At 33.1% G+C, this 108,299-nt stretch overlaps 10 protein-coding genes, 1 long non-coding RNA gene, 1 other non-coding gene and 4 pseudogenes across 15 annotated transcripts; 10 read left to right on the top strand and 6 right to left on the bottom strand.

Moving 5' to 3' along the window:
* Positions 1-5,023: 5,023 nt before the first annotated feature.
* On the bottom strand, positions 5,024-5,132 carry LOC117129049 (annotated as a pseudogene).
* Positions 5,133-5,626: 494 nt separating this feature from the next.
* LOC103833785 (ethylene-responsive transcription factor 1B) lies at positions 5,627-6,518 on the top strand. Its single transcript, XM_009109848.2, has one exon. The coding sequence runs from the start codon at positions 5,693-5,695 to the stop codon at positions 6,323-6,325; it is 633 nt and encodes a 210-aa protein (XP_009108096.1). The 5' UTR covers positions 5,627-5,692; the 3' UTR covers positions 6,326-6,518.
* A 4,126-nt stretch (positions 6,519-10,644) lies between these two features.
* Positions 10,645-18,042, top strand: LOC103836070. Of its 2 annotated transcripts, XM_033279251.1 has the most exons (6): positions 10,645-14,196; positions 14,266-14,699; positions 14,772-14,883; positions 14,959-15,116; positions 15,184-15,304; positions 15,398-18,042. In XM_033279251.1, exons 2-6 carry the CDS (start codon positions 14,638-14,640, stop codon positions 15,731-15,733), a joined length of 789 nt encoding a protein of 262 aa, XP_033135142.1. In that variant the 5' UTR covers positions 10,645-14,196; positions 14,266-14,637; the 3' UTR covers positions 15,734-18,042. The 2 variants fall into 2 exon arrangements, with proteins under 2 accessions (XP_033135142.1, XP_033135137.1); XM_033279246.1 differs by having other exon boundaries at positions 10,645-14,699.
* Positions 18,043-23,233: 5,191 nt separating this feature from the next.
* Positions 23,234-39,077, top strand: LOC103833774 (transcription factor MYB15). Its single transcript, XM_009109840.3, has 3 exons — positions 23,234-32,079; positions 32,263-32,392; positions 32,582-39,077. The coding sequence occupies exons 1-3, from the start codon at positions 31,947-31,949 to the stop codon at positions 33,162-33,164; spliced, it is 846 nt and encodes a 281-aa protein (XP_009108088.1). The 5' UTR covers positions 23,234-31,946; the 3' UTR covers positions 33,165-39,077.
* A 445-nt stretch (positions 39,078-39,522) lies between these two features.
* LOC103833762 (pre-mRNA-splicing factor SLU7) lies at positions 39,523-42,808 on the top strand. Its single transcript, XM_009109834.3, has 10 exons — positions 39,523-39,758; positions 39,994-40,157; positions 40,253-40,365; positions 40,441-40,857; positions 40,933-41,068; positions 41,412-41,717; positions 41,814-42,033; positions 42,121-42,224; positions 42,304-42,372; positions 42,481-42,808. Exons 1-10 carry the CDS (start codon positions 39,743-39,745, stop codon positions 42,562-42,564), a joined length of 1,629 nt encoding a protein of 542 aa, XP_009108082.1. The 5' UTR covers positions 39,523-39,742; the 3' UTR covers positions 42,565-42,808.
* Positions 42,809-46,614: 3,806 nt separating this feature from the next.
* Positions 46,615-58,467, top strand: LOC103836061 (PH, RCC1 and FYVE domains-containing protein 1). Its single transcript, XM_033292106.1, has 12 exons — positions 46,615-47,590; positions 47,808-47,894; positions 47,972-48,061; positions 48,128-48,214; positions 48,302-48,400; positions 48,580-50,604; positions 50,674-50,820; positions 50,895-51,307; positions 51,379-55,468; positions 55,525-57,780; positions 57,958-58,093; positions 58,186-58,467. The coding sequence occupies exons 1-9, from the start codon at positions 47,543-47,545 to the stop codon at positions 51,620-51,622; spliced, it is 3,240 nt and encodes a 1,079-aa protein (XP_033147997.1). The 5' UTR covers positions 46,615-47,542; the 3' UTR covers positions 51,623-55,468; positions 55,525-57,780; positions 57,958-58,093; positions 58,186-58,467.
* On the bottom strand, positions 53,868-54,811 carry LOC103836042. Its single transcript, XM_009112260.1, has 3 exons — positions 54,463-54,811; positions 53,954-54,152; positions 53,868-53,880 (listed from the first exon to the last, which is right to left on the bottom strand). The coding sequence occupies exons 1-3, from the start codon at positions 54,809-54,811 to the stop codon at positions 53,868-53,870; spliced, it is 561 nt and encodes a 186-aa protein (XP_009110508.1).
* Positions 58,468-58,784: 317 nt separating the features above from the next.
* On the top strand, positions 58,785-61,493 carry LOC103833752 (annotated as a pseudogene).
* A 1,936-nt stretch (positions 61,494-63,429) lies between these two features.
* LOC117129190 lies at positions 63,430-63,548 on the bottom strand. Its single transcript, XR_004452815.1, has one exon. It is a non-coding gene; the product is annotated as a 5S ribosomal RNA (ribosomal RNA).
* Positions 63,549-65,509: 1,961 nt separating this feature from the next.
* LOC103836034 lies at positions 65,510-68,371 on the top strand. The gene is made up of 8 exons (XM_009112247.1): positions 65,510-65,820; positions 65,926-66,011; positions 66,093-66,334; positions 66,382-66,837; positions 66,903-66,976; positions 67,545-67,680; positions 67,795-67,884; positions 67,982-68,371. The coding sequence occupies exons 1-8, from the start codon at positions 65,510-65,512 to the stop codon at positions 68,369-68,371; spliced, it is 1,785 nt and encodes a 594-aa protein (XP_009110495.1).
* Positions 68,372-74,729: 6,358 nt separating this feature from the next.
* Positions 74,730-75,776, bottom strand: LOC117134184. Its single transcript, XR_004458363.1, has 2 exons — positions 75,641-75,776; positions 74,730-75,007 (listed from the first exon to the last, which is right to left on the bottom strand). It is a non-coding gene; the product is annotated as an uncharacterized LOC117134184 (long non-coding RNA).
* Positions 75,777-79,482: 3,706 nt separating this feature from the next.
* Positions 79,483-81,149, bottom strand: LOC103836024 (annotated as a pseudogene).
* On the top strand, positions 80,322-83,822 carry LOC108871343 (annotated as a pseudogene).
* Positions 83,823-83,847: 25 nt separating this feature from the next.
* LOC103833728 (F-box/kelch-repeat protein At5g51250) lies at positions 83,848-85,139 on the bottom strand. The gene has a single exon (XM_009109797.3). The coding sequence runs from the start codon at positions 85,083-85,085 to the stop codon at positions 83,931-83,933; it is 1,155 nt and encodes a 384-aa protein (XP_009108045.2). The 5' UTR covers positions 85,086-85,139; the 3' UTR covers positions 83,848-83,930.
* Positions 85,140-85,844: 705 nt separating this feature from the next.
* On the top strand, positions 85,845-90,680 carry LOC103833721. Of its 2 annotated transcripts, XR_004448863.1 has the most exons (3): positions 85,845-86,071; positions 86,161-89,323; positions 89,488-90,680. XR_004448863.1 is itself a non-coding variant. In XM_009109790.3 (2 exons), exons 1-2 carry the CDS (start codon positions 85,926-85,928, stop codon positions 86,408-86,410), a joined length of 396 nt encoding a protein of 131 aa, XP_009108038.1. In that variant the 5' UTR covers positions 85,845-85,925; the 3' UTR covers positions 86,411-90,680. The 2 variants fall into 2 exon arrangements, 1 of the variants encoding a protein (XP_009108038.1); XM_009109790.3 differs by having other exon boundaries at positions 86,161-90,680.
* A 13,204-nt stretch (positions 90,681-103,884) lies between these two features.
* LOC103833714 (casein kinase 1-like protein 10) lies at positions 103,885-107,386 on the top strand. 2 transcript variants are annotated; one of them, XR_004449124.1, is made up of 15 exons: positions 103,885-104,157; positions 104,254-104,294; positions 104,790-104,859; positions 104,935-105,083; positions 105,160-105,255; positions 105,335-105,405; positions 105,479-105,540; positions 105,615-105,678; positions 105,770-105,854; positions 105,933-106,059; positions 106,133-106,206; positions 106,292-106,355; positions 106,460-106,554; positions 106,674-107,066; positions 107,329-107,386. XR_004449124.1 is itself a non-coding variant. In XM_009109786.3 (14 exons), exons 1-14 carry the CDS (start codon positions 104,082-104,084, stop codon positions 106,899-106,901), a joined length of 1,302 nt encoding a protein of 433 aa, XP_009108034.1. In that variant the 5' UTR covers positions 103,885-104,081; the 3' UTR covers positions 106,902-107,100. The 2 variants fall into 2 exon arrangements, 1 of the variants encoding a protein (XP_009108034.1); XM_009109786.3 differs by lacking the exon at positions 107,329-107,386 and having other exon boundaries at positions 106,674-107,100.
* Positions 107,387-108,299: the final 913 nt, after the last annotated feature.

Below are 108,299 nucleotides of genomic sequence, written 5' to 3'. Positions count from 1 at the left end.
ATTTGGTCATTTGGCTAATTCACCCTTTTTTTTAACCTCTAAACTGTAAATTATAAAGACAATATATGTAATAATATCAGAAGGTTTTGTATCCCGGTGGTCCTCCTTCTCATAGACGACACAAAGGTCGCATGTCTGATTCTCTACCAGTGTGGTTGATATTATGACTTTCAAAAAATAAAATTAAGAGGTTTTCTTCGATTTAGAGTATTTTTGCGATGTGATCTACTTACTATAAAAAGTTTACCCAAAACTGTTTATAGTACCAAAAAAAATATGTACTGCACACAAACAAAATATTTTCATGTTCCAAATGTTCTCACTTCCATGCATGTGTTCTTCTTCTCCATCATTATTATGTTTATATAAATTACTCAGAAAAAAAATCAAAATAAAATTCTAAAACAAAGAAAATATTTATTGAGGGATTACAAACTTGATCATTTTTCAAATTCATCTTTATATGGTACCCATTTTTATAAATATTTTAAGCTATTGGTGAAAGAAATTAGATTAACCTTCATAAATTATTAATAAATATTTATAATTATTTATAGAATTTTATATATCAAATTTCACTTCCTAAATACTAAACTTAAACAATAATTACTAAATTCTAAACTCAGATGTTAGGGTATTTTTAATTCGATGTATTTTTTTTAAAATAGTATCTATTTTATTTTATTTTAAGTAATTTCTTATTTTTATCAAAAAGATAATCTGAAAATACGTGATATGACTTAAAATATATAAAATACGGCTATATAAGATATACATAATATGACCACGTACCATGAACGTGTAGCTATCGCCTTACGCCTAACACCTTAGTCAAAATGAATGTTTACTGGACTCCGTTTTCTTTCGTTTTTGATTTGACTAATAGACTTTTTTATATTTGCCTATTTCTCAGCTTTATAAGGTTACATAATCCCTTTTGCCTTTCGCTAAGACGTTCTTAATTACTTTAATTTAAGAAGACTGGAAATTTATATTCTAAATAGTCTAATACATAAGAACATATTTAGTGGTGAGTTATCGGGGGAAAATGGTCTATTCCCCTATGGACTAATTGTTTCCGGTTTTTTCACACACGGACTTTGAAGATATGCCAAAAACCACATGAACAACGCGAAAATAGCTTATTCCCCTATGAACTAGTTTTTTCTGACTTTTACATATATGAACTTTTACATCATGCCAAAAAGCACATGAACAACTCTATTTTTAGAATTACATACACAAACTATCTATTTTAAACTAATTTCCCTAAAACCATAAACGGTGTTATTTAAACGTTAACTTGGTTTATGACATGTAGAGAGCCGGTTTAATTTAGGTTGATAAAAAATACTATGTCGTTTTGTTCTTCTTTCCTTTTTTGTCAATTGCTCTTTTTCTTCAAAGATTGTTTTACTCTTCTTCATGTTGGGGATACTGCATGATTTTATAGTTTCTTGTGGCAATACATGGAGATTGGTAAGTTAGTAATTGTTGCTTTTCTTTCTTTATGCATCATGTAAAATGTTTTATCCTTCTGCAGGATAATAAATTTTATCCATGGATTTCTCGACGTCTAGAGAACGCTCGACCGAAGTTGTTGCTTTTCTTTCTTTATGCATCATGTAAAACGTTTTATCCTTCTGCAGGATAATAAATTTTATCCTTCTGCAGGATAATAAATTTTATCCATGACGTCCGGAGAATGCTCGACCGAAGAAATGAGTAACTAACAAGTAAGATTTTGTTCCTCAACTTGCTTTATTAACGGGCATTTTCAGAGAATATAAAGTATTTCGAAAAAGAATAGCAGTTGACAAAAAAAAAAGAAAAAGAATAAAATGACGTAGTATTTTTTTATCAATCCAAATTAAACCGGTTCTCCACCTATCATAAACCTAGTTAACATTTAAATAACATTGTTTATGGTTTTAGAGGAATTAGTTTAAAATTCATATTTTGTGCATGTAATTAAAAAAATAGAGTTATTTGTGTGTTTTTTGACATGGTTTAAAAATTTGTGTGCGAAAAAACCAAGAAAAACTAATGTATAGAGAAATAAACCACTTTCTCTTTGTTCATGTGGTTTTTGACATAGCTTAAAAGTTCGTGTGTGAAAAAGCCGGGAACGATTAGTCGATAGGGGAATAGGCCATTTTCCCGAGTTATCGGCACTCCAACCACTTCCAATTAGATTTATGACTATATATACTAATAATTATACATATGTACATAAAAGTGTTTCAATCATTATGAATGTGTCAGTTACACAAAAAACCATAATGAATTGTAAAATTTAGAGCTTCCAATGTAAACAAAATGTAAAAAGTTGAGCGAAAACAACTTTTTGGCAAGTTTCCTTTGAAGTAATGAAATTCTGATATAATCACATACATGGTTTCCTCTGACAAGTTTCCTCTGATAGGTTTATTATTGATATCTAAGTGATAATTGGATTGGTCTTAACCTTCTGTATATTGTTTAAGTTCTTTGAATTCCCGTGGTATGTTTTATCTCTAATAAAGTGTTTAGCAGAGGATATGAATCATAAATAATTTTTGGTATCGTTTTCCGTAGGTCAGTATCAAAAAGTTGTTTTCAACGTTTATGTGCATATACGAAGTATGCAAAAAAAAGAAAAGAAGTAAGTATATTTACGAAGTCTAATGATAAAGCCAAAAGAGTCACATTTGAACACGTGCGGGTTATCAAATAAATCAGTTCGTGGCTTGCTTTTTTCCTTCAAAGGTTCAAATTAAAATGCATAAAAGTTATACAAAGATCTTTCTTAAGGTCATATTGTAACGTCACGACCGCTCTTCTAGTGGACTTTTACGTAGGCTCCGAATGGTAACAGGATTTAGCGGTGCGGGACAAGCGGTTTGACTGCAGTGCAGTTCTGACAGTTATAAAAATGTATAGATATATAGTATATGCAAAAAATTTTGTTACTGTTAACTGTAGTGCAGTGCGGGACGGATATTACCATTCGGAGTCGTATTCTCAATCGGCACATGGATCTCACGATTTGACTGATTATCGGCCAGTTATTTTTTTCAAGTTAGAAAGATTTGTAACTTTTTTTGCAAACGATTTTAAGTTAAAGATTTGTTAATATGCTATCACTATATGATTTTTCTCATGCTTTATTTTCACTCTTGTAGTAGCACGAATCACTTTTTGATTGAACATTTATTACTTCACTACTCTAGTTCAAATACACTTAGTTCTGAATTTCTTTTTGGATACATGGTCAAAAAATAAGTTATTTTATTGATATAAATAACCAAATAAATTATATAAACCATTCAAAATATGCTATTATATATCATAACTGAGATGTTACAATATTTATGTTGCGCACGAAGATTGTCAACCATGTTAGTATGAGTAAACACATGACTCCGTATTCGTGTGGATTCGGTTCTAGTACCACTTGTAATACCTCGGCCATCTCTACTAATAGGCTTCAACATCCATTTACTCGGTTTATGGATTTCATTATCTTTTTAGGTTCGAAAAACTTATTTACTGACCTAACAATCACTACATGATTTTTCTATGTTTTATCTTCACTCATCCGGTATCTTGAATCACTTCCGATAAATGACATAAGTCAAACATCTTTCTACTATTTCAGTTTAAATACGGCTAACTCAAATTTCTTTTGGATGTATGATTTAAAAATAAATGTATTTTAATAATATAAATAGTAAAATAAATTCTTCAACTCTTTTAATATACAGTAACATATACTGCAAATTAGTAATTCAGTATTGATTTCCACTAATAATTAATAATGATTAGACACAAAAACTAGGAAAAATGAAAAAAAAAATAAGATGATACATGCAAGTATCTTTTTTACGTCTGAGAAAGACGTTGAATGCAAAAAAAGCCAAATAATCTTTTAAACATGAGATGGCTCGAAGTTATTGTTGTTTGGGGTTCTAGGGGGCATGTATCTTGACTCCTTCCAAGCAACCATTTTCTTTTCTTTTACCTTGCTTTTGGCCATAAGTGCGAAAGCGAAAAGAATGAATAAAATATAGCCTCTTAAGATTAATGGATAATGATTTGATTTCTGTAATCATAATTGCAACGCCAACCCAATAAAATTGTTTAGTTGAGTATTGATCCAGCAGTTTTCTTGGATTTTGGCTTAACCATTTTCACATCGATCTTGTTATTTTATATGAGGGGATGTGAAATTCCACGTTAGTAATTTAGATAAGATATGTGGACTCTACTTCATCGTGTTACTCATTACGTTTGCTAAATATGGATGCAAAAGTGCAAAAAAAATCCATGAATCATGTGATGATGTATTTGACGAAATGATACACCTATCCTAAAATGCTCATTCATTTACATATACCAAAGACTTTTGCCTAAAATGAATAGTATATCTATATATACATATAAGTTATATTAAACAATCTAATATACATAAAAATCTTATATAACTAAGACAACAAGAACCAAATATATCAAGCAATCATGTAGCTCAGCCGCATAGGGCACAGCTCAACCCAAGTTCGAACATTGATTTTAGTTTTAGGGAGGGACACTTAAATGAAGAATGGTAGTTTATCCGTTTTATTTATGGTCTACGATTTTTAGATAGTCTAAAATGAAAAGGAGAAACCGCATATATATTAGCTTTAAGAATATAATTTTTTTTTTGAACTTAGCTTTAAGAATATAATTCCATTCATCAAAACTGATCTTTAGCATGGTTTGGCGAATATTTGCTTATCACACACAATTTTCTGTAGTTAACCTGTATAAAAGTTTTAACCCTCAAATTTAGGGTTGGTCATGGTTAAAACTAGTGCTTCATGCATCAAAATTATATAAAAATATATAAAGCATGAAAAACTTGTAGTATAATGGGTTAAAGAGGAAACACTATTTTACATATTTTACTCGTTTAATTATAAAGGACTGGGCGAAACTAAAATTAATTAAAAAATTTGTATAAATTATTTAGTCTTTAATCCACATTTATTTCAGATCTGGTAAATATTTTATATAGCTAATTCTTTATTTGTATGTTGCATCATTGCGCAAAGGTCATAATAATCTTCTCAGTTTCGTCTTAATTTTACCAAATTTCTTTGAAATAAGACGCATTAACTTACCAAGGAGAAGATACGTGCAAAATGTCTTTGTTCGAACCTTCGACGAAGCAACATAGTTTTTCATCTGAATGTAATCAAAATACTCTTTACCCTTTATTACATGACATCACACTTTACTAAGAGCACCCCCATTAGTGAACTTATGGGGGGTTCACACACATTCCCAAAAAAAAAAAATTAAAATAAGGAATAGTGATGAACCTGTCTCTCTCCACCCTTTCCCAGTGAACCTGGTTCATCACTGTAGTGCGGGCCCCACGGCACGTGGCGGCCCGCGACTGGTCCGAAAAAATATTTTTTTTTTTTTTTTTTTAAAAACAAAAATCAATTAAAAAATGTTTTGTGAACCCCTTTCATGGGGTTCACTAATGGGGATGCTCTAAGACAGTAATAAATCATGTCTCTTTTGGACATTTAATACGCTTGCAAACTTTTCTCTCCCTATATATAGACATCGTCAAGCCACTAACGATCCTAACTGAAAACAGAGTAGTGTGGAAAGAAAGAAAACAGAGTATCCCCTTGAATATCCCACTCTCGTTTTCTATATGGATCCATATTTTGTTCAGTCACCGTTCTCCGCCTTCTCGCCGGAATATTCTCCCGAATCTTTCTCCTCCTCATCGTCCAACAACTACTCTCTCCCGTTCAACGAGAACGACTCGGAAGAAATGCTTCTCTACGGACTAATCGAGCAGTCCACACAGCAAAACGTTCCGGTCAAAACAGAGGAAGAGACCGGAACATCAAGAAAGCCAGAGAAGTCGTACAGAGGCGTAAGACGACGGCCATGGGGGAAGTTCGCGGCGGAGATAAGAGACTCAACCCGAAACGGTATTAGGGTTTGGCTCGGAACGTTTGAAAGCGCCGAAGAAGCGGCTCTTGCTTATGACCAAGCGGCTTTTTCCATGAGAGGCTCGTCGGCGATATTAAATTTTCCGGCGGAGAGAGTTAAAGAGTCGCTTTCGGAGATTATGTACAGCTACGAGGATGGGTGTTCACCGGTGGTGGCGTTGAAGAGGAAACACTCGATGAGAAGGAGAATGACCAATAGGAAGACGAAAGACACTGACTTTGATCACAGCTCCGTGAAGTTAGATAATGTAGTTGTGTTTGAGGATTTGGGAGAACAGTATCTTGAGGAGCTTTTGGGTTCTTCTGAAAACAGTGGGGCCTGGTGAAGATTTTTTTTCTGTATAATTTGTGTTTATAGGGTCCTTAAGCTTTTCGATGTTTCTAAATTTAGCCCCCAATATTTGTTTTTCATTTTTATTGTTTTTTTTTTGGCAATCCGCCAATATTTTTATTTGTGACAGTCTAATATTTGATATATTGAGAAAACATCGAAACCAACTCGTACTTATTTTTGTGATACTTGACCTCTCTAAATTTTCTCGTTACTGCAAAGTATTTATCCTCAAGTAGTGAGTCAAACTCTTAACTTGTAGTATTGTTTATAATGAATACTAATACACATTAGTTATTTAGAATATATACATAAATTTTGATTTTAGATTTGGAGAAGTTATACGAATTACGAGCCTATTAGACTATTGTTATGAGCATTTAGGAGCGAACTACATGCATGTATAATAAAGTACTATGTTTTGTAACCATGAGAGACCTAAATCTACTAATAAATGATATTTTAAAGTATTTGATTTAAATAGACACCAACTGAAAAAGATGGTCAGGTGTTCTAATGAAAATCGTGACTTTACTTTCTCTGCGATTGGCTGGCAACTTCTAGAAACTTGTGGTATCGTTGCGATTATTTAATTTCTGATTGGAGGAAGTTAAGGACTATTTTATTTAATTTATTTATGGATTCTAGGTATTATCTGTGGCTAAAATTATGGAAATATTTAAATTAAATAATTTTGTTCTTTTAGTGAAAAAATCGCATGCTTCTTTGAATTAAAATATATTTTCTTATTTCGTTCTAATATAATTTAATAGTCTACGTAGAGTTTGAGAATAATATTTTGCAATGGTTTTAGAAAATAAGTAAGCCACACAATTGTTTTGGTAGCTGGGGCCACCAGAACGGTCTGTCATAACTTTTGGGTTTGCTTGCATATGGGCATTGACTGGGTAACGGAGGCGGCGGTGATATTTTCTTTCTAAAAGTATTTAATAATCGGACTATTTATTTATTTATAATATTTTATTTCACTAGGTAAAATCTTAATGCAAACCTTGGACCAACTAATTTTTTTACTATTTTTAATCACTAAATTAAAATCTTAATGCACAACTCTAAACGAGCATAAGTTAATTTTGATTACTAATGTTTATTTATTTATAATATTTTATTTCACTAGGTAAAATCTTAATGCAAACCTTGGACCAACTAATTTTTTTACTATTTTTAATCACTAAATTAAAATCTTAATGCACAACTCTAAACGAGCATAAGTTAAATTTGATTACTAATGTTAAAATAAAAAATGTTACTAAAATTTACAGGAGAAGATAAATAAATTATCATTTTCTCAAAAGCAATTAACATCATATAAGCATTATAAAGCGAATGCAAAATCTATTTCCGCACGTGTTTTTGACCGTCGGCGAACGCAGAACAAAACTGAAGACGATTATTTGTTTTAAAGATGGTTGGCCAAACGGTCAATACAGATTGTTGGACGAAATAACAAAAGCATATATTAAAAATAAATTAATGACAAATAAAATAAGCGAAAAAGCATAGCAACATGTAAATACTCTGAACTATTACTGTACATCGACTAAAATGTTGACGTGGTTTCATAGCTTATCCATTATCCACACAATGGTTAACTGAATTTGGTCTAAAAGAAACCAGCAATAACAATAGATCATACTATGCTTAAGTACTCTACAGAACACGAACTTGGTCCGATCCTTTCTATTTTACAATTAACAGTGACAACTTTATTGTATGATTTCTTACATTATTTTATACTAAAGTTCGCTTGAATTTCTAGATCGACAAATCATTACATAGGTCCTACAATAATTAAATATGTTATCCAGTATTCTTGGCTTTGACCAACTTTCAGACGTTCAATAACTTGTCATGCATTATCACATTTGACAGCACAAACTTGAGATTATTGTATCCAAGTCGAAAGAGAAGCTTTTTTTGGTAAACTGAGACTTTGAGAGACTATTTTTTATTTGAGACTTTGGGAGATTCGTTAGCATATTTATAAGGAAGTTTGTGAACATAATCAACTGTGTACATATATATATATATATTCCAATGAATGAGAATACATAAATTTGAAAACATCTGAGTGCCAAAACAAGAGCTTACAAAAACTGAGACTACAAAATTTGTTAGAAAGTCTAGAGTATGGATTTTTCTAAGGGAAACTAATAATTAAATACTAGGTTTTAACATTATTTTTTTATATAAATTATAAAATTATCATTAATATGCGCCTGACGTATATTAATAGGTTTTAACATTAATTTATTACGATAAGATATTATATGTATTTTTCAATTCTAAAAAAATAATGTATAATATTGTATTATATTATTTAAAAAATATAAAATAATACTACATAACATAAACATATTTTTTTAATTTTCTTTGTGGAAATCATTATGTTGTTTGATTGTTGTATTTGATTCACATATTTGCATAGTTATTTGTGATAGATGAATAACTATATTTTTATTATCAGTAAATAATATATATTTATTATATAATATAAGAAAAATAAAATTATTTACTTTTAAAATAAAATTATCTCATATTGGGGACTCGGTTATAGACATATCATATTCGAATGAGACATTTTTTCAGTTATCAATCTTCTTAACAGTCAAGAAATAAATCTGAATATCAAAACAATATCTCATACGATCTCTTTGTGGAATAACTGCTCTGAAGAAATTGAATTTAGGCATCAAAAAGGACTGGAAATGGATGAGCAGATGTGTTATCTAAGTCAGATTTACAAAATATTATTCATAGTTCATATATCATTTATGTCCATCCTATTTTTTTGTTCATCCTTGATTAAACATCTTGAAATAACTGATGCTAATTAATAATAAACTTTTGGCTGAAAAAAAAAATCAAATTTGTCTAATTATCGCTTAATTTGTCTAGCTGATATATATGTATTTCTCAATTCTAGAAAATAATGTATAATATTGTATTACATTATTTAAAAAATGTAAAATAAGACTACCTAACATAAATATATTTTTTAAATTATCTTTGTGGAAATCACTATGTTGTTTGATTGTTGTACTTGATTCACATATTTGCATAGATATTTGTGATAGATGAATAAATATATTTTTATTACCAGTAAATAATATATATTTATTATATAATATAAGAAAAATGAAATTATTTACTTTTTAAACAAAGTTGTCTCATGTTGGGGATTCGGTTATAGACATATTATATTCGGAAGAGACATTTTTACAGCTATCAATCTTCTTAACAGTCAAGAAACAAATCTGAATATCAAAACAATATCTCATACGATCTCTTTGTGGAATAACTGCTCTGAATAAATTGAATTTAGGCATAAAAAATGACTGGAAATGATGTGCAGATGTGTTATCTAAGTCAGCTTTACAAAGTACTACTATTTCATAGTTCATATATCATTTAAGTCCATCTTTTTTAAACATCTTGAAATAATTGATGCTAATTAATAATAAACTTTTGGCTGGCAAAAAAAAATCAAATTTGTCTAATTATCGCTTAAATATTTTATTAATATTGTCTAAGAAGCTTTCAATTGATATCATAGTTTAATTTTTATTATTTTTTTTTGTTAATTTTAGAGTTTTTTGTATTTAAGATTTTTTTTTTCATATTAAGCTTATATTTCGTTCACATAATATATATATGTCATAAAAATTACCATCAAATCGGTTTTACTTATTTATTATTTTGTTTCTTATGAAAATACACTTTTTAAATAATTTAAAATAAAATTATATATTAATTTGTTGTATTCTAACAATTTGATTTATTTAATTAATTTGCTTTGGTGGATAACTTAAAAAGTTTTCATATGAATCGGGGAAAGCAAGCTTATGTTGTTATATTATATTTATTTGTGTATATGGAATCCATATATAATGCTAGTGTAATAAAGAAAGAACATTATTTTTTTGTAACTTCAAAAAGATACATTATTACAATTTGAAATTAATCAAAATTGTATAAAATGGTAACTAAATAAATCTAATTGCTTTTTATCTTGTTTAGTTGGATTCTCATGAAAAGAAATCGATAGGTTAAAAAAATGTTTCAAAATTTGTTGTGTTATTGTTTTGTCTATAAATTACAAAATGTATTGAATTGATATATTTAATTATTGCACCCTTCAAAAATATTTTATTAAGACATTAGAGAACTATGTTTTGAGTTATTTTGTCAAAATTGTACAAAAATCTATGCTTTTTCATATTTGTCACGAAAATTTATATATTAAACTTACTTTTACAAAATTCTTAACTTTGTCACGAAAACAAAAATCTCTGTGTTTTCATATTTCTCAATGTTCTCACACTTTCAAAGAATATATTAGCTTAGTCACTTACTTATTTTTTTTTACAAAACAAAGTATCGGAGTCTTGAAAGTTGAATCCATATTATTGTAAATTTACATAAGAGTTTGTGATTACATATTTAGTGATTCTTGTATATGTGTCCAAGAAGGTTTCAATGGCTTAGTGGTATATGCTTTATATTTATGTCGTACTAACCCGGGTTCGATCCTTTCCTTTGCATTGTTTTTTCATTTTTTACGAAAAAATAAATGAGATGACGTGGCAAATTCGGACTCTCTGATTGGACAATTTTTTTATGCTTACGTGGACACCCTAAGAGGAGCTTATATCCCCTTTTTAGTATAGTATAGATGAGAATTTATGGTTAGATACCACTAGACGATCTTTTGAATGGTTTTAGCTACACCAATTGAATCTTTCATATAAACTTATTTTTATTAATCTATGTAAATAATAATTAATTGTATTTTCTTAAGACAAATAGAACCCTAAACTTCAAAGTTTGAGATATTAACAATATTTCATTAACCACTTGAAGAAATAAAATTCCACCTAAGCTTATTAGTGATAAGTCTAACTCACACCCAAAAGCTAACTAAAAAGTGAAGAATTTCTCATGCATATATATATTACCCAAAGATCACATATGTGTCCGATGTGTTGGGACATATTAATATCCCTTTTCGAGATGTGGGTAGAAAACGGTCCAACGGAAACAACTCAAGCTCATAAGCTCTGATATCATATTGATGACGAGCCTAACTCACACACATATATATTGCCCAAAGATCACATATGTGTCCGATGCGGGACATATAAATAAAGCTAATAGTTTAGCTATGGAAATATGTAAGGATCAGCGTTGCAATTTTGTAGCTAATTTTCTACTTTGGAGTTTGACATTTTAATAATCTTCGAATACATTTAACGCTTTCATAAATTTAACAACGTTATCGCTTTCTTATCAGCCCATAATTTGTCAAAAATCTAAGTCCAGTTATTACTGATAGGCCCACCCGATTTGTAATTTAAATTTAAATGGCTTGGTTTTCTTTAAGTTTGGTTATGCGTTTACATATTCATATGAAATTTTTTTCGTCCAAATGAAATCAAAGTATTAACATTTAATAATTTAAGCAACTTTTTGTAAAGTCTAAACAAAAACGGAACGTTACTCGCACCCTAAAACTGTGTACACCTGCTTTCCTTGCTCAAGTACCTCGTTGCCACACTAGAAAGAGCCGGCTTCAACAAGAAAAACCAATCGGGGCTCGATCTTAAAACTAGATCTGCCGCCATCCTAAGGTTTTAACATATCGGAGATGAGAAAAACAAATACGAGTAGCAAAAGGGAAACCAAGATAAGGAAAGAAGAAACACCGGCAGTAGTGCTGTGAACAATTAACCGATTGTCGGAGGAGAGTGGAACGCACAAAACAGAGTGTAAGGAGGAAAAAAGGTTTAGAGAGAGAGCCACTTAATCACACAAGTAATAAAATGGGCATATACTGATCAGAGAGCATGTCCACGTAGGACATTAAAATCGTCCAATAAGAAGTTGTTTATTTGACACGTCAGCTGGGCTTCCCTTTTAAAAAAAAAAAACGATCGTGAAATGATGTTGGGCCACAAAACCCATCATAATTGAGAGACGGATACACGAGATTAATCCGACTCGAGCTCACCTTCTTCAGATCTTCAAACCCTGATTCTCTGATCGATACGGAACCTTTGCTCTTCCTCTTCTTTGTTCCGTTTGATGATTTCATCCTCGAACATTACTACCTCCTCCACTTCGTCTCTCTTTAATCTCATTAATGGATTCACTTTCTTTTTCTCCTTCAGATTTTGTTTATAAAACTCTCGATCTGAGTTTTATTCTGATCAGATTTTGTTCTACAGTTTCATTACTACATCGCAATTGCAATGAGTTCCAACGGAGAAACCCGTTCGGAGAAACCAAAAGGCGTTGATCCTGACTCCTTTCCCGGACCGATTAAGCCCACCGGTACAACCTATGTCTCCTCCAGCCTCTCTAACGGCGATCCCCACTCGAAGAAAGCCAAAAGCGAAGCGTCTGTCTCATCCGGTCTGACCAAACCCAGCGGAAAGGCCGGTGTTTCTTCCGGGCTCTCGATCGGCGTGTCTAATTCGAAGAACCCCGAATGTAAGAACCTGATCTTTTGGTTATCAAAATTATATACTCGGTCTGATTACCGAAAAATATAGAGTATGAAGCTTTGTGATCTAAAACAATGAGATGAACAAACTATATATTTTTTATTGTTGTTCGTTTTGTTATCAAATCATAGAATCCGTTTGATCACCAGAACAGTTATTGAGTCTAAAGCTTCGTGATTTAAGACACTGATATGAACAATTTTTTTTTATTATATTGATAGTTTAGTCTACAGAAAAATAAACGCATTGATGAATTCAACGCTCATATTCCTCTGCAGGTACGAAGACCAGTGTCTCTTTGGGCGTTAGAGGCAAAGCCGCTGTCTCCTCTGGCGCCAAGGGAAAAGCCATTGTCTCCGCCAAAGCTGTGGAAGTGATGTCTTTCAAGGATGTGAAATTCGGACCTCATGGATGCGAGTTGAGATTTCGGTTGATCCATTTTTGGGAAGCTCGAAATGTTGTGACGAAGATGCTTATTGGTCTCGAGATGCTTCTCATCGACCAAGAGATATAAACCGAATTCTCTTTTGCGGTTTAGTTTTAAAAAATTGTTTAGTCGAGATGCTATTAAATCGTTTTATATTTAAACTTAGTGTTCTATTCTTTGGTTCTTTTAATGAATTTGTACCAAGTTTTTGCTATTGGTAATAGAACCATAACTTTATTTCTGTTGTTGATGCATTGCGGTTTGAATATCTTTAATGTTTGTGTTTATTTTTCTAAGATTTTCTGTCTAGCTTCCTAATTTAATTTCTCTATTGTTGATAACAGGAAACTGTTATACAGGGCTTCATTCCAGCTGGGAGGATAGATACTTATCTGCCACACATGAAAGTTGGTGGAATTTACAAGCTTAACAGTTTTTACGGGTCTAATAACAAGACTTTGTATCGGGTGGCTGAACCAAGTGTCACCATCACCTTCTCATCGTCTTCTGTCCTCTCTGATCTAGAGGACAGTTCGGTTTGTTTCCCTGAGGACCGTTTCCGGTTCCATGGATATGAGGAGTTCGATGCTGCATGCGACTTGAGAGGGGATCTCTATGGTAAGCTCTCACTGTTGTATATTATAATGTTTAATCTAACTTTAGATGATGTGTTTAACTCAAACTAATATATTCAGCATTGTTTGGGTAGGATAATGTTCTGGTACATTCTTAGATATTAAGGTTTCATGGTGGGTTTATAAGATATAAAGCACTAAGTTTGATTGTTTATTTTGCAGATTATGTTGGTCACATCAAGCTCGTGAATGGGCAGGTTCTCAATGACAGTCTCGTGCTAGATGATGCCGATATAGCTTCATCCCGCCGAGTTTTGCTTCATGTTCAAACACACGAGTAAGCTAATCTGTATCTTTTTCATAATCATATATTGACACTCTTAACAAACATTTTTTGATGTTATAGTGGTCCAGTGATGAAGTTGTACCTCTGGGACAAGGTTGCCTCTGATTTTAATGGAAAATTTAAAGCATCTGGTGGAGCTGCAAGTGTTATTTTGGTCACCACCTTAAACCCGAAACGTTTTGGAGGTTCGTATCATCAGCTTTTTCCTATGTTTTAAGAAGTTACATATGATGGTCAATGGATCTTATCTGGTTAGTTAGCTTTGAGTAATAGAGCTGCATTTGAATGAATTTGGCTTATTAGCTATAAGACATTTGAAAACATTTGTGAGGAATTAAGAGATATACATAATTCTACATCTCATTTTACATTATAATTTAGCATTTGTATTATAAGATTGGATATGTTATAGGTGTCCTAACTCTCTCATCTATGACGTCATCACGGGTATTTCTGGATAGTGATGTTCAAGCAACCCGAGATTATCTCACTTGGTAAGCATTCGTGTGTTTAAATATTGTTCTTCGTTATCCCATCGTTGTCTGATGTTTGGACGTTGTCTTCAGGTTGAACTTAAACATAGCTGTTGCTAACAAAGTTGATGCGGAAGTTGTCACTAAGCATGAGACAGTGACCATAGGCAAGCTCTTCTCCTATATGAAGCAGGAAGCTGTCAAGGTAGTACATACCAATGAGTAACACACTCATTATGATATACTCAGATTCTAATATAATTATTAAAACGTTTTGCAGGTTGCTTGGTTTGAGTGCATAGCAACTGTTGGTGATGTTGTGCACGGATCAGGATGGTATTACATAGGTTGTGGTGGGGGTCACACTAAAGCAACCAAAGGACCTACCACCCTAATGTGTAAAGAATGTGGGAAGAGTGATATTGTTGGTGTTGCACAGTAAGTGGTTCAGATTTACTTATACTCATACTTCAGTGCATTAATTATAAAACTGCTCATGACACAGGTACCTAGCCAAGATATCTGTGTGTGACAATGATGATCAGGCGTGTTTTGTGCTCCTTGGTGATGCTGGTCAGGACTTGACTGGCAAGAGAGCTTCTGAGTTGGTTGATAGTTATTTCGAGGTAATTACAAACATGTATATCTTTGTTATCTGAAACTGTATTTTCTCAAAATAGTTTGATATAGATAGTGACAATCGTTTAAATATATGTTAGGCGAATGAAAATATGGGAGATGATCACTTGGTTCCGGTGCCTCAAGCTCTGATCAATACCATAGGCCAGACTCGCAAGTTCATTGTGAAGGTATCAACTCACAATTTGACTGGCAAGACCCAAAGTTTGACTGTGACAAAGGTGCTCATTCCAGAAGATCCAGAAATTGAAGGCAATGTAGAAAATGTGACTGTAACAGATGCCCAGAAAACTTTGCAGAATGAAGTTGCTGAGGATGGTCCTTCCACACGCTTTGAAGAATCTGGTGGTGAGAGGGTGAAAAGGGCTGCTGATAATGTTGAGGCAGAAGATTCAAAGCAAGCCAAATGTGGCTAGGATGTGTGTAAGTGATGGGTTTATGGTGACTAAGAGTTTATGCTTTGTTTCTTTCCAATTTAAGACTTTATCTTTGCAATATTGAACTATCTCTCTTATAAACTTTGTTGGTTAAACTTATGTTTAGTAATTTCTTTCTTATGTTTGATGATTTAGTTTGCTGGCTGTGATGCGTTTTGAATTTAATTGAAGCTTTTGGCTTTTTAGTGTGTTGTATATTGTATATAGGCTTTGCCGTATGTTATGAAATAAATCTGATTTTGTATCATTTTTAGCTATTTTACGTGTCTATGATATGGGCCGAGTATTGACTTAATGCAATGCATTGCGATCCACACATTACATTTGCTTTAAAATTATGATCTGGGCAAATGATAAGACTAATAATGGACACAACTAAATATCATTAGTTACACTTACAAGATTAATGATGTATTTTCCTTCTTATTTAAATTATAGTAGTTACTTCTTTTTAAAGGATGTAAGTTCATTTTTTTTGCAACTTAAAAGGAAAATATAGAGTGAACCTATAAACATCTATATGTGGTACATTAGTATTTCTCCACTTTGCAGAAAATTGGACTTAAAAATAGAAAGTCGGGTTTCTTGCAATCTAAGGGATTTATAGTGACAACTTGATTATTTTAACAAATAGGTTAAGACTGTTTGTTTAAAATGGACTATATACTCCGGCTGTTCCAAGACTCATTAACATCATTAACATGATAACCTTTTTCTATTCGAATTAATTAATTTTAATTTTTTGTTTTTAAAATTTATATTTAAAATTTAAAATCTTTAAATTTATAGGCAAATAAACCGCGTGTAGCGCGGTTAAACCCTAGTTTATTTTAATAGTGAACTAGGTTGGTTTAACATGTATTATCTACAAATTTGTACGGATTTATTCACTTTTTTTTGTCACGAATACACATTTATTCATTAAAAGCCAAAAATTTGTATAATTTTCTTCATACCTCTACTTTCTTACAACATGGGGCTACACAATATATGTAGGCACTAGGCAAAGGAATTAAAATTCATTTTTATCACAAATATTCGCATTCAATTCTGGTTTCAAATTGTAGAATATACTATACCATCTCTATAAGCCAATGACCCGAACGCCTAAGTAAATTGAAGTTTATTCAAAGTTAGGCAAACGTTATGTTTGTCAAATCGTAGACAACAATCACAATCACCCATCGATTTATTTGCCATCTAACGTAGAACAAAACCCCTATAATATACTATCCTTTAAGATGTGTTTTTACCACTTTATTGTAGATGATTTATATGATATATCTCATGTATATTAAAATAGAATGTTCACACACTAATTGACACGTGACAACATTATAGTCATTTAAAAATTAGAATGTTGACGTGACAGTTTCACAATCATTTAAAAATTAATGTCTTTCCACATAATTTTTCTAAACTCCAACACAGATAATATAATTTGTTCACAGACTATTTGTTTTAATAAGCTCATTTTTTAATTTCTGCATTTTTAATCTTTGTATTAATAAATTGAAGTTCTCTCTGTGCAACTAATGAATAATATCATTATTGAATTTTTTTTACAAAATCATTATAATTCACGTCAACTAAAATGCTAGAATGAAAATGCTTTTCGAAAATTGAAAGTTCCGTACCTTGCCAAACTTGACCATTGTTCAACCTTACGTACACGAATGCAACAAATAATGTTGATTGGTTATGAATTAAGGAAACTGAGGTAAAAAACACCACACACAAAATCAAAACTTTAGTTTAGCCAAATGTTACTTTTCTTTAAAAAATTTTCATATTAGACCAAGAATTAGAAATATAATCAAATTGTTAAAAAAATCAGAAATTAAGAAAGCTTTAAAAGAAAAAACAATTCGTGAAATCGATTGAAAAAAAAATTAAGGTGCCAAGTGAAGAGACCACATTATGTTCGACGCAATCCTAAACCTCTTTCACTCGATTGTATTATGTTTTTATTATATTTTCAAGAATTTTTTATAAGAAGGTACACTTTATTAGTTATAAAATACGTCAATTTTACAACATGCCCAACAATATTGACATGACGCTTAACCGTTTTTATTGGTATCCTTAAGGTATGGTCTAATGATAATGTATGTAAAATAAGCCCAAAATATTTGTTTTACATTTATTTTATTTTTCTTTATATTAATAGAAGAAAGTAAATCTAGGTAAAATATTTGGATCCAAAGAACCGAATTCTATTTGAAAGTAATACTAAACACAAACCAAAACTCATTAAATAATCAAATGAATCTAAAATTTTAATATATGGATAATAAGACCTAAATCCAATCCAAGCTGAAATATTTTGGATAGCAAAAATATCTAAATCGAATTTATATACTTAAATATATTAATTATTTTTTGGTTTATATCTATTAGATATTCAAAATACTAAAAAAATATCTATTTGTTCTCCATCAAAATAATTAAATTGAACTAATTTTTATGTAAACTTAAATATGTAGTCTTACATTATTCAAATTTTTATGTTTTGTATTTTTTTTTGGATGTTCAGGACTTAAATATATTTGGATTTTTGTTAAAATCCACTTTTATATGTTTGTTTTTTTATGAAATACCGGGTTTGCTACAATATGTAGAGCATCTTGATATGACAATATAAGGAAGTAGGTGACAGTTGTCGAATGACAGGACTTTTCATTAGCTCGGTGATCTACTTAAGTTCGCAAAGAGTCATAGCCACGGACCTATACTCAGCTTCGGCTGACAATCGTGACACAACCTGTTGCTTCTTGTCTTCCAAGAAAAAAGTGACCCTCGAGCATGATGACATAACGGGTTGAGTGATCTTCTGGTCAGTGGACAGGCGCCCCAATCTGAGTCACAATAGGCAGAGAGAGTGAGGTCGTTCTTCGCGCTTAAGAGGAAACCTTGACCTAGATCATTTTTGAGAAATCTCACTACTTTGAGAGCTGCTTCCCAATGTCTGAGGCGCAGTTTTTGAAGAAACTGAGCCAGTGTTTAAACGGCGTAGCTAAGGTCCAGTTTTGTTACCGTTAGGTAGACTAGGCATCCAATAAGTCGTCTGTACTTAGCAGGTTCAGAGTAAAACTCCTTTGTCATGAGCCAAGTTTTGATTTTGTTTCATCGGTGTATCTACCGGTTTGGACCCGAGAAGACCACATTCAGTGATGATATCGAGTGCATAATTTTTTTGTGAAAGATAAATACCATCGTTATTCCTTGAAACTTCAATGCCAAGAAAGAATTTTATGACTCCCAAATTCTTCATGTGAAACTTGCAACTGAGATACTCTTTGAAGTGAGTAATAAGAGAAGAGTCATTGTCACCGATAATGAGGTCATTAACGTAAACGAGGGCATAAATGATGGATGATCTTTTCTTGAGCGCGAACAAAGAATAGTCGGAGTAATTCTGTTAAAACTTGAAGTCTTTCAGTGCTGTAGACAACTTCGCGAACCAACATCATGGTGCCTGGCGTAGACCATTAAAAGATTTTCTTAGTTTGTAGATCTTGTTAGGAGATGATGGTGAAATCCAGGTGGGAGTTTCATATAAACTTCATCATCGAGCTCCGCGTGAAGGAACGTGTGTGATGCACGTCCATTTGAAATAGTTCCTACCCTTTAGATGGAGAGATCTCCAAAAGAATTCGAACTGAGTCATCTTGACTACATGTGCGAAGTTTCTTTGTAATCGACGACCTCCTGTTGTCGATTCCCCAATACAACAAGTCGAGCTTTGAAGCGCTCAACACTTCCATCGGCTTGATACTTGATTCGAAAGATCCATTTACATCCGATTGCTATTTTTTTCTGGAGGCAAGTCTATAACATCCCAGGTGTGGTTCTTGCCGAGTGCGTCAGCTTTAACAATACAACATTATTCCATCTAGGATCACGCATGGCTTCATTATAGCTGATTGTTTCATGTTCAACAGCTACTTTTCCGACACAAGCCTGATACACAGGAGACAAACTATGGAAAGAGACGTAGTTAGCTAAGGGATAAGGATTCTTACTTGAGGAGAATGATGCTGAGTCGGTGGGAAGAAGAATGTGATGGGAGTCTTGAACTTGGGCATCGTATGTAACATAAGGCTTGAGTAGTACATATGTCTATTTCTGTCGTCTTCCTCTACCGATTTCTGTTTTAGTGTTTGAAACGACAGATTATGAGGATGGTATAGCGTCTGTTGGAGGATCAGTCGGAGTAATAATTCCCCCTGAGGAAGATTCGAATTAAGTAGTTTGTGTTTGTTCTATTTCAGCATAAAAAATCACAGGATGAGGTAAGGTCAAAACAACTTGATCTTCCCGTTTAATGTCTGGAGAGGATTCAATGTTTGTGAACTTTTCTTCATGAAAAATTACGTTTCTTGATATGAACGTTTTTTCTGTCTGAAAATCAAACACAAGCCAGCCTTTCTTTTCAATAGGATAATCGAGGAAAATACATATGGTGCTGCGTTCATCAAATTCATCTCTGTTTCTTGTTATCTTTCAAGCAAAACAGAGAGTCCCGAAGGTCCTTACGTTTTCGTAGGAAGGAGCTTTATCATAGAACAGTTCGTAAGGAGTCTTGTAATCCAGAATTTTGTTGGGTGTTCTGTTTATTAGGTACGAAGATGCAAGAACGCTTCCGTAAAAACATATTGGAAGATTGGATTGAAACATCAAGGCACGAGCCATATTAAGGATGTGCAGGCGCTTGCGCTCTACTGGTCTGTTCTGCTGCAGTGTTTCGACACAGGATGACTGATGAATGACGTTTTGTTCAGCGAAGAATTGACGAAGATAAATGAACTCTGGTCCATTATCGCTTCTAACGATTTTGATCTTCTTGTTAAAATATGGCTGGACGGACGTAAGCAAAGAAAATTTTAACTGCCATTGGTACTTCCTTCTTTTCTAGTAAGATAATAGTACAAACCGCTCGAGAATACGATTGTCAAGAAGTAACGTGAGCTGTTTAGAGAAGGGGTTTTGTAAGGTCCCCATAGGTCGCAGTGGATGAGAGAAAAAAATTCATCAGCTTTATTATAACTTTGAGAAAAAACACCACGGGTTTGTAAAGCCCGAACACAAATGTCACAAGACTTTACGAAAGCTCTTACATTATGAGAAAATCCTCCAATATCTGATAAACTAGAAATCACAGCTGATGGATGTCCTAACGGGAATGCCATAATTCTCATGTTTGGAGCCGTCCAGCAAAACCCGCTATTATGCCAGTGTAGTGGTAGATCCCATCACGCTCTTCATCCGCACCAATTAAAGTCCCGAAGCTAGGTCCTGTATCACACAAAACGTTTTGATAAAGAACACAAAACAAGCTATGTCACGTAATAACTGAGCAACAGAGATGAAGTAATGGATAGGTGGGGGGGGGGGGGGGGGGCATAGAAAACGTTTGTGAGTGCAAGATGTTGTCCAAAGTATAAGTTGCCGTGTTTGGTTGCCCAAGTGATGATGTTGCCATTTGATAAAGATATCAGACAAGCTTGTATGGTTGAGATGTTGGTGAGAAAATTGATGTCTCCGATCATATGATGAGATGTACTAGAATCTATAATAATATCATATTTGTTATTTTTACCGTACAAGTATAACTTTTTTCTCTTACCCTGAAAGTTTTTCAATTGTGCTTTGTTTCTGGCTATTCAAGAAATTTGCCTGCGACATCCATTGATCTGCAGTGAAGTTGGGAATGCCTTGTGTTTGTGATTCAGATTCACGAGCTGTTGTTATTTGCTCGAAAACCTGAGCCACGACCACCACGTCCTCTTCCTTGTACAAGTCTATCCGATCCTCTGCCTCCATTAGATTTTCTCTTGTCAGTCCACCATTCAGAGAAATCAACGAGTTGAAAGCAAGTAGATGTGTTATGTCCTGTTCTGCCACAATGTGTACATGCCGTTGCAGGCCGTGTGAACTTTGTTGCTGATTCCTGCTCAGTAGGACGGGAGAGCGTTTGTTGTGAGTAAGTTGTTGTAGAAAGCCCAAGTGTTGGAGCTCGTTCCTCGTGTAATCGCATAGAATTCAAGTGTCGTTCCTCTTGGATTATTTGTGAATACATTATGTCTAGAGTCATGTCGGTTTTTATGCTGAGAAGATTTGATCAAGCTGTCCTTAATCGTGAGTTATCTAATCCCATAAGGAATTGATGAACTCTTACTTTCTCATGACGATTCTCATATTTTACCATTGAGTTGCATTCGGAGTTTCCACAGAAACAAGTAAAACTTTTTCTAAATTGGCTAGGTCATCCTACATGAATTTGAGTCGGCCGTAGAAAATTTAAACCGTGTCACCATCTTGTTTGCAGGCTGTTATGTCCGCAAGAAGTTGATGAATACGAGTATCGTCATTGACTGAGATGCGTCGTTGAAGACTCGCCCACATAGCTTTGGCGCTATCAACAAGAGAGATGGAAGGTTGTAGCTTTGGCTCCACACTACTGTATATCCATTCGATGATCATTGAGTTGACCATGTCCCAGTTTTCTGCATCTTGGGAATCGCTAGATGGTCATTTTAGAGTTCCATCAATGAACCCTAATTTTCATTTGGTACGAAGTGAGTTGGTCATTTACTTCGCCCATCTTTCATAGTTTGCACCATTGAGGAGGATCGGCGTCTACACCAATTTGTTTGTGGCTGCAACGATAGATTGTTCACCGCTCATGATTCCTTATCGAAATCAAGCAAAAATAGAGAAAAATTAAGTGAAAAAATGATTTCAAGAGTCAAGAATAGGTTCTGATACCATATCAAAAATTCCTAGCTATGAATTGGGTGGTAACAACTTGGGTTAAATTATAAAAACAACAACTTGGATTCATCGCATAGGAAAAAAAGACTCATGACAACTATTTACATTTTAATGCTTACTAGCTTTAAGATCCACGCAATTGCACGGGATGAATTATATATATATATATATATTATCTATTATTATTTACTTATATTTATTTACGTATTATGTATATAATTAAATCAGAGTAAGCACATAAATCAAAATAATAAATCTTATTTATTTACGATATTTTTTGGTAAATAAATCAAAAAATCATTTTATTAATTTTATATGATATATAACTAAATTTCAATGACATTGACATAAATATATAGTATATTTTAATATAAATATTTATTATTGAGAATTCATACTCATATGATAAACACAAAAATTTTAATGTGCAATTTTTGAATGCAAATTTCAAAATTAAAATATTAAGGTTTCAATACTTTTTCTGTATAAATTTAGAAATTATCATATTTAAATATGTTTCTATGTTATATAGTTTAATTTTAAACTATATTAATATATAATATGAATGTCTAGTAAATGAGACTACGATATATGATCATTTGTATCTTGTTATTACCAAATAAATTAAACCATTGATTACAAAATTTTATCGTGAGACATTTAACGTTTTTAATAATTTATAGTCGTTTTAAAAATTTAAAATATAACATATAAGAAAAAAATTATTTTTTTATTATATAGTTAATGTGGTTGTTTAATATCTTTTAATAGTATAAAATTAAACAAAAAAAGCTATGATACAAAAATTATTATAAAATATTTATTATTCATAAACATTAATTGTCATATATATGTTAATCATATTAGACAATTTTGTAGCTTTTATTTAAGGAAAGTGCAAGATTATTCTTTTGTACGCTATTTATCAATTTAGTAGTTAGTTTAATAAAAAGTATAATATAAATTAAGATAGACCAACCAATTTTTCTAAGAGTTTTGAATTTCATTCTCATGGTGACACGTGGTTACAAAACAATGTTTTAATGTTTCTCAATTAATATATAAGGGATAAATTAGACAATGATATTACACATTAAAATTTACTCTCTCTATTTTGTAAAGAGTGTCACTTAGATCTTTTTCAAATATTAAAAATGATTGAAATTTATTTTATGGTTTCATTATTTAATTCTATTTGATCAATAGTATATGAAATAAATAAATTTATTTATTAGATTAATGCATTTTACATTTAATATTTAGTTAAAAATAAGTATAATTGTATTGAAATTCTAAAACGGTACTCTTTGTGTGAGAAAAAAATAAAGTGACACTCTTTAAGAAATATATAAAATGATATTTATCATTAAGAGAGATTTAATGCTCCATCGTTCCGAAAATATCTATGTTCAAAAACGATGGTTTTAGAAAAATAAAATTTTAACATTTTCAACTTATTATTTCATGGTAAATTATAAATTTCAGAAAACATAATTGTATTTATTAAAAAATTCTACTGGTTAAAAGTTATGGAGAATAGTAAGATACATTATTATTGTAAAACATATATTTTCTTAACAGAGGAAGTACTAATGAATACATTTTTACTTAAATTATTGAACGATATTTAAAACAAACAAAAACTGCTTTGTTTTAAGAGAAGAAAATTGTAATTATTTTTATGTTAGTTTACGAGTAATCTGTCACTAGAGTTGGGTTAGCCGCCACCGTACATGTTAACCATTTAGATAACATAAATCACGATGAAATGCTTATTATATTAGAAGGCTGTTATTCAAAGCCTAGTGGAAAATTCGTACCGAACTCTGAGAATCATTAGCTGTTTCAGCAAAAGGATTGGTTTGAAAAGTAAACCTCTTTGGGGGATACTACTAACTCAATCATCATGTCTATATCAAATATATATTTTTAAATTGTAAATGATAATTTAGTGGACTAATATTGTAAAACGCTTATCTAACCATGAAGTAAGTGTTGTTACCTTATCAACGTTTTTCTCAGATAAAGGATTCTAAATTGAAAACTTGAATGAGCCAGCCAATATTATCAATATTCATGTATATAAAAAAATTAGGATCAGAAGTCTAACAGCGATGGTCGAAGCTGTTCAGCATGTCGTTACGATTATCGCTCCTAAGAGTAAATGTAACATGTGCTACCATCTGGCACTCGTTCTGAATCTTCTGATTCATTGTGGAAATATTGGTCGTGTTAAACGATAATGAGCTAAATCACATAAACAGCAAAATATGCACTATCTCTATATAGGCAAATTCTACGATCTTGTGTTGCAAAAGCGACTGATTATAAATTGGTATATAATTAAAATGAGATATTTTATATGTAACCGAAAATATTAATTAAGATGCAGAGTCATACACATAGACATTATCAATTTGACATGACGATATTCACTGATGGATCAGATCAAATTAAATAGTATACGATAAATTAGATTTTGTCTGGAGGTAGTTTAAATAATTCCAACAGTCAAATGTTATTGTCAATTTTTGTGAGGACATGCGAGACTGCTAGAAGAAGTGTGTGCATCAGTGCATGTAGGTAGTATCTGTCAGCAAGTTCTCCATCAAGCCACCTCTTTGCCTGGCCAAGGCCCAAGCTAAGCCTCTTTAAGACAATACGACAGACGCGAAAGAAAATGCTCAATCAATATAAAGAATAAACATATTGAACTTTCATGTTTTGCCCGAAATCTTATATACTTAACACAATCTGACCATGAAATTATATATACTTGGTTGTATTTACTTCTTTGTAGTCACTGCCATTAACGGTTGCTAAGAGTCACCATTTGTATCTGATCAGTGTTACCAAAACGTATTTTAATGTTTCTGCAGCTGTTTTAGATAGTGTAGAAATGATATGAAACATATATTGGATTAGTTGAGAGAAACGGTCATCGTCTCTTAATTCTTTATAGATTAGAGTTCAGACTAATCATATTTAAAATGCAACGGCATACTCATCGCGTGTTAGTTTTTTAATCTCTTGAGTGGTAAACGAAATGAACATGGTTTCCGTACAGAAAAATATTGAAAAAAGCATTGGATAGCTTAAAGGGTATACCCGTTTTTTCTTTCTTAATATTATTTCAGTGATAAAGATTAAATTCAATAAGACCAATATGGTTGTTGTCGACAAGTGGTAAAAGCTTAGTACTTATATGTGGAAATAAAAGTTTGGATATCGAAAGTGTCACTATTTTTGTGAAGTTGGTTTTCACTGGGTCCTTGCAAAAATAAACAGCAGGTAGAAACTCTAAGACGAGTAATAACAAATTAATACCGGTTTAAGTGTGCAGTTAGACGTGAATCGTCATAAAACATGTAAAATTATCGTCTGTAGAATCGTCTGTATTGTAATATCCAACGTTAAACAAAACAAATTAATACATATATATGTGATTATGGATACGATTGTTTAAAAGAAAAGTAACTATGGATACGGATGTGTGAATATCCGTCCGTATATGAGTTTGTAGACGACTATTTGTTTTCATGTTCGAATGACAAATCATGCATAAAATAAAATTTAATACTATCTATTTATATTTTATAAAAATCGTATCACGACCTCAAATTTTCTGCTTATATATCAGAAATTAAATATTGATATGTAAAAAAAATTTTGCACCCTATACAAATAATAATATCTAATTACGCTTGAATACGTATCAAAAATAACTCAATTTCCTGGATACCTAATATGTATCCATAATCCATCTATACTATGAATACAGTCAAATTGTCATAAAATTTCTCCGCAGTTAAAACCCTGGCGGTGCACGTTGAAACTAAATATGGTCAATTCAATACCAAGAGCCTTATGTATGTATTGCAATGATACATAACGTGTGTGAAGTCAAAGTATTGACAAAACTTATGGTAAACAATAACGTGAAAATTTTAAAATCATAATTCATTGTGATTACGATGAAAAGAATCTTGGACATTTTGTACACACACATACGTTCAACGAGATATAATTTTAGTCTTTGTCTAGTCTCCCATGGGCGAGGTATTAATTGTCTAATTTTGGTAATGCAACGTCTTCAAAAATAGGGTCACATAGTTTGGAGATAAATTCTGAGAGCATATTATAAGTTGATCAATCGTCTGCTGATTACCAAACATTGGACGTCGATAGTATAATATAAATAGCAATACCACTAAGATTCAAATTCGTATAATTAAAAACAAAATCATTTAACAACCAACAAAAGAAAAACTCATTATGAGACTAAAAAGAATATCTTATCCTATCGAGTGTGAACACAAATAGTTAGTGTATATGCTAAACTTATTAACAAGTTTCTATATTACGCACTAAATCTATGATTGACCCGTGAGATAAAGAAGACCCGTAATCAAATATATTATTGAAAGAATTAGTATAAAATGATGGAACTTGTGGAATAATGGTCCTGTTCTATATAATATCCGTGACTATTTCGTGACAGGACAATATCACCAAACCCAATCTTGTTCTACGAATCAATGATCTATCACTCCCTACGTACTATTGCGACTTTAGTGTTCGATACGGTTATGTTCTACAACGCGTTATCGAACCCAAAAACATATTTATGTTGACATTTCATATAATTATTTGATCAAACACAAAATTCATACTCTACGCTCATATTATATCATTCTACTTCTTAGAATTTAGCACCAGGCAATAATGTTTCTTTCTGAAAATCTATGAAGTAGACTTCTTATCATTTTTCAAAGTCAGCTCTTACTTTTATAAAACAAATTCTAGGATTATATACTACTTTTACGTAAAAAAGGATACGATCTATTTATAAGTACATTTAACTAATTATGTGCATGGTTGGCACATGGAAAATTAAGGACATAACTTATTAGGTTCATCTCCTAAGGTGAACCTTTAAATTCATCTCCTCATTTATGACCAATCAAATTTCCACATAGATTATTAATTAAAAAATATTAAATTAAATAAAAAATAGCTACAAAAAATAAAAACTCTAATTTTAACGACGCTAATGCTTCCACCTAAACCCTAAATCTTAAATTCTAAACCCTATACCTAAATTCTAAACCCAAATCCAAACCCCTAAACCCAAACCCTATACCCTAAACCCTAATCATAGACCCTAAACCCAAATTATATACCCTAAACCCAAAAACTAGACTATAAAGCTAAACTCTATACCCTAAACCCAAGTCCCAGACCCTAAACCCAAACCGTAAACCTTAAACTTAAATTAGATACCCTAAACCCAAAACTTTAACCATAAGTCCAAACGGTAAGTCCTAAACCCAAACCGTAAATCCTAAACCCAAAATCTATACCCTAAACCCAAATCCTAGACCTAAAACCCAAACGGTAAACCCTATACCCAAACCCCAAACTTAGATGCTATAGGGTTTGGGTTAAGGTTTACGGTTTAGGTTTAGAGTCTAAGATTTGGGTTTAGGGTATAAGGTTTAGGTTTATAGTCTATGTTTTGGGTTTAAGGTATATAATTTGGGTTTAGGGTATAGGATTAGGGTTTAGCGTATAGGTTTGGATTTAGAGTCTAGGATTAGGGTTTAGGGTATAGGGTTTGGGTTTATGGGTTTGGATTTGGGTTTAGAATTTATGGTATAGGGTTTAGAATTTATATTATAGGGTTTAGGGTTGCGCTGGAAGCATTAGCGTCGCTAAAATTAGTATTTTTATTTTTGTACCTATTTTTTATTTAATTTAATATTTTTAGTTAATAAACTATGTGAAAATTTGATTGGTCGTAAAAGGTGAGGTGAATTTAAAAGTTCACCCCCTAGGATGAACCTAAGTTATGTCCGAAAATTAGTGTGTACTATATATACTCTTTTCGTTTAAATTAAATGTTGTTTAAGAAACTGTTTATGCTTAGTGTTTTTTTTTTATGATAAAGGGCTTTTATTTATGCTTAGTGTTTCTTTATAAATTTATATTTTTATCTTTAAGTAAAAAGTAAATAACGAAATAATTGCAAGTTTATTTATATTTATAATTTGTGTGAACATAATAAATAATATATAAACTGAAAAAATGAAAAACACCAACTTAAACGTGGATAATTTTTTCCAATTTTAAAATGAAAAGATAATCAGTGTTTTTAAATCCAAATTAGTCCAGGGATCAAATTTGGTTAAACTGTTAACGTAACTCAATTGAATAAATACAAAACGAGAAATAGTTTAGCGGATAAATTCTTTATAGAAACAATGACAAAAATCTGGAAACCAATAAACCGAAAAAAACCAAGATTTATTTATAATACACTGTTTTAAATTAATTTTGTTATTTATTGCTTTTGTTTGAAACTAATATAGTAAAGAACGCTGCTACAAATAAAACCTTAACATTTTTATTATATATTATTATACAATATTTACAATTTATGCTTGTAGATCTTTAAAGTCAATATATGAGCACTTATATTTGCTTCCATTGATTTATATTTAAATTTTATTTCATTATTGTGCATATTAAATTATAATAATTAAATTCAAATATATTCGTAAAATTTGAAAAAGATAAATAAGAAAACATACATTAAGATTTTTATTATGTTATTAAATTCAACTGAAGTACCGAACAAGACTAATTTTGATCAATACATTTGGATCCATGACTCGAAAATGTTTCTGTTCGGTTTTATGTCCGGTTTTAAAAATATTAAAGAGAATCTGTTCAAATGTTTAAAAGTATAAATCTTCAAAACTGCATTCAATGATCTTTACTTATGTGATTCATTCTTTTCCAGATTAAACAGTCAAGGATGACATGCTTTCACATTATCACTATTCCTCTATTTTGCATTAGTTTATATATTACACTATTAATTTATTGATTAGGCGAGAGCTTGGCAACCATTTTCTCTCTTCATCTCTCTGCTTGCTTTTAAATTACATAAATTTATACATACATATATATATATATATCCTATATACATAGATATATAGTAGTATTCATCAGGGGTGTCCAACAGGTCACGTGCCCTGACTAAGTTTTTTTTTCCAAGTAATCATCTTAAAATTAGCTCAAAATTTATGTAAAGGTGCTCTCGACTAATTCAATTTTATGTTAATGCCTTCAGCTAAAAGCTCTCTTTTTTTTTTTTGGTCAAAAGCTAAAAGCGCTCTTAGATCCGCCCTTGATATTTATTCCCTGAAGTGGATTTTTTTTTAATAGCTCTTCATGTTTTCGAGGGTGAACTCATAGTGGAGAGATTGGTGAATCTCGAACCCAGGACTTCACCCTTTAACAACACTCCTCCAGGATGAGTTCTCTCTAACAACCTAATTATGGAATTAGAGAGAACTCATAATGGAGGGGTTGGGGTCGGTGCGCTGCAGCACTGTGAGCCGGATTCCGAGTGAGCGGGATGGGTTGTCACAAAAAAAGTCAACTTTTTTTTTTGTGACAACCCGCCCCATGGGAACTACCCGTCCCGTGGGCCCCAGGCTCACAGCGCTGCAGCGCACCGACCCCAACTTCTCTATTATGAGTTCTCTCTAACTCCATAATTAGGTTGTTGGTGAGTCTCGAACCCATGACCTCACCCTTTAACAACACTCCTCCAAGATGAGTTGTCACCAATTGACCTGCAGATCAATTGGTGACAATTCATCATGGAGGAGTGTTGTTAAATGGTGAGGTTCTGGGTTCAAAACTCACCAACAATCTAATTATGGAGTTAGAGAAAACTCATAATGGAGGGGTTGTGGTCGGTGCGCTGCAGCGCTGTGAACCTGGGATCCACAGGACGGGTAGTTCCTTGGGACGGGTTATCACAGATTAATCCATCATAATTTCTCTAAACCTTATTTTGTTTGGCAACAAAAGAGAGTTTAATTCCTTAGTGTCAATTAATAGATATGCTGGGACCTGTCGTAGGCCTATTTCGTTGACCCATATGCTTTGAACAAAAACTTTCATTCAACTTAAGTGTGTGTGAACGCGTTAGCCAACTTGCATTACATGACCTATTTGGCCCGGTCAGATGTTATTATTATTTTGGTAGTTTTACATTCAAGGAGTTATTAACTGGAGAAAAACAAAACTTGCGCTTTTACAAGATGACTGTTTTACAACGCCCATCAGATATTAGTAAATTAGAAACTAGATTTGAAAATAAAAATTGTGCTAAGTGAAATTTAGAATATATAATATCATTAGCAGATCAATATACTAAATTATTTTAAACGAAACATATCAATGGTTTATAAATCATTCTAATATGACATTTTATAGAAAGTTTCAGTACACATTTATAACCAAATTACGAAAAGAAGCAAACGCGTACGACAAATTACTTTCTATTTTCAAAATTTGGATGTTATATATTTTTGTCAACATTTGGATGTTATATATGTGTATACATAATTACATATACATATATATATATACACTAATTGGAAAATTTTAGGCTCTATTTATATATTTTATTAAAAATGAATAACTAAACAAAATTGAAACCTCAAATCTTAACTAATTAAAACCAGTTTTCTATAACTTACGTCCGATTAACACATTTAGGTAGATGATGTATCATGGTAAAATATTGAAAAACATGCCTAGATGTTTCAGTTAATTAAAAGAATCGAGGAAAAAGTAAATGAAAGCATAGCATTATAATAAGGACATGGCATCATCATAATGTAATTACAAGAAATGAACGTCTTTTAGCCCTAAACAAGATTACTACTCAGATTAAGAAAGTTTAAGTTTAGTATAAGAGAAAAAAAATTACCAAAGAAAAAATAAGAAATTACGAAAGACTTTTTACGAGCAAATATAAATAAAACAGTGTTTCTGGGTCAACATATATTCCACCCAACGTTAATTTTTGTTTTGTCGCATATAACTCGTAAACGTTGATTTTCTATAAAAAAATGTACGTGTGGGCTTCACCATATCGCCACTTGTGCGTCTACCCGACGACTTTTTTTACTCGGAACTAACACTTACACACTATCTCGCCATCACAATTCTACACACATTTTTTATAACATGCCCATACATTTTAAATTTATTTTTGTAGTCTTTACAAAAACATACCATTCGTTCCCACATGCAATATAATATATGCATGTACAACATACTTTTTGACTACGGTGCCAATAACCAAAACACATCTCTCCCTCTTTCTCGCTCTCTCTCTCATCTCCTTCCTGGAAGCTGACGAAATGCTTTTGAATTCTCCCACATGCCTTTCAACAAATTCAGTATAAATACTCAAAACCAGCCAGTTCTTCTCATGCTCATCAACAACATTTGATCATATAGCTCATAAGCATTTGATCAGCACAATCTATCTCGATCGTACCACAATACAAATTTTTCATCAGTAATCAAAACATATCACAGAAAGATGGGAAGAGCTCCATGCTGCGAGAAGATGGGATTGAACAGAGGCCCATGGACGCCTGAAGAAGATCAAATTTTGGTCTCTTTTATCCACCAACATGGCCATAGTAACTGGCGAGCCCTCCCTAAGCAAGCTGGTATGAACATATATAAATTTACATGATACTTAAATCTTTACCAGCTTGATTTTGTTGCCCTGGCAACAAACATATATATATATATATATATATATATATAATATAGTCCAGTTTCGTAAGCAAGCTTATATGAACAAATTATAATTAAATTTTCTTAACAGTGATGGTGACTATTAATTGCAGGTCTTTTGAGATGTGGAAAAAGCTGTAGACTTAGGTGGATGAACTATTTAAAACCTGATATTAAAAGAGGCAATTTCACCCAAGCAGAGGAGGATGCTATCATTAGTTTGCACCAAATCCTTGGTAATAGGTATTACTCTACACTTCTCGACTTTTACATATATAAATTAATACACTTATGTATGTATATACATCATACGTCCATACAATAATCATCACAAGAAACATGTCTTGGTCCAGTATAACATAAAAGTTAAATATACAGTGATCGAGTCTTTGAAAATTTTATATTAACGTTTTCTTTTGGTATCGTCTCTAGATGGTCAGCAATCGCAGCAAAATTGCCTGGAAGAACGGATAATGAGATCAAGAACGTATGGCACACTCACTTGAAGAAAAGACTGGAAGATTATCAACCCGCTAAACCTAAGACCAGCAACAAGAAAAAGAGTACTAAACCCAAATCTCAGTCTGTACCAGCAAAATCAAAGAGTACTAAAACCGAATCGGAGCTCGCAAGCTCATCGAACCCTTCTTTTGAAAGTTTGTTCTCAGCATCACCTTCGGCGAGTGATGAAGTTTCTTCAGAGACACTCACGAGCCACGAAGGTCATAGCAAAGAGGCTCAGATGGATAATAAATTGAGAGAAATGATCACTACTACAGATCAAGATTCTTTCTCTTTCATAAACTTCGGAGAAGACATCGACCAGAGCTTCTGGAACGAGACGCTTTATAGCCAAGATGAAGAAAACCACACGTCGAATCTTGATGAGATGAAGCAAGAGTTTCAGCACTTAGGCTCCGTCGGTAATGAGATGATTTTCGATAGTGAGATGGACTTTTGGTTCGATGTATTGCCCAGAAGTGGAGGGGAACAAGATATACTAGCTGGGCTCTAGTGGTGCAAATTTTGTCTAGTTAGTTTAATAATTAGCGGTTGCTTGTTTGAAAATATGTTATTCATTTGTTTCTCCAAGAACGAGTAGTTAGTTAGTTCAGTAATAAACTAATAATCTAAGACGAGTTATCAACAACAACGTATATTGTCATGTTAATGAAATAATTAACCGAAACACTGGATAACATGCCTCAGTCAAAAAAAAAAAAACATTGGATGACATGCCAACAACAACGATTAATGTGTATCATTAATATAGTAAAATAATACTCGGCTTTCTAATTTGGTTTTCAAGTTCAACTATGGCGGAAAAGGAAAAGTTGATAACTAGTAATTAAATTGCTAGAGAAAAGTAGCTTGATAAACGTTAGCATCAAACTCTAATAATTAAATTACTAGAGAAAAGTAACTTGATAAACGTTAGCATCAAACTCTAAGAGCATTTCCAACCCTACTCTATTTTTGACTCACAAACTCAATTTTAGAGTAAAATCTTCTCTAACTACATTCTATATTCAACTTCAAAATAGAGTAATGACTAGGTTTATCCATTTATGGAGTAATCTTACCCATTACTCCATTTTAGAATTGAACTCTATTTATGAAATTGTCTTTTTAATCATAAATGTTTTTATTTCATACTTAAAATAATATAATAACATGAAAAGATATAATACTCCGCAAAAGATTATTTAATAGTTTACATAAAATATTATAAACTCATAGAAGTCAAAACTAAGAATAAATAATATAGAATAAATATAATATAAATAAGCAATTTAATAATTTGGTAAATTGTTTTCGAAACTACCAAAATCAGTGAAGTATTATTCAAACAAAATAGATGAGTTTTTTAATCTTATGGGTCAAAATATTGATTTATAACATTTGTACTTGTTGAACTTGATATACGCACAAACAATGGAACCCAATACATAATTCAAATTACAAAATAAAACTTTGTCTTTTCTTTATGTTCTTTTAATGCATATAAATATTTATAAATTAGAAAAATTGCATATGATAAAAACTGCACGAATTGAAATTGGAAGATAATCTCTAGTTGTATTTTTGACGATAAATATTTAATTTATATAAAATATATTATTATGGAAATTTTGTAAATATAAAATAGTTGGGTTAATTGTTATATTTTTATAAGTTGAAAGTACTACTAACAATTATTAACTAAATAAAAAAGGAATATTATTTTTGAGTAAAACCCAATTCTATTTTGAAGTTACACCATTTTGGATTAAAATTTGGAGTAATACATTGGAGATGCTCTAATGAAAACATAAAGAACTGATGAATTACTTTTAGATACATTTATGTTTCTTAATACCAGTATATATATAGGATATATATAAAATTTAGAATTGTATAATTTAATAATATTTGTAGGTTTCAGATGGTTACTCTTTACATAACAGATAACACATATTAAAATGGTGGTACAATAAGACATTTTTTTATACATTCTGTCTAATACTCTCTCTGTTTCAATATAGATGATGTTTTAGAAAAATAATTTTGTTTCAATTTACATGAAATAAGGTTAATTTTAACTTTATTGAAATCTGTTCAACCAATTAGATTTTACTGTTTTTTTTATAATTGGTTAACTGATTTTAAAATTATATTTTTAAAATACCTTTTTAGAGAAATGTAATTTCTCAATTTTTATGCAATACTACAAAATATCTAGTATTATGAAACGGAGAGAGTATCTTTTTTGGTCTGCCCAACGGCATCTCCAACCCCATTTCATTTTTCAACTTAAAATAGAGTTTAGAGTAAAAATGTTCCAATGGTACTCTATTTTTTTTTTACTCTATAATAGAGTAAAAAATAGGTTTACTCCAAATATAATATAGAGTAACTTATTTTCCAAATATAGAGTAACTTATTTTTTTCTTTTGTTCATCACTCTATTTTCTACTCTGAAATAGAGTACCATTGGAGCAAATTCAAACTCTATTATAGAGTTACTGTATTTAGAGTAAAAAATAGAATAAACTATTGGAGATGATCTAATATTGTTAATATCCGGGTTACATTTGAAGTTTCTATAAAAGTTTTCTCTCCAGATTCGATTATGAAGAAGCAAGTATTTGGCTCTCCCTCAATGGAGTGGTGGTGACGCAACACCTGAGTATCCCAGACAGACCCCCAGGTCGGGAGGAATGGCGGAACCCTCCATCAAACTTCCTGAAGTGTAACATTGATACCTCTTGGATTAACGAAAGTCAAAACTCTGGTGTGTCTTGGATTCTACGTAATCGTCAAGGCCTCTGTCTGGCTTACAGCAGACGATCGTATTCGGCAGTATTTTCTTCACTGGAGAATGAATTATTGGGTCTCTGGTGGGCTATTGACTCGATTGTTCGTATGAAGTATGATGCTGTCATCTTTGAATCATCTTCGATGGAAGTAAGAGAAGCCTTTGTACATCCGGGGAGGTTTCCCGAGTTTCAATCGCTGGTGCAAACGATTTTGCAAAGACTAGCTTCCTTCAGTCTATGGAGTTTAGACTATACTTCCCCTGCACGTAACCTACCAGCTACTCATATTGCAAGAAGTGTTACGGAAGGTAACCGGTATCAGTCCTACACAGCCAGGAATGGGCCTCTTTGGCTTCAGCCGGTGCTTGATCATGATGCTGGATTACCCTAGCAATCTCTCCTGGTGCTTATCGGGTACGTCTTGAGTCCAGGTGCCTTCATATTGAAGGTTTCCTCGATGTTTGGTGACTGTGTTGCCTACTTTTTAATTTATGGTACCTACTGGTATCTTTGCTTTTATCTCTACTTTGTCCTTTTGTTGATGTATTGGGTTTTGCCTTCAACTGGTTTCTCTTTTGGAACTTATCAATGAAGTATTCAGTGTTTAAAAAAAAAGAAGATTCGATTATAGTTGATATTAAAAAGAAAAAGCAGAGGATACAGGGAACCAAGCTCATGTAACATTGTTAGAGTGATTTTTGAAAAGGCGAAAATAAATTTTTTTTTTTTGGTTTTGAAAAGAGCCTTCTAGCGAAAAAGGATTTCCTTCCCAAAATCTCTTCCACATCCATGTAGACAACAACCAAAAACATATTAAAAAATGTGATAGTTGATGTAAATCCTTGTCTAATGATAAACGTCTGAATCTATTATTCGAGTAGTGTTAGAATAGAAGAAAAAAACTTCTTTAGGACAAATGGGACTAGAGTTCTCTTCTTTTAAATTGGATCATAAATATTTTTAGTGAGATCCCTTATTTGGATTTTATTAGTTGGTTAGAAGAAGTATTTGTAGCATTCTATGTTAGAGTATACTAGGTTAAGATTTGTGCCTTGCACATAATGAATATTATGTATACAAATAATTTTTACTTATTATTATTTATTTTGTATTCATTTACGTATCATGTATATAATTAAATTAGAGTAATCACATTAATCAAAACAATACCTCTTGTTTATCTATAATAATTTCTATGGTAAATAAATCAAAACAATCATTTTATTTATTTTATATGGCATATAATTAGATTTTAATGATATTGACACATATATAGTATATTTTGATAAAAATATTTATTATTTAAACTTCGTACTCATATGATTTTATTAACATTTGTATATTTTCTCTAACAAAAAATTTAAACCATTAATCTTAAAATTTTCAATGTGAGATTTCTTCAATGAAAATTTAAAAATTCAAATATTAAAGTCTCAATACCTTTTCAATGAAAATTTCAAAATTAACATATTTATGTATTTTTATATGGTATATAGTTTAATTTAAGCGATATATATATATAATATATGAATATCTATTAAATCTGACTTCATATTCATATGATTTTATGATCATTTGTATCTTGTTATAACAAAATAAATAAATCATTGATCATGAAAATTTCAAAGTGGAACTTTTAACATTTTTAATAATCTAGTCATTTTCAAAAATTAAAATATAACATATAATAAAAATGTAAATTTTTATTATATGGTTAATGTGGTTATATAATTTCTTTTAACATTATAAAATTAAACAATAAAGAGAGATGATACAAAAATTGTTATCAAATATTTATTATTCATAATCAGTAATTGTCATATATATGTTAATTATATCAGGTAATTCTATATCTTTTATTTAAGAAAATAATGTTGAATATTCTTTTGTACACTCTTCTAAGGATCCTAAGAATCATTCTAGTATTGACACGTGGCTACCAAAAAATGTTGTAATGATTCTTAATTAATATATAAGAGATTGAAAGTTTAAAAAATTGAGTTAGTTAGTTGTGTCATTAGAGTGCATTTATCTCTTCTGTCTTCTGTCACACATCTAAAAAAATAAAGGTAATTGTGGTTGAACTAGAGTACTGGAAAGATAAATGACCAATCAAAAAGTAATTTACGATATTATGTAAATGAGTCCAAAACATAAAAAAAAATATGTAGTGATTACATGATCAATAAACAAGACTTTTGAACATCTGAAAAACTAATGCCCGCCTATTACACGGAATAGGCTCACGGACCGAATGAGATATCGCATATGAAGCCCATTATAACCATTGGGTTATTATTTAGTTCTACATACAAAATAGTTTTTGGAACCCAAAACTAAAAGTTTCTAAATTAACAGGATTAACTGGTTTAAATTGGGTTATAATTTAGTTCTTTAATTGTGTAAGGGATTTTACTTGAGAACTGAAAAAGTGTTATTCAAAAGGAAAAATAAAGAAGAGAAAAGATAAAACAGAAATAGGCCTGGCAAAAGAAAAACCGGAACTGAAGAACGAACCGGAACTGAAATACCCGAAACTGAAACCAGACCAAGACCTTCAAATATCCGAACGGTTCATATATTTCTATATCCGAAATAACCGAACCGAACCGAGAACCGAACTGGTATCCGAATATATAAGAATATTAATTATATATACATATAACATAGCTAGATATATATTTATAATTTAAAAATCTATTAATAGTACCAAAAATATTTTAAAATAACTAAATTATTATAAAGTATTCGAACTACCCAAAAATATCCAAAACTATCCGGATAGTATTATCAGAAATATACAAAGTAATCTGAAATATCCAAATTTTCTATCAAAATCATCCTAATTATTTTAATATTTTACTTTAAATAACCAATATTTTACCCGAACTATCCAAACTATCCGAACTACCCGAACCTGAACCAAATGATAACCGAATTTTTTCAGGTATTTTCTGGTTCCTAGTTTTACTATCCTAACCGAACCAAACACGAAACTATGTGAACCGAACCAAACCGAAAATATGTCAAGTAGTAAATGGATCATATAACCCCCTATCTGACCTATCCAATACGCGAAATACCCAAATCGAACTGAACCGAAATCCGAAATGCTTAGGCTTAAACAGAAGTAACATATTTTTATCGAAACTATCAAATCTTAAATTATAAGTTTAATCAAATTAGTGACTGTTGGAGTGGACTAGGCATGGGCGTTCGGAACGGGTATTTCGGATTTTTGGGTTTTCGGATAGAGAGGTACATAACCCGTTCGGGTTATTTTATACTTTGGATCGAGTTCGGATTTTTAAGGTTCGGGTTCGGATTCTTAAGGTTCGGGTTATTTCGGGTATAACCGAACTGTGTAACAAATAAACAAAAAAAAAAATCTATGTATCCTTGATTTGACCCCTGTGAGACCAGAAACAATATTGTTGAAGTTAAAAGATTGAACAACTTAATATAAGATTTATGATCTTTCTGATTTATTATTACGTTGAGGAACATGAGCATGTATTCTTTTCCTTCGTGTAATTTTTATTTGTATTATTTTGAATAGAAAATGGTAAAGAATCCATCTATTCATAAATCAAAATTAAAGAAACATCAAAATCAAACAGAAATCAAACCGGGATAATCATAAATGTTTGAGCTCATGCCTGTAAAAAGCAAAGAGAAAACAAATCGCAAATCCTACTTGTAATCAAACATAAATCAAGATCACAAGGTATAGTGATTCATACATGTAATCGGATACTTCGGGTAATTACCCTGAAAGAGAAGACAGAAAGATGAATGAAAATAAAAGATATATATTATTCGGATACTTTGAATAATTGATTTGGGTATCAGATATAACCAATCGGGTACGGATATCCGAACTGGTTGAATCTTAAACCCGTTCGAGTTCTTTTTAACGGTTAATATGCCCACACCTAGAGTGGAGTATCCAATTCAACGGGATGTTTGGTACGAATTAACGGAATTGTTAACGCCGTCTGTATTTCATTACATTCCACGCGTCTCCAGAATCGTCCATGCTGCTTTAAGCATTTAAGTAAACCGAACAAACGGAACTGTTAACGTGTCTGTATTCACCGTTACTTTTTTTCTCCTTTCCGAAACTACAAGAAGTATCTAGAAACATGTACTTCGCTGACAAATAAAAACCAAACAAAAACATTCCGCTTCATCATCATCCACCATTTCGAAGTTCGAGCAATTAAGCAGTCTCTTGATCAGTTTCGTGTGTTTTCTTGGGAACTAGTAAACTCATACTATTAGACACCTCAACATGGCTACTGCATCAGGTTAGTATCAACATGGATACTAACTTTCACTTTCGTAGTTTCGTGTTAAGGTTTCATAGCTTCCATCAGTTTCGGTTCTTGCCATGATGTGAATATGTGATGTCTCTTCTTGGTTTTGTTTCGAAGCATTTGAGACTGTCTTGTATATAGATTGAAATGCTTTTTGGTACATTTGTGAAGCAGTAGATATTTGAGTAAAAGAAATGGATGTTTGTTGGAATGTATGTGATTGCAGTTGGGTTTAAGTCTAGAGAAGAGCACCGTAAGCAGCAGGAATTGGAAGAAGCGCGTAAAGCAGGGCTAGCTCCAGCAGAGATGGATGAGGAAGGAAAAGAGATTAACCCTCACATTCCTCAATACATGTCTTCTGCTCCTTGGTACCTCAATGCAGACAAGCCTGTAAAGTCTTATGTTCCTAATAACTGTCTTCTTACACCATTTCTTGAATTGGCTGTTGGCTTGAATGCTAACATTACATTTTTTGGTTCCCTCAGAGCTTGAAACATCAAAGAAAATGGAAAGTTGATCCAAACTATACAAAGTCGTGGTACGATAGAGGAGCCAAAACATTCCAGGCAGATAAGTATAGGAAAGGAGCTTGTGAGAAGTAAGTAAGCCTTTAAGAAAACTCTTTCTTTTGCCTCAGGTTTTGAGTTCTGTCACTGATCGGTTTGTGTTACAGCTGTGGGGCTATGACGCATAAGACAAAGTTGTGCACAGAGAGGCCAAGAAAGATAGGAGCAAAGTGGACAAATAAGAACATAGCTCCTGATGAAAAGATTGAGACATTCGACCTTGATTACGACGGGAAAAGGGATAGATGGAACGGTTACGATACAGCTAAATATGCGGAGGTGATCAAGAGGTATGAGGCTAGAGACGAAGCAAGAAGAAACTTCTTAAAAGAGCAGCAGTTGAAGAAGCTGGAAAAGAAACGTAACAAGAAGATTGATGAAGAAGAGTCTAGTGACGCTGATGAAGAAGAAGAAGATGCTCTGAAACATGATGAAGCCAAAGCTGATGAGAGCAAGCAAATGGATTTTTCTAAGGTGGAGAAACGTGTTCGTACTACTGGTGGCGGCAGCACAGGAACCGTTAGGTTGGTTAATATGTTCAATGTATTGATTCTTGGTTGTGATCTTGGCAATGTTTGATTGATATGTTCTTTCCTCAGGAACTTGCGTATACGTGAAGACACTGCAAAATATCTTTTGAATCTTGATGTCAACTCTGCTTATTATGATCCCAAGACACGGTCTATGCGTGAAGATCCCCTTCCAAACGCTGATCCAAACGAGAAGTTCTATGCGGTAAGTACGTTTGTAGAGTACTCCCTCCCTCTGTTTCTTAAAGATCCATTTTTTAGAAGAAAAAAAATTGTTTCAAAAATATACATTTTTTACATTTTCAATACTTTAATTAATAAAATATTGTACTTTTCAAAAAATACAATTGTGCTTAATAAAATCTCATTGGTTAAAAGCTATTGAGAATAGTTAATTAGGAAAAACAATGTACTGAAAAATACAATTTTAAATGTTCTTTTAATAAGTGTGAAAAACCTATAACATGAATCTTTTAGAAACAGAGGGAGTATTAACTTTGAAGTTACTTACATTGATGATCCTTATTAATGGATCTTAAAATGTTCAGGGAGACAATCAATACAGAATGAGTGGAGAAGCTCTAGAATTCAAGAAGCTTAATATTCACGCGTTGCAATTATCTGAGAAAGGCCAGGAAGAGGTCATCATGCAAGCTGCTCCTTCTCAAGCCGAGCTGCTTTTCAAGAAATACAAAGAAGCGAAAGAGAAACTAAAGAAACAGATACAAGAAACAATCATGGAGAAGTATGGAAATGCTGCTGCATCTGTGGAAGAGATCCCTAAGGAGCTTTTATTTGGACAAAGCGAGAGAGAAGTTGAATATGACCGATGTGGAAGAGTTATTAAAGGAATGGTAATATTATGAACCAAGATTTTTGATCTTTACTTTTTGTTTATATATGTTTCTGTTTAATGCACCTTTTTTTGTTTTTGATTGTCTGTGTTACAGGAATTGTCGGTACCCAAGAGCAAATATGAAGAAGATGTTTACATAAACAACCACACAAGTGTGTGGGGGTCGTGGTGGAAGGATCAACAGTGGGGTTACAAATGTTGTCAGCAAACAATCAAAAACAGCTATTGCACTGGTGTTGCGGGGATAGAGGCGGCTGAGGAAGCTGCAGATCTAATTAGAACCAATGTCGAAAGACATGCTGCAGCTTCTAATGGTTTAGAACAGCATCTTCTATTATTACTTTCTAAAGTTTTTTTTTTCCTATGTATATATATATCTTATTTATGATTGCGACTTGCAGATAGGTCAGGTCCAGTAGAGGAGAAAAGATTTGTGACTTGGGGAAGTGATACACCAGAAGATCTTGTCCTTGACCGTGAAAAACTTGCGGAAGCTTTAAAGAAGGTATAAAAACTTGGTCCGTTCTAAGTCTAGCTAGGAATATTCTGTCATTCATGTTGCTAATGTCATTGGTTTTGCACAGGAGGATGAGAGGAAGAAAGAGGAGAAAGATGAAAGGAAACGTAAATACAATGTCCAATGGAACGATCAGGTACGCGCATATGTAGCAGTATAGATGATTATAGTTTATAGAGATAGACTATATATATCTTTTGATCGAGTTCTTTTGTTTAATGAAACGCGTGTTTATAAATTTCAGGTTACACCTGAGCAGATGGAAGCTTACCGAATGAAGAGAATACACGAGGATGATCCCATGAAGAATCTTCAGGCACTAGAGTAGTGGCTTTGTTAACAGAACTTTGTTTCATATTTGTGTTTGCAATATTAATTAGATACTGTTTCACATTGTGGGAGAAAATAAACACATACAACATGTTGTTCATCATGGTGCAGTTTCAACAACCGGATTTCACCCACTTCTTCTGAACTATTTTCCAAGTTTGGCTCAAATCCAACAATGAACTCTATTTTGGTTGTTCTTTTTATGAACTTTTGTATCAGATTTAAGATTTTCTATTTGTAAATCTTTCATTTTCAACTTTGGTCTCATGTATGGTATTTCCAAAGACCAAATTACAATGGTTATGAATTATTTTCACAAATATATTAAAATTCAATAGAACGTAATTGTTTTCGTACATACCACTTATTATTTAAAATCTTGATTATATTCTATAAGGGTCAATTGTTCATGTTGAAATAGGTTAATACTTTTAGCTATTTTTAGATAGCAATTATTAAAATATTTGACTGATGATTTAAGGGCAAATTCCGTAGATAGCACAAAAATATAATAACAAAATAATACACTAGTCCAAAACCTCGTGGTCGAATGGTAAGAGGACATGTATGGGACGTCAATATGTTTTAGGTTTGGTACATCTGATACGCGAAATTAGATCATACTACTTATGTGATTCTCTCATACTCATGTATGGATATAAATATTTATAATTAAAAATATCATAATAACTAATTAATAGTTTAATTTCAGTTTTAAATCCTTTTATGATTTATATGCATAATTTCTATTAATAATATTATGTTATTTTAATTAGATTGTAAGATGCATCATATAGTCAGTTTGGGTATCATTTTGGTATATTAGATTGTATTAATTTATCCAAATAAACTACAATATTTTTTTTCCTAAATAAATTAAAATTTTGATTAATCTTGTGATTTGCATTTAGATTGGTTGTTCTCTCAGATATGTAAATATATTTTTGTAATATAATGTACTAGGTGTAGGCTCGCACCTTGTGTGAGCTAATATATATATATATATATATATATATATACTTAATATTTTTTTCTAAAATTAATTTTACTATTTATGCTAATATATTTAATTAGATATAAATATCATTTTTTTGTACTTTCGGTCTTTTTACCAAATCTCAGTTATTTATTGTGTAGAAATCTTTTTCTTCTTGTTTAGACATGATTCTACTATCTAAAAATTGAATCCCAATTTTAGAGAATTTCTTTTTGATAGTAAAGATCTAATTTTAACATTTTTGTCTCGAGTGTAGCAGTTTTAGAGTTTTTTTGTTTATATAGTGTTTTGAATAAGAGGTAAATGCTAGATTTTTTTCAAAAAATCCAGGATTTATTTCCAGTGGTTCAAGTGCAAGCATACTCATCTCTCGATGTAAATAATAAGAAGGAAAAGTCTTTAATTTAGTGGTACATGTTATTGGCCACGTAGAAATATTAGAGAACTTTGATAAAATTCAAAAATACATATCACCAGTAGGACCAATTTAAATAAATCTGATACTTTCTTTGCATACACTGACCTAGTGTGCATGCTGAATGTATCATTAAACATTAAAAACAAATTAGCGTCATGTCAAAAAAATAAAATAATATTATGTTAAATAGACGTTGAATAAAATTTACATTGTGTCAAGAATAACTAATTCTAATTTAGTTGATAATCTTCCTTTTGCAATGATATTTTTTAAAGGTTCAACATTCACAATTTCACCAGAATATTTAAAGCACAAAACATTAGAATGAACTGGTGAATCAATAGATCATAAATATGACAAATCAATAAAAACACAAAATGATACAGAAAATTCACCCACTAAAACTCCCTTTTCATATTGACATCCCAATAATTCCATAAATTCCTTTAAATAATTATTTGTCAACTCTTTTTGAAAATCATAGATATGATTTTGGTTGTTCTATAGAAATTTATTTTAAAAGGCAGAGGATTCGTTCAATATTTTGTGGTATAATCACCGCAAGGTGAAATTACTCAGAATAAAAGAGCCCCCTTGAGATAACTTATATCGGGAATTATCAAAATAACATTTATCAACACAAGCATGAATCCTAGTTCCATGTAATTAAATTGCAAAATAAGTGAGTAACACCAAATCATATAATTAGCGTGAATCAATAATGAAAGAAACTGACTATGTTTACAACGCTATCAACCAACACTTATTCGATTGAAACAGTATTTGAATTTTTTTATGATTCTAAAGTTTCAACACCTTTACTTTAATTTTGTAGCAATCTTTAGCCGACTCAATATCTGTAATATGAACAAGTAAAGCGGGCTTCCTTTTCAAACAAACATTATTTGAACGTGTTTGTATTATTTAAAGATGAAGTTTTGTGTTTTTTGTCCATCAAACATATGATGATAATATATACGATCATAGTATAGAGGCGGAAAATTATTATAATACAATATTAAGATGGATAAATCAGAATTACAGTTCTATGCATTAGCATTTACATAGTATTATAATTATAATACGATATAGACTAAGATAAATATCACTTACACATTATCTATACTATTATTAAACTATAAACTATAAAAAGATAGGTTATGTTCCACATTTAGTAAAAAAAATATGATTTAATAATATCCAGTAAAAAATATGATTTTAAAAAATAATAATAAGAATTAGTCCTAACTCGTCAATGTTACAAAAAAAAATATGTATCTAATTAAAAAAGTTTGAATAGTTATATTATTTAAATTAATAAATTATTGACTCAGATAAAAACTAATAAACTAACTAAAATCATAGGTTACATGACAAATAAATAAATAAAAATAATTATATATCAAATTAAAAAGTTTGATATACTTATATTATTTAAATTAATAAATTAATGACTCTGTTAAAAACTAATAGTAAATTATTAACTCAACTAAAACCTAATAACCTAAAATTATGGAGAAGATGACAAATCAACAGAACCACTTCTTAAATAATAGTATAGATAACATTATATATATATATATATATATATATATTGTTTTTAAAATCAAATAGAAAAATTAAATTAAAGTTTGATCGATTTCAAAATTAAAAAAATTAATACGACGATAATATTTTTAAAATCTCATGCATATATATTTTTTATAAAATAAATTAAATGTAACAATTAATTAATATTTTTTTAGTTATTAATATATTTTAAAGTATCCTGTAATATATATGTATTAAAATAGTTATATTATTACTATAAAATAATATGTTTTATTTTAGTTAGACTTTTGATTTTAGGTATAAAACTCGATTAGTACATTTACATATTTTGTGGGTATATTGAATGACCTATTCTTTCAAATTGAAGTGTAGTTATTTTATTCTTTTTTTTATAACATCAGTTATTTTTATTTTTGTTAAGCCAAATTAGACTGGTTTTGTTTAAAGCATTAGTTCAGTTTTCATCTTAGACTAGGTTAAGACCCTCGCCTTGCACGGAATGAACATTATATATAAAAATTATTTTATGTATTATATTTTTTTACATATTTTGAAATAATAAATATATATTCAATAATTAAAAAGTCAGTAACATTACATATAAATAAATTGGTGCACACATATAAATAAATTTTATTACTCCAAAAAGTAATTTTTTCTCCTTGATAGGATATATAATTAAATTAAAATGATATTAACATATATAATTTTTAATATTAATGTCTATTAAATGATGTTTTTTATTCATATGTTTTTGATCCATTTTATCTTTTATATCAAAAAATTTAAATTACGGATTCATTATGGGATTAACAGTTTTATTAGTTTTATTCTTTACAAAATTAAGTTGTCAATGATTGTTCAAAGCTTTTATCAAAAAAGCTTATAACATATACATAAAAATATAATTTTGATTATATGATTAATGTTGTTTTTTAATTTATTTTAATAGATTAAAATTTAAAAAAAATATGATTGAAGATATACTAATTTTTTAACAAATCTTTATTATTCAAAATCATTAATTGTCATATATACTTTAACCACATTTGGAAATTCCGTAATTTTTATTTAAAGAAATAATAAAGTACAAGAATAATGAATTTATGGCTAGTTTAATAAAAAACTTATTATATATTTAGATTGAGTGACTTATTTCTCTAAAAATTCTAAAAATCATTTTAGTGATGACACGTGGCTACAAAAAATGTTGTAATGCTTTTCAATGAATGGATATTGATATTTACAATAATTAAAATATTTTGTAAACTCTAAGTAGTGCATCAATGGAATTTCTGATTATCATGTTGACTGATTTTAGGTTTACTTAGCAAGGATCAATTTACATCTGTCACTAGACAATCCAAATTATACTTACCGTTTTAAGTATATGATGCATCGACAAATTACAAACTACTACATTCTATGATGTTAATTCTTTTCGCTTGGAGCATAATTTTTTTTACTTAAATCAGATTGTGAGTATGATTTTCTATTTATATTTCAATATAACATACAATTTGCAATGTCATTATGTTTATTTGATATTGCAAAAGTACTTATTAATTGACTTGGTCTAATCTCTTACAGTTAAAAGAGAAAATTCTTTCTCACAACATCACGTAACATTAACAACCCTTGATTAAAATACCTATTTTAAGGCTGTTAAATCATTTAAATTTAAAAGAACAAAGAAACGTGGTAAGAGAGAAGGGAAGAGCGCCAAAGTCTGAGGCTAATTTTATGGTAGCTTCAAACATTCCTAAAATGGCGATAATGCCTCAAAATCCATATGACGTTTCTGATATCATTATTTGAGACTCAAATTGCTCAAAAATATTTTCATGCGTGGATACGTTTTAATAGGTCTAAAGAGAATTGGATGAGAGTTGAAACGGATCAAGCTGAGAAAGGAAGCAACGGCAGATGCATCTATGAAGACAGGTGAATTACACCACTTGATACTTCTTGAGTTTATCCGGCGTTCTTCTTTCGGGTTTCTCAGATGGAATGGCAGATCCTGCTAGTTATGTCTATCACGAACGTGACATTGACCAAGTTTGTTTCTCTTCTTTTTATTTTTTTTCTCTTATAATCCTCAGAAAGATACTGTTATATCGAAGACATTGTTGAATTATTAAAAAAAAAAAAAAAAAGACATTGTTGAATTATCTTTTGGAATCATGCAATTATCATTTTCTTGACTTTCTTGAATAAAATTTGGAATAACAAGATTGTGCGTAGACCTAACATGAAGTATGCAATATTTTTGTAGGCACTTATCATTTTGAAAAAGGGAACACAGTTAGTCAAGTACAGTCGAAAAGGGAAACCTAAGTTTCGTGCATTCAGGCTTTCTCCGGTACTCTACTTCAAATAAATAAAATACATGCAATGTTTTAAACAGGACTACGCTAACTATAACAATGTTGAGGATAGGATGAAAAAACGTTGATTTGGTTTTCGCATGGAGAAGAAAAAGGCTTAAAGTTATCAGAAGTTTCTCGAATCGTCCCAGGGCAAAGAACTGTGCGTTTAAACCTAATTATCGTATAAAGCAATGTCATGTGTGGATTAACAACTTCTTATGAACAGGCTGTTTTCAAGAGATTTTTACGTCCAGAGAAAGATCACTTATCATTTTCACTTCTATATAATAACAAAGAAAGGTCACTTGATTTGGTTAGTAAAAGATATCACTTTAGCTCTCTTCAACTTAGGTTATAACACTGAAACTCAAATAAGCAAAACCATTTTTATTTTGGGCAGATTTGTAAAGACAAAGCTGAGACAGAGGTTTGGTTTGCTGCCCTTAAGTATATAATTGAAAGAAGTCGTAATAGACGTGCAAGAAGTGAGATCCCTGAGGTATGCATGTTCTTTTAATTTTCTCCTTTTTTTATATATAGTCGTAGACTAACGTTTTCCCTCAAGTTCTGACCAAACCTATTTGAAGTCCTAAGCCATTACTTCCTTTGTCTATGTTCTGCACATGGTTTATACTTACAATTGAAGTTTAATATGAATTAATTCTTTTGTTTCTTCAGATACATGATAGTGACAACTTCTCCACTGGTCGTCAATCAATAGACATTGTCTCAAACAATATTCCACGAGGTAGAACATCAATCGATCTAGGATATGAACGTGGAAACATGTTAAGACCAAGTACTGATGGTTTTCGGATTAGTGTCTCAAGCACACCAAGTTGTTCAAGTGGAGGTTCTGGTCCGGATGATATAGAATCATTAGGTGACGTTTACGTTTGGGGTGAAGTTTGGAGCGAAGGGATACTACCAGATGGGACTGTTAGCAAAGAAACGGTGAAAACAGATGTGTTAACTCCAAGACCCTTGGAATCCAACGTTGTTCTTGATGTTCACCAGATTGTTTGCGGTGTAAGGCACGTTGCGCTTGTGACAAGACAAGGAGAAGTCTTTACTTGGGGAGAAGAAGCTGGAGGTAGGCTTGGACATGGTATTCAAGTCGACATTTGTCGTCCCAAACTCGTTGAGTTTCTTGCTTTAACCAACATAGACTTTGTTGCTTGTGGAGAGTATCACACTTGTGTTGTATCCACCTCTGGGGACTTGTTTTCGTGGGGAGATGGAATCCACAATGTGGGTCTTTTAGGGCATGGTAGTGATATTAGCCATTGGATACCAAAAAGAGTCTCTGGTCCATTAGAAGGTCTTCAGGTACTCTCTGTTGCTTGTGGCACATGGCATTCTGCTTTAGCAACTGCAAATGGGAAGCTATTCACTTTTGGTGATGGTGCGTTTGGTGTTTTGGGACATGGAGACAGAGAAAGCGTTTCCAACCCTAAGGAAGTACAATCGTTAAATGGTTTGAAAACTGTGAAAGTTGCTTGTAGCATTTGGCATACCGCGGCGATTGTTGAGGTTATGGGCCAGACCGGTACCAGTATGTCATCTAGGAAGTTATTTACTTGGGGTGATGGGGATAAAAACAGATTAGGGCATGGGAACAAAGAGACTTACTTGCTACCCACGTGTGTCTCTTCACTTATTGATTACAACTTTCATCAAATTGCTTGTGGGCATACATTTACCGTGGCACTCACAACCTCAGGACATGTTTTCACTATGGGCGGGAGTTCACATGGTCAACTCGGTAACTCAATATCTGATGGTAAAGTACCTTGTTTGGTGCAAGACCGATTAGTGGGAGAATTTGTGGAAGAAATCGCTTGTGGAGATCACCATGTTGCGGTTTTGACATCTAGAAGTGAAGTTTTTACATGGGGGAAAGGTGCTAATGGAAGATTAGGACACGGTGATACAGAAGATAGAAGAACACCAACATTAGTTGAAGCCTTGAAAGACCGGCATGTGAAGAGCTTATCTTGCGGCTCAAACTTCACATCTAGTATATGTATACATAAATGGGTCTCCGGAGCAGATCAGTCAATCTGCTCCGGATGTCGCCAAGCATTTGGATTCACACGTAAGAGACACAACTGCTACAACTGTGGCTTAGTCCATTGCCATGCTTGTAGTTCAAAGAAAGCTTTGAAAGCAGCATTGGCTCCAACTCCAGGGAAGCCACATCGAGTATGCGATGCTTGTTACAACAAACTTAAAGCAGCCGAGACTGGTTATATCACTAATGCAAACAGGAACAATGTTGCAACTCCTGGACGGTCGTCAATAGATGGTTCGGTAAGAATAGATAGAGAAACAACAAGGTCATCTAAAATTCTCTTGTCCGGAAATACAAAATCAGTCAAGACATCAAGGCCTGGATTTAGACCTAATTCTTCTAATGTCCGTGACTCGCAAGTTCCATCTCTCCAACAACTTAAAGACATTGCATTCCCAAGTCTACTAAAACCTATTGCTCCTGCTGCTGTTCCACAGCGTCTACTAGTGGGACCAATGTCATCGCCTCCACCTACAAGATCCTCATCGCCTTTACCTGGAAGATCTTCATCGCCATACGCAAGAAGATCTAGCCCTCCACGCACTTCTGGATTTTCGAGGAGCGTTATTGATAGTTTGAAGAAGACTAATGAAGTTATGAACCAAGAAATGACGAAGCTGCAGAGTCAGGTATCTTTATTCTTGTCAGTGACAAATAGTATAATAATGAATCTAACTCATCATTTCCTCAACTTTTAGGTTAAGAACTTGAAAGAGCAATGCAATAATCAAAGAACAGAGGTCCATAAATTTCAAGAAGCAGCTAAAGAAGCTTTCGAATTAGCTGCAAAGCAATCTTCTAAGCATAAAGCAGCTACAGAAGCCCTAAAGTCTATTGCAGAACAGGTTTGCTCCAATTTTTCAATGCAAAGATTTTTTTTTTTTTGGCAACATACCATATAATATTTTTCTATAATTAGTTAAAAGGATTGAAGGATAAACTACCACCTGAAGTATCAGAGAGTGAAGCTTTTGAGTCCATTAACTCTCAAGCTGAAGCTTATCTAAATAAAAACGAAGTGTCTGAAAAATCTATACTTACAACTTCGATACTTGATCAACAAGAAACATCTCCTTCCGGAAACACACAAGATCAAAAGGTTGATGAACAAGTATCATCGAACACACAAGATCAAAAGGTTGATGAACAAGTATCATCGAACTCAAGTATATCCGAAACGTCAAATTCATCAAAGCCAGTACCAACAGAATCTTCATCATCATCATCAAGAACAGGGGGAAAGGAAAGTAAAGAACAGTATGAACCTGGCGTTTATGTGACTTTTGTGGTAGACATGAATGGTAACAAGATTTTCCGACGAGTTAGATTCAGGTAACTTACATGAATACGATTGTATTATGTATGGAGTTATAAACCATGCTTGATAAGTATTTGTTTTGTAGTAAAAAGAGATTTGATGAGCATCAAGCAGAAGAGTGGTGGACTAAAAACAAAGATAGGTTGCTTAAGTGGTATAGTCCAAATTCATCATCATCATCACCAAAACCAACTGCCTCCGATTCACCTATTGCTCCTCCACCACCATCGGAATCACCGTTGGATCCGTCAGTCCCTGAAAAGAGCAATGACGAAGAACCAGAAGTCCCTGAGAAGAGCAATGAGGAAGAACCAGATTCTGAAATCTAGCCATGTATAAGTTATGATTGTTATTCTTAAGAATCTGACGTGTTTTCTTAAAAGGTCTGAACATTGTTGATACGTATTGTACTGCGTTATTCAAATATATGAATAGTTTTGGAATATATGATGTAATACTTAAGATTATGTAGTTTGTAAAACTTCCATATCTCTTTTGACATTAGTTTTTTGCTGTATTTTAAATGCCGCAAGGCGTTCTAAGGCGAGACGGTTCGAGCCATGCGCCATGGTGCACAAAGGTGCTCGCCTTGATGATCAAAGTGGGAAGCCGTTTATCCAACCTTGTTCCCTTCTCTTCTAACTGCTTCTCCTGTTTCAAATTCATTCAAACAACAGCAACAAAGCTTGCAGACCACTTGGAGAAGCTATTAGTTATGTCTTGTTATGTCTTGTATTTGAGAAGAAAACACTTTAGGTAAGGAATGATTGATTCACATACAAGACACAAATCTTAAATGCAAGCTTTATTATTTGAAGATAGTTAAAGTTGCAATAGAACTCAGAGGCGTGAATGAAAACTCAGAAACAAAATTATTCAAAACCAAAACCCAAAACAAAGTTTCAAATATAGAAAACCAAAATAAATAACTTCAAAACAATACCTAAAAATCATCTTTGTAAGCACTATAATTCTTACTTCATCATCAAAGTCAACATCCTCATACCCAAGGTCATCTTCATCTAAATCTTCTTCCAACTCATCCTACTCATCAACCAATGTCATAATGGTTTGAGATGGTCTGTAACGTTTTTTTCTGATTTGAGCTAGCAACACCTTTTCCTTTATCTTTTTTAGATGTACTTGTACCAGTTGCTCCTCTAGTAGAATAGTTGGGTTCTTCAGCACTCACAACATTCCATGGCAAATCATCATCTTCCCACACCAGATCATCATTATCAGATGAATCTCCATCCATTCTTCCAATCAACCACTCATTGCTTTCATCAATTTCATCCAAAAGAATAGGATCTGTGGTGACACTGTCACTTCTGGTGCTTCGGCGTTTTAGAGCTCAGTTGTATTTCACAAAAACCATGTTGTTCAGCCGATGTTGTGCTAGTCGATTTCTCAAGCTGTTACAAATCAAGTTCAAAACTTATAAGTAAAATGAAATCACCTAGAATTATATAAAATAAAAGTGATTAAAAAGACTTAAAAGTTGGAAAACACTCCAATTTATTTCACACCCAGTAGCACTACAAGTCAGACTAAGAATCTTAACAGCGAAGTTTCTGAGATTTGGAGCAGAAGATCCATAACAAGACCACCATTCAGCTATTAAATTAAAAATATTGTTAGTATTTATTTAAATGATCAATTATCTAAAAGTAATTCAAGTTTGTTTTACCTGGTGCTTTGACATCTCTTTGCCTACTGGTCATGGCATGGCCGAAGATACCAGTAGAGTTCTTGAATGCATCTAACTCTGCCATTATCTTGTCTTGAGTCTATGTATCTGGAACCAACCTATTAATGCAACACATACAAAATTATCGTCTGAAAATTGTGTACCAAACTATTAATGAAAAACAATAACACAATTTAAAAGACCGACCTAGTAATGCAATTGTACAAGCCCCCTTCCACTTCTTCGCAGCGTACATCATCGTGATATTTGTAATGAATTGAAGGGTTTAGGAAATACCCAGCAGCATGCAAAGGATGGTGAAGCTGACACTCCCACTTTTTGTCAATGATCTCAAAGGCTTTTTCGTATTTCTCTTTATTCCACTTGAAATCCTTTGCGATTGTCTCTTTTGCCATGTCTATGGCTGCATAAATGTATCCCATAGCTGATTTTTTCTCTCCATCAACCATCCTAAGTACTTTGACAAGAGGAGTCATGAGCTTTAGAGCATGTCGAATATTCCTCCAAAAGGTCACTTGCATACGATATTGTCTAACTTTTTTTGCTCCAGCTTCTTTGGGCCATTTAGACTCACTCCATTCAGCAGAATTGACCATATCCCTTAAAGGCTTCTGTTGTTTGAGAAACTGATTCATGGTTATGCAAGAAGTAGCAAACCTTGTTATAGCTGGTATGTGCAGATTCCTTTGCTTGGTAAATTTCCTCATCATGTTCACAAGAGGGACATGGCTGTAGATATATCTATTCATGAACATGAATTTTTCATGGTATTCTTCAATGCTGGGATTTTTTCAATGTCCTCCAACATTAGATAAATGCAATGTGCAGCATATGGAGTCCAGTAGAATTGAGGTCTTTTTGCTTCAAGCAATTTTCCTAAATTTTAAATGTAAAGTGTTAAAACAAAGAAATAAAAACGTTGAATATAAAATATTGGTTCAGATCATACATATCAGATTTTATGTAGCTCTTTGCATTGTCTGTGATAACTTGAACTACATAAGCTTCTCCAATCTCCTCAACCATCTCATATAGCATCTTAAACAACAATGTCGCATCTTTCACCACTTCTGAGACATCTTTCAACTTCATGAAAACAGAACCTTTAGGAGAATTAACTAAGAAGTTGACAATGTCTTTCTTAGCCACTGAATCATGCCAACCATCAGACATAAGTGAACAACATTTACTAGCCCACTTGTTCTTGTTCTCCTCAATTTGGACAAAGTGTTCTGCACTTCTTTAGTAAACAGTGGAACTCTTAATTCATACATGGTTGGTGGTTTTAATCATACTCCATATTCCCTAATTAACTTAATCATCTCGCCAAAAACTAGGACAGTTGACTGCATTGAACACAAGACCAGCATCCAAAACCCACATAGTGATACCTCCACATACTGTTTCCTTTAAATCTTTATCACAAGCTCCAAGAACACTCTTTCTATCTTTCCTTGCTTGCAAAAATATCAGGCGGAGGAGTAGTCACATACATGTCCAATGGACCTCTAACTCTCCTCTTCTTAGCATGGACAGACCATCGCGGCTGACTTTCCTTTTCGCCGTCTTCATCATACTCGTCAAGACCTTCTTCTTCTACTTGGAGAACCATGTTACGAGCCGCTATCTTGTCATCCTTCCTCTTCTTGTGTCTGTTTAACTCCTCTCTCACATGTGGTGGACATACTTTATAAACTTTGGCATTCCTATGGTCCCCTCTTAAGTGTTGCTTGAGACGTGAAATCCCACCATGAAAGTCCTTCATACAGAAGATACACTTCCAAGAGTTAGAATTGTTATTCAACATGGTTCCATATTTTCTTCCTGGATTACTTCCAGGACGTGTAGCCTAAGACATTGAAACTCTGATCAAAGGAAAAACATAACAAAGTAATTACTATTTGAGTATTGTTAATAGTATTGACCGTTGGTTATAAACTTATAATATAAACGTAAAGAGCATGAGACAAAAACTATAATATACACGTAAAGAGCATGAGACAAAAACAAGACTGATCATACACAAGTACACTCAATTCAAAAGCCCGTAAGTATATTAGTAAGACGTCAATTATTTAAAGCTCGACTGTGATCAAAGCAAAGACAGAATTAAGAGAAAAAAGAGAAAAAATGATATAAAAAGAAAGTACAGACAGTCATAGACTAACCACGTGTTGTTAACTCCGACCAAGCAACCACAGTGCGTTCTAATCTGTGACAAAGCAACACAAGAATTTATAATAAGAAGAAGCACATACATGATTAGAAAGAGTAGAGAGTACTCTAACCTTAAGCAAAAAACCTTGAGATTTATGTTTTTGTTAAGTTATGTAACTTGTCTTTTATAAAGAGGAAGGTAGGGTTTTCATAGGTATTTAGACGTTTAAGATTCCGAATCTCCTAAGTATTTTAGACGTCTAAGATTGGTTATTAATTAAGGTAGTAGGGTTTCATACCTGGTTTAGTCCATGGGGTGTGCCTTTGCATCGCCTTTGATACTTTCACCTTATGGCCAAAGAGCTCCATGGGGTGCGCCTTACGGACCACCATACCCTAGCCTAGGAGGTGCATGGCGGGGATAGGACTGTCGCCTTAGTGTGCCTTGCGCCTTGGCGCAAAAGGCGCCACGTAAAACACAGGTTTTTGGATTAATGAGTATGCAATATCACAATGGGACATGACATGAAGTGATTATAGTATCCTGTGTAATGCAAATCAATATTTAAAGAGAGACCGTTCAGTTTTATGATATTCTTTCATTCAACATCCTCAAACTCAAAGATAAAAGTAAAATATTTGGGAGAACTCTATAATAAGATTCAAAATCAACACAAAGAAAATAGATTTTGTGACACTAAACTCCATACAAAGACCTTAGTGAATAGATGATCCCGAGTTATATAGAGCCTTATGCTCACTATCAAGTTCTGTTGTCTTGGCCTAAGGTTTTCATTATCCATTGACTGTAACTTTGTAAACTCTGCTCATGCAAATCATAGAATCACTCTAGCAATAACACATACGCAAGGAAGATATATTGATCATATTTAAATAATTAAAACAAGAAAAGAGACCATTACAAATCACATGCTTTGCTCTTCCCTTTTGCGTCTCCCAAGAAGTGTACCTTTTCTTATTTGAGCCAAACTTGGAACATAATTCAGAAGATGTGGGTAAGAAGATGGTCTGATTGTAGAACTTAGATCAAGAGGATCCACTTGCATGTCTTTATTTCCTCCTACAACGTGTAATATTTTGTTGTGATACATTACAGCTTTGTTCTCCTCGTCAGCCAATAAACTAAACCTATTCTTATTTATCCTACTTTTGGCCTTCACTGTTAGGACCTTGCTCCATGACATGACCGATCGAGGACTAGTGTTTCACCCGTACATGTAAAGTATCTTCATTGTAAAAACTGCCTAACAGACAAAGCTGCTCATCTTTTTTTTTTTTTTTTTGAAACACTAAGCTGCTCATCTTTAAATACAGATAAAGCTGATATATTAAATGGAAAAGGCTGAGGCAGTGATAGATTATAAAATCTCTTGGCTGAAAAATCAAAACTGAGTAAGAAATTACTGTGTGGACTCTGTGCTTGAGTAGCAAACCAATAAGTATTTTCCCTTCACAGAGATGCCACGACTATATTGTGATAAAAACCAATCACTACACAAAGTACTCTCCAAGAATTAGTGGTTAAGTCATATAACCTCGTACTCATTTTTGATTGGTAATATCACTTGAAGATCCATTCTCAATATTTTGTACTGCTTGCGGGAGAACTTGTTATAGTAACCGAGAGCATAGTAGTCGTCCCACTTGTAGATGTCTCTAGGTCAAGCCCACTTGGTTTCCCCTGACCATGGATTCCAAACCACGAGTTTTGTTATCCTTTATGGTGCATAGCAATAAGCCTTCACAGTGAACAACGTTATATATAGCGACTGGTGAAGCATTAAGGTTGAAATGATATGCTACCTTAACAGATGGAGAAACATCGTTGTGCTGCAGTCCATGGAGATTGATCCTTACTAAGAATACCTTATAATCAATCAACATGATACTCAGAGGCTCCTCCTTTTGTGTACAAGCTGAGTGTTTCCTAGAAAATCTCCAAGATCTTAATAGAGCGTGTGATTGTTTTGAAGCTGATCAAAACCGTGACAGGGATTTAGCAGGAACCCTATAGAGAATCTCCTCTGTCAAATCCCCTGGAAAGTTTCCCCACTCCATAGAGGCTGTCATTAAATAAATTTAGCAAGCCAGGCCAAGCAACGTACGAGCTGAGAAAGACCCAACCCTAATTATATCCTCTCAGAGACCTAAGACCACCTCCATCGAGGAGGTTCTAAGGAGAATTTCAAGCAAAATAAAATAAAATTAAATGAAAAAGGCCAAAAAAAAAAGAAAGAACCGGGTCTTTAATTGGGGTTTATAGAACTGGTAAGGAACCCTTAGGTGTCAGTATCCTATTCGATCACCTCTTAACGTCTCTCGCTCCTTCGCCTCGTGAAATCAGTTTGGCTTCCTCCTCCATTGTTGAACGGAATCACCGAATATTGTAATGAGATCGATTGTCCCGGTCGTTATGGCTGGTGTGTTAGGTATCTACGGTCTCATCATCGCTGTCATCATCAGTACCAGAATCAACCCTAAGGCCAAGTCTTACTACCTCTTCGACGGATACACTCATCTCTCCTCTGGTCTCGCTTGTGGTCTCGCCGGTCTCTCCACCGATATGGCTATTGGCATCGTCAGCGACGCCGGTGTTAGGTAATTGCAAACAAAGATTGAGTTTTTTCGTGAAAAGATTGAGTCTTTCGTGTTAGATATGTTGGTTAGAGCTAAAAAGGTTGAATCTTTTTTTTTTAACTTTATGTGTTGGTGTTTGTGATCTGATGTCGTTTTGTTGTGTGTTGTGTGGCTTCTAATCTATTGTATGTTGACCAGCTTGTTAGAACTGGTTTCAGCTACACCACAGACAAAAGTGATATCCGTCATGATGAAATGGGTTTGATTACGCAAGCAGAGCATGATCGCTTAGAAAAGATTGTCCCACTGTACGAACTATCCATTAAGCTTTGTGGTACTTCCCTCCTTTCATTATCAAGTTTTTTTCTTAAAATTGCTCCATGTGTTTTGATGGATCATGAATCCTTGCTTTTTTGGGCATACAAGCGATCGTTCAAATGCTTGTATGATGAAGACAACAAAGAGTTGGGTTTGCAGCTCTGCACAAATCAGAAGCATACAAGCATTTGATGAATAATGAAGACAGAGAGAACATGAAGTGGCTGAAAGTGTTTAACAAGTATGATCTCTACGGCAAAAGCAAGGTTCGTATAAACGTGGAGGAAGTGAAGTCATACTATATCTCCCTTATCATCAAGGTTTGTATATTCTATATATACAAAATGTGAATTCAAGTTTCAAATTTACAATCATTCAATTAAAAAAAAACAATTAAGAACCTCAAAGAAGTTCTTCCATTGGACCATGAAAAGTTTAATTATACTAACAAGGGTTCTAAACTTTTCAAATCTCAAAATTAATTCTTAAAGTATTGATTAGAGCCTTTTATGGGTTCTTACCATTGGACTTTAATTCCTTTTGTTTCTTGAAACAAAAATACACACACATCAAAAAACAAATGGATTAATAAGTTCTCAAAAAATAATTAGTGGGTAAAATTTGAAATCATCTATAAGATAGGGACTATTTAACAAAATCTAGCAAACTATGTGGAAACGTTTACACAAAGTCTTAACTCTGAACTGACCTAACTTTCTCCCAACGGTCTCATTAAATATATTTCTTCTTCTCTTATTGTTTCCTGAGAAAATTTCAGGATCGATTCAACTACCAAAGACGATATTTTTTCTTCTGGACTCTGTATAATCAATTATTCCTCCTTTCTTTCAGCGAAGGAAAAATGGGGCAGCAGCAATCAAAAGGGGAATTGCTGTTTGAGCAAGTGAGCTACGGTAACTCTGAAGGGATTCAATCTCTTCATCGTGAAGGAGCAGACCTCGAGGTTCAATTCCATTGATTGATTGTTATTGAAATGCTCGTAATTTAGGGGTTTTACGTAATTTGTGTGATTTTGGGATTGTAGTGGATGGATAGAGAAGGGAAAACGCCTTTGATCATGGCTTGCATGAACTCTGAGCTTTATGATGTCGCCGAGACTTTGATCGAGTTAGGCGCTAATGTCAATGCTTATTGTCCAGGTACTTAAGAGCTGGTTAGGATCATAAAGAACGTTGAGTACTTATAGCTAATGTGGTTTCTCTCTCTCTCTCTCTCTCTCTCTCTCTCTCTCTTGTTGGTTATAAGCTCGCCATGCAGGGACTCCTCTGCACCATGCTGCTAAAAGAGGTTTTGAGAATATTGTTAAGTTACTTCTTTCCCATGGTGGTATGTGTTTATTATCTCTTACAGCTTATACTTTGAGTTTGATACACCCTCTTTTTAGAAAATATACAAATTAAATGTTATCTTAATATGTGTGCACAAAAATCTAAAACAATAATTGAACCAAAACGGAAGGAGTATCTAATATGGTATAATCCCGTCTTTGGTAGCAAATCCACTTGTTCTCAATGATGATTGCCAGACACCACTTGAGGTCGCTAGAGTCAAAGGGTTCAGCAATGTTGTACGTGCCATTGAGGTATGATCATTTGTTGTTGCTGACTTGTAAGTGATGGATATGGTTTTTTGTGGATTGTTAACTATTTTGGGTTTGTTTATTCTCTGTAGAGTCACATCTGCTTATTCTCTGGTTGGATGCGTGAGTTTTACGGCCCTGCCATTCTTGATTTATTTGATCCTCAGCTTCTTTCAAGAAAAGTGTGAGTATCCACTATACCTCACCCTTGTCTATCTTTTCTTTCTGTGTCATACTCTGCTTGTGTGCACAGAAAATGAATTCTGAGGAAAACGTTTTCCATTATGCACATGGCTACTTATGAATCATCTAAAGATTATGATTTCCAGATGGGTAGTCATTGTACCAACTGGTTCAAGAAATCCTTCAAAGCCTTTCAAGTTGGAGCTGGTTATATATGCTAGTTTGCAGGTACAATGATCATTACTGTTAACAATTAAGAGAACAAGTTCGGGACATTTTACTCTCTATGTGTTTGAGTGGTAATGATGTAATCTCAGGAAGCACAGCCACGCGCAGTGATGCCGTTGTGGAAAGCAAACTTGGAGGAACCAAAACCAAAGCAGTCTGATACTTCAGTGATTATTGTCGAGAACTCCACAAGTAAATTTCTTGCTATGCTTTTTATATGTTGTTGACATGCAACCTCTTGCTTTGTGGTGGATTATGATTGAACTGATTCTGGTGGATAGTTCCAAGACGCAGGAGGCAGAGAAGAAAACGTAGGCATCAAGTAGTTAGGCGTAAGTCTACACTGTTTAGTTGCTAGCAACCATCCTTAGTTCATATCAGAAACTTTTTACCTTCATGAACTAAATAGAACTCTGTTTTATCTGATCTTGCGTTAAAATATTTTGTAAGCTTTTCTTCTCTTTTATTACAGAAACACGTCTTAGACTCGCTCCATCCATTGAAGGTGACGAACAACAGCTTAAGTGGTTTTGTGATGCATGTAAAGGAATTCCTCAGGTGATTGTCAAAACAATACTACCAATTTAATGTTTCATTTCATCGTTCTTTGTATTATATAATGAAATATTAATGGAGTTAAATATACAGACAACACATCCTCCAAACTTTCTCCAGACAGTACCGTCTGCGCCGCCACTTCATCATGCTATGAGTGAGACACCAAATGCCAATCACCATTCCATTGATGAAGCAAGTTCCTCAACAACACCACCACCTCCACCTCCTTCCTCAGGGAAAGCAAGCACCTCGGGTCTCAATAGCCATGAAAGTGTTATTGTACATGAACCTTCACCATCAGCTCCTCCATTGACAGATGATGATGATGTACAAACCCCAGAGGAAGGTCCATTTCACTACCCAACAATCGATTCAACACCTGTTGATGTCCCATCTTCTTATCCTCTACCAGCTTCAGCAGAGGGTGAAAAGAAAGAAGACGGAGCTCTGGACAGTGTTCTATATGTCTCGACGCTCCATCTGACGCGGTTTGCATTCCGTGTGGACATGTCGCAGGATGCATGTCTTGCTTGACCGAGATCAAATCCAAGAACTATGGATGTCCGGTCTGTCGCGCCAAGATCAATCAGATCGTTAAACTGTACCATGTCTGAAATAGACAGGTACTACATGAACTCACATGGGATAGTCTCTCTCATTCATTGTGTTGTGAGATTAAAGCTTTCCAACCGTTGACACTCTCTTTCTCTATTACTCAACTATGATCAAGAACCATGTTTCTCTGTTGTTGTTAAACAATACCTATGTGTCGTATAAACGGTTTTGGATGAAAAAATGTAAAAGTATTCATGCCATATTCTATTTTAGTTTACAGTTGATTGTAATATTCTTAGAATAATTGGTAGATTTGCAAAAACCCCAAACTAAACTGACCAGAATCCAAATTGACCCAAACCAAACTACAGTATATGTCTAAACCATTTAGTTAAAAAAATTATTAATCCAAATGGTTTGGTTTTAAATCGAACCCCAGAAATCAAAATATTTCAATAATTAAATTAACTAAATATATTAATAGTATAAGTATTTAAAGTATTTAACCATTTAATCTAAACTAGTAAACATAATCTTATAAATTTTACTTATAAGTGGCAGAACAAAACACAAATAAAAATAGAACAAAAGAATATGAATCTCATATATTAACATCAAAACCAGAAAAAATTATTTATATTAGATTTAAAATAATAATATAAAATTATTGGATTACATCTTCTATATTTTTGTTATAATGTTTCGATTTACACTTAAATATAAAGAAAATAATGATTTAGTGTTAAATGAGATTTGCTTTATGCTTTTATAAAATTTTACCTAATTAAAACAAAACTAAGAAAATCAAACTTGAGAACTAAACAAACACAAACTAAACCAACTAAACCGAATCAAACATAAACCAAACTCAACTAAAACTGAATCAAACATAAACCAAACACAAGACAAATTAAATTAATTTCGGTTGACTCTGATTAAAATTTTCTTAGACCCAAATAAACTAAACCGAATCCGAATTTAAATCGAATTGCCCACCCTTAATTGGTAATGAATCGGGGATTGGTTCCAAAAAGTAAGAACAGGAAAAATTAATTATTGTACGGAAACATGATGGTCAGGGAAACTGTTTGTGTGCAGATAACGTTTCCGTTAATTACTCGCAATCTATGTGCCTTCTTGCTCCATCGCAAGTACGTACGTATATTTACTCAATAAAAATAGTTTTACTTACAAATCTACTGGAATATTTTTACTGTTTTTTGGTAGGGAGATTAGAATAAAAGTTGTAAGGCTATGAGATAATTATCCCCCCACCAAATGTAGCATAATGAGAAGCATCATGTCATTGCCATTTGCCAGTAATAGCTTCAACTACAAGGCTAATTACAAATACACTTCATTTTACAAGGTTGGTAAAAGTCAAACTAACAATAGTGAAATTGTTTGGTTGAATATTGGTGTAGCTGAGGCACAAAGGATATTAACATCTGCATTTAATACATTTTAGTTGCTCTAATTTTTGAGAAAAAAAATTAAAAATTATTCCTAGAAAAATCTACTAAAAGTCTAAAGCCGAATTGAAAAATTATTTGATGTGTTTGTCTGGTAAAAAACATTAACAAAAAAAGTGATCAACACTTCAACAGTCCCCAAAATATTTTAAAAGCAGTAAAATATGACAATACAAAAAAAATTGAGAACTCCATTTTCCGACTTCCAATATCATTTGAACATCTTTAGTTAGAAATATGGTTCCTCGAATTAAATCTTTCAAATATATATACACAAAATATTTATATTTTATTATAGATATCTCAAAATATTATTTTGTTAATATAGTATTATATTTTTGAGAAATTTTGTGAAAACCCATGTTCTTATTACTATATTTTGTTACTCATAACAGTCAAAATGATATACTTTTACCGCATTGTAATCATTCCAACATGATAGTTGGCCATTTTGATTTTAGTGATAGATGTTCATTATAATCATTGATTAACAATGACCAACTATGAGCGTACATAACTTTTACATATCTTGAAAAGGGATTTTGGTTTGAAATCTATCCGTTATTATAAACAAAAGATTATATAAATTAATTTGCACCACTAAAACCAATATACAGTATATATATAAATATATATATGGTTTATATATGCTATATATATTTATATATGGTTTATATATATTTCCCCAAAAAAATGGTTTATATGTAGGTAACCATCATTTTTTGTTGTTTTTTTTTTGAACACATAAAATAAAAAGGGGTGCAACACGAGGACTTCCCGGAATGTCACCCATCCTAGTACTACTCTCGCCCAAGCACGCTTAACTGCGGAGTTCTGATGGGATCCGGTGCATTAGTGCTGGTATAATCGCACCCCATCATTTTTTGTTGTTTATAACTTCTTATTTCACCTTTCTTTTCCACTGACAATAGCTTTGTTCATATAGGATTAAATTTTCAATAAGAGAGAAAAGAGCCAAAAATGAAAAACCAACTGAAAATTTTCACATGGTCCACTATGACATGAAATGAACAGTGAGATCGATTGATTGACTCTACCTTTATCCTTCTTTATTAAGTAACAATTCAAACACACTCCACTGCTCCTCTTTATGCCTCTCTGTCCCCATCCAGATTCGTACCTCTGCCACAAGTTACCCCTTGCTGCTTACTTCTTTAAGGGGTCATCTCGACTTTTCATTCCAGGTGTTGTCCACTCACGCCAAGAACCAAATATATTATCGTCACTATATTCTCTCTGCCTACCCTAGTCTCCTCTAAATCAATAATCTATAGTGTTGATCACTAGATCTGTAGATTTGATTCCATCTTCTCACTTTAACTGTAAACTACTGTATTTGTCTATAGTTGTAGTATTTAGCTACCAAAGATAAGAGCATAATATGCTTGTAAACTAACTAACGTGTCAAAAATGATCCTTAGAATGACTAAGAGAAGAGTGGGGCATGCCTCCTACGTTCCCGCTCATTTACGTAGTAACATAGGTCGGTTCTTTCTTATCCGGTCGAAAGTACAAGGAAGTGGCTTTGTATCATTCTTTGTAAACTCTTATTCGTTGGGTGATAAACGAAACAAATTATATATTCGCCAGTTGAAAAGAGAAAATCCATTTTAAAAGAAAAAAACTTGGAGAGCCAATGGCTCAATGCACACGTTTTTTTAAAACATAGCACAACACAAAAGTCTTGCATTTATCCCTATTTTCATATAATGTTCAGTTTAAAAATCATATAGTCTAAACCACATTCTGATTTAGGTTTTCAAAGCTACATTGATGATCAATTAATAACATCATGTCTAATATGCATTTAGATTTATGAATTAACTTGCATAATAATTTGGTAACTTTCTAGTACATTCAGCATACAACCACGAGAGTGATGGTCGCTAAATTTCCAATGAGTCAATGCTATAGTTGTGATGATTTCCATGTGAATTTAGGTCAATCTGAATCCAACTCAATATAGATCTCTATTACTCCCCTCTTGTTTTCTCGATGAAAGCATTTTAATCAGAAAGATCATATGGATTTTCTAGAGATTAGTGTGGTTGTGTGAAGTTTGATTCAAAATTTACATCAACTAGAATAAATAATTAATCGTTGAAGTTCGATTATTTATGTTTAACATTTGTGATTTGTGCATGTGTATATTTTATAATCTCAAACGATAAATGTTGTTTTAATTATTATAACAACTTACTAATAGTTTAATTGATAGTTTTTAAGTTTATCAGGTCGACAATCTATTTTTTCACAAAAACTATCATATTGCATCAGATATCTCTCGAAGAGTGATCTCATTCCATATGTCCTCGAAAATAAAATTTAAGATCTGTTTCCTCATGAATTAAAAGTTCAAGACTAAAATCCCCACAAAATTAAAATTAAAAATCTTAAAACCCAAAGATCATAATTATAGTTGGTTTACTGATTTTAAATTTAACCGTAAACCATATCAAATTGGAACAAACCGAACTAAGATCCAATTAAGATCCAAATTCATTTAATAAAACCATAAACCGCTGGATTAATATCCAGACCCGATTAATTTCCATTTTCATTTGTTAGGATAAGTATGTATTTAAGTTGAGATAAACATGTAATATATTAGAGATAAATATTCTAATTATAAGTCGGTAGATAGATGATTAAGTAAAGTTGTATATAAGTCAAGCTTGAGACTCACGATCAATACACATAAAATATTCAGTACTTGCAAACTTATCATGGTTTCAGAGCAATAGATCCAACCAAAAATGACTGTTGCTTGTTTTTCATTGATTATTTCGTTCTAATTCTTATACTTAGCAAAAACATGGAGGATGAGAAGGTTATTGTTACCTGCGTGTCCGGAGATAAGGGTGTGAGCTCACCTTATTCGATTTTTTCGTCGGATAATCATGGAGCTTTGATTACTTCGGTTCAGTTAAAAAGTGACAATTATAATGAGTGGGCAACGGAGATGATGAACGCTCTCCAAGCTAAGAGAAAAACCGGCTTCATTTATGGTACTTTTAAGAAGCCGCCGGAGGGACATGCTAATCTAGAGGCTTGGCTCAGTGTGAATTCCATGATTGTGGGATGGTTGCGAACATCTATCGAGCCACGAGTTAGATCAACTGTGACGTTCATAACGGATGCTCACAAGCTTTAGGAAAATCTCAAAGAGAGATTCTCGGTAGGTAATAAGGTGAGGGTGCAACAGCTGATGTCCAAACTTGCTTCATGCAGGCAAGATGGGCAAGCAGTGATTGACTATTACGGTCGCCTAGCAAATATGTGGAAAGAATTGCAAACATATAGGCCTCCATCGGCTTGTACGTGCGATGCAGCTGCCGTGTATGAGAAGGAAAGAGAAGATGAGAGTGTTCATAAATTTGTGATGGGGCTTGGATGAGTCCATGTTGGACATGTTGTCACGGCGATCATAGAAGCTGATGTCCTACCAGACATAGGAAAAGTCTACAACAAGAATGTGCATGAAGAATATCGTCTAAACTCTGCGAAAATTCGTGAACAACAGCAGGAGGCTGTAGGGTTTACAACTAGACGTGATAATGGTGACTTAAGTGTAGGACGTGGAGGTTCACATGATGACTTCACCTCACAAGTGTTCAGAACAAAGGACAATATCGAACTTGTTCGAATTGTGGTAGAACGAGTCATGAAAAGTCTGCATGCTGGCAGCTAATTGGGTACCCGAAGTGGTTTACCGAAAGAAGAGGAAGAGGAACTTGTGGTACATCAAGAGGAGGAGGTGGTCGAGGTAACAGTTCGTCTCTGGGAAGAGGACAATCTAATGCGGCCTTTGCGACCATATCAAATCCAGTAGGATCTACACCTCCCGAGCTAACTCCAGAACAGTGGAGAGCGATCACTCAAATCATCAACAACAAATCAAACTCTTCCGATAAGTTGTCCGGTAAGGATACGGGTGATGTGATTATTGATACATGCACATCACATCATATGATGGGGGATATCAACCTACTCATTGATCTCGAAGATATTTCTCCATGTAAAGTTGGGTTTGTTGATGGAAGCACCACGGTTTCAAACAAAGTGGGCGTGTTGCCTTTGTCTGATCGTATCTCATTATACGATGTGTTATATGTTCCATATTTGAATTGCTCTTTGATCTCAGTATCTAAGTTACTCAAGCATTCAAACTGTTTCGCATTTTCACCGACACTATATGTGTTTTGCAGGACCGGTGTTCGAGGATGCTGATTGGAGCAGGTGAAGAACGTGATGGGTGTACTATGTTACGGATGTCAGAGCTGTACGTGTTAACAAGACTGTGAAGGTTGAAGATTCAGTGTTGTGGCATCGTCGGTTGGGGCATCTAGGGTTTTCAGCTTTGTCATCGTTGCCTTTATTTTCTGGTATTAGTGTTTCTGAAAGTTTACATTCGCGTGAGGTCTATTTCCAGGCTAAGCAAACTTATCAGTTTTCTGAAAGTTCAAATAAAACTACCGATTGTTTTGAGTTGATTCACATTGATGTGTGGGGCCATATCGTGTGGTTAAGCTTCGTATGGAGCATCTTATTTTTTCACTGTCGTGGATAACTACTGACGAACTGTGTGGACGTTCTTGTTACTTGAGAAGTCACAAGTAAAGAAAGTAGTAGAGAATTTTTGTGCTTATGCTGATACCCAGTTTGGGAAGACAATAAAGAAAGTAAGCAGCGACAACAGCACCGAGTTCATGTGCTTGTCGTCGTTTTTCAAAAACAAAAGGGGTAGTTCATCAGATTTCATGTGTAGGAGCGCTGCAACAAAACGGTAGTGTGGAGAGAAAACACCGTCACTTGTTAAATGTTGTGCGATCGTTGCTCTTTCGGGCAAGTATGTTGATCAAGTTTTGGAGAGAAGATGATCTTGCAGCAGCACACGTTATAAATATCACTCCAACCAAAGTTCTTACCGGGAAGTACGCTCACAAGTTGTTGTTTGTACCAGTTCCCTCGTACTCTGATCTGCAAGTTTTTGGATCATTTTGTTTTCCTCATAAGCAGTTGCGAGACAAGAAGAAATTTGCATCTCGGAGTAGGAGATGTGTATTCGTGGGATACACCTTTGGAAAGAAGGGATGACAGTTATATGACTCAGAGAAGAACGAGTTTCTTGTGTCTCGTGACGTGATCTTCAAGGAAAATGAATTTTCGTTTTCAAACAGTTCATCTGAAGTATCTCCGACTCCCGTCATTACAAAAAACTTTGAGGATGTCTTCTTGACGAATGAAATAGTGGGTATTGGAAACAGGGGGAGTAATGATGATGTAGGAGGATAAACGCCACAAGTTCCAAGTGTTGAGCATGTCTCTCAAGACTGCAATAATTGAAATTGGACCAAAAGTAGGAGGAAAAAGGACTGCAGACACACCAGCGGTGGTTAACCCTGATAATGCAGCAGAAACAGAGGTAGCTTTGGGTTCACTCATTTGTTTCATCCCTACAAAAGACATGTTCACGTTCCTCCTCAACACCGGTTCTCTCGACGTAGTTTATGTTTTTGTTATTGCTACCACCATAGAGCATAGAAGCTACGACATTAAACCTTCAGTCATTGTTATAATTATTTCTCCACTGATCACATTAAACTTTGAGTCTCCTTCTCTCTCTCTTTGGATCTTCTCCAATTGCAGGGGAGTATCAAACACCATACGGCTCTGAGAAACTTTTATCTCTCAAAGAACAATCTCAACGGAAGTTGCCGGAAAGGATCAATGCTCTGTAACTTATCAAAATTGCAGATGCTTTCTGAAAATCAAAATTCTTAATAAATTTCGAACAACAATTTGAGGGCTCGTCCTCAATTTGATTTGGAAATTATAAGCAAATGCATAATTTGAATGATGGTTTTACGGGTCGGGTACTAAGTTTGGGCAAATACTTAGTTTGGAACTGTTTTTTTTTTTCTGGTTCAATTTTGGGTTTAGTGGTTTGCTCACAAGTTATATTAAACCAATATATATGGGGAAATAAATCTTAAACTTTGTTTTTGGAGATAAATAGAATGAGGTTACATACTTCGTGACATATATGATGCTATATGATAGTTCTCGTGTAAAAAAATCATTCCAAGTCTGACAATTTGATACTTTGTTGAATACATGAAACTTTAAAATGACTGAGTTATCTTTTTGACAACTAATATTATTAATTAATAGGAGAAAGCTGTAAGGATATATTTCTAAATTAATTAAATTCCTAAATAATAAAATACTACATCTGATTTTTTTTAAAGGAGTGAATAGATTTGTTTACTATTTAACATTTTAATAGCATTTCAATATGCATTAATTACACCATCCATACACTCCCTTTAAGCTTTAACCTTTCATCCACCAAAACTAAAAATACACGAACCTGACTTTATACCTGATCTAAAGTGTAAACGGATTCTATAGTCCTATACCAAATACATGACCCGAACCCGAACGGGTATCAGAACACCACCTCTACAGACAATAATAATTGATTACAGAGATGTATATGTAATATGGGTAGTAGTGGTAGTAGTAGTAGTGTTTAACTCAATCTATATAGTCAAAATACAAGCTTGCATTATTATGAATCCACTGTTATGGATCAAGCAGAACAATTAATGAGAAAATATTTAGAGCATGAATACATCCAACCCACTCTCTATAGTAATGACTACGATACCCTCTCTCCTTTCTTTTCTCCACCATCTTCCCTTATCAACTCAAGGCTCATAAAGCTATTCTCATCTTCATCATAACCTAAAACAAAAATCACAAAGTGTGAACCAAAGTAAAACAAAACCTTAGTGTATATCAGATCTCGATATTATGGATCCAATCCATGGCTTTATTGGCACAACAAACATCTCACACAACACAAACCTTATGATCGCCGCCGCAGCAGTCACTACCTCATCCTCCTCCTCCTCGTCTTCTTCAGGCGGATCGGCGACGACCCAGCTGAGTAGGTATGAGAATCAAAAGAGAAGAGATTGGAACACATTTGGACAGTATCTACGCAACCACCGTCCCCCACTTTCTCTCTCCCGTTGCGGTGGTGCTCATGTTCTTGAGTTTCTCAGGTACCTCGACCAATTTGGCAAGACCAAGGTATACATAGATAACATATTCATGTATGTATACGTATGTATCTCTCACATAAAAGTACTATTTGCGATTGTGTTCATCTACTGAAGACATAGATCCCAGTTATGAAACCCTATGTGTCTGAATTGGGTTTCTTTGACCTATAAAACATTTGTATTATTGTTCAATTGAATTCTTGTTGATATATGGAGATATTATTATCATCACCGACAATTATTTTTCAACAGGATTATTAATCTTATTTGTTTCAACGGTTATTGTTATAAACAAATAATTGCAATATATATATATGGTGTGTTCTAGGAATATTATTTTTCCTTTGATGGTTGTATGGAGAATGTTAATCATTATTATTCTATATATAATTCTTCTCTATGATGGTTGTATATATATTCAAAATGTAAACAAATTATATAATCTATGATGACTTTTCCTCTACCCGTTATGTATTGAAAATGCTGATACAAAACGCTAATTTGATCTTGTATAGGTTCACACACAACTGTGTCCGTTCTTTGGACACGCAAATCCACCAGCACCATGTGCCTGTCCACTACGGCAAGCATGGGGCAGCCTCGACGCACTCATTGGCAGGCTTCGAGCAGCTTTTGAAGAGAACGGTGGTTCACCTGAGACTAACCCTTTCGGTGCACGAGCCGTTCGTCTCTACCTAAGGGAAGTGCGTGACTCGCAGGCTAAAGCGCGTGGGATCAGCTATGAAAAGAAGAAGCGAAAGCGTCCTCCTCCGATGCCCCTACCACCGCCTCACTCGGTGATTTCCAGTAGCCCTAATTAGCAATAAGTCATATCAATAAGATGTTTCAGTCAACTACGTTTGTCAGTGACGAACATGTACATGCACGACTTATCTAAAAGTTGCATGCCAGTCTTCCTAATCCTTTTATTTGGAAACCTAAAGAATTTTATGTTGTACTGAATAAACTTGTATTTTTCTTTTTGAACTCCCATAAACATGTATTACTATATTTCCAATACATGCAACATTATTATATATAATTTTTTTCCAACCGTTTATATTTTTTTCAATGGTTTATATTTTATTTTCCACTAAATGAATTCTGATGAAGAATCCTATCATCTGAAAACTTTACCTCCATAAACTATATGAGTAATGCATACACATGTATTCAGTTATACAAAGTACTGAAGTTTTCTGTGACATTAAATTTTCTTTATTTCTCTCTAGAAACGGACCCAAAATCCCAAATGCATTAATAGTAATATATTGAGTACTATTAGTTTCATTTTTGTTTATCATCTTCTCCGGTGTATAATCGGCCCCTCTCTATTGGTCGAACCAGCTACTATTAAAAATTTGGGATGATATAAGTCGAATATTATTGTAGTTTGATAAGACGTGACAAAAGAAAATTTGCAGAATCAAATGGCAATTCGTGTCTTTTCACGCTCTGTGTATGCCTTCCTTCGTAACGTCCTAATTTGGTAGGGAATTGGCAAATCATTCAGTTTCTCTGTCCTTGTTACAATAGTCTTTTTTTTCTTTACTACTATTAATTTTTAAAACATTATTGTATGATTGTATCGGTAAATTCTTGATCTCATTTAGCATTTGATTGCGTTTAGCATTAGATGCCTTTTTAATATAAGAAACACGATACTTTTTGTTTTTAGAGACACTAGGAAAATGAGATTATAACTATATGGACACTTTAACAAAAGGCAAATGAACTAGACAACTAGTGTTTCGATAGAAAGTGTTGATAGTTTGTTCATCTTGTTCTATATGGAGTACATAGTTATTGAGATTTTGCTAGACTAATTTTTTCATTAAAAATGATTTTCGTTCACCTAAATTCATTAATACTAACGCCCATTACGGCAAAAGCTTTAGCTTGTCGAGAACCATTAGGGTAATATAGGACGCATCAACATTTGGAGGAGGGTTTGATGGGTTTCTTTGTTTTCTTTTTTTTTTTTGCTAAGTAGGGTTTCTTTGTTTTCTTCTCTCTGGCATGGACTTTGGCTTCTTCACGTATACGTTCCACATCAATCTTGGTCACACCACCCTTGAACATTTCATTCGAATACACAGGGTTTTGATATATCAAAGCTAATAGATTGTCAAATTTTTGATTTGCTAACTCACATCGGACCAAACCAGCGTGGACTCAACAATAGGTCGAGTAGGATCTAAGTTGATAACATTCTTTACATCACAACATGATGATAGAATAGCATTCACAGGGGCAGACCATTAGACAATTAGATTCCACATACCTTTACAAATGAGGTGAGTTATAATTAGTAAATAAATTTATCTATACACCTCTGCTTTTTTGCCTAAGTTTCTCGCATGCCCATCATTTGCCTAAATTTATCTATTCAGACGAAGTGCATGTCTCCTAAACCACTTCAATCAACCATGGGACAGCTTCAACTAGCACTGCGATTTTTGTCCGAACCGAACAGATTTTTGGTTCGGTTCAGTTACGGTTTTGAGTTCGGTTTAGTTCGGTAGGATATTAAAAATAATTTGGTTTTTGGTTCGGTTTGGTTTTCGATTTTCAAAGAAAACTAAAAAATTAAAAAACCGAAAATAACCAAAAACTGAACCGAATTTAACCGAAAAACAAAAAAAATAATCAAATTTAACCGAAAATATCCAATTTTTTAGAAAATTACACCAGAATTAACCGAAACCCAAAAAATCGGTTATTTTCAAAAATAAAATTAAAAACCAAAATTAACCGATAACCTAACCGAACCGAAACTTAATTCGGTTATGGAATTGGTTTTTCAAAATTTTGGTTAACCGAAAACCGAGGTTCGATTTGGTATTGTCTAGGAAAACTAAAATCGCATGCCTAGCTTCAACCATCACCAATTGGATGGTTAAGGCAAAACCCTTCACAATTATAGTGTTTTGTGATAATGTAATCTCGTCCCTCTCTTTAATAGTACTGATATGCATATCAAATCCTAACCTACCCCACAGAAAAGAGAAGAACTCGACAAAATCTTCTATAGCTTTGGTGTGTTCCTTTACTATCTTCATTTTCAGACGGGTGGCATGTAAATTTAATCGGGATGTCTACATCTTTAACCATCTTTTGCCGTAACATTTTTTACAGCCGGATAAACCTTGAGAAGTTCTACTTTTCCAAAGAGAGTACGCCAATAGGATTTCTTGGTGATGTTTTTTTTTTCATCTTCGACTTCGATTTAGTAGGAAAATTTCTGCATGGTAGACCAATCACAATTGCAAATTCTCGGAGTGAGAATCTAATAGGCTTACCAGCAAATCTAAACCAAGCTTCTTATTTTTTGTTGACTTTCAGGTGTCTTGAAATTAAGTACTTTGCGAATTTTCTGATAAAGGCGGTGTATCGGTTATTTCCAGAATCTTGCCAAATGAAGAGGCTTGTATAATATGAACGCTGCCATTGAGTGAGTTGAAGATAACATTGATTGTCCTAGAGAATTGGTATGACAGAAATCTGACTACGATGGGTTCTTCTCTAGGAGTAAACATCATGTCTTGTATTGGAGGGTGATTTTCCGGTTTTGCTTGCTCAGCAAGCCGGAAATACGAGTAGAAACCATCTTCAATGTGTTACGATTTTCTTAGACTCTTTCGTATAGCTAGAAAGTGGAAGGGTCGGATCTGAAAATAAAGAGGATCAATTTTTCAAAATAACCGAGTTCTTTCCAATAAAGATAGTTCTTGAGTTCATAGGTGACTATCTTGGCTTCATAATTGCATATCGCATACAAGATTTGTCGTGCTGCATATGTCAGACCTAAAGTTTGTCGTCAGTAAGGATAAGCTCGGGTTTAGTTTATTTGCAAGTAACTTCCAATGCGTTTTTCATATACCTTAATTTGAACGGAGATGCATGAGATATGCAGTCAACTAGCTATGCTGGTTGTTATCTATTTTTTCTCCATTCAGCTTATTAATTGCATAACAAAAATAAAAGATTAAAAAATAATAAAATAATATCTTAAACCACATTTAAGCTGTATGAAATATATATTATATAACCAAATAATATAATAAAAATAATATGAGTTAGATTTCAAAACTTTAATTAATGTATATACACTAAAATCAAATATGTTTTTATTTATCTTAGAAATATATTTAAAATAGAAAAATCTAAAAAGAAAACATTTATAAATTAATAAAACATTGTAGTTTTAATATTATTAATGTATAGAATTTTTATTGAATATGAGGTATACTAATGATTGAGATGTTGAATGTTTGTATGGAATCTAAAATAATTGTCGCAGGATATAAAAATCATTTTTTTTCAAATATCCATAGCCAACGAAATCATGTCGTAGAGAGAAAATTACATCAAGATAAAATGATTTGACGTCAAATATTATAATACTTGTATATGGATAAAAATTTCCAAAACGCTTTTCAACTCATTTTACTTAGTACGATCCTTAATGTTTTTATGAAATACCCTTGTTCGAAAATCAGCCGCATAGGCGCTGCTCGAAGATTGACCGCGGCGTATATGTCCAAAGAGGTGTATTCAAGCGTTGATTCGCGTTGACCCGTATAAGACCGTCTAATTTTCGCGTTGACCGCCTAAGTTTTTTTTTTCGTCTGTGTAAAGTTGAAACATAGTTGATTATTTTTACTCATTATTGACACTGGATTTTTTAAACTCGCTATGCGCGGATAAGATATTATATGTATTTCTCAATTAATAATGTATAATATTGTATTACATTATTTAAAAAATATAAAATAAGACTACGTAACATAAATATATTTTTAAATTTTCTTTGTAGAAATCATTATGTTATTTGATTGTTGTATTTGATTCACATATTTGCATAGATACTTGTGATAGATGAATAACTATATTTTTATTATCAGTAAATAATATATATTTATTATATAATATAAGAAAAATGAAATTATTTACTTTGTAAACAAACTTGTCTCATGTTGGAGACTCGGTTATAGATATATCATATTCGAAGGAGACATTTTTACAGTTATCAATCTTCTTAACAATCAAGAAACAAATCTGAATATTAAAACAATATCTCATACGATCTCTTTGTGGAATAACTGTTCTGAATAAATTGAATTAATGCATCAAAAAGGACCGGAAATAGATGTGCAGATGTGTTATCAAAGTCAACTTTACAATGTACTATTCATAGTTCATATATCATTTATGTCCATCCTATTTTTTTGTCCATCCTTTTTTAAACATCTTGAAATAACTGATCTAATTAATAATAAACTTTTGGCTGGAAAAAAAATCAAATTTGTCTAATTATCGCTTAATTTGTCTAACTGATATATGTATTTTTCAATTCTAAAAAAAAATGTATAATATTGTATTACATTATTTAAAGAATATAAAATAAGACTACATAACATAAATATTTTTTTTTAATTTTCTTTCTCGAAATCATTATGTTGTTTGATTGTTGTACTTGATTCACATATTTACATAGATATTTTTGATAGATAAATAACTATATTTTTATTATCAGTAAATAATAGATATTTATTATATAATATAAGAAAAATAAAATTATTTATTTTTTAAACAAACTTGACTCATGTTGGGAACTCGGTTATAGACATATCATATTCGAAGGAGACATTTTTACAGTTATCAATCTTCTTAACAGTCAAGAAACAAATTTGAATATCAAAACAATATCTCATACGATCTCTTTGTGGAATAACTGCTCTGAAGAAATTGAATTTAGACATCAAAAAGGACTGGAAACTGATGTGCGGATGTGTTATCTGAGTCAGCTTTACAAAGTACTATTCATAGTTCATATATCATTTATGTCCATCCTATTTTTTTGTCCATACTTTCTTAAACATCTTGAAATAACTGATGCTAATTAATAATAAACTTTTGGCTAGAAAAAAAATCAAATTTGTCTAACTATCGCTTAAATATTTTATTAATATTGTCTAAAAAGCTTTCAAGTGATATCATAGTTTAATTTTTATTAGTTTTTTTTTGTTTATTTTTAGAGTTTTTTGTATTTAAGATTTTTTTTACATTTTAAGCTTCTATTTCTTTCACAGAATTGATATATATATATATGTCATAAAAATTACCATCAAATCAGTTTTACTTATTTATTATTTTGTTTTTAATGAAAATACACTTTTTAAATAATTTAATTTAAAATAAAATTATATATTAATTTGATGTATTCTAACCATTTGATTGATTTAATTAATTTGCTTTGGTGGATAACTTAAAAAAAAATTCATATAAATCGGGGAAAGCAAGCTTATGTTGTTATATTATATTTATTTGTGTATATAGAATCTATATATAATGCTAGTATAATAAAGAAAGAATATTATTTTTTGTAACTTCAAAAAGATACATTATTACAATTTGAAATGAATCAAAATTGAAAAAATGGTAATTAAATATTTGTAAATCTAATTGTTTTTTATCTTGTTTAGTTGGATTCTCATAAAAAGAAATCGATAGGTTAAACAAATGTTTCAAAATTCGTTGTGTTATTGTTTTGTCTATAAATTACAAAATTTATTGAATTGATATATTTAATTATTGCACCCTTAAATAATATTTTATTAAGACATTAAAGAACTATGTTTTGAGTTGTTTTGTCAAAATTGTACATAAATCTATGTTTTTTCATATTTGTCACGAAAATTTATATGTTAAATTTACTTTTACAAAATTCTTAACTTTGCCACGAAAACAAAATTCTATCTTTTTTCATATTTGTCAATGTTCTCACACTATCAAAGAATATATTAGCTTAGTCACTTACTTATTTTTTTTACAAAACAAAGTATCGGAGTCTTAAAAGTTGAATTCATATTATTATAACTGTACATAAGAGTTTGTGATTACATACTTAGTGATTCTTGTATATGTGACCAAGAAAGTTTCAATGGCTTAATGGTAACTGCCTTATATTTATGTTATACTAACCCGGGTTCGATACTTTCCTTCACATTGTTTTTTCATTTTTACGAAAAAATAAATGAGATGACGTGGCAACTTCGGATTCTCTGGTTGGTTGATTTTCCTATCCTACGTGGACACTCTCTCCATGGCTCATATTTGTCTTTTAGTATTGTATATATTGATTTATTGAATTGATATATTTAATTATTTCATCCTTAAATAATATTTTATTAAGACATTAGAGAACTATGTTTTGAGTTATTTTGTCAAAATTGTACAAAAATCTATGCTTTTTCATATTTGTCACGAAAATTTATATGTTAAACTTATTTTTACAAATTCTTAACTTTGTCACGAAAATAAAAATCTATGTTTTTTTATATTTATCAATGTTCTCATGCTTTCAAAGAATATATTAGAATAGTCATTTACTTATTTTTTTTTACAAAACAAAGTATCGGAGTCTTAAAAGTTGAATTCATATTATTGTAACTGTACATAAGAGTTTGTGATTACATACTTAGTGATTCTTGTATATGTCACTAAAAAAGTTTCAATGGCTTAGTGGTAACTACCCTATATTTATGTCATACTAACCCGGGTTTGATCATTTTTTCGCATTGTTTTTTTCATTTTTTACGAAAAAATAAATGAGATGACGTGGAAACTTCGGGCTTTCTGATTGGTTGATTTTTCTATCCTATGTGGACACCCTCTCCATAGCTTATATTTATCTTTTAGTATTGTATTGATATTTTGTGCGATTATTCATTACTAAATAATTATAATTAGCCATCAAACCCAAAAAACACAAACATATTGCATTTATGGATTTTTTTCGTACCAAACACACCATTTACGAATCAAAAGAGAGTTTTTAAAATTATATATAAAAAGTTATATAATTATGTATAATAACTTGTGTCAGTTCGGGTGAAAAACCAACGTAATTATTGTAGATTTGTCGTGGACAATCTCTTTTATAAATATATATACTAGTGGTATTCCGGCGCTGGTTTGTATATTTTATTTCTTAATGAGTTTAAAATTGTTTCATTTGATATTGATTAATGAGAGTAATGTATTACTTTGTTTTGAAGCACCTTAGATCAAAGAGGAATAACATAAGTGGATTCACTGATCGGTTCAATAAAAATAGAATAAATAGATAATAGTTGCACCAAAGTAAATATATAGTTGAACTTAAAACATAAAATAAAGTTGATGTTCCAAAATGAAAACATGATGTGTTTGTTTTGTAATTATGTTGCGTAATTGTTTGATATTTGTATTTTTTTTTTGCTGATTTGTGTTTTTAAAATTTCATTTTTTTAATTTTGATGTGTTAAAATAATTTCTATATTAATTTGAAACTTTCTGCAACCATTTGTTCTCAAATTATCTCATTTTAACTAATGTAATTCATTAATATTGCATTTTTTGATTAATAGTAACACACTTTCTTGTTTTATTTGGTTGATCATTTACCCATATACAGAAGTTAAAATGATGTTTATGTATATTTTTAAGTATTGTCTATTTGTTATTGTTTCCTCATATTTTATTTTTCATATTATTTTATATTGTGTTTATTTTAAAAGTATTAGTAATATTTGATTGAATAAATAGTCTTAGATTTTCTGTTTCATTCTCCGTTTTACAATCTTTCTAAGGTTTTCCGCATTTTGAGTAAATTTATTATTTAATTTTTATTGTTTTTTTTTAATATTAAAAAAAACCCCGGAGTTTAATTATATTTATATATTGTTGTGGTTTTCCATATATTTTATTAATTTCTTATATAAATGAGTTTTGTGACAAAAATGAAAAAGAAAAAAATCCATGTGATATGCTTTTTTATTAAAAAAATTGTTTACCTTGCTTTAATGTAACATGAAAATAATATCTTAATTAAATTGATCGACAGACTTTTATGATTTAAATTTATACATTTAGCTTATGTTGTGGTATTGGCCTTTATTATGTATTTTATCTATTTTTTATATTTTTATATTTTTTATTTTGCTTTGTTTTTGCTAATTTGTAATAAGAATAGAGTAGGCGTGGAAATACTCTAAATCTTAAAAATTATTTATAGTTAATACCAACATTTTATTTAAAAAAAAAAAAATCTAAACTAAATTTGAAATTTATCTATTCTATTAAAATAGAATCATGAACTATTGATAAATTTTATGTCCAACTATTTATTCTCTTTATTTAAGGAGCCACTTATTATCCTCTTTATATAACTGTATCTAATTTTATTTAAACATTAACCACCGAATTATTATAAAAAATTTCGTAATGTTATGTTGACAGTAATACTAAACTTTGATTTTCTAGCTCTATAATGGTGGCGAGTTTTTTTTTTTTTTTTGTTTAGGAGTATTTTTTCATGCTTTTGGCATATTTTTTAAATGGTGTATTGTTCCTAGGATAGGTTCGACGGATTATATGTGAAATTTAGAAAGCCATTGTATTATTCGTGAAAACGGTGGTTTTGGTTTTTTAATTTAACGAAGCAAGCGGAGTCTTAAGAACAGCATTAGCTTTATGATTGGCTTAAATGATAATCCAAACAAAATGTCTAAGAAAACTCGTAAAATGGTAATCACATAGTGGTTTCAATGCTCAATTATTATAAGGACAAGTCATTTCTTTTAAGATAGGTTATCTTCCCTTCAAGCCTTATTATAATCAACGCATATATTATTGTAGTTAGTTGCAGAACACCAAAGATATTGACGTTTTAAAAGTACTTGGAAAGATATAATAATTGTTTGAAGTATTTCCACTCCAATATACAACGATTGTTTGGAACACAAGTAAACATTTGGGCTATTAAAAAGGAATCAACCATCATACACAGTCCCGATGAAGTTGTATTGTAATGAGAAACCTTCTATGAGATGATTAAGATGATGGCGAGAATGAGAGCTACGATCCCCGAACCAACGATCCTTTTGTCATTCTTCTTGACATAGTGGTCACTGGTCAACACTCTCTTCCTCTTGTCAATGGCATCATCCACACTCTGAAGCTGTTACACAAATCACAAAGAGTTAGTTTTTTTTCTCAATGATCTAATGATAGATACCAAAACCAAACCCGAGAACTTTCTGATTAATTGTAAGTTTTTTTCATACTATACCTTAGTATGAGCGTGAGGGTTTGTCTTTTGCTGACTCAGATTTTCAACAACTGAGATGCCAAACTCTTTTGTCTCCAGTATTAATCTTCTACTCTCCCATTCTGTCGCTTGATTGGTCAATCTTCTCCTTTGACATTACAAATCCCCCACTCTGATCAACTGATACCTGGAAGGACAACAATAATGTAACATCTCTGGCATCAAAGATTAAGTTTAGACAAAGATGAAGAGCAAGAACACTTAGACACAAAAGCCAAGATGGTGCGAGTTAACTCAAAACAACTAAATGTGATTGCTATATTTTCTTTAACCATTTACCGCATGTACATCCACCATTCCGGGTTCCATCAGTTCTTCACATGTAGATTGGTTAGCATCTAGCGAAGACACTTGTTTGGAATCCTTCTTCAATTGGTTCAGATCAGATTTATACTCTCTTAGTTTTAAAAGACACAGCTTTAGCACTCGGCTACAAACTTCTTACCTCAAGATTCATTTTCCGGATCTACAAGATAGAAAACAACAGAAGCTATGTATGTTTCTTTAAGAGAAAAGAACACTAAAAAGATGTACACATAAAGTAAAATAAATGGAAATACCAAGACATCAGCTTCGTCCAATCCAGACTTAATCTCAGCATGCTTCTCCTTCTTCTCTTCTACAAAAGTCACATAACAATTAATCAAACCTTTACTCTGGCATCAATCTTAAATGAACATGAACATGTCTATGCACAATAATTTCAACGAAGAACAAAATAATGCAGCTACACAATCATTCAGCTACTAAGGTTTTCATCTTCCATCTCTAACAAAGAAAACACTACGCATCAAGTCATTAAAATATCTCAACATTCACACATCCAACAGAGGTCGTCCAATGGTCAACATGTCTATGGACTATAAGTCGAGAAAGACAGTGTGATAGGGAAAGGAAGGAAGAGCTAGGCAAATTAATAAAGCAATGCAGCTATATAATCATCATTGAGCTAACTAAAGTTTACATCTTTAGTCTAAACGATTACTCAATCACTCGAAAAACACTATGAATCGAATCCAAGCAATGAGATTACATCACGTATAATATCTCAACATTCCCAGATGCTCGTCAGATCGTAAAGAAATCAAAACGTTTAGTAAACGTATAATCAGGGAACTCAAAGGTCTGATCAGGATCAGAATATGTTTTATACTTCTGTGGGAGAGAAGATGCGCAGAATAAGACTTTCTGGAGAGATTGATGGAGAGCTTGCAATACGGCGGTGTTCATAGTTGCAACCATGCCAATTTATAGGATACATTCGGCCGGTTACATACGAAGAGGCTGAGCTCGATTTAATGCTACATAGTGGGAGAGTGGGATGAAGAATGTTAGTGCTAGAATTAAGGGAGGAAATAAATGAAAACCCAAAGCCTTACAGTACATTCATCTGAGTGGTATTCATGGGGATGACAACGAGCTATTAACCTACATTGAGCTTCATCTTTCTGTAAAAACATACAGAATGTTGGGCCTAGAGATAAACAATATAGAAGCCCAAATAAAAGAACCTAAATAGAAGAACGGAAACACACAGAATATTGACTTCGTCGAAGGTTTGGTGAAGTGCCACGTGGCGTTAATTGCCCTGTGCAAAAGGACGACCTGGTTGCATAATGAGGGAGAAAAGTCTCCTTTATTATTATAGATAGATAGATAGATAGATATGATGAGTAATCATATAGAAAACGAGACATTTGATAATAAGTGCGATAACTTAATCTCTTCTTTGCGAGTCTAACCTGATCAATCAATCAACAAGCAACACAAGCAAAGATCGATCTACCTATTGAACACAAAAGAATTGTTAACCCGGTCGTTCACCACCAAACGCGTCTAGTTCACACGCTTTGCTCTTGAGGGTACATTGAGAGTATGTTTTCTTGTTTGCACATTCTGTGTTCACTCTTTCAAATGGCTTTACCTTCCACTGATATCATCTTAAAGAGTTTGTAATTCTCGAAACTTGGGTTTGATTTGAGAACATAGTATTAGGGTTGGCTAGTGAATGAGTAAAAAAGGTTCCAACTTTGTGCTCGTTTTAAGGTACTAACTTGGCTATTTACTAGGCATTATGCACTTGATTAATCAATTGAATGGATAGAATTGACTGAGTTTTGTCAGAGTTCAAGCTCCTACTTTTTGTGTTTAGCACATTTGGTCAAACACTGTACTGTTACCTCGTATATATATATTATCTTCTTGTAGGTGCAACCGTGCAAGTCGCTAGAGAAATCTGTCCTATTGTGTGACATACGAATATTGTTGTATATAGGTAAGAGTAGGAGCATATCACTAAGATAAAGTCTAAAGGGAAGGAGATAATCTTTAATCTCTTGACTTGATGCAGGTTAGGATATGTAGGGAGAAGGGACAGGGCATGTCTACGCAATGAAAAAGCTTAAGAAATCTGAGATGCTTCGTAGAGGCCAGGTGGAACATGTGAAAGCAGAGAGAAATTTACTCCCGGAGGTTGACAGCAACTGCATTGTGAAGCTGTATTGTTCTTTCCAAGACGAAGAGTATATGTATCTTATCATGGAGTATCTCCATGGTGGGGATATGATGACGTTGCTCATGAAGATGAGGCAAGGTTTTATGTTGGGGAGACTGTCTTAGCTGTCGAGTCCATTCATAAGCACAACTATATCGACAGGTCTAGTGAAACAACAACAAAACTTGTATGATCTCTTGTGCCCATGTTGTAAGTATCAATTCATTCATATTTGTGTACAGAGATATCAAGCCTGATAATCTGCTGCTTGATAGAAGTGGTCACATGAAACTGTCAGATTTTGGATTATGTAAGCCATTAGACTGTAGTATTCTCGAGGAAAAGGATTTCACATATGCGCAGAACGTTAGGGGAGCGTTACAGAGCGATAGTCGCCCTGTGGCATGGAGACGCACCCTCTTCCAAATGGAACAGCTGCAAAACTGGCAGAGAAATAGAAGGATGCTTGTGAGATCCAGTCTCTAGTCTGTTTATCTTATGGAGTTTCTCTCTCTGTTGATATAGAATTTTTTTAATGGTTGCAGGCTTATTCAACAGTTGGAACGCCTGTTTATATCAAATGAAGGCTGCTTTTATTCCACAAGTCAATGACGAGTTGGACACCCAAAACGTTGAAACTTTTTGATGAGGTAAACTATAAGTGAATGGTTTAAATATGTAACTAGATGCATGACCACCAGTGATGCGTATAAGAACTTATCATCTTTAATCACCCTTGTGTAGCAGACTGACAAGCAAGTTCAAAAGGTGACAAAATCAACAAAAATGATTTTGCTTTTTTGTTTTTGGTTATCTTCTCTACAGATGCTGTCATCTAAAGACATCAACTTTGTGGGTTATACTTACAAGAACGTTGAAACCGTAAATGAACATCAATTATCAGGGATAGGTAAATTCTCACTTACATAACGAACTCGGCTTGTAACTTTTGCGTGGTTTGCTCTCTGTTGTAACTTGTTGTGTTACTGTTGCAGCTGAGCTGAAGAAGAAGAGCACGAAGCCCAAGCGGCCATCAATTAAATCCCTTTTTGGTAAAAAGCATTTCCCATAAAAATTTCATTGTCTCGGAGTTGCTTTAGTGTTTTAGCTCTAACCTGATTGTTTAAAAAAGAAAACATTTGGCAGAGGATGAATCAGCGGGTGGCACCACAAGTTACCAAGGAAGCTTCTTGAAACACTTGCCACCGCAGATATAGAAGTTCCAGAGAAAGAGCGCAAATCGAGCTCATCATCCGGATGACACAGACTTCTAGATACACACACATAAGGATTGTTCAAACTGTTTCCACATAGGGTGATGTATCATTTGGTTGATTGATATCTTATTGTTCAAAAGGTTTAGTTGAAGCAACAAGCAAGTAAATATTATGTTTCTTCGTTTTTATCTTCCTGAGTATATTGGGAGAGTATACAAAAAGTGAACGAGTACATTTATACATAATACAAAGTCAGCAAATACCAAAATATCACACACATTGCAGATACACATTCATCAAACCATAGCAGAAAGAGCCTTGACGATATAATAACCTATAGGAACTGTAAGCACATGCTCAACCCACTCAACTCCTCCCCAAATTTCCCAAACTCCACGCCTTTCAAGCGCAATCTCAGCACACAAAATCTTCTTCTCGCCACTAGAGAGCATGTTCTTGTCCCACACGACAACCATGTTACCACCATAATCACACAATCTAACAGAAACACCAGGCAAGAACTTAGGCAGTCCGACCAAACCCTCCAAACTTCTCCACACGTTCACCTCACCGTCGTACCACCTCAACGTTCCATCGCAAACAGAGTACAAAACATTCTCAACCTCGCAGTAAGAATCCGAAAACCTAAAAGAACCCATCTTTGCTTCCCCCAGTTCCCACTTACCTACCTGGGAGTTATAACAAACCACACCATCGTCAGTCGCCACGTGCGGCTTCCCGTCGATACAAACGCTCCTCATGTTCAAAGCGCCGCGTCTCGTCAGGCTGCAAGGGATGGAGACCACGTGATCCCATGTTTGCGTTCTTGCGTCCAACACCTTGGACGCGTTCTTCAGCGACCCGCCGTGGATCCCCGCCACGTATATCTTTTCGTCAACGGCGCAAGCGGAGAGCGACATCAGCTCCACAGGCAAGCTCGGAGCTTTGCGCCACGTGTGAAACCGACAGTCGAGAACCGAGACGTTAGAGGAGGATCTGATGTTGTAGATGTCAGAACCGACGGAGACGAGACCGGAAAACACGGCGGGAGGAGAGTGGAGAGATGGGAGTTTACACAAAGCATAGCTAGTTGACTTGTTCTTGCTGACGTCATCATTGGTCTTCTTGTTCTTGCTGACGTCATATTTGTTTTTATCAGGTTTTCGGCAGAGGGTGAACCAGCGAGAGTCAGAGGATGACTCTAGGCAGAGATAGAGACAGCTCTCGGTGCGGAATGAGAGTGATCGGGCTTTGTATAGCTCCGGCGAGGCGAGAAGTGATCGGAAGCTCTTGGAGACGAGGGAGAGAGTCGGGTAGTATAATCTTGAGAGGCGTGCGATGCAGCTTGTTAGCAATTCATCGGGAAGTGATGGAGTTGGGTTCGGTTGCGGTGTCGACGGGAGCTCCTCCTCCAGCTTCTTCTCCTTCTTCTTTTCCGGAGACGACGACATTGATTGATTTAAAGGAGACGAAATCGCTGATTTGGATTATATAACCAAAAATCGTTTGGGTTACTCAGGTTTAGTTTTATTTTGGTTCATTCGGTTTAGTGTTTTTTTTTTTTTAAACATGTGTCCCATTCACGATAAAAACTCGACGTGTGATGTCGGGTGCTTCTTTTCGTTTTGGTTTTAGTGTGATGGGCTTGGAAGTCCAAGTGTCTTTATCTTTACTTTGTTTTTCTAGTTTGGACCTTCGGCTTTGTATCCGTTGTAGATATATGGGTTTTGTACTCGTTGGTTTTAGCCTTTTAATAAAAATTAGATGGAAAAAGAAAACTTAACATAGTTTATTGCTATTTTCAAAATCACGGCATATAGTCCGTATTCAAAGCTACCTTATAACGGAGTTTATTGGTATTATTCGCATATCCTAAAACGGGTTTAAAATATATCACAAAATGATACATATTTCGTTGAATATTAATCATAAGAGAATAACTAATTAGCAATCAGATAAATAAATTTTAAACAGTGTTATCTCTTAACATTACCATTATTTTAACAGCACCGTAAATGGGCATAACATTTTATGGGAAATGCATATAAGGAAGGAGTGAGCTGGCTCAGGATAAGGGCTAACAATACATTTTTCTTTCAGTTCTTATCTTCTTCTCCTTTGTAATAATAATCAAGATTTGATTTGTAATGTCAAAAGAATAAAAAAGATTTGATTAGTTATTTTTCTTTGTATTCTTTCCTTATGTAAAACAAACGAACAAAGTTACACACACGGAAACAGAAACTCAAATATAAAGATCCCACTCTCTCTTCTATGAGAAAATACTGATTATGATGGATAAGTTTGGCAGGTCCTTCTCGTCTTCTTCTCCGATCGGCAAGAATAGTGATGACGAAGGAAGAGAAAATGAAGCTGAATCTCCTTACAAGGGTCCCCTTGATACGATGGAATCTCTCGAAGAAGTTTTACCCATCAGGTTTGATTTTTTATTTTAAATTAAATATTATGTCTGATTCTTGTTGTCTGAATATTGAATTTCTCTAACTTGTGAATACAACAAAACAGGAGAGGGATATCCAAGTTCTACAATGGGAAGTCCAAGTCTTTCGCCAGCTTAAACAATACTGAATCCTTGTCGATGAAAGATTTAGGGAGGCCAGATAACCTTTACAGTCGCCACCGGAGAAATCTTCTCCGTCACCAGCTTTTTAGTCGCGGTGGGATCTCGAAGAAACCGCTCAAGGCCAACTTCACGGTGGTCTCTTCCTGCGGCGATGATTCGTCTTCAGCCTCTTATTTAAAACATCAGCATTGACTGATACCACTGATAAGAGTATCTCGGGGAAATGGTTTTTTGAGAATTAAAAATTTTAAAATAAAAAAGGATGGATTAATAAGAAGATGACACACACTGAGTGATATCTCAGTTTTTTGAAGTCTCTTCGCAAATAAACGATTATAAAGATTTGTCACTCTCTTTTCTCTTAATTTTTTTTTATTTTTAATTCTGAAAACACACTGCCTATGAGTACTCTGGCTGTAGTCTGTACTGCCCTTATTCTTTGCGTAATGAAAAAGTTAAAACTGTCTTTCATAAATCCGTGTGCTAACGGTTTCGATTTTTTACAAGGCATGCTACACAATCTACGTACTATTACTGTTTTGTATGAAAAGTTTATTTTTATTTTTGACATTGAAAACTCTATATTTTATTAAAATATACTGCCAAGAGGGTGGCCTCTAGAGCCATCCAGCTTGGGAGTTGAGAGTTTACATGGAAGAAACAAATACTTCGAGACTGAGCTCTCTTAGCAAGGCGATCGGCTCGGAAGTTCATATTACGAAGAATAAAAGATATGGAGCAAAACGTAAACATAGAACGAATAAGATGAAACTCATCAAATTCAGCCAACAAAGATGGCCAGTTGTTTTCTTCGTCTTCTTCGAGTAGATTAACCAGTTGTAGGCAGTCTGTCTCGAAGGTCATTGAGTTATGGTCCAACTGAATAGAGGATTTCATCATGGCCCACAGCAGAGCTTAGAACTCTACGTGCAGGGGGTTAGGACTTGGTTACTAGCAAATGAACCGGAAGTCGTCATCCCATCCTTGGTCGTCAGGACCATTCCCCGACCGAAACAATTATCGTCTTTGTGCCAGGAGGTGTCAATGGAGCATACAGGGCCAGCGTGTGTGGTCGTGGTGGTGGTGAACGGGGCGGCTCCATCATCGTCGTCATCGTGGGATTCTTCTATTGTTTAAGCTACACGCCAGCTTTCGGCCTCAGATTTAGCGATCTGAATAGTCTCTAGCGGGGAGGGGTCTTTGCTGTTGAAAGCTTTGTCGTTTCGGATTTTCCAAATGTACCATATTACCCACGGGACGTTGTTGATAGTAGTATCCTGCAAACCATAATCTTTAGCTTGCCACAAGACATGATCCAGGTTACTAAGTATCGAGGTGCACGGGAATAAGCCAGAGAATGTGGCATATCAGCCAGATCCCACGCTTGTACAGAAGACGGACATTCAAAGAGCAGGTGGTTACGCGTTTCTTCCTCCGCTCCGCATCTTGGGCAGTTTCGATCATTGCCGCAATGCCGATCCGCGAGTGAGTTGCAGACTGGGACGCAATTGGAGAGCGCCTGCCAAATAAAGTGCTTAATTTTGTTTGAAGTTTTGAGTGTCCAAACTCTAGCCTGCAGAGCCGTGGCGCTTGGTTCCAGAACAGGAGCAGGTTCTGAAGCTTCCATTGTTTCCATGGCCAAAGCATAGCCAGATTTTACAGAATAGACACCGGACTTGGTGTGGCTCCAGCAGTACCTGTTTACACGAGGTGATAGTGTAGATTTAAGGTTCTGGATGAGGGGGATATCCTCAGGGACCACTATCTCCCGTAGGAGGTCCAGCTTCCAAGCTTTTGAGATCGGATCTAGCAAGTCAATAACGCGAAGTGCAGGGTTGAAAGAGGGGCCACAAGGTGTGGCAGGGCGCGCCAGAGTTGTGGGAAGCCAGGGATCAGCCCAAACCAAAATGAAAAGTTTGTTTTATTAAGAAATTATAAATGCACTCAATCTAAAATACTCTAACATTTAGGTTTAAGATTTAGATAAATTGCTTGAGATACTTTAATTGGACTACCACTTTTCAAAACTACACTAAAGAATACTATAATATTTGGATTTAAGATTTACTAACTATAGAGTTTAATACTTAGAGGGTGGTATACATGCGGCATATAGTCAAACTAGGAAGTTTTCCTATTAACTAACTTAATGAATCAATTGGAAATTTATACACAAATTAATACAATATTTAGGTGATTTGATTAGTTATTTTGGTACCGATTAATGAATTAAAGAATAATTAAAACATTAATTTGAAAATAAATTTACAATAATTTTGAAAATATAAATTTTACATATAATTTTTTTTAATTTTTCACTTCTAAGCTAATGTGAAGATTTTATATATTTATAATTATGTTATTAGTTTAAAACTTTCATTAATGGTGACATGTATGTTATTTTATATTTTAAGAATCTTATCAAAAAGGTAAACCTTCATAAATAAAATTTTGACCTGTTATAATAAGAAGTAATACTTTATTATGAATATATGTGCTCTTGAATCTCTGTAGATTCCACACTTACATACTATGACAGCACCTTTAACTTTGCAGAATAGCTCATTAGGAATAATTTGAGCATATGAGTACTCCATATTTTTCACATAAAAATATATTTATCTAACTTATCCAACTCTAGGCGTTGATATTATAGAAGTTCATCTCTGTAAAATATTATTTCTCTTACAAGAATTAAACTACGGAAACTCGATTAAACCGAACCAAAACACAAACCAAACCAAATACAAACTAAACCGTTATAGTTTATTTCAGTTAGAAAATTTTAGAACTGAATTAACCAAACCGAAGAACCCAAACCGAATCGATAAAATAACTTAAGTGCCCACCCTTAATCTCGGGTACCACATTCTTCACTGTGTCATCAGACAAGAACTCATTGGCCTATGTACACACCGTCATACCATCTCAACTTTCCATCACAAACAGAGTACAAAACATTCTCAACCTCGCAGTAAAAATCTGAAAACCAAAAAGAACCCATCTTTGCTTCCGCAACATCCCACTTACCTTCTTGGGAGTTATAACAAACCACACCATCCGCGTCGCGTTAAGGTGCAAGGGATGGGCGCCACGTCATCCCATGTTCGTGTTCTTGCATCTATCACCTTGGACGCGTTCTTCAACTGACTCTCCATGGATCCCCGCTACGTACACGGCGGGAGGAGAGTGGAGAGCTGGGAGTTTCCACAAAGCATAGCTAGTTGACTTCTTCTTGTTCTTGCTGACGTCATATTTGTTTTTATCAGGTTTTCAGCAGAGGATGAACCAGCGAGAGTCAGAGGATGACTCTAGGCAGAGATAGAGACAGGTCTTGGTGCGCGATGAGAGTGATCGGGCTTTGTATAGCTCCGGTGAGGAGAGAAGAGATCGAAAGCTCTTGGAGACGAGGGAGAGAGTCGGATAGTATAATCTTGAGAGGCGTGCGATGCAGCTTGTGAGCAATTCATCGGGAATCACGGAGTTGGGTTTGGTTGCGGTGTCGACGGGAGCTCCTCCTCCAGCTTCTTCCTCTTTTCCGGAGAAGGCGACATTGATGAATTTAAAAGAGACGAAATCGCCGATTTGGATTATATAACCAAAAATTGTTTGGGTTACTCAGGTTTAGTTTTATTTTGGTTCAGTCGGTTTAGTTTTATTTTGGTTCATTGAGTTGAATCCCTTATATACTAAAGCGCAAGTCGCCTAGCGAATAAAATAATGACATGTGGAAACGTTTTTAAAATTTAAATAATAAAAAACGTAAATGCAGAAAAAAAATCAAAACAGTTCGGTTGAATTTTATTTATTTACCTTATATTTTTAAAAAAATCCCTAAAAATTCTCACACTATATCCATGATCTCTCTATCTTTAAAACATTTAACTTTTTTTTTGAAATGAGATTTAACGTAAATTCCTAAATTGTTTGCTATAACTCCATTTATTCTTTCTGAAATTTCTTCTTCTAATAACCAGACATATCAAAACTTAAAAAAAAAACAGGTTCATCAAATACTTTTTATGATCGTAACTACACTTACACTGCAAAATCTACAGTTCTACATAAACACCAAAATAGTTTATTGCCAAGTGGTGTGCCACACCAATATTCTTCGTAAGGCATCTCTTTCAATGAACAGAGAAAAAGAACACAAACATGGATACATCAAAGTTTGATAAGCGGAGCATACATCAAAAGTTGGCGGATGAAGATTAAACTCCAGGTTAGTAAAACTATAAATGCCCAACTCAAGTAAATTTTTAACTTTTTTTCTTAAAACTTAACTATGATCTTTTTTCCTTTTCCGGTTTTCTACATTTTGGCAAAAACTAAATACTACATTGTGACAAAAGTAAACGTAAACAAAATATATCAAAATTGACAAAATCTAAAATTACTAACTAAACACCTAAAACATTTTTTTAGCCAAAAAAAAACACCTTAAAATTTTGAGAGTCACCACAAGAAGAAGAAAAAAAAAGTTGTGGGGAATAACTAAAAGGAAGAGAAAAGAGAAAGATTCATGTCTAGATCAATCCTGATCACGTAGGATTCAAATATATACACTGTGTTTCTATATTTTATTTGTAGATATTTTAAGAATACACTGTATGGCATTAAAATGAAGAAACGTAAAAGAAAATTATAAAAAAAAATTGTAAGAGAAGAAGGTCCAAATTAAGGTTGGTATTATGTATATATATACTTAAAAATAATGAACATGATAACAATTAAAAAGGTTGTTCGTCACAACCTTATTTTGTGTCCCTGAATTTGATTTTTCATATGTAATGGTTTATTGTTTGATAAACAGATTAATATATGATGTTTATCTTGTGTCCACATTGGAGTATTGTAAGATATATAAACAACAACAATAAATATAATCCTCAAAATACATATTTTTACTCCAAATTATATAACCTTCAAAATAATATTTACTTCCACTCTAAATTGTGTATAACTCAAAAATATTTTTCATTGTTTATTACTACCTCCGTTTCCGAAAGTAAGATTTTCTAGATTTTATTTTTGTTCCACAAAAATAGATTTTCTATATTTTAAGGTACTTTTGTATATTTTTGAGAAACATTAATTATGAATAATTGAATTGATTAAATTTTATTGGTCGATAGTTATTGGAAAGTATATAAAAAAATAAATAGTAAATTAAACTTTAAATATTTATTACATTCTTAATAAACCTGAAAACTCTAGAAAATCTTATTTTCGGGAATAGAGGAAGTATAAGACGGTGCCCGTGCATAGCACGGGAGAAAACACTAGTATAGAATAAGATAAGAAAAAGACATATTCCAAACTGGACTTAGACATCCACAATGGTGAGATCCATTGTGGAGTCCTTAGGATTAGATTAATATTTTTTTTTGAATAGTTAAAGACTCTTGTGAAAAATGTGTGTACAATAGTGATCCCAAATATGAAAAATAATTTTTTTTTTGTAGTGAAATATAATTTTTATATATTGGATGATTAAATAGAATAACTTAACATAAAATACAAGAAATAAACATAAAAAGCAATAATTAAACATAAAAATACAACAATTAAAGATAAAAACAATAATTTTACATAAAGAGAGAAAAATTCCTAAATAAAAATATGATTAAATATAAAGATTACACATAAGAGTTTATAAGATGATTAAATATTAAAATACAACATGATTATGAATCACCACCTAATGAAGACTCACCACTCTTTCTGCTCAAGTATTTGCTTAGTATTTCAAAGCACTCTTTTCTTTCCGGACATACACACATCAATGGAGTAGTTTTCCCATCTACAACCACATTGAACACAAATAAGTCCCCTATCTCGCATCTGTTATCGAGACAGAACTTTCTCCAGCCTCTTGTGATGTAATACTTACCGCTTGATTCACTATATCGCAAACTCACATTCCCTGAATTTCCCTCTTTGTTCACCAGTATCGTCTCTTGGCATTGTTTGTGCAAAGGAGTAGAACTCGTAGCTCCCACAGGAAGATACTGCAAACAAATAACGTAAAGACACATAATAGATTAAACCATTTATTTTACTAACTAAATTGACTCACAAGTTTGTCTTCTTCTAGATTTGAAGCAGTGACCTCAGCCAAAAAATAGTAGTCAAATGAGAAAGAAGAAATTTCCCCGGTTCGTCCTGAAATATAAAAGAAACAATTTTCCACAAAAACATCTCACAAAATTAATCCTTAAGAATATTATAGTATTTTTTTTATAAATTGAAATTTAAATTTTATTAATTGCATGATAAAAAAGATACAATGATAAATAAAAATAAATCAAGAAACACTAATTATTAATCTTCATCCCCAAATTTATTCCAAATATTTTCGATTAAATCATTCTTCAACCGTTCATGAATATGCTCATCCCGAAGATCATTCCGATTGGGAAACATATTATTCAGATTTGTAGGCCTGTTGGTTTCCACCTGTGAACTTCTGGTGACGTCTCCTTCTTCAAATTCAGATATATCGTACCGCATGTATCCATCTCGTTCATTTTCAACTATCATATTGTGTAGTATGATACATGCTCTCATAATTTTCCCTATCTTTTCTTTGGTCAATGTACGAACCGGGTTTTTGACAATCGCAAATCGAGCTTGCAATACTCCAAAAGCCTGCTCCACATCTTTTCGGGCTGGTTCTTCAGCTTTAGCAAATAACTCTTGTTTTGGAGATTGAGGAAGTTTGATAGATTAGATAAATGTTGACCAATTTGGATATATATCGTCCGTTAGATAGTATGCCAACTTATACCTGTGTCCGTTGACCATGTACCTTATCCTGGGAGCTCGACCTTCTAAAATGTCATCAAACACAGGAGAACGATTAAGGACATTGATATCATTTAAGGTACCTGGAGGACCAAAAAAAGCCCATATCCAAAGATCTAGTGAAGCAACAGCCTCTAAGACAATTGTCGGTTTTCCTGATCCTCGTGCGTATTGTCTTTTCCAAGCGGTCGGGCAATTTTTCCACTCCCAGTGCATACAATCAATGCTCCCGACCATCCCAGGAAACCCTCGTTTTTCTCCAATATCGAGTAGTCGTTGAAGATCCTCCGGTGTGGGTCGTCGTAGATAGTCACCTCCGAATAACTGTAATATTCCGTCAGTGAAATTATGTAAACAGGAAAGTGCACTGGTCTCACCAAGTCAGAGATATTCGTCAACTGTGTCAGCCGCAGAACCATAAGCAAGCATACGAATTGCTGCCGTACATTTTTGTAGTGCCGAAAGACCTAACCTCCCGGTTGCATCTCTTCTTTGCTGAAAGAATGGAAAGTTCTCTGATAGCCCATAGACAATACGCAAGAATAAGTCCTTATTCATGCGGAAGCGGCGTCTGAATATTTGTGACGAGAATGTCGCATCTTCGCTGAAGTAGTCATTCCATAAGCGGTCTTGTCCTCCTTCACGGTTTCGTTCAATATAAGCACGGCTCCTTTGGTTACTGGTTTGGGCCTCGACTATGTTGGTGAATGTATCTTCGAAGATTTCTTCGAAAACTTCGTCAAATCTTTCTTCGAAAACTTCGTCGGATGAAGATGACGACATTTAAAGGTATCCTGCTTCCAAAAATAATAAATTTTTTTTTCTATATTTTTTTTTATCTATAACTTTTTTATACCATCAAGACTACCAACTTTGTTCAAATAGGATTTTTATGAGAAACAAAAATGTATATATAAGTGCAAATTGGATTTTTATGAGAAGCAAACTCTTATAATAATCAAAAGCAGCAACAAGACTACAACTTTGGAGAAGTTACCTAAAGAGAAGCAAACTTCTTCGATTACACTTCGAGATTGTAGCAACAAGAATACAGCCTTGGATTACAACAAAAGGAGACAAGTTTGATAGAGACGAAACACAGCAAAAGAGATATCTAATTCCGCAAGAAAAGACTGATACTTATACACCCTCAATGCACCACCCGTGACTCTGGTCACTTGAGGAAAACAACAAAAAAATTCGCAACTCCAAATACACCCGTGACTTGGTTCACATGTCCTACTGCTGAACCTGAAACAAGACAAAGACAAGAGTTAGTAAAGAATAAAAGCAATGCGCCATGTAACAAATACTTCGAACAACTAACTACTCAATGCACCAGACAACATGTAACATTTATACCTTAATAGCCTCATAACATCTCAGACATGAGTTTCAATTTTAGAGATTCTTCCATCTCAGATAGTGGATCTTTTTTGGCAAGTAAACGTTCAAGCATTTTTTGTTTAGAGAGTTTTCCTTTCATTTCCCTGATGGCCTCTAACTGTGACATCTCTTCTTCTTTGCCACTCTTCTTTCTCTTACCAGCAGCTTTAGCAGCTTTCACACCAACTGGTCTTGCTTCATGTTCGGGTACTTCATCTTCTGTATCAAGGTCAACCACTTGTTTGCGCTTCTCCTTCCCACCGTCTTTAACCATATATGTCATGCACCATTTCTGGTCATGCATCAGCTCCCTCCACGCATGTTCGAGGCCGAACTTGTGCTCGTAAATGTTGAAGAATGAGTCGAGTGCAGCTTTCATCACATCATCATCATTCTGACCACTTCTCTGCCCCCTCAACGCCGCATCATAGCATCCTACGAACTTACAGACTTGCTCGTTAATCCTAGTCCACCTCTGCTTGGCTGGACGAAGCTCTCTAGGTACTGTCCCAACCAGTTGAAGGCTTGCGTTGTAGTAGTCAACAATTCTCTTCCAGAAACGTTCAGCTTTCTGGTCACAGCTGACTACAGGGTCTTTGCTGGTGTTAAGCCACGCACCAATGAGGATTTTATCCTCAATCAGAGACCATTTCCTCCGCTCTTTGCTAGCAGACTCGACACTAGGCTGGACAGGAGACTCGACACTAGGCTGGACAGAAGACTCGACACTAGGCTGGACAGGGTGGAAACCATACTCATCAGGACCTTGGCTAACGAACCAAGCAGGTTCGGGTGACTCAAGGTCAACTGAAGATTGACTATACATTAGATTAACAAACCCAGTTCTGTTATTCATATTTAGATGATGGTCTGTGTTACTCTATTAGCAACACAGACACTTAAGTAAGCGATAGAAAGTAAACTAGCATTTAGGTTCGGAGTAGTTAGGCAGATAGAAAGCAAACAAGCATTTACCACCACTCAAATCAGACTAATAAGTTCTCTACTAGCTACACTTAAAGCTAACAAGTACGATTCTATCAAATCTAAGGAGTTAGGAAGCAATACTAGCATTTATAACCATTAAATCATGACCAGTATAGTTAATTTTTATTACTGAAACTAAAAAGAGTGAAAGTATTGTACCTGTGAAGCCCATCTCGAGTTCAGACACTGTTTTTTAAATCCTCCGAAGCTCTTCCTTGAAAGACATAAGATAAAACAGTTAAAATTTTTAATTTGGTCTCAAATATATTATCTAAATAAGGAATGAAACTTACCAGCCCATTACGATGACCAGTATTACCAAGACCAGTAGACAAACTCCCTTTGCAAACCCATATTTAACCATTGATTTCTTCTTGGTTAATGCACCCGTGATCTTCTCTAGCTTAGCCACCTTCTGGTCACTCTCAAAGAATTGATCTTTGAGCATCCTAAGTTGTGTCTGCATTTCACCAAGCTCTTCTTGAATCGCCACATCCCACCATTTCCAGATGTGGCAGTCTCCATCGTCAACGTTGTCGCAGGAGAAGTACCTCCTTCCTGGATCTTTAGGAGTGTACGACGTTGCAACAACAGGCTCATTACCGCAATAGCATGTCCTCGGGATTCCTTCATCAGCCTCAGGTTCCGGTGTGTAGCTACTCTCACCTTCATCCGCGTAGAGATCAGCTTCTGCTTGAAGTAAAGAGGTCATGTCAAACTCGTCTGATGAAGAAGGCTGAGTGTAGCTATAGTCTTGTCCCATGGTTCGTTGGCCTGCAAAAAAATACAGAAACATTGTTAGCGAAGAAGAAAACAAAACATTAAGAACACAAAGCAACAAAACAGACTAAAGATTAAGAACACATTAAGTAATGAGTTTAAGTACACATTAACTTAGATTGATAAGCAACTAAACAGTTTACTAGCTACACATAAAGCTAACAGAGGGATCGAGTACTGAGTTTTCGAGCTAAACAGAAAACAAGATAAGCAACAGCAAACCATAAAGATACGTTTTGTATAAGGCAAACACATACAAAACCCGAGTATAAGAAAACAAATCGATGTCGAATCTTCGCTGAAAACAATTGGTGTTTTGAAACCGTAATAACAAACTAGAAGATCGTTTGAATCCGAAAACGAATTGAAACCCTAACTACATTGATTGAAACCAAAAACGAAAACGAATTGAAGCAAACTTCGAGTAATGAGTTTTCGAGCAAACTAAATCGATTGAAACCGAATATGAATTGAAACCCTAACTACAAACCAAAAGATCCCCAATTCAAAACGATTTGAAAACGAATTGAAAACCAAAAACTGTTTGAAACCCTAAATCGAAGAAATCCCCAAATCGATAAAAAACAGAAAACGAACAACAAGGAAGCTAACCTATCCTTAAATCTACCACAGAAGAAGGCTATTTACCTTTGAAGATCACGGAAGAAGACGATCGACGACGGAGACAAATCGCCTTTTCGTCTCGAGCTCTGTTTTTTTTTTTTCGCCTTCGGTCGTGAAAGAATTTTTTTTCACAACACCGAACACAATAGCTCACCGAGCCAACCATCAAACGCCACGTGCACAAGAACTTGATCCTTCTAGCCCTTATTTACGGACTGATCAGTCATAATCTTAGCCCAGTTATCAATATTATATTCCATTTGGGCTACGGACTCGTCTTGGACCGCCGTTGCGGATGGTCTTATCATGCTTCTTACCTTCTTATGTCGCGTTTTATTTCATACATTATATTTCAAAAATGTGTACTGAACCCACGGGTAGCGTTTGGTGTACTTTAGCGTTCATAAAAATCTTGAGCTAGCAGATGCAGCTAGCGGAGAAGATATTGACGGTTGATTCTCGTGTCAACGTAAACTAAGAACATAAATATATGAAGGGACTGTTATGTTGCCAGTTTATTTCGAAGATCGATTATCGTTAAGGATAAATAACATATTCCACCCTTTTAACGATGGAAGTTGTTCTTGTGGAGACTATCGTAAACTTGTAGTGAGAATGTAAAAAAGTTTCTTACTCTTATGTATGTTCAAAGTAGGTAAAGAAGATGTTTTTTACTACACTGATTGATCTGTGAAAACAATACGAAGCAACTTATATTCGTATTAGTTGTTCTTTTAAAGTTTAAATTTTATTTTACTTTAAACGTCGTTTTATGTTTCAGTGCATTTATTTGCTAGATTTTCAAATTTACATTTATTCTTCTAACTCATTAGTTAAGATAATAATTAATTAGAGGTAAAATAATAAATTTAATGGTTTTCTTAATCTGTGTGAAAAAACTTAGAATTACATATAAATTGTAACAGATGGAGTATATGTTTTTTTTATTTTATATAATAGTATATGATTATTATGTGGATATAAACTAGACATCGTTTCAAAAGCAAAGCTGATTTTTGCATGATTTTTTATTATTTGACAAACAATTAATGGAAATAAATGGAATGTTTTGGACATAAATGTATGATATGTTGTGTAAACGGTAACAACAGACAGAAGCTGACCTTACATCTATCTTATTAAAACTCAAGTACAAAATTGAAGTGTTTGGAGACTTGAATAGGACTTTTAAAAATTTGGAGTGTTTGGAAACATGGATTGCAGTCTTTTAAAAAAAAATATTTTTGTTTGAAAACAAGGATAGTAGTATTAAGAAAAAAATTAAAGGGCTTATGTTTTTTTAAAAAATTGAAAGTTATCTAGGCCACTTTTAAAATATACCAAAATGGGTCAATCTAATTCCCTAAAAAATTTTTTTCTAAACTAACCATAAAACGAAATTTAAACTTTATATACATATTTCAAATCAAAATAATAATTCAAATTTGATTTATATCAAAAATTGATTCAAAAATATACATATATTCAAAAATGGATTTTTACTAAACTATTTTTCAATAACCATTATAAAAAAATATTGTCAATATATATAAGAAAAATATAATACAAAGCCCAATTTGAAATACCAACTCAAATTATGGTTTTCATATTTCATATTAAGTTTTAAAAATATAATATATGTAATTATTTATATGATGGTATGTATAAAATACTATTAATTATATGATTACTTATATGATGGTACATATAAAATACGATTAATTATATGATGATAAAATACGATATATAATAATGACTAGGGATGGGCTTTTGGATACCCATACGGGTTTAGTTCTGATCGGTTTGTATTTTGGGTTTTCGGGGTCAAAGATTTCAGCCTTATTAGAATGTTTCTAAATTTTGGTTTGAGTTCGATTTGGATCTTTGCGGGTTTGGTTTGGGTTTGGATAACTAATTTAAATTATTTTTAAAGTCTTAAATCATTATATATTTTAAATTTCTCAAAATGTATAAATAAAATAATATATTACGTATAAATTTGAATAACATATGTCATAATACTTAAGCTTAACATATCAATTGGCTTGATTTAAAATTTTGGATACGAAATCAATAATTATTTTAAGTATTTTTGGTGATTTGAGTATACTTTAACTATTTCAGATATTTACTTTTGACTATCTATATATATTTTCAAGTATTTAAACCAATTTAAAAGTATCATTTTTGATGTTTTATATACGTTAAATCTAAAAATAATTAATATATATAAGTATATAAATCTATTTTTAGATAAATTCGGATACCCAAATACTTCGGTTCGGATCAGATTCGGTTCTCTAAATAACAAAATTTTGAATAATTAGAATATTTAATCAATTTATGTTTGGGTTTGGTACTATATCTTTGGATCGGTATCGGTTATGTTCCTCGGATTCATTTTTCCAAATCCTAATAATTACATGAAAAACAAATATCAACATATTTTTCAAAATATACATCCGCGCGCCTGCGCGGGTCAAAATCTAGTCTATCTTATTAAAACTCAAGTACAAAATTGGAGTGTTTGGAGACTTGAATAGGACTTTTAAAAATTTGGACTGTTTGGAAACATGGATTGCAGTCTTTTAAAAAAAAATATTTTTGTTTGAAAACAAGGATAGTAGTATTAAGAAAAAAAGTAATGGGCTTATGTTTTTTTTAAAAATTGAAAGTTATCTAGGCCACTTTTAAAATATACCAAAATGGGTCAATCTAATTCCCTAAAATTTTTTTCTCTAAACTAACCATAAAACAAAATTTAAACTTTATATACATATTTCAAATCAAAATAATAATTCAAATTTGATTTATATCAAAAATTGATTCAAAAATATACATATATTCAAAAATGGATTTTTACTAAACTATTTTTCAATAACCATTATAAAAAAATATTGTCAATATATATAAGAAAAATATAATACAAAGCCCAATTTGAAATACCAACTCAAATTATGGTTTTCATATTTCATATTACGTTTTAAAAATATAATATATGTAATTATTTATATGATGGTATGTATAAAATACTATTAATTATATGATTACTTATATGATGGTACATATAAAATACAATTAATTATATGATGATAAAATACGATATATAATAATGACTAGGGATGGGCTTTTGGATACCCATACGGGTTTAGTTCTGATCGGTTTGTATTTTGGGTTTTCGGGGTCAAAGATTTCAGCCTTATTAGAATGTTTCTAAATTTTGGTTTGAGTTCGATTTGGATCTTTGCGGGTTTGGTTTGAGTTTGGATAACTAATTTAAATTATTTTTAAAGTCTTAAATCATTATATATTTTAAATTTCTCAAAATGTATAAATAAAATAATATATTACGTATAAATTTGAATAACATATGTCATAATACTTAAACTTAACATATCAATTGGCTTGATTTAAAATTTTGGATACGAAATCAATAATTATTTTAAGTATTTTTGGTGATTTGAGTATACTTTAACTATTTCAGATATTTACTTTTGACTATCTATATATATTTTCAAGTATTTAAACCAATTTAAAAGTATCATTTTTGATGTTTTATATACGTTAAATCTAAAAATAATTAATATATATAAGTATATAAATCTATTTTTAGATAAATTCGGATACCTAAATACTTCGGTTCGGATCAGATTTGGTTCTCTAAATAACAAAATTTTGAATAATTAGAATATTTAATCAATTTATGTTTGGGTTTGGTACTATATCTTTGGATCGGTATCGGTTATGTTCTTCGGATTCATTTTTCCAAATCCTAATAATTACATGAAAAACAAATATCAACATATTTTTCAAAATATACACCCGCGCGCCTGCGCGGATCAAAATCTAGTTCACATTATTTATCATTGCCCCCGTACTCTATCGCCCATAGGATCCTTCTTTGGCACTGCAAACATTCGTAAAGTCGACACTATTATAATATTGTTCATCAATATAATGTATTTCTAAAAAGCAGAGGGTGGTACGATTAGTCTAGTGACATAATGCAGTAACAAATGCTTACGATACCTTAATAATGGTCAAGATAGCGGTTTAGTTATAATTTTGTTGAGCCATAAATAGTAAATTTTTTTTTTTGTAACTTATAAATAGTAAATTTTACTAAGCTGTAAAAGTGTTTTCTGAGAAAGAAAAGAGTTATCACTATACAAACGGTTCAGTGATTTCTAGTCGTTCTCCAAAAAAATATTATGATTGTCAAATTTTTGTTTTATACCACCAACTCTTTACTAACTCGTTTAGTCTTTTAATTTCGCATGGTGCCATCATTAATTGTATCAATTTTATCACTTACACAAGTATGATGTTTGTGTATTTTGTGCCTTTGTGTTTGGACTACTTTAACTCTACGATTTCTCAATCAGCTGCAGATAGAAATTAGCCTTTTCATTTTGTGTATACAATTAGTAGTGAGAAATCCAGGTCTCTTTTAAAAACAAGTTAGTGTTTCGAGAGAGACGGTAAAACCAAGCTACTTCGCTTCTAATTTTCTTGTCTTTTCCATTTTGGTTTTATTTTTATTAATATTATTACTTTGCTTTGCTTTCCATGATCGTTAAATCTGGCAAATTTCTAAAGAAAGCAAAAACAGTTAACTCTTTACTAATTTTGTCAGGCATGTTGATTACTGAGTTTGAAAGTTACTTCTAGTCTTGGGCGTTTGGGGGCTCTGTCGGATTCAGATTTTTAGATTTTCAATATTATTCTCATAAGTCTAATTTGGATTTTACTAATTATGAGGCCTACTTACTTCTACAAAAGTATTGCAATAGTCTTTTGCAGAGTAGAGTTAGATATCTAGTTTTTTTTTGTCGGACATCTATATATATATATAGCTCCGAACATATTTGATATATCGTTAGTTTTTTTACTTTGTTCTTGCACCTATATAGGTAAGGATTAGCTGCTACCTTATAAAAATATTGAAAGAAACGGTTTAAAACAAATACTTAAAAAGTCTTACAATAATTTAAAACGATGATTTCAATCTTGTAAGAACAATAAAAGATCTTTCATGCACAAACAGAAATGGTCCAACATGTTTGGAATACGATGTGGTTTTAATTCACAGATACAATGATGTTTAAGTTAGAATAAAAGACCATTGTACAGACCAATATGTTTTGTAAGACAAACAACCCAAGTGAGACTCAAAATAAAATAGAAGAGCTCTTTCTCAAAGAGTAATGATCGTTTCTAAGAAATGAAGTATACCTATAGATTTTTATTTATTTTGCCAGGACCGGTCTTGGGCAAAGCCTGATAAAACATTTACCTTAGACTCCAAACTTTTTGAAATTTTTTATATGTAAATAGACCCCAAACTTAAAAAAAAAAAATTTGAGCCCTCAAATTTTTTTAAATCTTTACTAAATGGTCTAAAGCTCTCAAATTCTCAGAGCCGGCCCTGTATTTTGCTTCTAAATTTTCTTTAAAATTTAAATGAATACATATCTACACGTATAGGTTAATGAACTCAGCATTCAAAGTCTACCCCAAAATTAAGTTTATATCCATTATTTAAATTTGAAAATAAAAATGTTATTATGATGGAAATTGCCTTCCATCCAGTGGTTTATGAACCAAATGAAAATACGTGATAATGTTAGTCATGTATACGTGAACAAAAAAAAAAGATATAGCATTACTATTAGAGTGAGACATTGGGAGTTCCATCTAATCGGAAAGCACCACTATCACATTGTGAAAAAGTTGTGATGAAGATTAGGAATGTCAAACAGGTTGATCCGTCCCGTCCCGTCCCGTACCGCAGCGGATTCGTCTTCGAACGGGTCACGACGGGTCAGGCCTGCGCGGGCTGTGGTCCTCAAAATGGCTGACCAAACCCGTACCGTAAAACATGTAAGCCTTTGCGAATTGGCTCGCGGAACATAGAATTACAAACTGACATATGGCTCCTGAACGCTTCAAGATATGATTCAAGATGCTTTATTAGTTTCATGACGCATCAGTAAGTGAGTTTAGTCGAAGATTGAACTAGTTGAAAATTTTAGTTGGATCAAAACACTAGTTTATTTACTTTTGTTAAGACTCCAAACATTTTAAAATAAACAATACTTTAGTTGCTGAATCCAAATACCATAACTCATATGTTCATAACAAATGCTTTAGTTTTCTGAATCCAAAATTAAATAAAGCCAACACCAAATCAAAGATGTTAATTCCAAAAATAAATAAAATAAAAAAAACCAATCACACTTCTTGTTCTTGAAAATTTATTTTCTTCACCATCAACTTCATCTTCTGCAAATAAGAATAATAGAAGTCAATTAAAGATATATTGAAATCTAAAACTCCAAAATGTATGATAGTGTGAACAAATATATATTGGCAAAACTACGAAGAATCCACGGCGGGAATTAGATCTTCTTTTTCGGTGGAAAGTGAGTTTTCAAACTTCTTATGATAACTTGAAGAAGCTCCACCGGTGAAGATCGAACTCTCTCTCTCTCTCTCTCTCTCTCTCTCTCTCTCTCTCTATCTCTCTCTCTCTCTCTCCTCTCTCTCTCTCTCTCAAAGCAGAAATAGGGACTTAGGGTTGCAGGTCTTCAAAATCCCGCAGGTTAAGCTCATCCCGCTTTCGATCCGTTCCGCTTTCGACCCATTCCGCTTTCGACCCGTCCTGCTTTGAACCCATCCCGCGAAGCCTGCAATTTTGCGGGCTTACCAAATGAAGGTCCAATCCTACCCTGTACTAAGTTTTTACGGGCCAAAGTCTGCGGTCTAGATCTTTGATTGCTATCTCTAGTGAAGATGGCATTATAACAATTTTTAATAGACAATAATACGGATCCAACTCTTTACCACTTGTTGTAGTAAAAACGCAGCACGACCTATAGTTAACAACTTAAACAACAAAGGTACATACATCATATCATAAATCTAAGTAGAATTTGTTAAATTTAAGAATTTATATCATATCATAAATCTATTTCTGAAACTTGAATTTTGGTATTCGTCATTAGTGTGCCAAAAACTTATTAATTAATTAAAAGAAGGCTCGTTTATTTTGCCTTTCCCGTGACGAAAACATTTATTTTATTAAACATAAAGGAAACAAGATAATATAAATCTGTGAAAGCCGTCTTCTCTCGTCTTTCTTGCTCCTCCTCGTCGGTCATCGGTCTCCCACTTTTCTTTTTATTTTTATCTTTTATTTGTCTTCAAACAATCTCCTGAGAAAATCGGTATTCTTTGGATCCCACTCCACTCGGCTTAATCGGAAAAGAGAAGAATGGAGCATGTCATCGGCGGCAAATTCAAGTTGAGTAGGAAGATCGGTAGTGGTTCCTTCGGTGAAATTTATATAGGTATATGATTTACTGATTCCTTCACAATAATAATTAACCCTTTTCTTTTTTTCTTTAAATAGTAAACTGACATTAATTTTTGATTTTGTTGTCAAGGGAGTAATGTCCAAACGGGAGAAGAAGTTGCTGTTAAGCTGGTATGTAATGAAAACCAACTTGTCTCAAATCCTCATTTTTTCTTGTTTTATTTTACATCTTTTTGGGGTAGTTTTAGTTTTAATACATGTAGTAGTGTGGATGGCCTTATATATGTACCTGGAGATGCTCTGAGTAAAATAATTGTTCAATTTTCATACTGAATCTTTGAAATCTAGTCTCTGCATTTGTAAAATGAATATATAAAGGTGTTTAGTTTTGTAAATTTTGCAAGATGAATATAATAAAGGTGAAGAAGAAAATAAACAATCACTAGTAGTAGTAGTAGTAGGTTTGATACCGAATCACTTGGATCTTTGTATTTGTATATATATTCTCAAGTTTTATTTAGACTAGTTTTTATTGGATATCAAAAACTCCAGAGTAACGGTTCATTGTTTCTCTCTTTCAGAATCTTATTTGATTCTTTTTTCTTTTCATCCTCTGTTCTTGTAAATAAGCCACATTTCTTACTATTTTTTTTAACATGTTGCTAGGAACCGGTGAAAACAAAGCATCCTCAACTACACTATGAATCAAAAGTATACATGCTTCTTCAAGGAGGGAGTGAGTTTCTCATTATTCTCAGCCTCATTTCTCTGTTTCATATGGTCTCTGAATTGTCTTTTTTGGACAACACAGGTGGTATTCCTCATCTCAAATGGTACGGTGTGGAGGGTGAATACAACTGCATGGCAATTGACCTTCTTGGTCCCAGCTTAGAGGACTTGTTCAACTACTGCACTCGCTCTTTTTCCTTGAAAACTGTTCTTATGCTTGCTGATCAGTTAGTAAGTTTCTCCCCCTCTTTTATTTCCTGAATAATCTATTTAAAATCATTATTTACGAAACACCTTTATATTGCAGATAAACAGAGTTGAATACATGCACATTAGAGGATTTCTTCACCGTGACATTAAACCAGACAACTTTTTGATGGGTCTCGGTCGCAAAGCAAACCAGGTAGACTTTTCTAGTTTCAGGCTTTATTGATGAATGTATATTCATAAAAGCAATATTAACAGATTAGATTCAATATCAGGTGTATATCATCGATTATGGGCTTGCTAAAAAGTATAGAGATCTTCAGACACATAAGCATATACCATACAGGTGTGGGATCTAACAATATTTCCTTTCTTCCTTCATTGGGTTTCTTCATAAGAATTGATTGGAAATTTCACAGGGAGAATAAGAATCTAACAGGAACTGCTCGATATGCAAGTGTCAATACACACCTTGGGATTGGTGAGAACTGTTTCTATGTCACACATTTCATTTCAATCATTATATGTGAGAGATAACTTTTTCGTTTAATGCAGAGCAAAGTAGAAGAGATGACCTTGAGTCGCTTGGTTACGTGCTCATGTATTTTCTACGAGGAAGGTAAGGAAATGAGGATAACTATCTTACTTTGTTTATTTATAGTGACATTTTTGAGAAACATGAAAATCTCTTTAAACTTGTCTTGCCTCAGTCTACCATGGCAAGGTCTGAAAGCTGGTACCAAGAAACAGAAGTATGACAAGATTAGTGAAAGGAAGATGCTTACTCCTGTTGAGGTACCTCATTTATCTATAATACTGTAACATTTAGCTTTGTGTGACTTTTCACTAAACATCATTTCATTTATTCCACAGCTTCTTTGCAAGTCATTTCCCTCGGAGTTCACATCCTATTTCCATTACTGCCGATCATTGAGGTTTGAGGACAAACCAGATTATTCATATTTGAAAAGACTCTTCAGGGACCTTTTCATTCGGGAAGGTTAGAAACCTCTTCTGCTTTTCGTTCTCTTCCCCCTCTTCTCTACAATGTTACCTAATGTTAATGCATGCAGGTTATCAGTTCGACTATGTGTTTGATTGGACAATCTTGAAATATCCTCAGATGGGCTCTAGTTCGAGATCAAAGGTTAGTGTTTTCCGGGTTAACGTGTGAAGTACTAACTCTTAGAAACGGTAAAAATTCTCTGAGATCTCATGTTTGTGTTAACCAGCCAAATCCAAAAGCAGCTCTAGACACTCCAGGACCATCCGCAGAAAAAGGTGAAATGCCTTCAGGTATAATAAGTACAATTTGATTCCATGTCCTGCACATTGTTTTATGCTCAGATAGTTAAAGAGTTAGCTCAGTAGTTGTTTTTTTTTTATTTTTTTTGGTGCAGAGGGGAAGGATCTGCGAGAAAGATTCTCAGGTGCGGTTGAAGCGTTTGCCAGACGAAACGTATGGAGTCCTGGGATTCGCTCTTCCAAAGAAGTGGTACTCTTTTCTCTCTCTTTTTTCAAGTGTGTTAGTATGAAATTTCGTTTATTTGATATTTGTTCATATTCAAAAGTGATTGAGAGTTCGTGTTGTGATGTTTGGTTACAAATATGCAGCTCGTGTCTGAGAAAACAAGAAATGAGAGTGCAAGGGCGGTGATGTCAAGCAGCCGACCTGGATCATCAGGTGAGCTGAGCGAGAACCGCTCAAGTAAACTGTTTTCAAGCGGTACCCAAAAGATTCAACCGGGCCAAGAATCTAAGCCAACCGCAAGGCTTGGGCGTAATGATGACGCCCTGAGAAGCTTTGATTTGCTTACTATCGGTTCCGGAAAGAGGAAATGAGTGGAGTTTGGAAGATATGTGTACCCCTCCTGAATATGGGAAGAAGATGAGAGAAAAGAATCTCTCTCCCTCTTTATGTATTTATATAATATATGTTCGTAGAACATCTATAAAGTTGTGTATATGTAACTTGTAAGTTGTATGTAACAAGTATTTTATTTTAATGTACTCCCTCCGTTTTTTATTATAAGTCGTTTTAGAGAAATTTTTTTGTGCCAAATTATATGTCGTTTTCGGTTTTCAATGTAAAATTTATTAATAATTAATGTTGTATGACCAATGATAATATATCTTATATTTTTCTATTGGTTGAATTGTGGTTAGGTAAATAATTAATTATGTTTTTGTTTAGAAAATATAAGAAATTAATGATTTTCTTAATCTACGTGCATAGCTGTAAAACGACTTATATTAAAAAACGGAGGGAGTATTAAATAATGTCATTTGGTCAAATACTCGGAGCCTATTAATACTTTGTTAACTTCTCCCGAGGTGTATGAGCTGAAAGGCATGAGAATGTTTGGTCTGAAGCTAACATTCAAGTGATCTGCGGAGAAGAAAGTAATTCAATCTTGTTTTTAGAGCTCTGATGGGAACACTTTGGTTTGGAGAAATCAAGAAACAAGCCTCTTTGCTTTTAGTGACAAGTACAATGTTGCTAGACTTGTCCTCACCGTTGTTACAGAAGCTGAGCTGTGAGTAAGGCCTATTCGTTTGTTTTGTTAATGTTCTGTTAATTCACGTGGAATATCTCGAGGGAGATGAAAGTTTATGTATGTTTTGTATTAAAATAACAATAGACATCATCCAAAATGGTTAATCTAAATTAATTATAAAATCTTAATCTAAAATAAAATTGGTGCATCTGAAAGATAAAATTGTCCAAAATAACAAATGACAAATTTATCACTATTCTAATAAATATTTAGATTCAAGTTTAGACAAACAAATAGTTATGATATATTATGTCAAAAAGCTGCAAACCACATTTGGCTAAAAGTATTAGTCACATTTTTTGCCAAAATTACAAAAATGCATCTTTTCGCCAAAACAACAAAGTTATAATTTTCAATCAAAACTGCAAACACATTTTTTTCTTCAAAATCGTAAAATTACATTTTGCTGCTAAAAAGTAAACACATTTTCCCGCAAACCTCACCAAATCATATTTACTGCAAAAACTATAAAAAAAAACATTTTCACAAAAATCGCAAAAATATTTTTCGCCAAAACTGCAAAAACATTTTTTTGTCAAAACCGAAAAGTTGCATTTTTATCAAAAAAAAAATAACGAAAAATGTGTGTCTATCCTCATTTGTATCCACGTACCCCCAAAATGCATCTTCCTACATCTCATCTGTATCCGTGTCAAAATCATCTTCTATCGGGTTCATTTAG

This window comes from Brassica rapa, chromosome A01 (assembly GCF_000309985.2).
Source record: "Brassica rapa cultivar Chiifu-401-42 chromosome A01, CAAS_Brap_v3.01, whole genome shotgun sequence".
Taxonomy (NCBI): Eukaryota; Viridiplantae; Streptophyta; class Magnoliopsida; order Brassicales; family Brassicaceae; genus Brassica; species Brassica rapa.
This window is presented reverse-complemented; position numbering and strand designations above follow the sequence as displayed.

Bases quoted from the DNA above. Each gene is read 5' to 3' on its own strand.
- LOC103833785 (XM_009109848.2), top strand. From the start codon at position 5,693: ATGGATCCATATTTTGTTCAGTCACCGTTCTCCGCCTTCTCGCCGGAA.
- LOC103836070 (XM_033279251.1), top strand. From the start codon at position 14,638: ATGACGTCATCACGGGTATTTCTGGATAGTGATGTTCAAGCAACCCGA. The intron at 14,700-14,771 runs GTAAGCATTCGT...CGTTGTCTTCAG, and splicing joins ACCCGAGATTATCTCACTTG to GTTGAACTTAAACATAGCTG. The intron at 14,884-14,958 runs GTAGTACATACC...AACGTTTTGCAG, and splicing joins TGAAGCAGGAAGCTGTCAAG to GTTGCTTGGTTTGAGTGCAT.
- LOC103833774 (XM_009109840.3), top strand. From the start codon at position 31,947: ATGGGAAGAGCTCCATGCTGCGAGAAGATGGGATTGAACAGAGGCCCA. The intron at 32,080-32,262 runs GTATGAACATAT...TATTAATTGCAG, and splicing joins AGCCCTCCCTAAGCAAGCTG to GTCTTTTGAGATGTGGAAAA. The intron at 32,393-32,581 runs GTATTACTCTAC...TATCGTCTCTAG, and splicing joins CACCAAATCCTTGGTAATAG to ATGGTCAGCAATCGCAGCAA.
- LOC103833762 (XM_009109834.3), top strand. The intron at 41,718-41,813 runs GTAATATTATGA...TCTGTGTTACAG, and splicing joins GAAGAGTTATTAAAGGAATG to GAATTGTCGGTACCCAAGAG. The intron at 42,225-42,303 runs GTATAAAAACTT...GGTTTTGCACAG, and splicing joins TTGCGGAAGCTTTAAAGAAG to GAGGATGAGAGGAAGAAAGA.
- LOC103836061 (XM_033292106.1), top strand. From the start codon at position 47,543: ATGGCAGATCCTGCTAGTTATGTCTATCACGAACGTGACATTGACCAA. The intron at 48,215-48,301 runs GTTAGTAAAAGA...TATTTTGGGCAG, and splicing joins AAGAAAGGTCACTTGATTTG to ATTTGTAAAGACAAAGCTGA. The intron at 51,308-51,378 runs GTAACTTACATG...TTTGTTTTGTAG, and splicing joins TTCCGACGAGTTAGATTCAG to TAAAAAGAGATTTGATGAGC.
- LOC103836042 (XM_009112260.1), bottom strand. From the start codon at position 54,811: ATGTTGAATAACAATTCTAACTCTTGGAAGTGTATCTTCTGTATGAAG. The intron at 54,153-54,462 runs GCAAGGAAAGAT...GGCATGATTCAG, and splicing joins TCCGCCTGATATTTTTGCAA to TGGCTAAGAAAGACATTGTC.
- LOC103836034 (XM_009112247.1), top strand. From the start codon at position 65,510: ATGGAGGATGAGAAGGTTATTGTTACCTGCGTGTCCGGAGATAAGGGT. The intron at 66,012-66,092 runs GTACGTGCGATG...GGCTTGGATGAG, and splicing joins ATATAGGCCTCCATCGGCTT to TCCATGTTGGACATGTTGTC. The intron at 66,838-66,902 runs GTATCTAAGTTA...TGTGTTTTGCAG, and splicing joins TGAATTGCTCTTTGATCTCA to GACCGGTGTTCGAGGATGCT.
- LOC103833728 (XM_009109797.3), bottom strand. From the start codon at position 85,085: ATGTCGTCGTCTCCGGAAAAGAAGAAGGAGAAGAAGCTGGAGGAGGAG.
- LOC103833721 (XM_009109790.3), top strand. From the start codon at position 85,926: ATGATGGATAAGTTTGGCAGGTCCTTCTCGTCTTCTTCTCCGATCGGC. The intron at 86,072-86,160 runs GTTTGATTTTTT...ACAACAAAACAG, and splicing joins GAAGAAGTTTTACCCATCAG to GAGAGGGATATCCAAGTTCT.
- LOC103833714 (XM_009109786.3), top strand. From the start codon at position 104,082: ATGGAGCATGTCATCGGCGGCAAATTCAAGTTGAGTAGGAAGATCGGT. The intron at 105,855-105,932 runs GTACCTCATTTA...TTTATTCCACAG, and splicing joins AGATGCTTACTCCTGTTGAG to CTTCTTTGCAAGTCATTTCC. The intron at 106,060-106,132 runs GTTAGAAACCTC...TAATGCATGCAG, and splicing joins GGACCTTTTCATTCGGGAAG to GTTATCAGTTCGACTATGTG.